This window comes from Cervus elaphus, chromosome 17 (genome assembly GCF_910594005.1).
Source record: "Cervus elaphus chromosome 17, mCerEla1.1, whole genome shotgun sequence".
NCBI classification, from domain to species: domain Eukaryota; kingdom Metazoa; phylum Chordata; class Mammalia; order Artiodactyla; family Cervidae; genus Cervus; species Cervus elaphus.
In genome coordinates, this window is record NC_057831.1 from 46,665,453 (window position 1) to 46,809,631 (window position 144,179).

The 144,179-nt window shown below is 40.9% G+C and overlaps 1 protein-coding gene and 1 pseudogene across 1 annotated transcript; both read right to left on the reverse strand.

Annotated features, from left to right (window-relative positions):
• Positions 1-15,593: 15,593 nt before the first annotated feature.
• On the reverse strand, positions 15,594-88,708 carry LOC122673364 (translation machinery-associated protein 7-like). Its single transcript, XM_043871096.1, has 4 exons — positions 88,700-88,708; positions 86,032-86,118; positions 82,755-82,811; positions 15,594-15,785 (listed from the first exon to the last, which is right to left on the reverse strand). Exons 1-4 carry the CDS (start codon positions 88,706-88,708, stop codon positions 15,594-15,596), a joined length of 345 nt encoding a protein of 114 aa, XP_043727031.1.
• A 35,501-nt stretch (positions 88,709-124,209) lies between these two features.
• On the reverse strand, positions 124,210-129,544 carry LOC122673365 (annotated as a pseudogene).
• Positions 129,545-144,179: the final 14,635 nt, after the last annotated feature.

Genomic DNA, 144,179 nt, shown 5'->3' on the forward strand with positions numbered 1-144,179 from the left:
CTTATTTTCAATCACTGCGACTGTGAAAAGGAGAGAGAGAGGCCAGCAGAATCTTTATTCTCTGAGGTCCCTGTGCATTTGAAGAGCTTCCAAATAGCCTCCTGTGACAGGAAGAGCCGTCGGTCACCCTCTGCCCCCATGAGGGCAGGAAGCATCTCTTATCTGACAGGGGAAAGGAGCAGCCTTCCTGGCCTCTGTTCTCCCTACATACCTTTGTCCTCCCCAAGCACCTTCAGCTACTTTGCACCCACAGGGCTGGTTTCTGGATATCCTGCTCTATTTTTAATGCCAGCTCCAAAAATGGGCCCAGACATCTGTTTAGAGGCCAATCTCTGCAAAAACAGTCTGTTTTGTGTGTGTGTGTGTGTGGTTCATTGCAAAGCTGGATCCCTGGAGAAGACTGAAGAATATCATAATTTTTGTAGCAGAGCAGTAAGGCTGCCTTCCTTGTACTTTCCCCCAGCCTACGTGGGTGAACACCCAGGGATCCTGAGTGCCAGCCCCAGAAAGCGAAGAGGGCAGGACCTTGGGAGCAATCCCATCCCCTCGCCTCACCAATTCCCATACCTACCTTTCTCTCCAGTCCCCAGAATCTTCCCTTCTAGCTTGTGGCAATGTTGGCTTTGAAACGATGCAGTTATATGCCAGAGACCAAGAATTTTAGCACTTTGTTTTACTCACCCCGTAAAGTTAGTAGCAGCAGGGTGACACAGTAGAATGCCTAGGGGAGTAGCATGCTTTGGCGTTGGCTCAAATCCCAGCTGTATTTCCTTCTAGCTGTGTTTCTTTGGGCAAAACACTCCACATCTCAGAGCTCCAGTGATAATATATGCCCTCAGGGTTGTTTAAGGATTAAATAACATGGTTTATAAATGACCTCAAGAAATATTACTTTCTGTTATTTCTCTGTGACCTTCTACAAAACCAAATTCCTTAACAAAGGAGGGAACACAGGCTAGAAGAATAATAGTGGGGACGTGACTTATGGCAGAAGGCGAAGAAGAACTAAAGAGCCTCTTGATGAAAGTGAAAGAGGAGAGTGAAAAAGTTGGCTTAAAACTCAACAGTCAGAAACTAAGATCATGGCATCTGGTCCCATCACTTCATGGCAAATAGATGGGAAACAATGGAAACAGTGAAAGACTTTATTTTGGGGGGCTCCAAAATCACTGCAGATGGTTACTGTAGCCATGAAATGAAAAGATACTTGTTCCTTGGAAGAAAAGCTATAACCAATGTAGACAGCATTACTTTACGGACAAAGGTCCATCTAGTCAAAACTATGGTTTTTCCAGTAGTCATGTATGGATGTGAGAGTTGGCCTATAAAGAAAGCTGAGCACCAAAGAATTGATGATTTTGAACTGTGGTGTTGGAGAGGACTCTTAAGAGTCCCTTGGACTTCAAGGATATCCAACCAGTCCATCCTAAAGGAAATCAGTTCTGAATATTCATTGGAAGGACTGATGTTGAAGCTGAAACTCCAATACTTTCGCCACCTGATGTGAAGAACCGACTCATTTGAAAAGACCCTGATGCTGGGAAAGATTGAAGGTGGGAGGAGAAGGGGATGACAGAGGATGAGGTGGTTGGATGGCATCACTGACCCAATGGACATGAGTTTGAGTAAACTCTGGGAGTTGGTGATGGACAGGGAGGCCTGGTGTGCTGCAGTGCATGGGGTTGCAAAGAGTCGGACACGACTGAGCGACTGAAATGAACTGAGTCTATTAAGTGTGAATAGCACTATATGTGAAAAAAAAAAGCACAAATATTAATTAAAAATACTTTGTAGTTAAAAAATGCTAACAATCACCCGAAAACTCAGGGTTGTCGTAAACCTTCAATTTGTAAGAAATAAAATAAAATAAGGTATGTGTGTGCAGAATTAAGGTAAGCATTGTGTGAGTTTTTAGAGCTGTTGTAAAAAAAAAACCACCACAAATTTGGTGGCTCTAAACAGCAGACATTTATTTTCTCACTGCTCTGGAGTCCAAGGTCTCCAGGTCAAGGTGTCAGCAGGGCTATGTTGTTTCTGAAGGCTCTAGGGGAGAACCTTCCTTTGTTTCTCCCAGTTTTTGGTATTTTCTGACAATCCTGTGTTCCTTAGCTTGTAGATACATCACTCCAGAAAACACATGGCATCTTCTCCCCATGTGTCTTCACATTGTCTTCCCATTGTGTCTGTCTCTGTGTTCAAATTTCCCTTTTTTAAATAGATAATAGTCTTTTTTTTTTCCCCCAACAGAAATCCCTATAGTCAAAGCTATGGTTTTCCCAGTAGTCATGTACAGATATGAAAGTTGGAACATAAAGGAGGCTGAGTGCTAAAGAACTGATGCTTTTGAACTGTGGTGTTAGAGAAGATGCTTGAGAGTCCCTTGAACTGCAAGGAGATCAAACCAGTCCATCCTAAAGGAAATCAGTCCTGAATATTCATTGGAAGGACTGATGCTGAAGCTGAAGCTCCAATACTTTGGCCACCTGATGTGAAGAGGTAACTCACTAGAAAAGACCCTGATGCTGGGAAAGATTGAAGGCAGGAGGAGAAGGGGATGACAGAGGGTGAGATGGTTGGATGGCATCACCGACTCAATGGACATGAGATTGAGCAAGCTCCAGGAGATGGGGAAGGACAGGGAAGCCTGGCATGTTTGAGTCCATGGAGTTGCAAAGAGTTGGACATGACTGAGTGACTGAAGAACAACAAAAATAGTCATTTTGAATCAAGACACACTCTGATGTCCTTATTATAACTTGAGTATCTGTGGAGATTCTGCTTTTCAAATAAGGTCCTGTTTATAGGCACTGAGAATCAGAACTTCATTGTATCTTTTCAGGGGACACAACTCAACCCTTGATAGGCATTAATATATTATTGTATTTTATTTCCTTAGATTTTTTTCAGTTGAGATACGTTAACTTTTTTTTTTAAATAACATAGCCACATTTATTTAAGAATGCATTTCAATATCAAATGGTAAAGTTCAACAATGTAAAACCAAAATCACTTTTGCACCAACCTAATAATTTTACAGACGGTAATGTCTATGTTTCAGTGCTAGTCTCTCAATTCTTCCCACCCTCTCCTTCCCTCCCTGTGTCCATAAGTCTGTTCTCTATGTCTGTGTTTCCATTGCTGCCTTGCAGATAGGTTCATCAGTACCATCTTTCTAGATTCCACACACATGCATTAATATATAATATTTGTCTCTTTCTGACTTACTTCACTCTGTATAGTGGGCTTTAAGTTCATCCACCTCATTAATAAATGCCTTCCTTTTTATGGCTGAGTAATACTCCATTGTGTGTATATATCACAAATTCTTTATCCATTCATCTGTCAATGGACATCTACGTTGCTTCTATGCCCTAGCTATTGTAAACAGTGTTGCAATGAACATTGGGGCACATGTGTCTTTTTGACTATGTTTTTCTCAGGGTATATGCCCAGTACTGGGATTCTTGGGTCATATGGTAGTTTTATTCCTAGCTTTTAAAGGAATCTCCAAGGTTAAAATACTTGCAAATGAAACAACTAACAAAGGATCAATCTCCAAAATATATAAGCAGTTCATTCAGCTTAATACCAGATAAACAAACAACCCAACTAAAAAGTGGACAGAAGATCTAAACAGACATTTCTCCAAAGAAGACATACAGATGGTTAATAAACACACGAAAAATGCTCAGCATTGCTCATTATTAGAGAAATGCAAATCAAAACTATGATGAGGTATCACCTCACACAGATCAGAATGGCCCGTCATCAGAAAATCTACAAACAATAAATGCTGAAGAGGGTGTGAAGGAAAGGGAACCCTCTTGCATCCTTGGTGGGAATGCAAATTGATATAGCCACTCAGGAGAAGAGTATGGAGGGTCCTTAAAAAACTAGGAACAAAAGTACCATATTTCCTTAGTTTTCAGAGTAACACGACCTTCTTTTCTTTTTGTCTGTTTTCTTAACCTTGGCAATGACTCTTATTTAACTTCTCAGAAGGAGCAAATAAGAACCACTGACAAGGTCAGGGAAGTAAACTGTTTTACTCCTGTCTCATAATGTCTGATAACTGTCTCCCTTATCTATTTGTCTGTCCATCTATGTGTTTATATATATGTCTGTGTCTATCAATTATCTATCTAAACATATATTCTTTTTTTCACTTGGAACTTTACTGGTGACAGATATATGTGTGAACTCTATGAGTGCTTAACTTGTATTAGATTCTTTCCTTATTGGAGGATGAAAAGACGCTAGAAGTCATAATTCCATTGGAGAAAAACATGCTTTCCTTAAATAATGAAATAATCTTTTCATTTAAAATATTTATTTCCTAGTGAAAGGAACAACTCTATCAGTTGGAACAATGCTTTTATGAGCAAACAATTCAGCAACATTTCCTGAGCCAGCCAATGACAGCAGTAAACACACAACAAATCATTTCAATTTACCAACTGTTCTGAAATTATCTGACCAAGCAGAAAGCATTAATCCGGATCCTGTTACAAATGGGCATTGAAATAGGGTCACGAACCTTGGAGAATATGAGGAAGAATCATCTTCTGTCTGATTTGGAATGGCCTCTTTTATCATTGTTCAGTGTTTTTCCTCTTTATTTGTAACTAATGGCATACTGTAGTTCAGGTCTGCTGATCTTAATCTACAAACTAGGCCATTAGCAGCCCCAGTCTGCGTGATGGCATACCAATTAAAATTAGGAGATTAAAGAGTAATGTTCCTTGCCTGAGACCAGTCTGCATACCAATGACAATTTCTCCAGCTATTGAATGAAGAAAGACGGAAATGGCAGTGGACTTGATATCATTAAATTTAGGGGACATTGAATACTGAGTGTGGGGCAAGTCAGTCTGCTAGAGGACTGGGAATTAAAATCCAGAGACAGAAGTGTTAATACTTGTTTTACGATTTAATATTCATCCATTTATTTTCACTTTCAACAATTCTTAAAACTCCATCTAAATTAAAAGGAGATCAGGCTAATAGAAAAGACAGTCAGATTCCATATTTCTTCATTCCAAATAGAACTTCAGAGCTCCTGGTTTTCTCTCTGTAAAGGAAGAACAAGATACCTAACTCTGCACTACAGCAAAGGATGGAGAGATGGTTTGATGAGTGAGATAAGTTTGGGATTGAATCTTAAAATTTTAAAGATGATATCCAAAGAATAATTCAGAAACAAGAAACGGGACTTCACTCAGTTTAGCTTAAAAGAGTGAAAATTTAATATAGGTTCACCCCATGTAAACCTAGGGCCTATGTACTATGACTCAGTATACTAACATTTCTGTACCAGCGTAGTCTAGACTTTGCTTCCCAGGTGGCGCTAGTGGTAAAGAACCTGTCTGCCAATGCAGGAGACATGAGAGACTCAGATTTCATCCCTGGGTCTGAAAGATCCCTTAGAGGAGGGCATGGCACTACATTGGAGTATTCTTGCCTGGAGAATCCCAGTGGACAGAGGAGTCTGGTGAGCTACAATCCATAGGGTCACAAAGAATCAGACATGACTGAAGTGACTTAGCACACGAGCATGCATAGTCTAGCCTCTGAAATATATCAAATAAGAATATTATTTTCTTGGGTCATTTGGAGATGATTTAAAATAACCTAATTTGTAAACTCCCAGGTGTGTCAGTGGTAAAGAATCTGTCTGCAACTTAGGAGTCGTTGGTTTGATCCTTGAGTCAGAAAGATCCCCTGGAGGAGGAAATGGCAACCCACTCTAATATTTTCACTATTATTCTCATTCTCTAGTATTCTCTGTGAAATCCCCTGGACAGAGGAGCCTGGCTGGCTATAGCCCATGCGGTCACAAAAGAATCAGATGTGGCTTAGCGACTAAACAAAAATAATTTGCTAGCTAAAGCAACACTTTCACAAATCCCTTTTGTACGTGTCTTAATTCCCAGCCCTCTCTAGATTCTTTTGCTTCAACAAACTACTTTAGAACTCTTCCTGATATGCGTGCTCCTAGAATTTTTATCTATCTTGATCCATATTTTCTGACTTTATTCCTATTTCTGATTCAAGTAAGACTTAGACCGCTCGGCCACGCTACCTGCGTTATTTCTGATTCAAGTAAGACTTCTTCTGTTTTCTTCTGTCTTGCCAGAATTTTTCCTTTGCTTTTAATTAAAAGCAACTAGGTAGCAAAGAGATAAACTTCCTTGAAGTACAAAGGAGGTAAGATGATTGGAAGTGTTAACCAAAATGTCAGAAATGGACAACTGAATGAACTAAAAGGTTTTTATTTGGATTTGTGAGAACTGCAGCCCAGGAAACATAGATACAAGAAGCACTTAAACTGTGTTGCCCCAGACTTCAAAATCAGGGAAGCTGATGAAAGGCAGAAATGGCAAGATTACAGTTAGTTACATGAGTTGTTTATCAAAAATTATAGTTGGAGCTGAAAAGAAGAAATGGTGCTTGTTAAGTAAGAATCCATTGGAGTGGGATGTGGTTGCATAGTTACAAGCGGAGACCTTGAGACACAAAGTTGCAGCTGGCACATGTTTTAAAAACTGCTGGTACCCTTGGCTATGGCACCCCACTCCAGTACTTCTGCCTGGAAAATCCCATGGTCGGAGGAGCCTGGTGGGCTGCAGTCCATGGGGTCTCTAAGAGTCAGACACGACTGAGCGATTTCACTTTTACTTTTCACTTTCATGCATTGGAGAAAGAAATGGCAACCCACTCCAGTGTTCTTGCCTGGAGAATCCCAGGGACGGAGGAGCCTGGTGGGCTGCCGTCTATGGGGTCTCACAGAGTCGGACACGACTGAAGCGACTTAGCAGCAGCAGCAGGTATCCTTGGCTAGGTACCGTTCACAGAAAGTTTAAGTTCTCAGTGGTGCAGAGAGATGCATCTGAGACCAGATTCTCAATGGACTCCTAGTCTATTCTTTTATGCTGAACTCTGATGTTTCAGTTCAGTTTCAATTTATCATCAGAAGAGATGGGGGAGATGAAGGGGGAGGGCAAGGGGCATCTACACATTAGTTCTTCTGTTCCCTGATGCCCCTGGATCACTGGGGAGCTCCCAGGACCTGAGACAATGTCAGACAATTGCTGCTTTATCTCTCTCATCCTTGGTCAGATGGTCTCTCATTTATGCTTATCTGCCTGGCTTTTCTCCAGGTTCTTTGTCATTCATCTGCCTGTATCTGTTTCTTCACAACAGACCACCTAAAAGGGCAGCCTTTGTGTTTTTAATGATCTTTTAGAATGAATTGCTTTAATTAAGTGATTCCCAAGAGAGACAATCTAATAGCCCAATTTGGTTCAGTCATTTACTTCTGGTCCAATAAACTGTAGTCAAAGAAGGCAGGGACCACGTGGAGGTGCATTAGGGCATAGTATAGCTAGTAAGCTTGGCAGGGTGGATGATGGTGTGGGGAGAAATAAATAATGTGGTATTCCCAGGCCAGAGGATATATTTAAACTTCTTTAAAGTATTATAGTTATTTCAAACTCATTTCAGGCACTAGTCCTTTGGACTTGGTACTAGGTCCTGATTATATATTAGTTGTCTTTGGAAAGTGAAGGAGAGTGGAAAAGTTGGCTTAAAGCTCAACATTCAGAAAACTAAGATCATGGCATCTGGTCCCATCACTTCATGGGAAATAGATGGGGAGACAGTGGAAACAGTGTCAGACTTTATTTTTTTGGGCTCCAAAATCACTGCAGATGGTGATTGCAGCCATGAAATTAAAAGACGCTTACTCCTTGGAAGGAAAGTTATGACCAACCTAGATAGCATATTAAAAAGTAGAGACATTACCTTGCCGACAAAGGTCTGTCTAGTCAAGGCTATGGTTTTTCCAGTGGTCATGTATGGATGTGAGAGTTGGACTGTGAAGAAGGCTGAGCACCCAAGAATTGAAGTTTTTGAACTGTGGTATTGGAGAAGACTCTTAAGAGTCCCTTGGACTGCAAGGAGATCCAACCAGTCCATCCTAAAGGAAATCAGTCCTGGGTGTTCATTGGAAGTGCTGATGTGGAAGCTGAAACTCCAACACTTTAGCCACCTCATGCGAAGAGTTGACTCATTGGAAAAGACCCTGATGCTGGGAAGGATTGAGGACAGGAGGAGAAGGGGACAACAGAGGATGAGATGGTTGGATGGCATCACCGACTCAATGGACATGGGTTTGGGTAGACTCCGGGAGTTAGTGATGGACAGGGAGGCCTGGCGTGCTGCGATTCATGGGATCACAAAGAGACGGACATGACTGAGTGACTGAACTGAACTAAACTGAACTGTCTTTGGACACAGACACGTAGTTTACTTGGATTTGACTTAAAAGCCTGCTTGGAGGTTTCCCCATTTCAGAAATCATTGACCTGATAATATTTTCCAAGATTATGAAAACTTTTTGTGACAGTGCAGGGAATTCATCCTTGGAGGGAATTTTTGGAGGGACAAGAAAGGGTTAGTGCAATTGGAGTAGAACATAAAACCAAGGGAAGCTCCAAGCCCCTAGTGGTGTATACTGCGGAGAAACTGACTTTCTTTGATCTAGCAAACATTTCCTTAAGCCCAGTAGGAAAGCATAAACTATATGCTAATTACAGTTTCTCAAACTATAATGATTGATCTTTGGAGCTAACCTTAACTTAGTTGGGCTTCTCTGGTGGCTCAGATAGTAAAGAACCTGCCTGCCAATGCAGGAGATGTGGGTTCGATCCCTTGGTTGGGAGGAACCCCTGAAGAAGGGCATGGCAACCCACTCCAGTATTCTTGCCTGGAGAATCCCATGGATGGAGGAGCCTGGTGGGCTACAGTCCGTGGGGTCACAAAGAGTTGGACATGACTGAGTGACTAACATATTCACTTTAACTTAGTTATGATATGTGTGCTTATTCGCTCAGTTGTGTCCGACTCTTTACCATTGCATGCACTGTAGCTCACCAGGCTCCTCTGTCCATGGGGATTCTCCAGGCAAGAATATTGGAGTGAGTTACCATGATCTCCTCCAGGGAGTTTTCCCAACCCAAGGATAGAACCCAGGTCTCTTGCATTGCAGGTGGATTCTTTATTGTCTGGGCCACCAGGGAAGTCCAAGGATACTGGAGTATGTAGCCTATCCCTTCTCCTGGGGGACCTCCCGACCCAGGAATTGAACCTGGGTCTCCTGCATTGCGGGCAGATTCTTTACCAGCTGAGCAACCAGGGAAGCCAGGTTATGATATAGGTCCCTCAAATTCAACAGGCCACAGTAGTGCTCTGAGTTCCCTTCCAAACCTAAACCAAAACAGAAAACACTTCCTATTCTTCCTTTACCAATGTGATTCTTGCTACCTAATTATTCAAGATAGAAAGTGATGAAAGCAATTAGAAAGTAATTCTACAAGATCAAGTGATAATCATGGTGGTGAAGATGATAATGAGTTTTGCTTGGACCATTGCAATAGCCCCTTAACTGTTTTATCTACAAGAGTAGATGGATTGGAGTGTTATCTCTTTATAATCCATTTCTAACATGAGCCAGAATTATTTTTCAAAAATTAAAAATATGGCTGCCAATTTTCTAAAGGAAAATGTCAAAATTGCTTTAAAAAAGCTCTTTGTAGATTTTTATCCTAATTCACTATCAGAATCTAAGTCTCATTATACCATGTCTTTTCTCCTTGTATTTATAACTCATTCCAATATCACCAGCCCTTAGAACAATGCTTGGTACAGAGTAGGTACTCAATAAATTTTGTTTACTAAATCGCATTTTACCATTGCCATTTTTATTCTCTTTCCTTCTGAAATTGATCTTTCTTATTTTTCTTATATCAGCCTCCAAGTCCTTTTTATCATTTTCTTATTTCTAACTGTGTGTATGTTCATGCATGTTTTCCCCATTTTTCAAATCCACAGTTTCCCTTTACTTCTCACATCATGCTAGAATCCTGATAAGAAAGTATCTAATTGAATCTTCCTTTAGATCTGTGTTACTTTTGTCAAGAAAAATAAAAGGAGTGTGTTCACCTGAAACATCAGCAATGCGGCCACCAATGATATCAGTAGGAATGGCCCCGAGACTCAGACTAGGAGGGCTGGGCTGTACCATTGATCGATGAGCGTGGACATCTTGCCTACTGTTCTGAGTGTCTCATGATCTGCTATCTACTAAAGTTCACCTGCTGAAGGTACTCTGGCTAGTCTCCATTCACGTATCTAGCTTTTATCTGTTCCTGTGATTTCTGTGCCTATTAAAGTTCTCAAATAGAACTTGATCATCTTGACAGTTCAGGGGAATGATTTTTTTTTTTTCTCATCAATGTTAACTTTATTCTCTTAGTTTGTTATAGGTCTCAGAGTGTGACAGTCATTTTACTTTTTACTAAGAAGTTGGGCTTACTCCTTCATTTCCTTAAAACCCCCACTATAAGAATCCAGACCTGTACCTTTGGGGTTGGAGTAGACGGGACAAAGAGTCTGTCCTTGACTTAACTTCAGTCCGATGCCTCTGAATGCTCTTCTCAAGTAGGCCTTGACCTTTGAACTTACATGTCCATCTTTGCATCACCCAATTTTCGCAAAAATCATGCTAAATCCCTTTAGAGAGAATTCTCCACCCTCAGTGTTTGATCATTTGATAAGATCCCTCATCCTGTGTGTTTCCCCAGGTGGTGTCTGATCACTTTGGTTTGCCTTCAGCTAGAATCCTATTGAATCTGTTTCACCAGAATCCCCCTTGTCCGTGATGTTTTCTTGTACTATTTTTTTTCATCCACTGACACCCTACCCTGCTTCTGGGCTACACATCTCTACCTTTCCTTGTTATATTCAGATTGAGGCTGGTTCTATACGTGGGTCTTGTTTCCCTTATTGCTATAGTTCCTGAATAAAGTCTGTTCCTACTGCTTTAAGTACTGCCCAGCTGTTTTTCCTTTAACAGAGGATATTTTATGGTTGTACTCAAAGCTCCCTCCGTGTTTAGGCAACTAGAACAGAGAATAAGCTTCTTAATAACCTCACAGTAATTTTCCATTCCTGGGAGACACTTCTTGACTGTTCAGCTTTCTCTTTCCTCTAGATTTTGATTGCTACACTGCGTCTTATTGATCTGGGCCCAGCGACTTTTCAGTTGCAGGAAATAGAAACCACTGTGGCTAGTTTTAGTAGAATGAGTTTTAATATAAGAAACTAGTGCTTACACAATCTTTGGAAGAGCCATAGCTTTCAGATGTGGGCCAGTCCCTGGGAGTGACCTCCAGAACAAGCCTGTTAGGCTTGCTATCAGGGAAGTTGTTCACTTTGCCAACAATGTGGGGAATGAAGAGACTGCCCCTACTGAATGAAGAGACTGCCCCTGGAACAGTATCCCCAGGAACACATCACCTTGTTTGTGATTCAGGGTCAACTTCCTGGCTTTTTCTACCCCACTCACATGAGGATAAGGGCTAGACCTCAAATGCTCCTACACATAGTAAATCCCAATATTTTCCATGACCATGTTTGCAATGGCAAAAACGAAGGCAGAAGGAAGCCCTCTCTCATGCTCACCTTCTAAAATCTCATGACAAAGTATCAGGGCAGTATTTAAGATTTAATGGAAAACACTTTATATCCAAAATCTGTCTTCAAGGGAGTCTGGGAATTATGGCTCTTAGCTGTCCACAGTTTAAGAAGGAAGCTGGAAAGGATGGTGAGTCAGTTCATCTACCAGAACCTGTCACCAGCCTATGTCAAACATCAGGATTATACTGACAGCTCTCATCTAGACTTCAGAATTCCAAAGGTGTGGCTGGAAAGTATGCTATTTTTTCTACAAGTGGAAGTATTACATCCCATGAGATCCCGTTTGTTAGCTCTGGCTTCTTGGGCCAGGGAAGAATCCCTAACCCAAGGAAGTAAATCAATTCACTAAATTAAATCTTAATTTGGGGGGGGGCGGATTTTGAACTAAGACACATAGGAGGTGGTTTAACTAAGAAGACCAATTTGAAAGATCAGAGGCTGATGTCCTCATTATGGGCAAAGTGGAGGCTGAGTAAACAAAGCAATTCAGGAAGAGGAATAAAGGGAACAGAGAGCACATAAACAAAGATGGAGATAGGCCCCTGAGAAACAGAAGACTCAGTTTCTGAATTTATAATTTCCAGGAAGGCTCAGCTCTGTTTAATTTCCTGTCTTTGAATGCCCAAATGCCTATTGTATGCTTACAGGAAGGACAATTCTCCCCTTCTCCACTACTCTATTTTTCAAGAGCTAGTTTGAATTTCTGTTTCTCACAATAGAAAGTTGATTATAGTAAAATTCACAACTTTTAAATAATATTTATTTAAATGTTAGCACTGTGTTAGAGAAAAACTTTCCACATGTATTATTATCCTCAGTTTTCCAACTTCTCTCTCTGCTCCCAACAAGAGAAAGATTATTGTTGGCTGAGAGTCAACAATATTAGGCCAGTCTACATTAGTGATCCATGTAGGGGCCACAGAGGATATGCGAGGGAGAAAGTTTTTGGCTATTCAAAAAAAAAAATATCACTGTTGGTTGAAGATGGAGGTGAGAGAGAAGTGTAGAGAAAAGGAGAGATTGTGATGGATTACGGTTGGGTTTGACATCCTTTTTAACTACTTTGGTAGTTGTGCTATTTTTCTTTGAGTAGAGTCTTCTGATTGGGCCCTGCAAAGACTGTGGACTTATGAGTGCCACATCTGGAAAGATTACATGTTTTTAAAGAGAAACTTCTGGTATATTTTGGCAACAGGTTGAAATATACATGTATACTCCAACAATATTGAAATGTTATATATTCATACCCTTGCGTATATGCATATCTCAGAGAATAAAAATATTTGGAAAGTCCTCCTACCCCTCCCTTTCATTCATAGAACATTGAGTTCACATTGCTTTGGGGACAGGTTGTGGGGAGCATTTGTCTAAAAGGTGTTATATGGTCTGTCTACAATGAGGTGGTCTGTTCTGCAAGAGATGCCTGGTTCAAATGACTAAACTGGTTTTGGCCATAAATATGATTAAGTTCCATAATAATCATGAAAACAAAATTTTCAAGAGGATTTAATTGTGGTTTGGATAGGTATAAACGTTAGTGAGTGGAACAGATGAGCATATCCTTTTAAGATAAATGCTTGTATGGACAATGAACAAGTACATCTAAAAGCTATTTCACGGGGAATTTTTTTCGCTGAGTAATTGGCTGGCTTTATCTACATGCAGAAAAGTACTTTAACCCTGCACCTTACAAAGAGTCACTTGGAATGGTTCAATGTCCTTTGCTTGGCAGAGAGACAAGACATCTCCATGTCTTCTGTGTGGAGCACACTGTATTATAAAAATTTCAAGTCCTTCTTTGTTTTCAGGGCAAATAACATACTTAGGGAGCTTCCCAGGTGGTGCTACTGGTAAAGAACCCACATGCCAATGAAGGAAAATAAAACAGCCGGGTTTGATCCTGGGTGGGGAAGATCCCCTGGAGGAGCGAATGGCAACCCACTCCAGTATTCTTGCCTGGAGAATCCCATGGACAGAGGATCCTGGTGGGTTAATGTCCATGGGATCTCACAAAGAGTCAGACACGACTGAAGTGACTTAGCACACACACATACCACACTTAGGACCAACTGTGGTACAAATCGAAAAGTAACATCTGAGTTTCTGCAAGGCTAGAGGTTTTGTTCACTCCCTACTTGAAGATGTGGTCTTTCCCAAACTTAGATGCTGTTGGGTTTAGTTCAAGAACCAGGAAAGACCAGTGTTTGTAAATAATCTTTTGTAGGGATAGTTAGTTCTTTTGGAATGGCAATGGAAGCACCAGAGCAAGGTGTTTATTTTTAATTATTATTATTTAACATAAAGAATGTCACTGGCAGATGACAGGGGAAGAGCCCATGTCATGCATCTGGATCCACCCTGTGGAACACCTTGCTTCTAGTGAGATTTGTATCTGGTGTGGTGGATTACAAGTGGCTTTGAACTATTTTATTTTTTCCCTACACTATGAGGCGTGTGAGTTCTCAGTTCCCTGACCAGAGTTTGAACCTGTGCCCTGTTCAGTGAAAGTGCATGGTCTTAACCACTGAACTGCCACAGGAGTCCGTGAGCTACTTTTCAATCACTTTAGTAGTTGTGCTGTTTTTTTTACTGGATAGGGTGTTCTGATTGAACTATACAAGTCTCCAGGTTTATAATGGCCAAATCTACAAATACTTGGCCACCTGATGTGAAAAGCCAACTGATTGGAAAAGACCTTGATGCTGGGAAAGATTGAGGGCAGGAGAAGGGGGTGACAGAGGATGAAACGGTTGTATGGCATCACTGAATCAACGGACATGAGTTTTTGAGCGAACTCCAGGACATAGTGAAGGATAGGGAAGCCCAGCATGCTGCAGTCCATGGGGTTACAAAGAGTCAGCCATGACTTAGCGACTAAACAACAACAAAGACTGGGGTGGTTCCATTGCTTTTTTCCTTTATTTAATTAGCTAAGTTCTTGGCAGAGAACAAAAGAGGTCTCAACTGGTACTTTAAAGATGACTTAATGAAAAACTATTTATAAGTGTGTGGGCAGGGTTCAGGGTCTCAAGTAAAAGGACTGAAGTATCTCAGAACCAACGAGGAGAGAATCTCAAGCCAGGCTGAAGTTCCCAAAGCCTGGACTAGCTGAAATGCATATTCTGGGCCGGCCCACATGCCATCGAGACTGGAGCCCAAAACGACCTAAAGAGCAGTGCTATCGGGAGAAGCCGAGCCAGGCAGAGAGTCCAAACCCACGAGATAATCTGAAAGAGTCAGAAGAAAGTGGAAAACAAGGTAAACGATTAGGAACAGAATGTGGATATTTTACTTCAGTCAAAGGTTGAGAGGAGTGCTGGGGAGAGTTTCTTAGTCTTTGTAGAATAAAAGAGTCAATATGGTTGAGATGTCTACCTCCTGCCCCATTGTTACCGAAAAATCAAGCGGGTTAAGACCTGAGGTAACTGGAGCTGACTGAGCCTTGTTGTCAATGATTTGGTGGAGCGCTATGTCTGATGTCTTGCTTTGCAGTGTACTGATGATGTCATATAACCCGATAATAATTTTTCCTGGATCCATTTTTATTTCCTGATTCATTTAAATCAAAGATGATTTAGTTTGTAGTCTCTCGTTTTGCATGAATGTAGATTGAGAAAGTTACTCACTTTTTGCTCCCCCAGTGTTTGGCTACCTCATCTAAGGGCTTGGGGATCAGCAGGTAGAATGAAGTGACATGTAGTAATGTCACTCCTGTGTCAAGAAAACCTTGAGTCATGCGTGTTGAACACACTTAAGTTTATTTCTTTCTTCAACCACATTGCCATGTAGGCAGGGTGGCTCTTCTTTATCTTCTAGCTATACCTTCTGGAACAGGTGGCCACCAATGTAACCAGTCACAGAGATATATGGGGTATCCTGTGAGTTTTTTTTTTTTTTTTTTTTTTTTTACAAAATTTTATCCTTAAATGTACAATAGATTCCAAGACAATACTTCATTCTAGCTATAGGTGGCAACAGATATTACGGCAGGGAACACAGATGTTCAAACAGGAATGGAACTAAGGATCATCATTGCCTCAGGCACAAGGAACAGCTTACTTTTTGCCAGATTTCCTAATTCCACCTGTAGCCAGGTGGCTTTTTTCTATGGCCTTTGCTTTTAGCGCCTCATGTTTCTTCTGCTCCTCCTTCTGTTTCTGACTGAATGACTTATCTTCCTTGTCCAGCTCCTCAGCTTGCTTCTTGGGCTGCTTCTTGTCACCTTCGAGGCCTGATATGATGCCTGTCTGAGATGTTTATAACCATGAGGATTATAGCCATTTCACTGGCTGAAACTCAGTCAGATAGCCTCAACCCAAAGGAAATTGGAAAGTATAATTTTTCTGGATGTTCTGGAAGAGGGAACAATAGGTCACTACTGTAGTCATGGAAGGGCTTTCCTGGTGGCTCAGCAGTAAAGAATCTGCCTGTAAATACAGGAGATGCGGGTTCTATCCCTGGGTCAGGAAGAGCCCCTGGAGAAGGGCGTGGCAACCCACTCCAGTATTCTTGCCTGGAGAACCCTGTGGACTGAGGAGCCTGGAGGGCTATGGATCATAGGGTTGCAAAGAGTCTGACATGACTGAAGTGACTGAGCATGCACACATAATCATGGAAAAAGAAAACTCAGGAATCTGGGAAAAAACTCAGGAAGAAGATATCCCTCTTAGACAGCTAGTGTATAGCTTTGATGTGTTTCCATAAGTCCTAATTAACTGATGGGGATCCTTTTGAAGTCGGGGGTTTAAGACCAGAAAGTAGCTACAGAAATAGTTTGGGTTTAATATAATAAGAGGTAGAACCTCTTATTATTACCAAAGAATTGATGCTTTTGAACTGTGGTTTTGGAGAAGACTCTTGAGAGTCCCTTGGACTGCAAGGAGATCCAAAAAGTTCATCCTAAAGGAGATCAGTCCTGGGTGTTCATTGGAAGGACTGATGTTGAAGCTGAAACTCCAACACTATGGCCACCTCATGCGAAGAGCTGACTCATTTGAAAAGACCCTGATGCTGGGAAAGATTGAGGGCAGGAGGAGAAGGGGACGACAGAGGATGAGATGGTTGGATGGCATCACTGACTCAATGGACATGAGTTTGAGTAAACTCTGGGAGTTGGTGATGGACAGGGAGACCTGGCGTGCTGCAGTCCATGGGGTCTCAAAGAGTTGGACACGACTGAGCAACTGAATTGAACTGAACTGAACTGAGGTAGAACCCCAATGCTAAGTACTGAGAAAGAGGAAATGCATTAAGAACAACTATACCACTGAGAATCTACAGTATTGGGAAACTGATCTGTAGACAAAAGAAAGGGGCAAATGAAAAATTATTTTCAAGAATGCCTAACTGCATAGACATAAAGATGGTGATTTCTACATCAATGGTAGGAAAATGAGAAGAGCTGGATTTATTGGAATCCAAGATGATAAAATTGGGTTTTGAAATCTTGGTTTGAATTCCAAGCAGAACAGTCCTGGGGTTGCTTGAAGAAGTGTCTGAGAGCCAAATCCATGGTAAGTTAAACCATGGAAGCAAGTGAATACTTAGAAGCAGATGAAGGCATAACTACATATAGAGAAAGAAAGATTCTAGAACCAAGTTTTGAAGAATATCCTCAGGCAATGCAAAATCACATATAGCATGTCATAGGTTCTGCTTATAAGAGAATCCAAAACAAGGTAAGAATGATTTCAGTAAATTAAGATTTAAAAATTAATTTATTTTTTGCTGTTTTAATCATTCCTTTTTATTGATACATATTTTTTTTAACATTTGGGATACATGATATATGATACCTGTTCGTTTTTCAGAGCAAAGCAGTTGTTATTTAATTTTGTATATTCTATAAAGCAAAACAATGATTTGCTTATTCTTTTTCCCTAGGGCAAATGATTATTTTAAAGAACCCTAATATGTAACCTATGCCTTTGTCTGTATATCTATATAGAACAATAGCTATCTAATCCTATAATATTAAAGGAATTATTTTTAACTTTCTCAAAGTTACATGGCTCCCTTCTCTCTAGCCAGTTTTTAAAATAACCATTTCATTGAAAATAATTGGATGAGTTATGACAATGAAGCAGGTCTGTGAAATGTATTTTCTGCTTTGAGTTGTTCATTTGCTTGCATGACTCTAACCTGTCTTGAAGGCAGATTAACAACAATTAACAACCCCAGAAGAAAAGTAAAATAATTAATAATGAATTTTAACAGATGGCACAGTAGCTAAAATGTGTGTGGTAGGAAGCAGAAGAGACTAGTACTCGGAGGAGATAATTCTGAGGCATTTTATTTTTCTTGGTGTGTTGCATAACTGAAAGACTCTTTCATGATGGACTTTGGAGAAATCCTCTTAGTTTAAAACCCTCGATAGGAATGCACAAGTGGCCTTCTTTAACCACAGAGTCTGAACTATCTCTTAGTTTTTCTATAGGAAAATATCAGTAAGGATTAAAAAAAAAGAAGATTAGAAAAAAGTATTTTCTGAAACAAGTTGTTTTAAGAGAATGTGGAGAAACTGGCTTCAGACTGAGGAAGACCAATCTCTTATCACTTTCACAAACTTGAAAAGTTTCCCAAGGTACCAGGAGCCTGAGTAGAATGACCGTAGTTTTGCTTATCACTCATTGTTCAGTAATGAAAGTAGATGTGTTCGAATGTTTTATGATAATTATTCGCTGGAGATTTTTCCTGGGAGCTTGTTTGGTGTGTGTGTGTGTAAAGAGATGAAAAGACTCTTGGATTTAGGCACCGTTATTGAATTAAAAATTATAAAAAAGATAAGATACTTTGCCTTCAGGTAGAGACAATCTAGTCTCTTCTTTTGATTGTTTATATACCCTAAATATAACAGAGAACAATGAATGTGGGTGGAAACACAGAATGCAATATGCATAGAATATTATTTTATGATTTTTTTTTTATTCAACAAATATTCATCCAAGCCAAAGGTGAGGAGGGACTGAAATACAGTCACCATTCTGCTTGACAGACTGTGTCCTCTGCTAACAACTTCAGGGTGAAGTTGCATTTGCCCTAAAGAAATTTGTTCTACTTTTCATAGAGGATCTCTCCATGGACCAAGTCAACGGCCTGTGCAGAAACACCTGCTTAAATAAGGTACTTTTTCCTTTTATTTTTGCACAAAGTTTACTTAATAATGCCATTTGCAGCAACATGAATGCACCTGGAGATTATCATACCAAGTAAAGTAAGACAGCGAAAGACAAATGTCATATGATATCACTTATGGAATCTAAAAAATGATACTAATGAACCTCTCTACAAAGCAGAAAAAAACTCACAGGCATAGAAAACAAACTACGATTATCAAATGGGAAAGAGGATACTGGAGGGGCATGTATTAATTAAAAGTTTGGGATTAACAGATACACACAACTATAAGTAAAATAGATAAAAATACAAGGACCAACTATATGGCACAGGGAAATATAATTAAATCTTTTAATAATAATATTTTTTATAATTTAAAAATTATAATTTTTAAAAATAATTTAAAAATCTTTTAATAATTTAAATCTTATACTTAAATCTTAAAACTTACGATGGAAAAGAATCTGAAAAAGAATGTGTGTGTGTGTGTATATATATGAATATGAATTACTTTGCTGTAAACCTAAAACTAATAAAACATTGCAAATAAAAAAAAAAAAAAGCAAATACTCAACAAATCCTGAGCGTGACTCCAGCTATCATTCTAAAGTCCAAAACTTAACACGAGTTCTTGTTTATAGACCCTGAAAGCAAAAAGAATTGAAAACATTTTGTATAAACTGATTTTAAGACTGTGTTTTGTAACATCTCCCAGTGAATAAAAGGGGACAGAGTACCTGTATATTGGCGCTCAGGTTTAAACAGTTTAGATTTCTTACTTCTTTTTTCATTTCTTTCTTTTTGTCCCTGGACACATCTGGGAAGCTAATAGACAAATCCTTCAGTCTTCTCTGAATGTGACAGACTTTGTGTCTCAGTTGATTAGAAAGTCAAGCTGTGCTAATGATGGGGGCAACCTTGTCAGGGTTGATTGGTGTAAAGTCTCTAGAGGTTAGTACATGTCTCAGGATAGGGACCTGTTCACCTCTATGGAAGATGACTCTAACACATCTCTGAGGAAAGGAGAATGGAAGTTCCAGGCAGAGCAAGGAGGCTACCTGGGTCAAGAGAATACATGCAGAGGGGGAACTTGGGCTTTGGATTTCATGTCTGTTGTTGAGGGAACTGGCATCTGATTTCAGAAGTAACTAAAGGATCAGAGAATAAAACAAACAAACAAAAACTACAGAAAGCTGCATGTGCCTTGACATTTTATATTACACTTAGAAAATCTAGGAAGGCTTTGGTGAGCATCTCAAAACATCTATATTATTACTTTACAGATCAGGAACCTCATGATAAATTTAGCATTTGGGCTAGAACCTAGATCTACTGGCAGATTTCACTTCACAATGTAGAATTAAGGTTAAAGGAAGGGGAACATTCAATAAAATGTTTCTGCATACACTGCACCTGATTAAAATCGGCAATTAGGCTCTAACTAAAACCAATGGAAGAAAAATAAGCAATTCAGCATTTGAACATCTTATATGCGGGAGTTCAAATGATAACAAGATCTCTAGAGAACAAAAGGCCATAGAAAAATAAGAAACGGGCAGTTGTCTGAACTTCTTAGATTGTTCTAATTCAGACTGAGCCTTGCTTGTTGGACCCAAGCAGGGGTTCTGGGAGTTCTGGCTGAGTGTGGGTGTGGAACCAGCCTTGACACAAGACTGTAAAATGAGGACTTGAGAGAGGTCAGAAATTTAATATCCTTGGGTGATGCTGAGTTTGACAGCCCACGCAGACAGAATGCCCAAGCAGCTAACTGACAATATTGGTCTAAGTAGTAGAAATTGAATATGAGGCAACTGGCGGAAGACTTGGTATCTTGGTGCAGCAGAGCAAGAAAGGCTAGGTTAGCTGGAAGATGATGAGTTGATTATGTGTTGACATTATAGGAACTTTAAAAGAAAAGCCTAATGCCATACCTGAAGGTGGGAGGGAAACCTTAGAGGTGCTAAGCCTGTTTGGATCTCTGCCTGTGACTGCTTAGAGGAAGTTGAGTCATGAGATGGAGGATATGGAAAGAAATAGGTGTCCTGAGGTTTGTTTTGATGCCTGATTGAGGAAAATGCCCGCTGGCCCACTGTGCAAGGGTGGGTCAGGGTGGTTAGAGTATGGGATACTGACTGAGAAGATCTATTGACCGTACCTTTTTCTTCAGACAACAAATATTTATCAAGCACCAATTTAGTACCAGCTACCCAAGATGCAACTGTGAGCATGACAGACAGGATCACTGTCTTCATAATGCTTATTATATTTATAGAAAGGAAATAAGCAGCTAGATACAGGAGTAAAATTAAGTCCAAATACGCTACGAAAACAAACAAACAAAGAATAGGGTATCACATAATGGAAGAGATTCTTTAAAGTAGGTGCTTTGGGAAGATCTTTATGATAAGGGGATGTTTAACCTGATGAAAAAGATTTGCCTATTTGGAGAACTGCTGCAAAGCATTCTAGGCATAGGAAAGAGCAAAAAAAGAAACTGAGGAAGGAAATACTTCAAGGAACTACCTCAGTTCAGTTCAGTCGCTCAGTCATGTCTGACTCTTTGCGACCCCATGAATCGCAGCACACCAGGCCTCCCCGTCCATCACCAACTCCCGGAGTTTACTCAAACTCATGTCCATTGAGTCAGTGATGCCATCCAGCCATCTCATCCTCTGTCGTCCCCTTCTCCTCCTGCCCCCAATCCCTCCCAGCATCAGGGTCTTTTCCAATGAGTCAACTCTTCGCATGAGGTGGCCCAAGTATTGGAGTTTCAGCTTCAGCATCAGTCCTTCCAATGAACACCCAGGACTGATTTCCTTTAGGATGGACTGGTTGGATCTCCTTCTAGTCCAAGGGACTTTCAAGAGTCTTCTCCAACACTACCGTTCAAAAGCATCAATTCTTAGGCACTCAGCTTTCTTCACAGTCCAACTCTCACATCCATACATGACCACTGGAACCATCTAGGAAGTGTTGAAAGGGCAGGTTACGAGAGCAGGGTTTGCATGTGGAGTATGGCATGAGGTGAATTTGGAGGTGTCAGAAGAGAGGGGACCATGTTTTATATTATGGGTTTGGGTAAGTGTGGAAGCCAAGGTGGTGTCCAGTCATATTCTCGTGTGGTCCTTCCACACATTGTACTAGGATTAGTCTGTGTGACCAGTAGAATATGGTAGAAGTAATGGTATGGGACATTAGAGATTACGTTATAAATAATACCATGGGTTGTATTTTGGGTGTGGGTTCTCCCTGACTTTCTCTTATTCTCTCTTTCTTGGATTATCTGCTCTGGGGGAAACCAGCTGCCATCTTGTGAACAATCTTGCAAAGAGGCTCACGTGGTGAGAAAATGTAGCTTCCTGTTTAAGGCCATATAAGTTATTATGGAACTGGATCCTCCAGTCCCAATCACACCATCAGATCACTGCAACTCCAGTCAACAGCTTGACTGCAATCTCTTGAGCTTATCCTGTGCTTGAATGACTGAGCAAACAAGTTCCAGATTCCTGATCATTAGAAACTGTGAGATAATAAATTGTTGTTTCAAGCTGCTAAACTTGAGGTCCTTTGTTATGTAGCAATAGGATCTTATATAGTAAGGAATTTGATTTCATCTAAATACAATGCCTTTTTGAGCCACGGGAAAGGGGGGATCACTGCAATTATCACTGGCTTGAAGGTTGACCAGTTGACCTCTTGAGATTGTTGTTCATTGAGTTTGCAGGACTTCTTCCCTGTCGACAATGTTACATTCAGTCTCCTTATTTTTAGGACTCAAGTGCCAACAGAATGAAGAAGGTGTACTACTTGCAGTTGCCTTGAAAACAAAGACAGAACTACATTTAGAGATTTAACAAAGTAGTGTTCCTCTCTTCAGTACAAACTGAAGAAGAAACATTTCGAGTATTGTTGTCTACTCTATGAACTTTTGTAGAGTAACTTGGAGGAACAGTTCTGTGTTCAGCATTGTGAGACAAGGACTATGACCAGAATAACAGTTCCTGTCCTCTAGTAGTTACTCACCATCTAGGGTGGAGAGAGATTATTTTAGGCTCTGTGCAAATTGGTGGCACTTCTCTTCTCCTGACCAGATGGCACTTTGTTCCTACTGTTAACAAGGAGACTAAAATTGCAAAACTCCAAAAGACAAAGACTGGTCTAAGGGTTTTCTCTTCCTTTATTTCCTAACAAATACAAGCACTATTTATATTGCTTCCTGACCTATATAAAACTATGAGACTTTTTCCCATCTAAAGAATATTGGGCCCAGGCGTGGATAAGGCTTTCCTGTTGTTAAGGTGAATGGTTGAGGGGGTTAATCTGAAGCTTATGTCTATGAAGCTTTTGTCTTAAGTCTACGTACAAGTAAAGGGTGACGTATCTAAGACCAAGGATGTTCTTAGCCCTCTACTGTTTCAATCAAGGCACAGAAACTGAATTTATCCTGATGTCCTATCACTATCTTATATGCTCATATTTGGGACCTTGAGAGACAAGCTCTCTCCTAATTTTTGTTGTTGTTGTTCAGTCACTAAGTCATGTCTGACTCTCTGTGACCCCATGCACTGCAGCACTCCAGTCTTCCCTGTCCTTCACTATCTCCCAGAGTTTGCTCAAACTCATGTCCATTGAGTCTGTGATGCCATCCAATCCTCTCATCCTCTGCCGCCCCTTCTCCTGCCCTCATTCTTTCCCAGCATCAGGTTCCCTAATTTTATAAATCCATAAAGAGCAAGCAATCATAGTTTAAAAACACAGGAGACTTGAGCATCTACATATATCTCTTTTTGCTGTGGACACTCTCTCTCTTAACTGTATATAGAGGTCTTTGCATTTCTTCCTTCAGAAGAATAGACAATAGACATTGTTCTTTAATTCCTCTGATCTCTAGGAGAAGCAAAACCTTTACTGGCAGGGACAGGGAGGCATCAGGCTGTTTGTAGGGATTTTTTCCCCACGCACCTCCTAAAGCCCAAGCAAACCCAGAACAAACACTATCAAGATAAGATATGCCATTGGAGGTATATACCTCAAGGTGACTTTGAGATTTGGGGCCCTTGTTTGGAGTTCTGAGCAGTCTTAATAAGCAGGTCTATCATCTCAGTGAAGAAGGAGATCAAATGGGTGCACCAAGGCAGAACTGATTGGCTAAGTTGCCAATGGCCACAGAACGATCCAGGAAAAGCCTGGCACTGGGAGGACAGAAACAGCTGTATCCAAGCTGCACTGAAATCTGTCTCTAATTACATTCACCCAATAAAAGCTTGGTTATTTACCACTGGAAAATGGTTCATGATGGGACTTACATCTCTCATCCTTCTAAGTGGTTTTGCCAAGTTCTTTTCTTCCTCTAGGTTTGAGGTGCCAAATGTTGAGAGAGCACATTTCCAGAAGGTCCTATTTCTTGCCTGGCAACAATGTGGAATCATCTAGTAATCGTGAATGCTAAGGGGATATTTACTTCTTAAAAAAAAGAACCAGTCTTTTCACGAGGGCATTACTGTTATCTGTGTTGTAGGAAGATAAAGCAGCCAAAGTTCTTCATTTATCCAATGGCAGGCAGCCCAGGTTAACTATGTTTCTGAGTTAGTCTTAGTGACTGCCACTGGATACAGGTTTCCACAGTTCCATTGTGGATAACGTACTACTGCATTAGCCCTGGGAGCGACATTAACCGGTCAATAAAGGCCTCATGAGGTGTTTTATATGCCAATGTCAGTCAGCATATAGCAGGACACTGGTAGTCATTAAGCAGGCTGTGTCTGCTGAATGGTGTTCATTTTCAGTCTTGTCGGTGTTATGTTCTTAAACAGAAGTGTTACCACCACACATGGGGATTGTACTGTTTTCTGAAGTCTCAGTCTTAGCCTAACCAACTGCCTGGATGTAATTTGAAAAATGACAGTGAGCAGATTCTATATGACATAGTGGTTACTCTGATTAGCTTTGGGGCCAGGCAGACTCTGTTTTCAGTATGAGGTGAGCTTGAGTTCCTTAGTCTTACTGAGCCTTGGTTTCTGCCAGGGAACAAGTGGGGACAATAATACAAATAAAGTAAAAGGAGAATGCATTTTCACCATTCCTGGTTCCAAGGGAGATATGTGCCAGGCTTTGATAATACATGCAAAATGCTTAGAATGTCTAGTATACATTAGATAAGTGGTTTTTATCATTGGAAGAAATTCTGAGCCCCTGTTTACCAATAGGGAAATTGAAAGGTGGTTGATATCTCTGGTTATTCTATGAATTCATTGTGAGAGCAGCGTTAAATGTTCTTGTCCTTGATTTCTTGCCTGATGTGGTTTTCATAATCTTTATTTGTCCTAGATGGTTTATGCTGAAAAGATCTGTGTAGGAGTCATTTTTGCAGATTTTGTGTTAACAAAATAAATAGAACAAATTTCATCTTTTTCTCTCAAAATAAGTTCTTTACATTGGCCAACCCACTCACTCCATCCTTCCCGTCCTTTCTCAACCCACATAGGCCTCCCCTTCTACTCCTCTGGAGACTGAAAACTTGTCAGCTGGCATCTGCTGATGGTAAATGCTTTCGTTTTCCTTCATTAGGAAAGAATCTCAAGAAATACAGTAACAGGGAGCATAGGAAGAAAACAAGAATTAGCTCTTTCTTTTTCAGTTTGCTGCTTGATTCCTTTTCAACTCATTAAATATATTGGTAAGTCTAAGAATAGGCAATTGGATTCCATTTCCCTTGTCAGTTTGGATCAACTGGCAATGACTTTCTGGAACATTGTCTTCTGAAGGCTTCTGATGGTGTGTTCAGATTCAACAGTGAAAAACTGTAGTAGTCAACTTAAAGTGAATCCCATGAGTGCATAAAATGAAGGAGATATTTGCTATCCATGTCTTAAGGTTTCAGATTAATGGTAATGACAGAAAATCTTCTAGGGCGAGAGTCATGGTTGACTCAACTTGATTCATCCTAACATAATTCAGTGCTTTGCATTTTGCTTCTCAAACTTATTTATTTATTCAGCAATACTTGCTGAGTACCTACAATATTCTGGGAATCTGTTCAGTCAGAAAGTGGATTCCACTGACAACAAGCAGGGTGTACCAAGTTCCATAGTTTACCACTCACTTGTTCTATTTCTTTCTCTTCCTTTTATTTGCCATTATCTCAATTCAGGACCTCATCATCATAACCTGGGCTGTTATCCTCATGGGTTTCTGGGCATTAAGAGGAAACCACTCCATTCCACTGACAGCACAACTGCTTAAGATCTTGAAACATACTTACAAGTTCTCCCAAGGAAGGGATGAAGTAATGCTGAGGGAATAGAGAGGGAGAGAGAAGAGAGACAGAAGGTAGAACTAAGTGGATAAGTACTGTTACTGACAGATTACTGGGAGAAAAAAAAAAAACTTACTTGAAGATAGTTTTCAATTAAGCAGAGACACCAAGAAAGACAAATTTTCTCTTTCTCAAAATGTGTCATACAGACACATGCTTTTTTTGGTCTTTCTTTGTAAGTTGTAACAACTATGACTTCTAGTCTCCTAAATGATGCCCTAGCCATCATCTTACCCCATTCACTCCATTCATCCCATGTTGCTAGAAAATTTTTTCTAAAATGTACATCTCCATCTCTGTTACTCCTCTGCTTAAAATCCTTTGATCCTCCCCTTACCCACAGTGGAAGTTCTTTGTAAGGACCTATCAGTGCATTAGGATAGTTGGTGAAGTGTGAACTGAATGTCCGCTACTGAGTTAACCTATTGAAGATCAGTAGTAATTTAATTTTTAATGTGAATTTTGCCATTTTGAACTCCAACATCTTTCCTGAGTGGAATAGCAAGAAATGAGGTTGTGTGTAGTTTTCTCCTCTGTCATGACATACAACATGTGGCCACTACCAGCAATGACTGTGATGATGTCCTTCAGTATTTCACTCGAATTCTGGGACTTTCCAGGGATATGTATCCTGAATTGCATCATTAGTTGTCACAGATTTTACAGTAGAAAAGCCTCTAACTCACCAAATAAATTCCAAATTCCATGAAGACTATATAAGAACTTCCCTGATATTTTATCTCTTTAGACAAACCTCTGAGAGTACCAATTCCACCGTCTACTTGTTCAACGTGGTCTCTCCTTCTGCAATATTTTCACCCTCCCCTTCAATCAACTTGGTAAGCTCAAATATTTTAAAATCACAATTTATTTCAAGCCTTACTTTCTCTATGATGTCTACCTTGTTACTTCCTCCCTGACTCTGGTAGAATTGACTGCTTACACAAATTGCACAAGAATTGGAAGAAGGAGATCTTTTCCTTGTGCATCTCTCTCTTTTCATTCCTCCATCATGAGAGCTCCCCCTTCTGGTCTCCCAACTCTATTTAAGTGAGATTTCTGTTTATTCAAGTTTATAACACTGAGACACTCAACTTGGTGCTCTGTGACAGCCAAGAAGGGTGGAATGGGGGAGAGGGGTGGGAGGGAAGTTCAAGAGGGAGAGAACGTTTATATACTTACAGCTTGCTCATGTTGTATGGCAGAAACCAACACAGCATGGTAAAGCAATTATCCACAAATAGAGAAAAAAAAAATGTTTTACATCCATGATAAGATTTGCATGGCTGAAATCTCTCTGTGAACCATTGCTTTGGGAAACTCCTATATAACATCTACCTGGGATTCACAAGTGATTCAGTGGGAAAGAATCCGCCTGACAACCCAGGGGACCCAGGAGATGAGGATTTGATCCTCAGGTCTGGAGCATCCCCTGGAGGAGGAAATGGCAACCCACTCCAGTATTCTTGCCAGGAAAATCCCACGGACAGAAGAACCTGGTGGACTACAGTCCATAGGGTCACAAAGAGTTGGATATGTCTGAGCATGTACTCACTTAGTCCAACAACCCAATGAGCTGGGTGCTGTTTTCCAGAGGGGAATACAGACAACCAGAGAGGATACATAACTTGCTCAAGGTCACAGAGCTAAAATGCGGCGGAGCCAAATTTAATGCCTGCCTGCAGCCTGACTCCGGAATTCTTGTTCTTTCCTTTATTTCTGCAGCCTCTTACATGAAACCCCTGGGATTATATTAACCTCTTTTAAAGTTAAAGATGTTTTTAATCTGTACCCAGCGCCAGCCAATAGTATTCTAATTTTGTGTTCTGCTGTGCAAGCCACATTTCTTTTTGTTTTAAACACTTCTCTATCTACAGTTTTAGGAGAGGGTATCAAGGGTTTGTCTTCTTACACAGGCCTGCTCTGACAACATGAGGGTGTTTTGCAGTGACAGTGTGCTTTAATTCAGAAAAATGGATGGCACAGGGATTCTTCTGCAGTAGGAGATTTATACGTATTTCCTCCTCTCTGTTAACAGGATTTATTCATACCCCCTGAACAACACATGCAAAAGGCTGCATTTTTCACTCCCTTCCATTCTCCAAAACAGTCATTAATATTTAACGAATAATCATTGCTATGACTTGAAATGCTTGCTATAACCAGATCAAACAAGGCAATCAGTTTTTACTTCTTAAAGCAATGGAAGGTAGTTAGTTTATTGTGTCTCTTTCAGAGAGTTTGGGTGGGGGTTTCAGCCACATCATTGCCACTTTATTATGCATATTAGTTGAATAGACTGAAATTAACGGTTGATGACTTCTTCATTGATATCTAACATTTTTTTTCCACAAACAGACTCTAATAAAGCAGTCAGTTAGAGCTATTAGACATATTTTAGGAGAATTTTTTGATGCATATCTTCACTTAGATTATGAAATTTAAATCATTGCTGCTATCAGTGTGAATACTAATGATATAGACTGCCAGATGGAAACCTTTCATAAATTTTCACTTTTCTCTTACAGTCAGTTGTAAATCTTAAGTAAATGACTTCTTGGGTGAACTATGTTGATGTCAGCTTTAATGCCTTATGTCCACACTGATTTCAATGTCATAAGTACCTGGAAGGCAGGCGACTCTTAATTAAATGTCATTTTCTTTTTCCATTATTGAACTAAAGCGGAGTGCAGACTCTGCTGGCATTGTCTGTGGCTTACTGGGGAACAGCTCAGCTCTTGCTTTGTCACAAGCGGGTTCTTCGGAGCTATTTAAAATGCTTTGGAGTCATGCAGTTTCTCCTCTCTTAACGAAAACTGTCTCTCCCAATGTGTCTTTCAGATAGCAAAATACTGTTTCCTTAGCCCTTTGTACTTCATTTTGACAAAACATAATCTGTAGATTTTTGCCTCATTTTAACAATTTTTTTCCTTCTGAAACTGATGTTTTAGTTCTCCTCAGGAGTGCTAATCTCCATATGAGAACTACACTGCATAAAACTTTTTTTTCCCTATAGGGATATATCAGTATTCAGACCGAATCTTCCAAAGGACTTTTCTTACCAATTATGAGGAGCTTCTGGTAGCTCATGGTTACTTATCACTTGCATTTCTTGTGGAGTTTTTCCCTTTTATTTGCTTTTTCAACAGAGCTGAACTTTAAGAGGTATTATACCTTATTTTTTCTTAAACAAAACAGGGGACAAAACAAAATGAAATTAAATGAAAGATTGTTCAAATGTTTCTTGTCCTCGGAAACCCAAAGGAGAAAGATGATAAAACTCAACAAAAATATTTAGGTGAGTCAATAAATATTCCTGGTAGAAATCTTAGAAATCATAAAGGTATGACAACTTTTTACAGTTATTGAGTTATTTTCTCACCAGTTGTTTATTTATTGATTTGGTTTACCATTAAACCTACGAACCCAGTGATAAATGTGCTTCCTTTGTTGTTACAATGTAATGCATTGAGCTTTCCTTGAAGCTTCATTAAAATTATATCTAAAGCACAGATTATAAGCAAATGATTAATAATACAATAACATGGACTATTGCTCTGTGGAACTGTTTGGAGTTCTGGGCTCTTTTTATCAGCCTTATCATCTGTTTTGTTCTCTGCTTCCATCCACGCAGGGAAGCAAATGCCCGTCATCTTTTTTTTTTTTTCCCATCAAGCAATAAGAACCATTCTTCTGTAGAAACAAAGGCACTGACAAAACATTATACTCCATTAAAATAATTTTCTGACATGGTTTCAATAATTAGTGTATTTCAGTTTCAACAACTGTAATTAAACCTGACCTTTAAGCTAATTATGTCTTGACATTTATGATTTTAAACTGGCTTTCCCTGTGGTGATGGCATGTTATATTCTGGTTCTAATGAACAGTTTTGTAGTATTTACCTGTTGTCAGAGGATCTCTGTGGTGACTTGAAGGGGACCACTTCCTGCAGCATCCTGTCACTAGAGACACATGGTACCATTCTGAAATAGTATTATCTGCCACAATATCAGGTTGACATTGAATTTCTGTAAGTGTTTTTGATATAATTACAGGTACAGCAAAATCCTTGCTGGAAATTTTCAAAGAATAGGTCAAAAATTAACTCAGCATTCGAGTGTTGATAAAGTGGGCTTTCTTGGGGTCTAATAATTTGTGGCAGTAAGTAAGATGAAGCTTCCTAGCTGCCATGAGAGACAAATTGTGTCAAAAGATGCCAAGGAAGGAGAAATCAAGATGGCGGGCTGGTTTTATTGACTATCATTAAGATTGAACTCTGGTGTTTTTCTTTGTTTTTTATTCTCTCCTTGGGTACTTCCAGCTTAGCTTTTTCTTCTCAATAATAACAACATAGCTAACATTTATCAAGCACTTACTATGTGTCAGGTACTCTGTTAAACACTTCACATGTATTATCTTAACAGTTTAACAGCCCTGTGAGGAAGAGATACTCTAGCATCTATCACAGTCAACTCAAAGTCCTTTGATTTTCTTCACTATTCTTTCTCTTGGCTGGGCTGGGCAGCATGTGGGAACTTAGTTCTTCAACCTGGATCAAACCCATGCCACCTGCAGTGGAAGTGTGGAGTCCTAACTACTGGGCCACCAGGGAATTCCCTCTTCAAATGATAAAAACCTATATTTGGTGAAGTCAAATAATACTTTGAAGTATTAGAGTCTGTATTTCTTTTATTCCCATTTTCTTTACATGATCACCCCATTCAACTTCCCTACCTTGCCCTATTAATCAGAGGCATTGACAATACTTTTAGGAACCTCAAGAAACAATCAAGTTTGATTTCTGACCTTGAAAGTGGGTCCTAAGAAAGCAGGGCTGTAACAAGAAAATTGGAGGGAGGATAGAGTAGGAACTAGAAAGTCAGGCTGCTCCTCTTCCCACCTCACTAAAGGCGTGAAAGAGAAGAGCAGGGATGATGGGTGACCTTAGTGAAGGGGAAGTAGGAGGCAGATGAGTGAATGGGAAAGGTGGTGTAAATCAGGTGGAGAGATGGTATGGGGTAAAGAATACAGGTAGTCACACAGAGCACAAGGGAGCATCCTGCAAGCCCAGTCATCATAGGCAGACCACTCGCTGCCAATGGAGAGTGTGGCTGAATTTCAATGTCCATGGGTTCTGCATTTGCAGACTCAACCAACCTCAGATCAAAAATATTCAGGAAAATAATTCCAGAAAGTTCAAAAAACAAAACTTGAATTTACTGCATGCTGGCAACTATTTACATAGCATTTCCATTGTATTTACAACTATTTATATAACATTTACATTGCATAACATTGTATAAGTAATCTAGAGATGATTTAAAGTACATAGAAGGATGTGAGTAGGTTATATGCAATATTATGCCATTTTATATAAAGAACTTGAGCATCTGCAGATTTTGGTGTCCACAGGGTGTCCTAGAACTAATCCTTGGAAGATATTGTTAATGTATATCTTCAGATGGGCAGAGAAACCATGCTAGTGGGGCCATTAGTCTTATTACCCTTGTGAGATGTGGACTTTTCATGAAAAGTTGCCTGTAGGTAGTTTATGGATTGTCCAGAGGGAAGGCACCTATTATGAGACCTCACTGAGGCCACCTAATTGCCCTGGGAGGACATCCACCTTTTTCTGTGGCCTGAGACATACAATTGTTGTTGTTGTTTAGTTGCTCAGTCATGATCTACTCCTTGCAACCCCATGGACTATAGCCTGCCAGTCTACTCTGTCCATGGGATTTCTGAGGCAAGAATACTGGAGTGGATTGCTATTTCCTTCGCCAAGGGATCTTCTGGACCCAGGGATCAAAACTGCATCTTCTGCTTGGCAGGTGGATTCTTTACCACCTAGGAAGCCCAAGATGTACATAAAAGTCCCAAAATAAAGAATAGATGTCATTACACCAAGAGAAAAGTCAGGAGGAACCAGAGCTCAAATTGCCAACATTTGCTGGATTATAGAGAAAGCAAGGGAATTCCAGAAAAACATCTTCCTCTGTTTCATCGACTGCACTAAAGTCTGACTGTCTGGGTCATAACAAACTGTGGAAAGCTCTTAAAGAGATGAGAATACCAGACCATCTTACCTGTCTCTTGAGAAACCTGTATGCAGGTCAAGAAGCAAGAGTTAGAACCCTGTATGCAACACTGAGTGGTTAAGAATTGAGAAAGGAGTATGGCAGGGCTGTCTACTGTCACCCTGTTATTTAACCTGTACTCTGAGCACATTATGAGAAATGTCAGGCTGAATGAATTACAAGCTGGAATCAAGACAGGTGGGAGAAATATCAACAACCTCAGATATGCAGCTGATACCACTCTAATGTCAGAAAGCGAAAAGGAACAACACAGTCTCTTGATGAGGGTGAAGGAGGAGAATGAAAAAGCCAGCTTAAAACTAAATATTAAAAAAGCTAAGATATAATATCTGTCTCCATTACTTCATGGCAAATCGAAGGGGAAAAGGTGGAAGCAGTGACAAATTTCCTCTTCTTGGGTTCTAAAATCACTGAGGCGGGTGACTGCAGCCATAAAACCAGAAGATGGCTGCATCTTGGCGGGAAAGCTATGACAAATCTAGACAGTGTGTTAAAAATCAGAGACATTAGTTTGCCAACCAAGGTCCCTATAGTCAAGACTATGGTCTTTCCGGTGGTCACGTACAGTTGTGAGAGCTGGACCATAAAGAAGGCAGAGCACCACTTTATGTCTTCGAACTGTGGTGCTAGAGAAGACTCCTGAGAATCCCTTGGACAGCAAGGAGATCAAACCCGTCACTCTTAAGGGAAACCAACACTGAATACTCATTGGAAGGACAGATGCTGAACTGAAGTCCCAGTATTTTTGTCACCTGATGCAAACAGATAACCCATTGGAAAATTCCCTGACGCTGGGAAAGATTAAGGGCAGAAGAAGAGCGCATCAGAGGGTAAGACGACTTGACAGCATCACTGATGCAGTGGACGTGAACTTGGGCAAACTTCAGGAGATGGTGAAGGATGGAGTGCTGCAGTCCATGGGTCACAAAGAGTTTGAATTGACAGGGTGACTGAACAACACCACCAAGAGGGGCAAAGATGCTGTGGGAAGAAAAGTCCAAGCTTCATGCTTGGATGGGATAGGGTGGTTAGGGAACCCTCTCCTACAACATGAATTGAGATTTAAGTTCCCATTGGATATTTATTTTTATCTCAATAATTTTGGTAAAGAACAACAAAAGCTATTCTTCAAGATTCAACAAGTGGAACTCTAATGGTGGCATTAGAGGCAGAGGGGTACTTGAGTTCAAAGGCATTTTAAAATTCTCTAGATTAGACTCTATGTGTTTCTTCCCCTTTGCATAATATGAAGATGAATCTGCTTTCTAGGCAGAACCATTAAATCACCAGAAACTTAGATGTATGCTTCCCCCACAAGGGAGAAAAGTATGCAAAGGAATAGGTTTTAGCCCTGGTGTGACCACTGACTGAGCAGTGGGTATGGGCTTAGTGAGTAGGATCAACAGACAAAAATAGGAGCAGGCAGATAAAATGTGGCTGGAAAAGTAGGATGGAAATTTTTCCAAAGCTGCTCTAATTTCAGAATTGTTTGGCAGTCTTTTTAGCACTGTGTTCTTGAAAGTATGGAGTCTCTGTTGTGGATGGTAAAAACCAAGTGTATTCTAAGTCATTGACCAAGTTAGCTACTAAACAAGTTAGTAACTAAGTTACTAGAACATTGTGTGAAGAGGTCTTGGCCTTTGCCTCACTTGAGAAATGCTGGGCTGGATGAAGCACAAGCTGGAATCAAGATTGCCGGGAGAAATATCGATAACATCAGATATGCAGATGACACCATCCTTATATCAGAAAGTGAAGAAGAACTAAAGAGCCTCTTGATGAAAGTGAAAGAGGAGAGTGAAAAAGTTGGCTTCAAGCTCAACATTCAGAAAACTAAGATCAAGGCATCCTGTCCCATCACTTCATGGCAAATAGATGGGCAAACAGTGGAAACAGTGAGAGACTTTATTTTCTTGGGCTCCCAAATCACTGCAGATGGTGACCTCAGCTATGAAATTAAAAGACACTTACTCCTTGAAAGAACAGTTATAACCAACCTAGACAGCATATTAAAAAGCAGAGGCATTGCTTTGCCAACAAAGCTCCATCTAGTCAAGGCTATGGTTTTTCCAGTAGTCATGTATGGATGTGAGAGTTGGACTATAAAGAAAGCAAAGTGCTGAAGAATTGATGCTTTTGAACTGTGGTGTTGGAGAAGACTCTTGAGAATCCCTTGGACTGCAAGGAGATTCAATCAGTCCATCCTAAAGGAAATCAGCCCTGAATATTCATTGGAAAGACTGATGCTGAAGCTGAAACTCCAATACTTTGGCCACCTGATGTGAAGAACTGACTCATTTGAAAAGACCCTGATGCTGGGAAAGATTGAAGTCAGGAGGAGAAGGGGATGACAGAGGATGAGATGGTTGGATGGCATCATTGACTCAGTGGATATGGGTTTGAGTAAACTCCGGGAGTTGGTGATGGACAGGGAAGTCTGGTGTGCTGCCGTCCATGGGGCTGCAAGAAGTCAGACATGACTGAGTAACTGAACTCCACTCCACTCACTTGGGTAGGTCTCAAACCATGTTATTTAGCTTCAGTGTACTCAGTTCATGTGCATTGGAAGGAACTGATGGAGGGTTGGTGACTCTAACCTACTGGCGGTGAGAAAGGAGGATAACAGTGATTAGAAGAATTTTAAAGAGTTCAGATCAATAGCTATTGGAACTTGAGATCAGCTCCAGGGATTGTCTTAGCCTAGTGATTGGTGGTGGTTTCAGATATCACTGATGGCTCACCTACATCACTAAAGTGTGAGTGCTGTGAAGTCAGGGGCGATTGTTAGTTTTGTTTGGGTTTATTTGTTTTGTTTTCATTTTCAGTGCCTAAAACCAGTCATGAGTACCTCTGGTTGAGTAAGTCCAGCTTTTGGAAAATATTCGCCCTTTCATGAAAGGGCCATCCATGTGTGGCTTCTCCCTTCAATGTTCTAATCACCATCTCTCTGTTCCAGTGCCTGAGGGGAGTCAGCTTAAAGAGTTCAGAGGTTTTACAAACCTCAAAGAGAGACAAATCCTTGATGTTTGGAAATCTGCTTCCATCATCATGTGGACAAGGCAGTGATGACTCCTGGGGCGGAGGATCCCAGACCACCCCAGTTGTTGGCTCACAGAGGGACTTGGTGGATGGACTGATGGTTAATTTGTTCTCCTTCTGGGGCAGCTTCTGTAGAAATGGGTCTGCTATGCAACAGCACCTCACAGGAGACAAATAGATGAATCTTACCTGCACAAGTGTGTTTTATGGGTCGGATGTCTAAACGTGATCCCTGTAGCTCTGACCCTGGATTTATTTTCTGGGCGTTACAGTCCCTTGATGTCTTGAAGACTATAGTCTGTAAAATGAGTATTGGGTAAGACAGCTAGCCAGATTGCCATTCTGGTTGTGTTGTTCTGTAACTCTGCCGAGAAGGTTCAGAAAGCTGTAAATCCGATGTGAATTTATAGTGGCAGACTGAAGTGTAACTGATGACAAGGTATTTCCATCACTTACTTACTCACAGGGGATCCCCAACACATCCACACCCACAGAGCTGGTCTATCATGAGTTAAAAGTAACATCCTATTTAAATTACTTGTAACACAGGCCAGCTCTAAATATTCACCGCGTATCTTTTCACCTCTGTAGTTTACAGCCTTTCCCGACCCACAACTTTACATTTCTGTGCAGCAGTTAATTCTTTATCAGTAATGATCTTCCCAGAGCAGTTTGATTTATCTGTGCAGTGACACATGATATTTGGATAAACTGCTATTTATTTCCTCTCTGGCTTTGCACGTGGAGCTCAGTGACATGTTTCACAGGAGATCACCTGTGATGAGGACAAAGGTCAGTGGAAAGCTGTTCAAACAGAGAGGTTTGGCCTCGAGGAGCCTGTCTGAACCTCAACTCTCGACCTGTCCATTGACTATGCTTGCTAATTGGGTCTTCAGTGCAAAGCAAGGAACGATGCTCAGCATTGCTAACTATTTGTTTAGCCAGAACATGAAAATCAATCTACCAATGAGCAAAAGGGCATAGTAAACAACATCCCTGTGGAGCTGGGTGTTTTTGGCCTTGGCATTCAACAGATGCGGTCTGAGAGCTCCCACAACCCATGTGCAGATGTAGTTCACATAATTAATGCGATGCTTGCTTCTTGCATGAAGATTTTCTTCACGATATGCAAGGCTGGTGAGAGATGGATAAAGAAAGCAAGGGAGCCTGAGGTTACTAGAAATAAGTGACCTTGAAGGTTGTTTGGGTCCAATTGAAATGATGGTGTGCATTCTGATGTCTTGTGATGTATTCTTTTCTTTAATCGGTCAGATGTGAAGGATTTTACAGCTCGTGATGGAAGATAAAGCAAACATGAAACAAAAAACCTTTTCCTGAATATATTGCTCCATTAAACTCTAAGGAAGTAGCTTGTCTGGCTTGCCAAGAACAAGGTCATAGGATCCTCTTGGCTTCTGGGTCCCTAGGTTTCCTTCGCTGCCCTCTGGCTGTTAGCTTTTGAGAGAAATTAAACAGTTGATCTCATCTGAAAATCACATGGAAAGGGTGAATTTTTTTATCACACAGAAAATGAAAAAATAAGCTCTTGACTTTTCTCAACTTAATGCTGTCAGATCCAAAGGAAATTAAAGATGCATACATTTGGCTTTAGGAATCTGATTAAAGAAATACCCTGGAAATTAGCCCTTAGTGCTGGACCTTCTTAGGTAGAATTTATTAGAAGGATTCTGAGTGGCAAGCATCTCTTATTTTCTTTTTCCCTTTTAATGTGGGAAGCTCTTTGCTCCTTTCTCGAATGCTTGATGCTAAAGCAGGTACAAAATGGGAAGGCATATTTTAATCAGGGGAGATTTTCAAGGCTTGCAACAGAAAGTTACATTGGACCTCTCCGGGAAGGCGTTTTACTTAATAACAGCACCTCTTTTTCCCACTGTAACCTTTGAAATTTATCCTTAACCGATTCAACTTCACATGCTTCCTTTTTAACAAAGGGAAGAAAGAAGAGAGAAAGTAAAGAAGGAATAAATCGACTGTAATGTGGCAGATACTTTTCTTGTGCTTATAATTGTGCAAAGAAAGAATATGATGCAGTAAAACTCTGCAGATTTTATTTGGTTTATTAGCTCTGACTGCATCTCAAGCTGTCTGACTGCTCCAATTTTAGACAACACATGACATCATAATTGCTTCTGGCATTTTACAGTAATAGATACTGGTGAGAGTTATATGAGCGCCTCCCCTCCCCTCTCCCCTCCCCCCCCAACTATATGATTACTTCTTTGGAAAATAGCAAGCTCTCATTTGCAGAGCATGCACATTTTGACAAAGGTAGTTTTCCACTATGTTGCTTGCAAAGATAGTCTGCCCTATTTAAGTTCGAAGGCAGCTTTCTGCAACCCTCCAAACAGGTTCTCAGATTTTCACATTGCACCTACCAAAATATTCAGTGCAATATACCTGTCGAACGTCCCGAACAATTAGCAAAAATTAGCCAAGACCAGGGCAACAATTAATTTTTCCTCAGAAAATCCAGATCCCTAAGGTGACAGTTTGGACCACTTTGCCGTAGTTCTGAAATAGCATTCAGATTCTCAAAACATATGGAGACATTTACTTTCCCTCTGCATAGATGACCTCCTATATGCTGAAGACCCAGTTAATGAACCAGTGACAGGGAGATGGCTAAATGAGGTCACCAACGCAAATTTGAATTTATGATGACCCAAGCACTGGGTGATAAGGATATTTTCATAAGGATGAGGAACTGATGCAGACTTTGACTGCCACGCAGCAGATTAGCATTGTTAAACTGCGTCACAGTCCAAACAGTTCCTGGCTTGAATATTTATTATGTTCTTTAATCTTGCTGAGCAAACAACTAGATTTATGAGCAAAGGAAAGGAGCTACTTTTTCAAGGACCGATGTGTCCAGAAAGACTTCATAAAGACATTCATTGTTGGAGCTGGCAGGATTGGTAGAATCATTTAAACCTCTCCTTTCCATGTGGGGCTAGAGAACCAGAGATGGTAAGTGACATTGAGGGTCACATAGCTATTTTGTAGTGGTGTTGAGACTGGTTTTCTAGTTTCTGATTTCTATAGAATTCTTCTCACTGACACAAGCACCCTTGTAGCAGAGGAACAGCCTGTGCGCCTACAGTTTCTGCTAACATGCAAAAATCACATACACGTAGTGATCCTGAGCTGCTTTACATGTTTTCTCTTATACGTGTCTCTTAGACACTGCTTTGTACTGGCCTCTGGAAGGAAGAGCATGAATTTCTCTAGTCCTCATGCTGCCTGAACCACAGCTGGAATGCTGTGACCTGGCCTTCTCTCTGCCTCATCAAATCATCAAAGTGCATTTATGGTTCCTTCCTTCAAGACCCTCCCCTCACATATGGCTGTAAATAATGTGGGCATGACTAGTCATATATTACAATGTGAGGCCAGAGACAATTGAAAGTAAACACTCTTCTGGGTCTCCAGAACCCTTTAAATCTCCAAAGGGTTCTTAACCCTTTCTACTTTGAATTATCCTCTTATATCTGATATAATACTGCTCTTTACTCTATTGCATATGGCCAAGATTGGTATTATTACCTCAATTTTAGAGATAAGTAAGAATTTAAGAGTCTTATCCAAGATAAATGAAAAATAACTAGCTGACTGGCTGGCTTACCAGTGTTGAAATCGAGCTATCTAGTTCCTAGTCTAGTCTTACTTTCAGCCCCACATTTCTTTACGATGTCTGGCACATAAACAATGATTAATACATTTGTTTTGAACAAATGAGGCAAAAGTTAACTCCCAAATGTTTCCATTTTGATAGTCAGAGTTACCTTAATCTCAGAATGTCCTGGAAAGAATTTATCATCTTCCCTTACACAACTGTTTGCAAATTTTTCTTCCTTATTTTACAAGGAGACACCCTGCTTACCCATCTGCTCAAAGCAAAAACCTGTAAGTCACCCATAATCCAGGGAATCCTCCCCAACCCTGGTTAATTCTTTTCTCTGTATCTTGGTTTCCATCCTCTCTCCCTGCTACTGCTATCCTAGATCAGGTTCTCATATCTCAGACCCACTCATGCAGAAATCTTCTTAGAGGACTCCCTTCCACAGGGTTCACCTCTCCTCTGCTGGTTCCTGAAAGATCTGCCAGTTCTAATTCATGAATCTGATTATGGCACCCTCCTCCATCATGGCTTTACCTTTCAAGGATCAGAATCTTAAGCTATTTATATGGCATGCCATGCATTTTATGAACTGGCCACCACTTGCTTTTACAGCATTGTCTCTTGCCAATCTGGACTTCTCACTCTAAACTCTAGCACTATTGAATGGTTGTCATGAGTCACACAAGCTCCTTTATACTTCTAAGTCCTTGTAGCGGCCGTTCCTTAGAATGCCCCCTTGTCTGACAGAGTTGAATTTACAAAAATGTTATTTTGAAGACATGTAGCCATTTCTTCTACCATTGATGTCCATGTTCTTTTCACAATGTCAAAGTGGCATTTTAAAAGTAGCTTCAAGATTTTTCTTTCAGGCCAATGAGATACCATATATACTTACTAAGACAGTTAAAATTTAAAAGACTGACTATGTGAGCTGTTGGGGGAGGATATAGAGGAAGTAGAACTGTCATACAATGCTGGTGGAAGTGCAAAGTGGTACATTCCTTTGATGCTTACTTTAAAAGTTAAGCATATATTAATGCTATTGCATATATTTTTTTTTTGGGTTTTGTCATACATTGATATGAATCAGCCATAGATCTACACGTATTCCCCATCCCGATCCCCCCTCCCACCTCCCTCTCCACCCAATTCATCAGCTCAAAAAAATAAAAAATCTCTATAATGAACAATAAAAAAAAAAAAAAAAACATAGGTACCAGAAAAAAAAAAAAGTTAAGCATATATTAATACCTACTGTATGACTCAGCCCTTAAAGTCTTTGTTATTTACCTAAGAGAAACAAAAACATATGTCCATATCAAGGTGTGTATATCAATGTTCATAATGGTTTTTATTTGTTATAGTTCCAAACTGAGACCATTGAAATGTCCATCAATGGGTGGTGGATAAATACATTGAGGTATATCCACAGGATAGAGGATTGATCTGTAATAAAAAGGAATAGACTGCAGATATACTTTACCATATAAAAGAATATCAAAATAATTACATGAATGATAGAAGCTGGAAAAAGCCCAGTAAATGCTGTGTGGTTCCATTTACATAAAAATCTAGGAACTACAACCTAACACATAGTGATAGAAAACTGATAAGTTGATATCTGGGGAACAGGATGTCACAAGGAGAGAATGGGGAAGAAAAGGAGGAATGGATTAAAATAGGCCATAAGGAAGTTGTTGGAGATGATGCATTTGTGTAGGTATATTTTAACAGGTGTTTACATGTGGAGAAACATTACATTGATACATTTTAGATATGTGTAGTTTACTGTATGCCTATTAACCGCAAAAAAACTGTTGCAAAAACTAAGTTCTAAAATCTAAAAATAATGAATTTTCCATTGTGAGAGTTTCAGGCATTTTGGTTAGTGAACTTCATGTCCGGAAATGAGGAAAGAAGTGGAGCATCTTGCTGAAAAGGATTAAGAAATATCAAAATTTTTTTTTTCTGGGATTTTCTTTCTGTGTCAGGGTAGGTGAAATGCTTTAACAAAAGTATACAGAACACCAGTGGCTCAGGACCGTAGAAACTTGTCTCCTGTTCTTTGCAAGTCCTTGGCTGGCAGTGTTTTACATGATAATTCATTTATCCTTCCATCTGATGGCTCCATCATCCCTCAAAACCTCAGGGTCTTCTCTTGTATCTTGTCAGCAGGCAGAGGATATGCAGGCAGATGGTGGCCCTGGAGGGGTTACCTGGCCTGAGGCCAGAAGGGAAGGACCTCACTTTGACCCTGATACCCATACATCCCATTGGCCAGAATCCACCCTCAAGACCACACTTGTCACCAACAGGTCTAAATGCATGTCCAGGAGAAAAGGAAAATGCCTTCCAGTCTCTCTCACACTCACTACTACCCTCACCTCTACATTTCTTAAGAACCCATCACCACCATTTGACAAATACACTCATTCATTATTTACCAAGTATTTTCCATGTACGTCCCAAGTGAGCATAGACTGCAGACCTGGTGGTCCCTGTCCTCATTTTATTTACAGTATCACAAAGGGATATGGTACACATGAGGAGAAAACAATATTAAGTAGATATATTTATAGGTGATTCATTTTAATTGAAGTATGTCTTACAAGAAGAGTGATCAGGCAGAGTATCCATGGCCTCTGTATAAATAAGATGAACATTTCACTCATCCAGCTCTTTTTTATTGAACACAAGTGTGGGCCGCTGAGCTGTCAATGGTACAAAACATCCAGTCTCATGAGTTCTAGTCATCTCTGCACTTGCGGAGCTTACAATGAATTGAGGAAATAAAACACCTTCACAAGGAGCTCTAATAAAAGGTCTTTTAGAAGTGTTATAAGAATTTGGAGTGGTGACAACTAGTTACCCAAAAGTTACCCTTCTTCTGGTGAGAAAATACATTTCCCAGCTGTGATGGTTAATTTTATGTGTCAGCTTAACTGAGCGAAGCGGTGTGGAGACGGCTGGTAGAACATTATTTCTGATTGTGTCTGAGAGGGTGTTTCCAAAAGATATTAACATTTGAATAGGTAGACTGAGGAAAGAAAATTGCCCTCATCAATGCAAGTGGGCATCATCCAATTCACCTGAGGTCTTGAAAAGAACAAAAAGGCATAGGAGGTGTGAATTTTCTCCTTTTGCTGGAGCAGAAACATCCATTTTCTCCTGCTGTAGAGTATAGAGCATCATACCCTGGTTCTCATGATTTTGAACTTGAACTGAATTATACTGCTGGCCTACCTGGTCCTCCAGTTTGCAGATGGAAGATTATGGAATGGTTTAACCTGCATGATTGCATGAGACAATTCCTGTAATAAATTCCCCTCTTTTCTCTCTCTCTTATTGATTCCATTTCTCTAGAGAACCCCAACTAGTACACCATCCTTCCGTGCAGTTAGGTGTGGCCATGAGATAAATTTTATGAGTAAAATGTGAGCAAAAATGGCATATTCAAATTTTATCTCTCTTGCTTAAAAGAACATCATAGGCCCTGGATTCTTGCTGTTTCTACTTCCTCTGAGCTCTTTTATGTGACTCAGCTTCAACTATGTGGATAAGGATAATGACCCCAAAGATGGCAGAACCAAAAGACAAAAGGAGTCTGGGTCTGTAAATGATGGGGGCTCACCTGGACTGCTCATTTTAAGAATCTTATATTGGAAATCCATACACTTTCATCTTATCCAAGCCACAATATTTCTGGGTGTTTTCATTATAAGAGCTCAGTTTTCACTCCTCAGTCATCTGAGAAATACAAGAAAAAGAGAGATCCTTTCCTGCTGCAATGATCAGGAGATGCTTCATGGTGAAGGGGACATTTAGGTTCAACATTTTTTCAAGGGTCAAGGAAAGGGGACTTCAACAGAGGAATGAACCTAAGCAAAGGCATGGGGCTAGGAAAGCATCAGTTAACCAGAGACTCACATCATCATACACAGCTAGAGACAAATTCATCCTCTTCTCCCTCCCACCATGTAGGATGTAGCGGTCTCTAATTTTAAAAGTGCCTTTTCTGTTCTTTCTAGTCTAAAGATGCTTAATAACCTGTAGGGTTGGCAACATACTTAAAATTATTTTTAGACTTTTTGGTGAAATTTGCCATCATAATTCATCTTTTTAAAAAATAATACTACTCAAAACCCCTGAAGTATCGCTTCAGTGAAATGAGGATAATTGAGATAATTGGCTCTATGACTCAGCTTCAAGTCTTCAGATGGGCTGTATAATCTGGGTTATTTAGAATTCCAAGCATTAATCCTCTGAACATCTCTCCATCGTCTACTTGTACTCAGTTTTGTGGGTCAATGAATATAGCTTACACTTGTTTTAAAGAGATTTTCTTTGAGACGCAGACATAGATAACAGGCCTGTGGACAGAGCAGGGGAAGGAGAGGATGGAACAAAATTAGAGACTAGCATTGAAACATACATTACCACATGTAATAAAATAGATAGCTAGTGGGAAATTGCTGTATTAACACAGGGAGCCCAACCTGGTACTGCTCTGTGACAGCCTAGGGGTGAGGGACGGGGTGAGGAGAAGGGGGATATTCAAGAGGGAGGGGACATGTGTATACTTAGGGCTGATTCATGTTTATACATGACAGAAACCAACACAACTTTGTAAAGCAATTAGCCTCCAGTTAAAGAGAGAGAGAGATTTGATTTGCTTTGCTCCAAGCTGAATTGCGTCTCCCACCCAAATTCATATATTGAAGTCTTACCTCCATTACCTCAGAATGTGACTGTATTTGAAGATGGGGTGTTTCAAGAGGTGATTAAGTTAAAATGAAGTCTTGGGTGCTCCCTAATCCAATGTGGCTGGTGTCCTTAAAAGAAGAGGAAATCTGGATGCAAAAGGAGACAGCAGGGATGCATGTGTATAGGAGAAAAACCACACAAGAAAATGGTGAGATGGAGGCCACCCAGCCAAGGAGGGAGGCCTCGGATGATACCTTCCCACACTCTGATCTTGGACTTGCCGAGCTTCAGGTCTGTGAGAAAATAAATTTCTGATGTTTAAGCCACCCTTCAACCTGGAAAACATTTAATTAGTCATAACCCAATAGCACAAAGCCCTAAACTGACTAAAATTCCTTTTAAAAAATTTTGTTCTGGGGAAAGAAAGAAACCAGGTGAGCTGGTTGATTTTTATTTACACTGTTATTAATGGTAATAACCACTAATAATTAGTTCATATGGTACACTACTATTTAATGAGCACCTATTTGTGTAACATATTCTGCTGGGGGCTGTGAGGTATGCAAAGATAAAACAAATGCTTAGTTTGTTCTCAAGCCATTCAGTTTAATAGCTAAAAGAGGACGTAAGTTTAATATAGATAATAGAAGCAATGAGAGGGATATAAATATTTTTCCAAATTGCAGGGAATCTGCAATTTATGGGAAAAATTTTTTTTTTTTTAAATGGGCAGATCACAATCTCAGTGGGTTTTGGATTCTGTCTCCTCATGTCGATAAAACGAAACTAATGTTAAGAAAGTGATCCCTAACTTATCACAGTAAGATTCACTTACGGTTTCCTGGACTGATGTAGGAAAGGTTTGTGAGCAAAGAAATGAAACAAGATATTTTATTCTTGCACCACCCAGAATCACATCAGCAAGATCTTCTGTTCCCATTAGCTATGGGCCTCGCTGATCTTACCTAAAGGCCAACAACACACTTTTTAGTGCCTTCAAAAATTCTGTGTTTTAGGAATTTTGAGAAGGAAGTTGCAAAAGGTCTTACTGTTTGACTCACAGGATATCAAAAACAGAGAAAAAGAGAAGTGATAAATAAAAAGGGTAGTTGTCTCTCAATTCTTGTAATAATTGTAATAAACAGAGGCAATATTATCATCCCACTTTACAGACTGAGAAACTGAGGTACAGAAAAATCAAGTGCCATGCCCTATATCACTCAAATAATAAGTTCTGGGGACAGGATTTTAGCTAATTCCAGCAGTATGCAGAGAAAGTATGCTTCACCCTGCATTATACTCCTAACAATAGTGCAAAAGTGAGCAAAGCAAAGCAGCAATAGGTGAGAAAATGCAATGGACAATAAGCGTATGAGAGGATATTCATTCTCTTTCTAGTAATCAAAGCAATTTTATAAAAAGACACCAATGTTTTCTGTGAGTGTCATACAACATCTGTAGTTATTGTTCAACTCTTGTTAAAGCAGGAAAGTAGCCATAGAAAATATATAAAAAATGAATGTAGCTGAGTGCCCGTAAAACTTTATTTACAGAAACAGGTGACAGGCCCAATTTGGCCAGTGGGCTATAGTTTGCTGACCACTGCATTGTGGTATTCTAAGGAACATTTTAAAATTACAAAAGGAACAGATAACAGACAAGAAGAAATATCCCAGATATGACATTAAGGGGAAAAAAAAAGCAAGCTTCAAGGTAATATGTCTGGTAGAATGCAGTTGTTATAAAGAATTGTAGAGAAAAGTGCACATGATAATTGTAAGTTGAAATGTGTATTTCAACATGTAGGTTGGAATATGGGCATAGCGCTGACGCAAAATGTGGGCTGTGGAGACAGACTGGGTTTTGCTCTGCTTCTACTGTAATGTGTATGACCTCGGGCAAGTTACTTGCCCTTGCTAAATCTCCTTACATGTAAAACAGGGACAATAATACACCTCCTCTGTTGTTGTGAGAAAAGACGAGTGCTTGCACAGGGTTAGTACCCTATGAGCATGTCGGCACAAAGAGCAGTTATACTGTGGCTTATCTATTTACCCTCTCATTCCCATTGGTTCTTTGACTGCTCATGTGCTCTTTGGGGCTGTGAACATTCTCCTCTTTTCTGTTCCCACTGATAACACTCTTCTCTTTTCCCTCGGGTTGTCCGCTATCCTCTTCTTTTCCTGCCTCAGCACCTTCTCTGTTCTTAGCTCTGGCTACTCCTGTCCCATCTGAGTCTCTCTCTAGTTCATCTCTCATAGAAAATCGACACTTTTGGTGAGTATTTCCTGCTGCCCTGGTACTTGAAACAAGGATCACCACCCTCAAAAAGCATCCCTCACTGCTGACCCTGAAATCCCCTGACTGCAGACAGAATCTGGGCACTGGGATGCTCCTCTCTGCAGCAAACGTCTGCCATACACCATCTCCAAGTCCCACGTCCCCTCATATACTTTTTGACCTCATTTTTTTTTTTCGTTCATAGGAGTGTTTATGCTGATGTCCAAGGATCTAACCAACTTCCCTAAATTCTATTCCTGTTTCTCCCTAAAATTCTGCAAAGGGAACTCTTAGTAAACTGTTCTAACATGCTAGAAATGAGGGCAGCATATATACCACTAGCATTTCTCCACTCTGAAGTACTCAGATCTTTGCTACAAGCTGCACTGAGAATTTTCTTTGAATTGTGATTGTGGGGTAGGAATGAGGAAGTAACCCTTGAAAACAAATGTGTTCTTTTTCTTCAATTTTAATATTTTTACTGTGTCAACAGGCTTTGCTATCAGTTAGAGATGACTGGGGTCTAGGCTTCAGGGAAACATCTCCAGATAACCGTCATAAGATACCAATGCCTTCTGCCATCTCAGCTGCCTCAGGTGGCCTTCCCTTCATGTGGGATGAGTTGCAAAATTCTTGTGTGTCTGGCTTCATCAACATTTACTGTTTTCTACCTATTTCATCAGAAAACACATGGTTAAAGCTTGTACTTGCACCTTCTAACCTCTCTGAAGAAGTATGGCTTTTCTTTTGTTGAACAGAAGGCCTCCCCAAGGGGGAATAATGATACTTGATCCCCACAGGAATGCACATCCAAAGATCACAGAAAAGATTGCATAAGAGCAAGACATTGAAAATTCAGGCCGTTCCCAAGGAAAAATCAAGCCTAATGACTAAAATCCTAAACATATTTTGTTTGTTACTCATTGCACTATATAGCTCTTTATTTTTTCTCAACTCTTCAGCCTCATTGTTCCCACTGGAAGTGTTTGGCCTTGGAATTCAGGTAGTTTGTTTCACTTATTAATATTTTTTTAACATAATTTGGGAAAATTACCTAACCATTTTGAACTTTAGTTTATTTATTTATTTATTTATTTTGCAGAATGGAATAACCATAGCTACATCCTAAGGAAGTTATAGATAATTGACGCTTACTGAGTTCCCACATGCACCATGTATTTTATACAGTAGTGGACTTCCTTTATCCTGATACGTGGCATCCATTCTCTTTCCCTCTGATAGGGTTCAGTTCCTGTGGGAGATTTAACTCTCCCTAGGTCTGTGGCCTCTTAGTGGGGCTGTCAACTCAGGGGTCTCCTTTCTCAACCTTGGAGTTGATGGGATTCCTTTTGCCAGATCTTGCTTTTTTTTTTTTTTAAGATCTTTCTTTACTTCACCCAATATACCTAAAGGAAAGTTGTTCATTCAGTTGCTAAGTCATGTCCAACTCTTTTGCAACCCCGCTCACCAGGCTCCACTGTCCATGGGATTTCCCAGGAAAGAATACTGGAGAGTGTTGCTATTTCCTTCTCCAGGGGCTATTCCTGACCCAGGGATCGAGCCTGCATCTCCTGCATTGGCAGGCAGGTTCTTTACCACTGAACCACCAGGGAAGCCCCAAAGGAAAGTCACATAATTCAAATATGGTTAACCAGAGCTTCCGGTTTGGGAGTTGTATATATTGAGCAAGGTAACTGGCAGATATAGCTAGAATTCATTCACTACTGGTGGCTTCACTGTGATACGGTAGTGTGCTTCCCACCCTGAACACTTTCTGGGAATATCTAGCTGGTGAGAACATGGTCCTTTAGTTTTCTCATTAATCTTTTTACTTCCTCCATTTTTTTCTCCAAACTTTTTTTATTCAAGTCTTTTTTAAAAAATTTGTTTGCAACAAAAAAATCCTTATATATATACACTATCATTATTTTGGGGCTTCCCTGGTGGCTCAGATGGTAAAGAATCTGCCTGCAGTGTGGGAAACCCCAGTTCGATCCCTGGATTGGGAAGATCCCCTGGAGGAGGGAATGGTTATCCACTCCAGTTTTCTTGCCCGGAGAATCCCATGGACAGAGAAGCCTGGTGTGCTATGGTCCATGGGGTCTCAAAGAGTAGGACGCAGCTGAGCCACTAACACTTTCACTTCACTTTCATCATTATTTTATTTGATTCTGACAGTAATCCTACGATGTAGGTACAATAGTTATTCCCGTTGTCCTTATGAAGAGACTGGGACTCCAAGACACAAATTAACTTACCCACATCATGTAGTAGAGGGAGAAGCTGGAAGATTAAATAAAGGAGTGGAAGATTAAATAAGGTAGAAGCAGTTGAAAGCATCTTTCACAGTCTTTAGCATAGAGTATGCACTTATCAACATGCATTGATTAACTCTAAAATTAATTCTCAGTCTTTGTATTCAAAGAAAAGTGACCACCTACAATGAGGGGAAAAAAGCAACATATCTAGTATGAGAAAATAGAAAATAAGGCGGTGACTCGGTGGTTTATAATTAATACATATGTATAAAATATGTAAATATATAAATTATATATATAATATAAAATATATAAATAGGTATATATTTATATGTTATATATAATTGTATATATATATAACAGATTACATGGTTATATATAATTTACTTACAATATACAAATATATATAAGTACATATGTGAATATATATAAATTTATACAAATATTGTTCATTTGTTGAAACTTGGACTTTTGGGGGGCATGTTCTCTGCTCTGGAATTTCACTGTATTTCTAAAGAATGTTAGAAAATTTGGATACTCCAACTATATTGAGCAAAGTCTATTAGAAACAAGCCACAGAGTTTGGATTCAAATCCTTTTTTGGAGACTTAGTGTGGTCCAGACCTTGAAATAGCCATTGCCACATCTTAAACACCCCCCTGACACCTTTGCTCTGCAATAAGCAAGAACAATCATGGAGCCCTCCTAGTCATCCCTGGAAGAGCATATACAAGAGCAGTCAGGGGAATGTTTGCAAGCTAATTATGTAATGGAAATTTCACAGGGTAGAAGACTACTCACCAGGTGTTTGAGACTGGTAAAAGTCTAACAGCAGGGCAACGGTTTCAATAAACTCTGTTATTAAGTTTATCTGGACTTCTGTGTATCTCAAGAGGCCAGTTTGATTTCTTTTCAGGCATATTTTTGTCCGAGCAAATTCAGTTTTTGATTTATTCATACTTGGTTGTCTACTGATATATAATAAAACCCCAGCCTCCCTGGGTGCTGAATGTGCATGGAAACATTTTTCAATGGGATAAATTCCAAGGGGGAAGTTGAACAGTGTCTGTTCTTTTCCTTTTCTTCTTTAGGTGCTTTGTACTTTTATTTATCTTTTCTTTAATTTTTTTTAATCCAACCCTAACATAGCATGATTCCATGCTCCCTGTGGGCGATTGTGTTGAATTAAATCTGACCTTTTCTAAATGGTCATTTTGGTGATTTGGAAATGATGAGAGATCAACACTTGATTAGTATAATCAGCATCATGCTCTCCAACTTGTTGCAAGGCTATTTTCCTTTGCAGTAAAGTGGTGTGGACTTGGAGGACTGAGGGATGGCCTGGATTTCTGACTGTTCTGCTCGGTCAATATGTCAATAACTGGGGAGGGGAGGGACATGTTCTGTCTAACTTAACCCCTGGCCTTGGCACACACTCACTTTTCAGTTGAATGCCTGATCATGCTGAGGCTGGCTTTCACATGCACCTCTTGTTAAGGCTGTGACTGACTGTCTTTTAAAATAATGAGGCCAGTCTGCATGAAATGCTCTGTGGAAGGAACAGGTTTCTTCCATGCTCAGTAACACTTGGCTTTGGGCTCTGGTCTGGCATTCTGATAAAGTTCTGCTTTCAGAATTTCCCTGCAGCCTGGCCTGCCATAAGTGCCTGTGGTCTCCTCTGATGGGGAAAAGTTTTCTTTATTGGTTGGGTATCCTCCAAAGTGGTTTCAAGGGTCCTTCTGGAGTGTCTACTGGCAGAATGGGAACATACATTTGTCCTTAAAGCACACTCCTTTGGGGATGATTTATTCTACAGAATAAATTGCCCAGAGGAACTTGGGAAAGGGACTTGAGGCAGTTGTATTTATTCTCCATATAAAGAATAAGTAACATTCCCTGATAATGATCAGTGTACTGAAAACACATCTTAAACCAAAATAACATTACTGTTGCAGAGTGCTAAAGAAATGTTTACAGTCTTTCTTTATGTGAGCAATTGCAAACATAGATTGTGTTAGGTTTCTCAAATGTTAACGTGTTACTCTGAGTTTTAGGCACAGCTGGAAGTGTCACCCACCAGGGAAGCCCAATAAGGTTTGAAGGGGATGATAATTACATTTATGATGTAGGGAATTTAAAATATATTTAAGGAATTTAGCATAATAATCACACAATGAATGCTAATATTAATATTATTGCTATTATTTTCTTGAAAGAGAAACTATTTGTAGAAATTCAGGTGAATTCATTGCTGTTTTATATTTGACTTTTAGACGTCAAAATACATATTTTCATAATTTATTGAATTGTGAAGCCCTAAATATTAAGTGATTTGACTAAAGCCCAATGTGGGAATTTCAAAAATCATGTAAATTCTTTGACTTTCCTCTCATCAAGAAGTAGAAACTACTTCCTTTCTCCTTGAATATGGATAGGACTTAGTGGCTTGCTTCTGCAACACTAAACGTTTAGGAATTCAGGGACGTGAAAATATGTGACTTCCCAGGTCATAGAAGGCAAACCACCTAGCTCTCTCTCTTGCAATGCTCCCTCTTGGAATCTAGCTGCCATGCCTCAAGAAAGTGCAGGCTACCCAAAAGGTATTTTGGGCAGCATTGGCTGTTGAAGTCCCAGCTGATCACCGGTGTCAAGAACCTGACTGAGGAGTGAGGACAGCTTGGCATGACTCCAGCCCCAAGGCACTTCAGACCCCAGCTTCATGGAAAATCCTGAACAACATCCACATCCAAGCCCTAAAATGTCCAAGACTGTGAGAGGAAATACTGATAACTGATTACTGCTGTGTGCGGCATTAAGTTTGATGTGGTTTTTTATTTCACAATAGCTAACCAAGAAACTCAGTTCCTTTGACTTTTGTCCATTGTTTTGATTGCTTCCTTAAAATAATTTCCTGTCTTTCATTTGGTTTAAATTACAATTTACAAAATGCCCTTATTTCAGCCATACTGATGGTCTTAGACTATTTTTAGAAAATGAGATAGCTGGGAAGGATATCAGGGCTTATTTATTTGAACTTACTCATTATGCAGATGAATAAATTAAACCTCAGAGAATTCATTATTTAGGACCATTGTAAGTGGCGAGACACAATGCTTATTTAGAACTTGTTAAGTGTCTAAATGTTGCATTGTAGATGGCCATGATAACAGTCATAAGCAATGGCATTCCACCAAGTTGTTCCCACATGCAATTGACTGACAATGCAGAGCTGGTTATTATCAGGTTCACTTGATCAAATAATTTGGGCTTCCGTTTGATTTTGGAAGGCCTGAATTATGTGTGAGGAATTTATGAATTTATTTTCTGGTACCCACTTCATTTTGTGCTTTGTCGACAGAATCAAAATACTCACTTAAAAGCAAACAGAAGTGCACATGCATGCGATTATTCATTTGTATACTTTTACATTAGAGTTTGAAAGCATTTTCCCCTTTTCTCTTGAAAGCTATTGGAAGAAATGGATTAGAAAATTGAAAACTAGAAAAGACAGAATCAAGGTGTGTGAAAAACAGGGTGTTTGCTGAAGAAGCCAGTCTTCTGTGGTTGGTTGAGGGAATACATCTTGCTACCATCGACAGCACAGTGGTCTTGCAGAATCCTGGGGGAAGATTGCAAGAAGGTGATGGGAAATTTCTATTTTTTGCTTTTGCCCACTCTGCATTTATCAGCCTGAGGGATAGAAAGTTAATCTCAAGTTACCTACTTTTTTTTTTTTTCCTGCTGCTCCCAGTGCTTTTTAGTGGCTGCTGCTCCTCAGGTTCCCTGAGGCTGAGTGGAGGAGCAGGCCTTGAGAGGCCCAGGTGCCACCAGAGAGAGCACCTGATACATTAAACATTGAACCAGTTCTCTGCTGAATGCTCAGCAGTCTAGGTGCAATTTCATTGGTACCCAAACACGCTTTTCATAATGACACATTCTTAAATTTCTAAACTTTTTACACCTTTAAGATTAAGTGAATTATTACAGGTTTTAAAATATCTCTTGCTCTAATTTGGGCCAGCAGATCGATTAATTGATTTGTGGTTTCCATAGATTGTATGCAGTTTTCCACCAGCTGTTAGAGAGGAAGAGTTGCCTTTGAAAGAGAGCACACTATAATTTTTGGATTTGTCCCAGATTATCCAATCAGATAAGATGGCCAAGGAGAGAGGGCATGAAGATGTTTTCTTCTTTATTTTCTTGGTCAGTGGCCCAGGGTATAGTAGAAGTATCTCTGATTACACAAAGAGAGTAAAGTTAGCTACCTTTGATATGGTCCTATGGTTCAGGGATATGAGTCATATGAAAAAAAAAGCCATGTTGGTGTGAAGAGACCTAACTAAATTCAAACCCAGTTCCATCACCTATGAGACAATAGTATGTTACCTAATTTACTGGAACCTCAGGCTCCTCATCTCTACAATGGGAATAATACTAATAACTTTATCAATTAAATAAGATGCAATTAAAATTTATTTTTCTTTTTTGCTTGCATTGCTTCTTGATAACATAATCTAGGACAAAATTTGAATTGAATGCTGATAATCAAGCTGAGAAAGAGACAATAGGATCATTTCATTTTCATTTTATATATAAAACAAAGCTTCAAGTTTAAGAAATTTTAACTCTATTGAAAACAGATATTTTATCTGTCTGAATTTCCTGTATTAAAAGCTCTGTTTGAAAAAAAGGCTCTTTAATTGTATCTCCTCCCCTCTCCTCACACACAATTTCCAGGGAGAAGCAGTACTTTATCCCATTCTGTATAAATTAGTTTCAGATAAACTTAAAGCAAATCCTCCTGACAGTTGGTATTACTTTCATAGCAGATGATGAAAGCATAGTACTACAGTTATTCTACATTTTTTTTTCCCCAAGGAAATGACTCCTGCTGAGTTTCATTATTGCAAATATTACACTTCATCACAGGAATGTGGCCAAAGCCCAGTGGCTGAAGGGTGAACACACTGTTACTTGTACAGGATGAAGCACGATAATTGTTAGGATGGGTGAAGGAATGATAAACATCTCTGCTTTCCTTTTTTGTACACAAGATTGCAATTCTGTGCCCTACCAAAATGCCATCCAATTAAATGTATGGGTGTGAACTGACAAGCCTGATCAATTGCATTCTAGAAGGAAGACTGAAGTTTCTTATTTCTTCTAGGTTACATTAATGATCCAAGGTTGAAGCACTGTTGTATACACTCTGAGAATACAGAATAATGGAGCTGCAGCTGAGGTGAAAATCTGTTGTTAAGATTACCCTTAAAAACCCTTAGGAAGGCAGTTCACTGGATGTGACATTTGTGTCAGGAAATCTACTGAAGGCTGTTTCTCCTCCAGTGTTAGAGTAGATGGAGCTTCTTTTCTTGGCATTAATTTTACTTTTATTTTTTCATTGGCGTGTCATTACTTTACAACGTGTGCTAGTTTCTGCTGTTTCTCCAAAGAAGACATACAGATGGCTAACAAACACATGAAAAGATGCTCAACATCACTCATTATCAGAGAAACGCAAATCAAAACCACAATGAGGTACCATTACACGCCAGTCAGGATGGCTGCTATCCAAAAGTCTACAAGCAATAAATGCTGGAGAGGGTGTGGAGAAAAGGGAACCCTCTTACACTGTTGGTGGGAATGCAAACTAGTACAGCCGCTATGGAAAACAGTGTGGAGATTTCTTAAAAAACTGGAAATAGAACTGCCATATGACCCAGCAATCCCACTTCTGGGCATACACACTGAGGAAACCAGATCTGAAAGAGACACGTGCACCCCAATGTTCATCGCAGCACTGTTTATAATAGCCAGGACATGGAAGCAACCTAGATGCCCATCAGCAGATGAATGGATAAGGAAGCTGTGGTACATATACACCATGGAATATTACTCAGCCGTCAAAAAGAATTCATTTGAATCAGTCCTAATGAGATGGATGAAACTGGAGCCCCTTATACAGAGTGAAGTAAGCCAGAAAGATAAAGAACATTACAGCATACTAACACATATATATGGAATTTAGAAAGATGGTAACGATAACCCTATATGCAAAACAGAAAAAGAGACACAGAAATACAGAACAGACTTTTGAACTGTGTGGGAGAATGTGAGGGTGGGATATTTCAAAAGAACAGCATGTATACTATCTATGGTGAAACAGATCACCAGCCCAGGTGGGATGCATGAGACAAGTGCTCAGGCCTGGTGCACTGGGAAGACCCAGAGGAATCGGGTGGAGAGGGAGGTGGGAGGGGGGATCGGGATGGGGAATACGTGTAAATCTATGGCTGATTCATATCAATGTATGACAAAACCCACTGAAATGTTGTGAAGTAATTAGCCTCCAACTAATAAAAAAAAGAAGAAAAAAAAAAAAACAAATTGAATCAGCTAATGTATACATATATGCCCTCCCTCTTGGACCTCCCTCCTACCCCACCTGCTCTCCCACCCATCTAGATCATCACAGAGCACTGACCATATGACCCAGCAACCTCACTAGTGGGCACACATCCTGAGAAAATCATAATTCAAAAAGACACATGTATCCCAGTGTTCACTGTAGCACTATGTACAATAACTAGGACCGGAAGCAAGGCTTCCCAGGTGGCTCAGTGGTAAAGAATCTGCTTGCCAATGAAGGAGTTGCAGGAAACATGGGCTCAATCCCTGCGTCTGGAAGATCCCCAGGAGGAGGAAATGGCAACCCCCTCCAGGATTCTTGCCTGGAGAATCCCATGGACAGAGGAACCTAGCGGGTTATAGTCTGTAGGGCTGCAAATAGTTAGACATGACTAAGCACACACCTAGCTGGAAGCAACCTAAATGACCATGGACAGATGCGTGGATAAAGAAGATACAGTACATATATACAATGGACTGTTACTCAGCCATACAATGGAACAAAACTGGGTCATTAGTAGAGCAGATGGATCTTGCTTTGGTCGGGCACCAGGGGAAGATGTCAGCTTGCCTTTGAGACAGGCTATATGAAAAGCAGCCCCCTTTTGCCCTCCATTCACACCTTGGTGAGGCAAGTGCTTCCACTGGGGAGGCTCATGAGTCTACCGTGAGGTGGCCGTGTCACTGTCCTGGCATTGTCATCCCCCGGTGTAGTCATGGGGAGTAGGAGTTTGGTTGAGATTAACTGCATTCCTCACATGGTTATTTCCTTATCTCCCTGTCTCTCTGACTTCTCTTTTTTTTACCTAAGAGCATATCTTCAAAGTTTATAAAAACTACATCTGTATGTGTGCGGGGGAGGGAGGAGAGGGTGGGATGTATAGAGAGAGTAACATGGAAATGTACATTACCATATGCAAAATAGATAGCCAGTGGGACTTTGCTATATGACTCAGGGAACTCAAACTGGGGCTGTTTAACAACCTAGTGGGTGGGATGTGGAGGCAGGTAGGTGGGAGGTTCCAGAAGGAGGGAACATAGGTATACCTATGACTGATTCATGCTGATGTTTGGCAGAAACCAACACAATTCTGTAAAACAATTATCCTGCAATTAAAAATAAATAAATTTAATTACAGAAAATAAAAAAAAAACTAAACATGCGTAAACAGAACTCCCCTGATTATGCACTGAACTCTGTCATTATTTTTAAGCTCCTTTGTTTTCAGACTCAGGATTTATTAGCATTTCTGATTGACATCCTCTTTTATCCCTAGAGCTCAGAGTCTCAGAAGTCTGATAGAGGTTTGCTGAATGGCTGACGTATAGCCTAGGCTCTCCAAGACATTGATCCTTACCAGTGTCTGCTCAGCTCCACAGGGGACCATGGAGCTTTCTTAGGTGGTGTGGAACTGTTTCTTTTGTTCAAAAATGTTCAGTCTTTTCCCCTGTCATAGCAAATAATTTATTTAATACAGTCAGTTATAGGCAGGCATACACAAAAAAGTCATTTGTGCTTCATCAGAGCAGAGACAAACTCTCTATTTTTTTTTTTTAAAGAGTGCCACCTAAAAGGAGCTATGTCTTTTGGTTTGCAAATTGGATATTTGGTGCACCAAAGTTGAACCTGGGAGCCCTAAAGTTTTGAGGTAGCATGGAGCAGTGGAAAGAGCCCAGGACTTGTACCCAACTGAATGTGACTTATAGGCCAAACTGATACTTACTATAAGCCAGATCCTGTTAGATGAGCTTTTCATACATTAGCTCATCCTTAATCTTCCTCCAAATCCTATGATGTAAGGCTTTTATCTTTATCTCCATTTTAAAGTTGTGGAAACAGAGGCAGAGACATTAACATGCTCCAGGCCTCTCTGCTAGGAAGTAGCAGAATTGGGATTTGAACCTCTGTAAGGGCTTCCCTGGTGGCTCAGAGGTTAAAGCCTCTGCCTGGTATGCAGGAGACCTGTGTTCAATCCCTGAGTTGGGAAGATCCCCTGGAGAAGGAAATGGCAACCCACTCCAGTACTCTTGCCTGGAGAATTCCACGGAGGGAGGAGCCTGGTATGCTACAGTCCATGGGGTCGCGAAGAGTTGGACACGACTGAGTGACTTCACTCACTCATTTTCAAGGGCTTCCCACCTGATGCGAAGAGCCGACTCATGGGAAAAGACCCTGATTTTGGGAAAGATTGAAAGCAGGAGGAGAAGGGGATGGCAGAGAATGAGATGGTTGGATGGCATCATCAACTCAGTGGATATGAGTTTAAGCAAACTCTGGGAGATGGTGAAGGACAGGGAAGCCTGGTGCATTGCAGTCCATGGGGTCGTAAAGAGCCAGACACGACAGAGTGACTGGACAACAGCAACAACATAGGACTTCCTGGTGGTGCTGGCGGCCAAGAACCCGCCTGCCAGTGAAGGAAATGTAGGAGACCCAGGTTCAGTCTCTGGGCCCAAAAGATCCACTGGAGGAGGGCATGACTACCCATTCCAGCGTTCTGGCCTGGAGAATCTCATGGACAGTGGAGCCTGGAGGGCTACAGTTCACAGGGTTGCAGAGTCGGACATGACTGGAGCACTTAGCGTGCATGCACACGATCTGATTCAGTTCCTACACATTAAACGGCTGCTTCTGTTTCCCCCTCACTGTTTCATCTAGTCCTCATGATAACTCTGCAATGCAACTGCTATCTCCCACAGATAAAATATAAAATTTCAAAATCAAATTTACCTGCTCATATGAGAAAGATTCAAGACTTGGGTCCAGACAACTCCCAACAGTGATAATTGTCAAAATACTGTTTCAAAGAGGCACCTGAGCTAAAGCTGTAGCTTTGCCTCATACAAGCTCCGTGACCTCATTACTTATTCTTCCAAAGCCTCAGTTTCTTTATCTCTCAGGTGGTGATGTTGACCAGCTCTGCTCATCTCATAGGTGTGAGGAGAGAAGCAGGTGAAGTGATATAATAGTGAAAACTTGTTTCTTACCCATGTCCTTGGCAGTGAGTAAGGGAATCTGTTTGGGTCGTTCTCCTCTTTAATTTTCCCATCGGTGCTATGGCCTGCTTCAACCTGGAAGAGCCCTTTTCTAAACATGGGAGTTACTTCCCGGGAGGGACTTGGGTGGTGAAGTATGTGGATCTGCCTCATTAATCTATGTGGTAGAGAAGTTTCTAATTTTCTTGACTTTGCTTGGGAGTCCAGGCTCAGGAGGACCTGGAGGATAAAAAGACGCTACCTAAAACATTAACAGCTCTTTCTGTAAAAATGACAAAATATTTCGAGGGAAAGAAGCATCTTCTAAAACAACATATTATGGAAGTTCCTCTTGATGAAGAAGCTTTACTCTCATGACAGGTTATAACTTTCTAATCTGAACTATTAGCAAACAGAAGACCCAAGGACCCATATATGACATCTTATAAGGGATGATGTTATTTTAAAACCTCATAAAACTATTGACAACTGTTCTTCAAAATTTAAAATATGATTCTGGGAGTCTCAAGGTGGATGCAAGTGAGGGCAAGAAGTGGACTCAATTTTAGGAATGGGATTTATGAATGATAATCCAGTATCAATGAAGGCAATGGTACCAGTTGAGTGGTAGGTTGATTTGTAGAGTAGATGAGGAGGTAGTCTGGGTCCAGATTCTAGAAAAGATATTTAAAGTGGCACTTAAGTTCATTTGCTCTCAAGAGCTCCTGGGACAGTGTGGTGCCAGCTAAGTTGCTTCAGTCCTGTCCAACTCTTTGTGACCCTATGGACTGTAGCCCACAGGGGATAGGCTCCCCTGTCCATGGGATTCTCCAGGCAAGAATACTGGAGTGGGTTGCCATGCCCTCCTCCAGGGGATCTTCCCAAACCAGGTATAGAACCCATGTCCCTTATGTCTCCTGCATTGACAAGCAGATTCTTTACCACGAGCACCACCTGGGAAGCCCTGGGACCATGTTCACACTAAATTCTTACATTAGTTATCTACTGCTATGAAATTATTCTGTTGGTTTTGCCCGTGCACAATTATGTGACTGCATTGAGATGGGGACCTCTTTATCTATGTGATTCTTCATCCTCAAGGAGGCTAGACTGAGTCGTGTTGGTGGCAGCATTACAAGAGGACAAGCCCAAACATATAAGCTCTTTTCAAGCCTCTATTTCTGTTATGTTTGCAGGTGTCTTATGGGCCAAAGGAATTCATGTAGTCATGCCCAAATCTGCAACCCCATGGACTGTAGCCCATCTCTGTCCATGGAATTTTCCAGGCAAGAATATTGGAATGGGTGGCCATTCCCTTCTCCAGGGGATCTTCCTGACCCAGGGATCAAACCCGCGTCTCTTATGTCTCCTGCATTAAGGCGGATTCTTTACCACTGAGCCACCTGGGAAGCCTTTCTGATATATCCAAATGAGGCACTGCCAGTGGCATTCTGCCCTTCTTTAGAAAAACAAAGCAAGATAAAGTGAAGCAAAATACAAAGGTTTGGAGGGGCTCATAGCAGTCATGGGTCCATAACAATTTTGAACTCCAGCCCGGCCCACCATGTTAGGACTCCTTATTCCAAAGAAAGGAGTGTTGCTTGCTGAGGGTCCAATTCTGCCACCCCCCACTTCACCCCCAGCTGCTTCCTAATCCATTGTTCTCTGCATCTTCTGTCTCTACCCTCTGATCTCTCTTTTTCCAGAAGAAATGGCCTGTATTGGCAGCTAGGCAGCTTTCTCCACCTACTTGCTGCTGGTAGAGCCCAGAGACTCTTATTCATTTTGAACTGTCTATACCCCTGTTAGTCCAAACTGATACATTTTTACATTTGGCCACTCAGTGGGAATTCTATGAGTCTGACTAGGTTCACGCTATGCCCCTAAACTCACACACATATTTCTTTTTGAGGTAGACCTCTATTTTGGACTGAGTGTCAGGGTGCTGTGGGACATTGCCTTTAAGATTTTTAGAAATTCTTTATTCTAGTGGAGAGGGTCTAACTAGGCACTCTGCTAAATCCTTCTGAGGTCTTAACAAAAGCTCTTATAAACACACTTCTGATTTGATCTTAACCCTGAGGTCAGGTCTCACTTTTTTAATCTTTCACTGACTAACGATAGTGAAAACATGAAATAGTTTTTTGCTTTTCAACTCATTACATCCTGGGTTTTGTTTTTCAACCCATTGCATTACAACCCATTACATCTATATTTCCTTGCAATTCTGCCTGCAAACTGAACAATTCTCTCTGTAAATAATCTCTCTCTTCTTTACACAAGAGAACCAGTTGACACTTTCACCATTCTACCTGGAAGTCACCTTAGTGAGATCCACATGTCCATGCTCTATCTTACAAATTAATATAGGCCATAGTATTTCCAGTTGACTTCATTACACACACCATGAGCCACTATCTTCCCTGCCTCCAAAGGCAATTTTTGCTCTGTGGTAAACAAAATAGTGACCCCTTTTAAGAAAGCAATGTCTTAATCTTCAAAAACTGAACATATTACTTTATATGACAAAAGGGACTTGGCAGTTGTGATTAAGTAAAGGATCTTGAGATGGGGGAATCTGTCCTGGGTTATTTGGGTGGGCCAAATGTAATCTTAAGTGTCCAAGGGAAGGACAGAGAGAGGAAGAGAGATGTTGATTTAAAACTGATACGTCAATGGATTTGAAAATGGTTGAAGGGACCACAAGCCAAGGAATGCAGGCAGCTTCTAGAAGCTGGAAAAAAGTTAATATTTTTTTTTTTTAATACCTAAATGTCCCAAAAGGAATGCCTACACCTTGATTTAAGCTAAGACTCATTTTAGACTTCTGATTCTTAGAACTGTAAGATCATGAGTTTGTGTTGTTTTAAGGCACTAAGTATTTAGTAATTTGCTACAATATGTGACTGGATTAATCTCATTAATGAGTTCAGTCTTTCTGAGTTGAAAGATTTCCAACAACTGGACTCAGAGAAACAAAGGTAGCATTGCCTTTTCTTTTCATCTTTTTGTTTCTTTTCTGTTTTTTTTTTTTTTTTTTTTTTTCAGCCCAAGTAGCCGGTTGGAGGTTCCAAATTTTTACTAGAATGCCAGTCAGTGTACAATTAGTATTCTATGAAAGCCTCTATTGGTATTTGGTGGGATATTTTAAGTTTTTTCTACATATCTTGCTCCCTATTCTTCTTTTCCATTAAAAAAATTTAAAAATTAAAGAGGATGTTGTTTATTAATGCAGCCTGGTAGAGAAAGAATTAAGATCCATGTATGTTAGCATAGCTAAAATTTGTGTTATCTTAGCCATGAAATTTTAATAAATCAGTGAACAAATAAAATTGGTGTGATAGAGTCATAACCTGCAAATCTTTTGTCTGTCAGTTTCATGCTTGGGTGATTGTTAATGATGGCTATTAATGCATTCATGTGGAAAGGCTAATCCATAGCAGAGAAGTAGCAGCTCTCACCTAGGATCCAACTCTGGGACTTGTAGACTATGAACCAATCATCACACTGGAAGACTGTTTATTGGGGACAAACATTTGGGACACACGTGCCTGTATACTTTGCTCATTGACCAGAACAACCCAGGAAAGAGTCACAGCCATTCCGAAAACTTTAATGGTTTGACAAATGAGCAATTTATAATAAGCTGCACAAGAGTTTTTAATTTAATTTCTTATTCTAACTACTGTGAGAGTTCAGGGTGTCAATGTGTCTTGGGAACATTAAAGTGAAAATGAGAATTATAAGTAGAATTTCAGTTCTTTCTGAGGATAGAGGAAAATGCCTATTATTCATGAGTCTAAGATTACTCTTTTATTAATTAATAAAGATGTATTTCTTCAATGTTCCAAAGAGTGTGTGTGTGGCGAGCCAGCAGCTCTTCTCTGCACTGGCCATGCTTGGTCAGAGGAAGCGGATTACTGGGCTGTGGGCAGGGATGGGGCAGGAAGCAGTGAGGAACTAGTGAAGGCTTGACAACTGGCTCTGGGGGTGGGAGAGCTCTGATTGGTAGCATTTGCCCATTTCCATGATGAAAATTCCCACTATGACCAAGGGATGCGTCCCACTGGTGCTCATCAGCTGCCACAATGTGGCACTATCAGCTACAGCTCTGCAAAGAGATTTCAGGGGAGAAGCCACAAAGAAGGTGTTTCCATTTGGGGCTTTTCTAAACACTTGCATTTGAATTTTAAAACATTGTTGAAACAGTGAAGTTGAGCTGTTTAAGTATTTCTCTTCCTTTCTTTTGTGTTTCTTTTTTCTTTTTTTCTGAAGGAAAAATAAATTAAAACTCCACTGGTAACATGAAGGACAATGCCACTTTTATCCTCCTAGATATGTCTTTCATTAAAGACCATTGAGACCAAGTTTTGAGCGCCTTCAAACGTGGAATGCTTAATGAAGCCACCATACCAAACAACAAATCCATCTAGGTGATTGAAACCCTTGCTGGATATATATATATATATATATATATATATATTTTTTTACTGAACTGTGGTTCTAGCTTTATTTTTTAGAGACATGTTATATGAGAGATTAAAGGCTTTTTTTTCAGTGATTCATTTAAGTCAATTATGAATAAGTTGACATCCCTGGGAAGACTTTGAATATTTTATGACGTGTACCAATGCCACTGCTGACTGGAGACAGTTATATTCACCTGCTCCAATTCACTTATTCCCCAGTGCAGCCTCCCAACTCCATTCAGCTTAGAGCTGCTATGTCTAAACATGATTATAAAACCATTCAAAGGACTTCCCCAGTGGTCCGGTGGGACTTTGAGCTCACGTGTAAGGAGGCCAGGTTCAACTCCTGGTCAGGGAACTAGATCTCACATGCCACAACTAAGACCCGGTGCAGCAAAAAAAAAAAAAAAAGTTTTCTAAATTGAAAAATGTAAAACCATTCAAAACAGAGTCAGAATAAAAGAATCATGTAATACGATCTGATTGTTCTGAGTCCCTTAAGGTGGATGCTGAAAGTGTCAGTTCTGACTTAGATTCTTTGTAGGTTGGGTTGGAGTTTACCTTATCAGGTGCTTCCCCACGCTGTGCTTAGTAGGGTTGAATTAGCTGATGTCTGAGAAGCATGTGCTCTGTGTAACTGTTCAATCATAATTCCCCAAGAAGTAACTGTTCAATCATAATTCCCCAAGAAGTAACTGTTCAATCATAATTCCCCAGGAAGTAACTGTTCAATCATAATTCCCCAAGAAGTAACTGTTCAATCATAATTCAAGGATGTGGTGGTGTTAGAGCTTCTAAGGAGGCCTAAAATGACCCAGCCCCTGTCAGTTCTTTGGATGGAGTGTGTAGCGCTGTGTTTCCCTTCATCTCAGGCAACAGCCGGGGCCTACATCACCTATCATAATCCAGGCACTAAAACTAGGGACAGGGCGGGGGTTGGGGGGGGGGATGATTAAGCCACGTGGCCATCAGGATGTTCAGAACAATGTGCAGTAATGTGTGTTCAAGAAAGCTCTTCTTAGTTGTTTATAATAGTTAAAAATTTGAAAACAATATAAATGTGCTCAGTCAGGAAACTAAAAAATTAAATTATGGTTGAGTGCAAGTGAGCTCAGTCACTCAGTTGTGCTTAACTCTGAGCGACCCTATGGACTGTAGCCCGTCAGGCTCCTCTGTCCGTGGGATTCTCCAGGCAAGAATCCTGGAGTGGGTTTCCATGCTCTCCTTCAAGGGGATCTTCCCAAACCAGGGATCAAACCCATGTCTCCTGCATCGCCTGCATTGCAGGCAGATCCTTTACTGCTGACCTGCCAGGGAAGACCCATGGCTGAGTAATACAACAAAATTCTATGCAACCACTAAAAACATTAGCATGAATGTATATTTATGTATTGGGGTTCTCCAGAGATGCAAACTGGTGTCTCTGGAAAGCCAGTGATGCAATTCCAGTCCCAGGTTGAACACCAAGAACCAGGGGAACTGATGGTACAGGAAACCAATGTTGCAGCTCAAACAGTTAATCAGAGAGAGTGAATTTGGGGATTGAATGATGCCCACCCACACTGGGGAGGGCAATCTGCTTTAATTTACTAACTCAAATGCTAATCTCATCTGGAAATGCACCCCCAGACACACTTAAAAATAATAGCCAAATATCTCAGAATCCATGGCTGGATCAAATCGACACATAAAAGTAGCTATCATAATTTACTAGCCCCAAATGAATGAGCGATGTATAATTAAGTAAATACTTACAGTATATCTCATTTATGTAAAAGATGTATATATACAAATGTGTGTGTACTAAGTCTCATCAGTAGTGTCCTAGTCTTTGCAATGGCATGGACTGTAATCCATCAAGCTCCTCTGTCCATGGGATTCTCCAGGCAAGAATACTGGAGTGAGTAGCCATGCCCTCCTCCAGGGAATCTTCCAGACCTGGGGACTGAATCCAGGGGTCTTATGTCTCCTGCACTGGCACCACTAGCACCACCTGGGAAGCCCATATATACTTATATATGCATACAAATGACTGGAAGGATTAAGGAATTTGGGGATTATGATTTTTTTTTTCTATTTTTGTCTTTCTACATTTGCGCATTGAACAGACACCACGTAATAATGAAATAATGGCAAAAGCTTAAAAATCAAGAAGAGAAAGTTGTTATAAATACTCAGAAGATCTCGGAGAGATCTCCATGAGGTTCTGGCCACAGCTTGCTTTCCTAGATTAGTCCACCCTTCCTTCCCCCCATTCTTCTGTCTTCCCTTCCCCATACCCCCTAATCCTCCCTTAAAAGAAATGCAATGCGAACTACATGTGGCAGATTGAACGGTTTTGCCTCCTACACTTAAGGTTTCTCCCCGGGACGATCTTGTGAAGATGGGGAGCAGGACACCAGAGTTTTCTCATGAAAGTCAGGAACTGTTTAAAAAGTGTCCAGCAGGGGAAAAGGTCACTGCTGGAATCTAGTGGGTGGGGCGCAGGTGATGGGCCACTCTGAGCAGCACCAACACAGACTCAGACACCCAGACCTTCCTCTCACTTTCCCTTCTCTCCTCTCCCTTCTGCCCCAGGAGCGCGGAGCCCGGGGAAATCCTGAGCGAGCTCATCAGGATGCAGCTGCTGGTCGACTCAATCCTACTTAATGTCTATGTCAGCACATCCCTCGCCTCTTTTAAGTCTCAATCCGAGAGCTGTGTTTTTAGATTTCTGAAATGGAACTGCGTCTCAAGAGGAGGATTAGCCAATTGGCTGAAGAACAAAGAATCAATTTAGTTTCAAATAGTTCCTTTAATAGTGGTGCTTTGCATCCACAGTAACTTGCCAAAGCCTGTGTGCTTTTGTCCAGAATCCTCAGGGATCCCAGAGTGGGCTTGTTTTTTGCTGCGAGGCAGGGAGGGGTTGCAGTGGACCCCTGCTTGCCTTTTGATGAGAAGCTGAGTCAGAAAAGGATAAAACTTTTAAACTATCTAAAATGCAATGGCAACTGCTTAGGGTGTTTCATCTTCAATAAAAAGAAGAAAGAAAATTATCAAAACCTATAGAGAGAGGACAGTTAAAGAATTTATAGCCTTGCCTATATGCCAACTAATTGATTACAAGAAATGGTCTAACAAGGTCCCCTGGCACTGAAATATATCCTTAGCAACATAGAGATTCACAACTGATGCTTTAAAGTAAAAAGTCTGTTATTGCACAGTTAGCCAAATAATTAGGACATGTATCACATTTGAAGCAGAAACTGGGTTTGGGCAACACTAGCTAATAATTGAAGTCAGGAGTAATGCCAAACTTTGAGTTATATGAAGAAAGCACTGACTGATTCTTTAATGTTGCCACAAGAAATTCCATCCCTTGCCCAGGATTAAATGACGCATGTGATTCTAACACTTTTGTTGATTTGTTTTGCTCTCCAACAGTTTAAAATGTAAAGCAATAGACATGTTGGAAAAGATGAAAAAATACATATACTACGTAATTTTCTGAACAGCTACTAAATGCCAAGGGCTTCCCTAAGGCTCAGTGGTAAAGAATCCGCCTGCTAATGCAGGAATGCAGATTTAATCCCTGGGTCAGGAAGATCTCCAGGAGAAGGAAATGGCAACCTATCCAGTATTCTTGCCTAGGAAATCCCATGGACAGAGGAGACTGGCAGGCTACAGTCCATGGGGTGGCAAAGAGTCAGACATGACTTGGCAATAAAGAACAACAGCAACTAAATGCAACCCCATGGACTGTAGCCCACCAGGCTGCTCCGCCCATGGGATTTTCCAGGCAAGAGTACTGGATTGGGTTGCCATTTCTTTCTCCAAAATGCTAAACACCAGGTATTAATTACTTCTTTTCAATATAATAACTGTGAAATGTAGATGTGATTATTACTCCCATTTATCAGGTTCAGAAACCAAGGCCAGTGAGTTCCATCTTCCCCAGGATCAGCTAGGAAGTGGTTGAGTTAAGTTTTTAACTTTCCAGCTTTAAAGGTGCCTGGCTTCCAAAAGGCCACATGACTTTCCATATGTGTCAATAGCATCCACATATAAAGAGATATAAATTTTAGGAAACATAGAGGTAAGAGTGAAATGATCCAAAAAGGATTTGTTCAGCAGGCAAATGAGAGGTGAATCAAGTATGTAGGTATTAGGATAATGGAGTATGTAAGTACACTATTTAGTATATCAGTATATACTCTGAGCCCTTCCAAATGATAAAGCATCATTCCACCTATGTAGAAATGAGAAAGGTAAGGCTGGATGATGGGCAGAAATGTCAGGGTGAGAACCAAGACATGAGTTTTTTGGAAACTGGGTCCTGCCAGAGCCCAGCATGAGCCTCCCTCGCAGGGACTCGAGTGAGTGTGTGCTAAGTCACCCAGTTGTGTCTGACTCTTTGAGACCCCATGGACTGTAGCCCGCCAGGCTCCTCTGTTCTTGGGATTCTCCAGGGAAGAATACGAGAGAGGGTTACCATGTCTTTCTCCAGGGGATCTTTCTGGCCCAGGGATTGAACCCGAATCTTTAACATCTCCTGCACTGGCAGGCAGGTTCTTTACCACCAGGGCCCCCTGGGAAGCCTTGCAGTTCCTTGTACTTAGTCCCTCAGCTGTGTCTGATTCTTTGCGATTCCATGGACTGTAGTTCACAAGGCTCCTCTGTCCATGGGATTCTCCAGGCAAGAGTACTGAAGCAGGTCACCATGCCCTCCTCCAGGGGGTCTTCCTGACACAGGGGTCAAACCCAGGTCTCTTGCATTGCAGGAGGATTCTTTACCCTCTGAGCCTCTGGGTTAAGTCCTTGGTATTCCATAAAGATTTTCCAAATGAGGAAGCAGAGGACTTCAGGACATGTTGAGAACCTAGACTGAGGCTGAAATTACCAGGACATAAAATCCAGTTTTTCCAGTTCTGAGTAGTCCTCATACAGACTGGTAGTACCTGGTTCTGTTTAATTTAGAAAACGATCCAACCTAGGACATTGTAGTGCAGGAGTTCTGCAGCAAATTTCATGGATGGGCTTGGTTGGGGAAGGAAATTCTGTATGGGGAGGGTCAATTATAGTGTTTATGCACGGATGCAATTTTTAAAGTGTATGTACTTTTTTTTTTCCTTTTAAGAATGCTGAATGTTATTTCATTTTATTTTTGGGATAGATTTTTTTGTCCCTTCTTTTATTCTGGTAAGGTACATATACATAACATAAAATTTACCATTTTAACCATTTTATCCCACAAATATTGGCTATGTTCTTTGTGTTGTACAACAATGCATCCTTATAGTCTATCTTACACCCAACAGTTTGTACGTCCCATTCCTCACCCCTGTGTTGTCCCTCCCTCCCTTCCCATTGGTAACCACTAGTTTGTGTCTATGAGTCTGCTTCTTTTTTGTTATATCACTTTTTTGCTGCATTTTTAAGGATTCTATATGTAAGTGATATCAGAGTGTATGCACATTTTAATGAGGAAATATAGCCCATAGCCTTTATCAGATTCTGAAGGAGGGTGCCACATTATTAAAAAAAATAATGATGATAATAAGATGAAGTAATGGCAAAAAAAGATCCAGAGACTGGCTTTTCCAGTCTACTCATTTTCTTCTCTCCATCCTCAAAAATACCAGTTATTTCTTGCCTGGAAAATCCCATGGACGGAGGAACGTGGTAGCCACCGTCCATGGGGTTGCAAAGAGTCGAACACGATTGAGCGACTTCACTCACTCACCATAACCCAGGGAAGGGACCTGGAATAGAGTGTCCCTCAGAACCACCTGGAGGAGCCAACCCTGTCGAGCCCGTGATCGCTGGCCTCCTAAATTGGGAGATGATCAATTTCTGTTGCTTAAGCCACCCAGTCTGTGGTGCTGCAGCTGGAGCAAACACACACAGAACGAAAGTGAGGGGTAACTCCCCTTTATTATGACAGTGGGTCTACACCTTTCTCTGTTGGAAGGACCTTTCTGCCACCACCATTTTAGCAGATTACTCAACCACTAAGTGATGGAAATAGGATGATGGGGAGGAGGGTTGGGCAGAAGGGCATGGGTCAGTCCAGGAACAGTCAACTCATCTTCAACAAATAAATTGCAAGGATACTGAGGGAAAACATCTAAAAAAAAAAAAAAACCAGTTATTTCTGACTGCATTCCATTCTTAACGCTGTCCTCTTTCCCTAAATGCCATTAGTCAGACATTTTGTTCAAGTAACTCCCCCATATCCTTTGGAGTCCAGAACTTTGATCACATCTTTCCTGACTACTTTAGGTCCCATGGATTTAATTTCTTCCTGTTCTGAATTCCTATAGAACTCATGGTGAATCCTACACAATTTCCCATTGAATTATATATCATCTATCCTTGTTGTTTCATAAAGTGGACTTTTGCATGCTAATAGATTAACAGATTCTTAGGCATAGGGACCACCTAGACTAGTGGCTCAGAGCACACATGTGACTGAGTCTTTTTCCCTTACCGTGGGCCTTTAAGCAAGTTATTAAACCCCATTATCTCTTGGTTTTTCTCTTCTGTAGAATGAAGATAATAACAGAAACTTCACCATTCAGTTGCTGAAAGGATAATGAGGTAATGCATAAAAGATGCTTATTATGGTCTCAGTAAAACAATATATTGATTTTAACTATTACAGCATATTTATTATTGCCTTCTATTTTTATTTTCTACTGCAGGGGCTTCTCTGCTCTCATTCTTGAATTGCAAGACACTGGGGAAGTCACTTAAGTCTGTTTAGCCTCAGTTTCCTCATCTTTGAAACACGTAATAATACTTGTGGGCTTCCCAGGTGATGCAGTGGTAAAGTATCCACCTGCCAGTGCAGGAGATACAAGAGACATGGGTTCGAGTCCTGGGTCGGGAAGATCCCCTGAAGGAGGAGATGGCAACCCACTCCAATATTCTTGTCTGGAAAATCCCATGGACAGAAGAGCCTGGGGGCTATAGTCTGTGGGGTCTCAAAGAGTCAGACATGACTGAGTGACTGAGCAAACATGCAATAATATTTGTAAGTAGGTTTCTGGTAGTGTTCAAGTGAGATAATGAATGTAGTGTTGCTTTGGAACCCTAACTTCACAACAACCTCAGCCAGGTCAGAATCCTTCCCTAGATTTTCAAACTGAAGCGTTAATCCCAGTTGTGATGTGTAAACCATCTGAGATAAGAACTTCCAGGAGCAAAGCAACCAAGCTTTCTTACTGGAGTTTGGAGAAAACACAGCTGATACGGAGAAAGAAGCTGATCTGGGAGAGGAAAAGAGGGTTGGATGCGGTGAGCCCCTGAGTCCCCTCAGCCTGGGTTCTTTCCCCACCTTCGTGCTTTACCTAAGTCAAGACCCCAATGCCCTCCACTGACCTCTACACCCTGCTTTTCCAAGAAAGCTAGTTAGAGCCAGGTATCACCCTGGGTTTTTGGAGTAGCCTTTTATGAACAGCAGGGGCAAGAACAAAGCTGTCAATTCAGTAAGAGAAAGGATGGTGGTGTGAATTTCTCTCCCAGTCTTGTTTCCAATCAAAAGAGAATTGGAAAAAACCTTGGCAACTTTAGAGAGAAGGCAGGCAGTATCTCTGCCACTGTCCAGACTGGGCAGCGGAGGGAACAGTGCCTTTCTCTCTATTGATTTCGAGGTATTTCCCTTGACTGTGGAGCCCCTAGAAGTTTGGGAGAAGCTCTCCAATGCAGTGAAAGCTTGCTCCAGCAGACTTGAATCCTTTCAGATGGTGACAGCAACCCTGACCCTTTCAGTGTGGTAAAAAAAAGGACACCGAAGTTTTGGGGGTGAAGGAAAACTGAGGCTTCATCAGTTATGCTGTGAGGGCTCTTATTAAGACATATTTGGTTCTGTGGCCACAGAAAGGTGCCATACTTCCCAGAATCTAGGGATTAGACTACCTTTCCAGCAGGAAATATATGTTACCTAAATGCCTAAGCTGAAACCATGAAGCTGTAGTCAGAGCTTTTGCACACGTGTGTACCACACATACGTATATGAGGTACCTGATGTACAAATATGGTTTTGATATATCACTGTGTCCTGGGAGCTACAGAGATGTATAAGACTTGGTCCCAGACACCTTTTCCCTCTCTCTATGCTGATGATCATTTCATAAAGCTAAGGTTGTAGGGATCACGGCAAAACCTGCATTTTATGTATTTTTCAGGATAGAAATTTACCCTCTTGGAGGCAGGGTCTCGGGAGTCTTCATTTTTATACAACTGATTTTCAAGTAAGTGATTATGAAAGTAATAAAATTTTGTGTCAGAGAACCTGAAAAAAAAAATGTAGAAAAGGCCAAGAAGAAAATGAAAATCACCCACCAGGAGACCTTTTTGAGAGTAAGAGGATCCTTTGGCTATTTCAATATAAACTCCTTTGCATTCAATTCAATTGGAAAGGCATTCACTGTGCCCTGAAGACCTCTGTGCCTTGTGTTGATGGGAATGCATATTGGAGCAGCACTCAGCTCTCTGCGAGGACCTGGTGATGGAGGAAGGGCTCTAGCGATGGTCCTCATTGTCCTTCTGTGAAACTCCGCACTACCTCTGAGTTTGACTGTTAAAATGATGTTCCAGCCTAATCACATTTGTCACATTTGCCAAGCCACTGAGGGCTTTGTTGAAGAACAGAAGCCTTTCAAACTCCAATAACAGGCTAGATAAAATGTAAAGCAGCCTTTTATCCTTTTTATCTAACATTAGCCTCCAAATGACAAAGTTCAGGTGAAACAAGACGGCACTGCAGTGAACAGCTAATGGCGAAGGTGTACTAACTTGCCTTTTCATTTGGATGACTTGGGGGAGGAGGCCGTTGCTGGAAAGATCTGATGCAGATTGGGGCAGACGATTAACCGGCTGGGTGTCTCCCACGGGTGGCTTGAAATCACCCTTACCAAATTGCCTGAGACAGGTTGTACAAAAGCAATCAGCTGCTACTAGCTTTTGACTTGCCACCAGTTTCTTCTAGTCGTTCTTTATTATTGTCTTCCTGCATAAATGCTTCTGTAAGATGATTGCATTTATTCTTTGGGTAACACATGCTTGGGAGGAACTTACATTTTCAGGGAACAATTTAGGGTAAGAGAAGGCAGTGGGGGTTGGTGGTGGCAATGCAGAGGCTACAAATGAGTTTGACAATTATGGGTGTACACAGGCAACTTTGTTTCCAAATGATTCTAGGAAGCTATGGAGCATCTGTGCCTCCTGGAGGTGGTTTTAGTGCCTCTGTAGAAGGATCTCTGCTCGTAGGTGACAGTGCTGTAGGTGAGACAGATGCCATGCAAATATCTCCATGAGTACCCACCACCCCCACCTACATACCTTGCATCAAGCTTGAGCAGAGCAGTCGGGGGGAGGGGGATGGTAAAACACGACATAATAAAACAAAAGAAATTGCACACAGTAATGAAACACGCAAGCTAGAGAGGATTAGTAAGTAACTGGGATAATGGTTTGGGGTCAGCTCTATGTTTTAAATGATAATCTGAAAATAAATTCCCATCAGTTAGGAAGAAATAAGCATGTCCTTGTGAATGAATTGTCCACAGCTGCTCAGATGCTGATTATCTTTCTTTTCTGCAGGCATTTTGGGGAAATAAGCAAGGAAAAGAAATACACCCCCACTGTTTGAAAAGCTTCCTTTCATACAAGCCACTGTGTCTACTGCCCAAGGTGGTAAGGAAGTAGTATGCTGGTGACAAGAATCCAATTTTTCTGTTCTAATTCCTGGAGCATCATTTATTCCTCATTGTGGAATTCTTATCACGCACTATTGAAAACCAGGGTGCACCCAAGTAGAAGGGTGTATGTCAAAGGAGCCAAGCTTGGAAACATGTGGGCTTAGGGGGAGAGGCACAGAAACCAAGAACTGTGAAAACATATCACAACCTCAATATAGTCCAAAGTCCATGACCCCAGATAAAGCTGGGAGAGACGCATCTTTCTCCTCTAAGGATGCAGGAGACTTCATGGCTGCCCATGTTCCTTTAGGCCACTCGAGTAAATATAATCAGGTTCAGGTGTTGTGTGACTTCAGTTCTAAGGGCTTTGCTCTTGGAACTCACACCTTATCCTTGCATCCATTGCAGAATTAAATCCTCCTGACTTTGTAAAGAATTCCACGATGAGGAATGAGTGATGCTCCAGGAATTAGAGCAGAAGAATTGGGTTCTTATTACCACCATACGACTTCCTTATCACCTGAGCAACCTCTTAACTAACTTCAAAAACTTTATTTTGTTATGGGACATATTATCTCCACCACGGGGTATCGTGAGGATCAAATATGATAATGGGTCATTAAAAAACCTATGAAGAGTCTTTTGTGAAATTGAAATAATATTTCTCTATTGTCTCTGTTTTGACTCAGTTTGGTATTAGAAAGAATGTCTGTTTCTATTCGAGACAGATCTGCAGTGCTAGGATTTGGTTTCTAGACTCAGGTTTGAGCACAATTAAAATGGAGGCTGCCATTAGCTGTAAGATTCCATACAACTCTCTTGGATGTGTATTTCTCTGCCATCCTCCTATTTTTCCTCATTATTGGAGTGTAGTAAAAAGAAAGCCATGGACTGAGGGTAATTTTTTACAGAGTGTACTTCAGACAACTCAAAATCAATAGTTGTTTTTGTTGAAGGTGCCCAGGAAAATAGAACAAAAGGAATCATAGGTGTTTTGAGGCTAATGGTAAAACTTTATGCTACTTCATAAAATACATGGTTGAGTACAAGTGAAATTGTATTTCATTATAGTTTATCATTGTCTGATGATGGATAATACTGCCACTTGTAAAGCTTGACATTTAGTATATATGTGGTCAAAGAACTGAACTCTCTGCTTCTCTCCTCCTAGTGGCTTAGGATTTATAAGGGCAGCTAGACGACCTGAGGGTGGGATTGATGGAGGAAATGACAGACTGTGTGAAGGCAGCTATGGCTCCAGAAGAAAATTTTTAAGGGCTCCAGAAAACAATTTTAATGATAACTTCTTGCTCAAAATGCCCTTGGCATAAAAGTGGGTAGTGGTAATACCAGTAATAATAGTAATAGCAGTAGGTAATAATCATAATCATAATTAATGCAAATTTATGAAGCACATAGACTATGTCAGGCTTTGAGCTTATCATTTTATGTCTATTACCTCATCTGAGCTTCATCTCACAACCTCCCTGTGAGTTAAGCACCATTATCATTCCCATTTTACTGGTAAGAAAACTGGGTCTGAGAGAGACTAACAAACTTCCTCAAGTTTGCCCAGCTAGTAGGAGTAAATTTTGTTTCAGTGAAGTGGCAGAAGCTGAGTAGTCACTCATCGAACCAGTTTTTGCTTCTTCTTGGGCACACAGGCTGCGTTTCCCAGCTTCTATGAAGATAGTTGTGGCAATGGGCCAAGTCCTAGCCAATGGCATGAGAGGGAAGAGATGTGCACAAACCTCATCATGACTGACCTATGTAGCCTCCCATAGTCTATCCTCTAGGCTCTTTTTCTGTGTTGCCCAGGCTTAGAGGACTCTAAACTCAAGGGAATGGCAGAGATACTAGCCCCAAAGAGCCTGGGACTCTGAATGACCACATGGAGGAGAAGAGTCTGCTGTAGAAGAGCACTCACTTTCTAAATTCAGCTTTATCTAAATGAAAAATAAGCTTCTATTATGTCCCACTATTGAAGTGTTGGTACTTATTTGTCACAGCAGCTTTTTAACATTTATTCTTAGTCCCCAGTCAGTATATTCCTGGAAAAGATATCTTATTGAGTAGTATACTGCTCTCTACTTCCATGAACGTTTTCTTAATTTTTAAAAAAAATTTTTACTTTATTTTTTATTATTATTATTTTTGGCTTCACCATGTATCAGGTGATATCTTAAGTTCCCTGACCAGGGATTGAGCCTGCAGCACTTGCAATGGAAGCATGGAGTCTTAACCATTGTACCTCCAGGGAAGTCCCCTTGCACTGTTGTAGAAAGAAGTGCACTTATGAAGAAAAACTAAGTCAACAGATATTCCTTATTTAAAAAGCATGGCGATAGAGAGGTATATGATGTCTTTGTCAGCTGGAGTTCAACGAGATTTACTGTAACATAACTTCAGTCTTGTGCTCTTTCTTTTGTTCTGTCTTTCTCTCCTTCCTTCTCTTCCTTTCTACTAAGTGCTTATTGCATTCAAAGAAGAAAATAAATATGCCCTCAAGGAGCTTAGAGTCAAAGGGTGAGTCAAGATAAATAAATCCATAATTATACTACAGCGTGGTGAGGACAGAATACATGCACTACGGAAGCACAGAGAAGATGTCCTGACCTGAGGGGCAAGGAAAGCTTAGAGAGGGGGTGAAGTGAAGTCGCTCAGTCGTGTCCGACTCTTTGCGATCCCATGGACTATAACCTACCAGATTCCTCCGTCCATGGGATTTTGCAGGCAAGAATACTGGAGTGGGTTGCCATTTCCTTCTCCAGGAGATCTTCCCAACCCAGGAATTGAACCTGGGTCTCCCACCTTGTAGGCAGACACTTTACCGTCTGAACCATCAGGAAAGGGGGTTACTGAGCAGAATTTCCTGGGATATGCGACTTCCAGGGTAAACCCTAGCAATTCCCATATAAATTGGGACAAGTTAGTCACCGTATGTGGAGGTAATGTCATTATATTTCCTCAAAGAAGAAGGAAGAGTTTGGAGAGAGCATCCTAGACCAAGGACCAGCGTGTGTGCTGGAGGAAGAAGTGCAGACTGCACTGTGGGACATGTGGTTGGAGAGTTAGGGAGAGACAGGTTGGAAAGGACTTTGTAAAACATGTTAAGGAGCTGAAGGGCTGAAGGCAACAAGGTAAAGAAGGAAGCCACAGCAGAAGTCTAGTGGAGTCAGGTAGAGAGGAGAGGCCATTTTGAGAAGTATTTAGCAGGCAGGATCTTAAGCACTTGGTTGATGAAACAAAAGGATCGAGGGAAAGAGAGAGAGAGCGCAGATCCTGGATGACCTGCAGGATTTGGAAGAGTAATATCCCCGGGACTAGAAATTTGGCAGGCCTTGCTCCAAGCCCATGTGCTGTGTTACATGCCTTCGATCCCATGGCAGGGCCACCCCACCCTCCTTCTCCGGGGAGAGCAGCTCGTCCTTGGAGGGCTCAGCAGGGTGCCTTCTGCATACTTCCTGGCACGGGGGTGCTAGTGCACAGTACGTACTGAGGTCATCCAGTGAAGGCTTGTAAAACTACCTTAGGAAGGCAGGCAGGTGCTAAGAAAATGAAGGATGTACATAAAAGAAGAATTGGTATTTAACAGTTGATATTCAAGGAAAGAAAATTATTTTGGCTTTGGCTTTATCCTCTCAAAAGCTACACATGGAAAATAATATCTCCAGGACCTCTTCTTTCCCGGTTCCATTGCTTTCTCAGTCACCCATAATAGTACCATTCCCACCCATCTCTCAGGAAAGAGGCTCTTTAAGCACTCCCAGTGTCTGTTCCCAGGGGCCCTGATTCCATGGTCTTCTGCAAGGGCTGGTGGGGGTACTTGAACTGTCCCGGGCTTTAAACTTAGCATTTTACACACATGATTTCCTTTGAGCTTCACCTCATAGCCTCCTGTCAGGTCATATTCACAGGGAACTGCAGTCAGAAACTAATGTAATACTTTTAAGTGGTTACAGATGTTCTCTACTTGATTATAAACTACCTGGGGTCAGGGACTATATTTATTATTTACTTTCCCATTTGGCATAGGGCCTGGCCAATATTAAATGCCTCAGGAATGTTTGTAGGAGCAGTGGATGGATTGGTACCTCCAGAGAAAACAAAACAAATGGCAGGAAGAAAATTCAGCCTTGATAGCTAATTGCCTAAAATCAGCTTAAGCACTCTGGGTTGCAGAAACCAAAGGACTGTCTTCCCAAGTTTCCCTATGTTTTTAATATTTGACCAAAGAGCTATTGTAATCTATCATAGTCTCTGCTTAGATAAGGTAGCGTATTTGTTTTTTTTTTTTTTTTTTTTTTTTTTTTTTTTGTGTTGTTCCCACTTTATTTTTTTTTTTTTTTTTTTTAATTTTTTTATTAGTTGGAGGCTAATTACTTCACAACATTTCAGTGGGTTTTGTCATACATTGATATGAATCAGCCATAGATTTACACTTATTCCCCATCCCGATCCCCCCTCCCACCTCCCTCTTCACCCGACTCCTCTGGGTCTTCCCAGTGCACCAGGCCCGAGCACTTGTCTCATGCATCCCACCTGGGCTGGTGATCTGTTTCACCATAGATAGTATACATGCTGTTCTTTTGAAACATCCCACCCTCACATTCTCCCACAGAGTTCAAAAGTCTGTTCTGTATTTCTGTGTCTCTTTTTCTGTTTTGCATATAGGGTTATCATTACCATCTTTCTAAATTCCATATATATGTGTTAGTATGCTGTAATGTTCTTTATCTTTCTGGCTTACTTCACTCTGTATAATGGGCTCCAGTTTCATCCATCTCATTAGGACTGATTCAAATGAATTCTTTTTGACAGCTGAGTAATATTCCATGGTGTATATGTACCACAGCTTCCTTATCCATTCATCTGCTGATGGGCATCTAGGTTGCTTCCATGTCCTGGCTATTATAAACAGTGCTGCAATGAACATTGGGGTGCACGTGTCTCTTTCAGATCTGGTTTCCTCAGTGTGTATGCCCAAAAGTGGGATTGCTGGGTCATATGGCAGTTCTATTTCCAGTTTTTTAAGGAATCTCCACACTGTTTTCCATAGTGGCTGTACTAGTTTGCATTCCCACCAACAGTGTAAGAGGGTTCCCTTTTCTCCACACCCTCTCCAGCATTTATTGCTTGTAGTCTTTTGGATAGCAGCCATCCTGACTGGCGTGTAATGGTACCTCATTGTGGTTTTGATTTGCATTTCTCTAATAATGAGTGATGTTGAGCACCTTTTCATGTGTTTGTTAGCCATCTGTATGTCTTCTTTGGAGAAATGTCTGTTTAGTTCTTTGGCCCATTTTTTGATTGGGTCATTTATTTTTCTGGAATTGAGCTTCAGGAGTTGCTTGTATATTTTTGAGATTAATCCTTTGTCTGTTTCTTCATTTGCTATTATTTTCTCCCAATCTGACGGCTGTCTTTTCACCTTACTTATAGTTTCCTTTGTAGTGCAAAAGCTTTTAAGTTTCATTAGATCCCATTTGTTTAGTTTTGCTTTTATTTCCAATATTCTGGGAGGTGGGTCATAGAGGATCATGGAACAGAATAGAAAGCCCAGAGATAAATCCACGAACCTATGGACACCTTATCTTTGACAAAGGAGGCAAGGATATACAATGGAAAAAAGACAACCTCTTTAACAAGTGGTGCTGGGAAAACTGGTCAACCACTTGTAAAAGAATGAAACTAGAACACTTTCTAACACCATACACAAAAATAAACTCAAAATGGATTAAAGATCTAAATGTAAGACCAGAAACTATAAAACTCCTAGAGGAGAACATAGGCAAAACACTCTCCGACATAAATCACAGCAAGATCCTCTATGACCCACCTCCCAGAATATTGGAAATAAAAGCAAAACTAAACAAATGGGATCTAATGAAACTTAAAAGCTTTTGCACTACAAAGGTAGCGTATTTGTACAAAAAATGTTTTTGTGAGGTCTCAGTGCAGAAAGGACAAAAAAATTCCATGTAAAGAAAATGGAACAGAAATTGCTGAAAGTTATGTGCCTCATTAGATGACTAAGCTCTAGAGTCTGGGTTATTGGGCTGCTATTTGTTTTTTGTGGTGGTGGCAGAGGCTCTGTCCTATTCATTGTTGTATGTTCTAGCCAAGTATGGGACATGAATGTCAACCTGTGGCATAATTACAGTCAATTTTTTAATTAATATTTATGGAGCACATATGGAAATATGACAAAAGGGAATCAAAGAAAGAAGAGAAAAATAGGCGTGGATACTGACCTTGATGAATATACATTTTAGCTGAGTTTTTAAAGAACTCAATACATTTATTTAAATAGTTATCTCTCTTCATTTTGCTTTTATTTTGAAATAAACTTTAATGGGCAATTTCCATATTTTGTGGATGTTTGTTTTCCAATGTCATTAAATTATATAATCGTGTTGGTTAAAGATCAACTTTTAAGCATACCAAATATTGATGAGGAGATTGAAATATGGCACAAATTGGTAACATCAAAAATATATGTTAGAGCAGATGCTAGAACCTCTTTTGTTCAAATGTAAATTTTTCTTCAAGTCCAGTCATCGGAAATCATGACTAGTGTTAAAAGTAATGGACAATCTTCTGGAGCCTGTAAAACGTTCGTAATCAAGAAATATTTATTAATCTCATGCCTGTTGAATTGCTAGTAGTTTCTTGCACAGACTTAGAAGTATAAACAAAAAAATCTATTTTATCAATTTCAGCTTGTTTGTGACTTAAAAATGAGTGCACTTTAGTTTTCATAGTGATTTTTCAGGATATACCTTGTTTTGAAATATAAAAGCATAATAATAATGATAACTACTCTCTATTACTAGATCTGAAAAGCAGAATCAAGAAATCAACCGAAGAGTAAATCATTACAACTTTTGCCGATTGTGCATTCTTCACCTAGGTATAGGTATTGTGAGTGGGAGTAATTTCATTTCTTTGCATGCATGCTAAGTCACTTCAGTTGTGTCTGACTGTTTGTTACCCGTGGATTATAGCCTGCTAGGCTCCTCTGTCCATGGGATTCTCCAGGCAAGAATACTGGAATGGGTTGCCATGCCCTTCTCCAGGGGATCTTCCCAACCCAGGGAATGAACCTGTGTCTCTTATGTTTCCTGCATTGGCAGGCAATTTCTTTACCACCGAGCCTCCTGGGAAGCCCTGATTTCTTTAACTAAATGCAAATACAACATTGGTAATATCTTTTAAAGATGAAAATTATCAGTAAGACAATTTTCAAACCAGAAGTTTCTTTAAATTTTGTTCATTGCAAAGGTATAAGTTATTAATTTGAGTTCAGTTCAGAATGGCTAGGAAAATAAGGGGATCAAAAGAGAAAATCAACAACAGAAAATGCTGCAGGTGAATTAATTGATATATTTTTGGTTTAATAGGGAGTTTGCAGCCCTTGAAATGAAAATATCTTCCCTGCACAGGAAAGTGGTAATAGAGTCATACCCTAGTTGCTAGCAGTTACTGGGATAGTACCATTCCCCACATCCTAATTATCCCAAACTTGGTTTCTCTCTCTCCAGAGGAAGGCAGGCCATGAAGAAGTGGAAATGTGGTTTGTGTAAAATTAGTTACCTTTTATGCCTTTGAAAAAACTCTTTAGGTCTTGGAGATTTGCACAAAGCATGCAGTTAGACTAAGGCTTAACATGGACCAAGAGATTACAAGATGAAGGCTAAGTCGTGAGAGTAATTGGAAACTCAGATTTTCACATCAGAAGGGAGAAGATGGCTCAAAAAGTAGAGAGCAGTTAACTGCTCTTGTAGCATCAGCAAGACACTGTGGGGCTTTGTAATTTACAGGGGTCACGGTCCGTGTAGGGTCCGTATTACACTACGTCATCTTCTTCTATGGTTCTGTGCCACACTCCACAGCATAATGACTGTTTTCTTAACCACCCCTTCCTTCCTCTCCAGCATAAAAGCCTCCTGAGATCCCAGCCTCTCATTTGCCTTTCTATAAATCCAACCTTGTGGTTGCTAGGGGTGATCTTTTTAAAAATGTAGACTTGAACATACCACAATCGTACACAATATGCTTCAGCATTCAACTCCCCGGCATAGTACAGGAAATTTTTCACAAGATTCTCCTTATTTTAGTGGTCTCTACTTTTACCGTCTCCTTTCTCTCACACATGATCTAGCCGTTCCAACTACCTCTGCATGGATCAGAACGTTTTGTCAACACTGGTTCTTCTCTTCTAGTCCACCTAGAAAATTGTCCTTTTCTGGGAAGCTTCCCAAACTGAACATGTCTTCTCACAGGTCTCATGCCTTATTACCCTAAACCTCTCCAGCTGGGAACGGCATCTCTGCAGGAAGACTGAAACCACCTGCCCTGTGCTGACAAGCAATCTACAGGGACAAATTAGAAAAGCCGCAGCTCAAGGGAGCCAGAGTTCTAGCTGTTTCACTAATCGTGCAGAAAAATCCACCTTCCTAGCACTAGTATGTGCCAAGTAAGGCCTTTTATTATCATCATCATTATAATAATGGTAATCATCATCACCCCTTGCTTGCTATGGACCTGGCACTGTGCTAAGTGTTTCTACATGGACCATCTCCTTGCATCATCACAATACTTTTATTATCTCATTATCATTATACCTCCCCCCCCCCACCATTTTATGGATGATGGAAGTGGGGTTTGGAGAACTTAAATGATCTGTCCAAGGTTACATAGCTAGTAGTTAGGCAAGTAGGAGTTGACCCTCAGTTGCCCAACTATCTTATTATAAAACACAGGACAGCTTTTAATTAATTTATTTTTTTTTTGCTATCTGAGCCATGAGGGAATCCCAACTTTTAATTTTGATCCATTCATAGGGAAGGATGAAAGGATAGCTTGAGTTCCTTATAAAGGTTAATATCTGCTTTATCTGTTTCAACATATGGACTATATCTCCTTCAAACTTGCATCTCCAGCATCTGTCATTGTCCCTAACATATATGAGTAAATACTTAATTCAATTCTGAATGAATACTGGCCAACATGGACACTCTGTCACTGTAGATTAGGGTAGATATGTAGCAGGGTTATCCTAAATAGAACAAGTTTTCTATCTTAAGACATCTGAATAGGATAATGTAGAGCCCAGAGGACTTATGTTTATTTGATCCTAATTTGGTTTGGGGTTTTATTTTGAGACTTGTCAAAAGAATCAACAGCTAAACAAACTCAGTGTTCACAGGCATCCTCAATAATCACCAAGAACTTTTAGAAAATAATTTTTTTTTTCTTGTAAGGCCTAAGCCTTTACTTTTAGATTTAAAACTGTACTTAAACTTGCTGGAGAGATTCAATCAAGAAAATGTCACACTATGGTTCCACCTACTTACTAACATTGAGGCCCAGTTAACAAAGAGGACTTGACATTAGGGGGGAAGAAAATCTCACCAAGATTCTAGAGATTTTTAGTGGCAGTAGGACTCCTTCAAGGAGAGTGGCTTTGAGTATTCTGTCCTTTAATATAAAACATCACTCAGCAAGCTGCACTCTCTGATAATTTTTATAACAGAACATAACATGTTTTTCCTGCAAGGTCAGAAATGTCAATAAAAAGGGACAAATGGACTTGCCTGCAATTCTCGATTTTGAAAACAGTCTGATCTCTTTAGTACACTGGTGCTGAGGCTTGAAAAGCAAGTATGTGTTCAAAGGGACTCTGGAGGCTGCCCTAGACTTTTAACCAGGACATCTGCCTGAGCGGCCAGGGTATCCTTTGGGGAATAGTGTAATACTTTGACCTTGGGTCAGGGAATATTGGCACCCAGGAAAGAGTGTGTTACATGGCTGCCCCTGGATCCGCCTTTGATTTGAGTTTGACAGTGGTTAAAAGAGGTTTGGGGTAAAAAAAGAAACTTTCCACATAACTAATGGACTGTGTTAGTTTTCTACTTATGCATAATAAATGAGCACAAATGTAGTGGCTTAACATGACTCTCATTTATTATCTCATGGTTCTGTAGGTCAGCAGTTGGGGCAGGCTTGGCTGCCTTCTTACAATCTTACAGGCTGAAATGAAGATATAGGCCAAGCGGTGCTCTCCTCTGTAGGATGTGGGAAAGAGCCTACTTGTACTCACATGCGGGTTGTTGGGAGAATTCAGTTCTCTGGAGCGTAGTTTCTCTGAGATGTAGGAATGGTTTTTGCTGCTCACTAGTGGTAAAGAACCCACCTGCCAATGCAGGAGACGTAAGAAATGTGGGTTGATCCCTGGATTGTGAAGATCTCTGGAGGAAGGCATGGCAACCCATTCCAGTATTCTTGCCTGGAGAATCCCATGGACAGAGGAGCCTGGCAGTCTACAGGACATAAGGTTGCAAAGAGTTGGACTTGAGAGAAATGACTTAGCATGCACACAGGCATACAGCCTCAGCCCCAGGAGGCTGCCCTCAGGTCCTTCCAGGTGCCCCCCTACAACTTCAGACATCAACTGCATACTGAATCTTTCTCACTTTTGGAATTTTTCTTTCTCTTCTTTGACCAGCCAAGAAAGTTTTTGTTTCTAAAAGGCATGGGTGATTAGACTATACCTTTGCAGCTATCTTTGTATTTTAAGGTTAACTGATTTGGGACTTTAATTATATTTGCAAAATTCCTTTATAAGCAGTGCCTATAAAGGGTTATAGATTACAGGTTACAGGTTTTATGTTAGTGTTTAAATGAATAAGTTGGTACTAGAAACCTTAAAGTCCATTTTAGAATTCTGCTCACCATAGGACCAATGTAAATGATTTGTTTTGTATGTACTAGTCAATTTGAACCTTTGAACAATCTATAAGGACACAAACAAACTGCACAATTCACTCAGTAAGTGATGCAGCTGGCATTGGTTACCAGTCTATTCTGAATCTAAAATCGGTGCTCTTCCTTGGTAATAACTGTAATGCCATTCATAAGAACAGCACTCTCTATGTACCAGGAACGGCTACTTTTCATGTGCTAATTCATTTCATCTTCACAACAACCCTGTAATTGGGTACTATTACTGTTCTCATTTTGTGGCTGAAGAAGCTGCAGAGCAGCCAGTGAGCTTTCAGAACTCTCATTGGCATAACACAACTGCTCCAGTTAATCTCAGCTTCTTTATAGCAGCTCAGCATGTGGCCATTCAGAGAGAACTCAAACACGTTGCTGGTATCTGCTCTGGGTGCTCTCAAATTTCTTAGCTCCTTTACGGCTCTTGTTGCCATGTTTTCCTCACTTGCACAATCAGGGGTGGCAGCTCTTGAAACTTGCACGGTGTTGAGGCAAAGGCTGCCTAATAGGCAAAGAAGACTCTACGGAAGACTATTCCAATAAGGAAGAGAGGCCAGAACACAGTCTGAGCTTAACTGCTGAAACCAAGAACTGGAGAGCTTTTAAGAGCAAAGATGGGGGCAAATTCCAGGCCGTCTGTGTTTGCTAACTGGCTTCACTGAAAGAAAAAGTAAACTTTCTCATGATCTGAGGTAGTTTGATAGCTTGGAGCAAGGTGCCTGCCAAAGTTAGGCTCCTGCCTTATCGGGGAAACTTAGACATAGGGGCATCCTTGTCCTCCAAGATGGCATTTCCAATGGATGGCTCCCAGGTCCTTGAGAAAGACCTTCTTGGTCCCTAAAACTGGCAAGAAGCTTTTAAAAAGATTGACCTGTCATAGGAGCAAAGAAAGAATTGACAGATTTTTCTAAACTAAATGCTTTAAAGAGATGGGAGGTCAGGGCTTAGAGTCAGGAAAAAGTCTGTCTAAAGTTTAGTTGGACAAGGAAAATGATAAGACCATCTTCGCTGACCATGAAGACTAAACAGCTAATGTTACTATTGTACTTTCTAATCTGAGAAGTAGTAATCATTGTCACACCCTCCAGGAAACTCTCTCTGACCCTTGAAGTCTAGATTCTGGGCTCCTCCTCTGCAGTCCCAGAGGTCCTGATCTGTCATGTGTAATAGTATATTATGTCAAGCTGCTAACAGCCTAGGGGCCCATCAACAGCATTACAAACAGATATAGAAATAGATAGCATATGTATATACTGTAAACAGAAGTATGTATAAACGGGTTATGTACCTGTATGTATACAAATACTATAACCATTAAAGATTACATTGAAGAAGAAATCTAGTAACTTGTTAAAATGTTCATAATAGATTGTTACGTTAAATAAAAGCAAATTATAAAACACAATGAAAAATATGATCCCAATTAAGGAATATAACAAAGAAGCAAAACCCTCTGGAAGCATATACTTCAAAATGACAGCGTTTATCTGTGGGTAGTGGGGTTATGGATGATTTTTATTTTCTTCTTTGTGTTTTACCATGTTTTTGAATTTTCTACAATGAAAACATATTACTTCTGTCACCAGAATAAAAAACACAATTTTACTCAAAGAACTATGGACAAGAAGAGCCACAAAAGCATTTTTTATGACTCCCCAGCTTTAATCTAATGGAGGCAGACAGAGTGCTTTATAATGTTTCCTAAGCAATTTTTTGTCTTTCTTTTGATACTATCCTTCTAGCTGTTCAAATGTGGACAGAGACCAAACTGACAAACAGATTTCCATGCTTCCTGATCCATTATTTAGTGCATGGGCCAGCAATGCTGTAGGAAAGAAGGTTTGGGGGAAGGATGCATAATAGGATTGTGATGAACCTTTCTTGCTCTGGGCTGTATTTGCATCCTCAGCCTTGAATTGATGTTATTAGTTGATTGACTAATTAATGGAAATGTTTATTTGCACCAATTGGCCCCCTGGCCAGGAAGAATTGTTCAGAAATGGCATGAGCTACATTAGTAAGTAATGAGTTTGCTGTCATAAGAGGTATTCAAGCAGAGTCTGAATGGCCACTTGTCAGAAATGTGATTGAGAGACTTCTAGCCTCATATAAATCAGCTAGTTACCTTTGTGAGACTTGAGATCCTCCCTTAAACTAAGAGAGTCTCAAGGAGAAGGGAGTTAATTATCAGGTTCCCTCTCCTGTAATCTCTGGACAGAACAGGAGGCACAATGAGGCTCCTAGGAACTGAGATGGGGGAACTGGGAAAGTCTTTGCGAGCCAAGACCATCATTCTCTCCCAGGAGTTGTGAGGTTCTCTGTTCTTTGCTTTCCTCTGCAATGGCATCTTGCATGATCTTTGCTAACCCAACCTCTAAGCCACAGAATCTTTCCTCTAGGAAACTGCCAGAGACTGTGTCCTTAGATAAAAAAGAGAGAGAGAGAGATAGAAAGAGAGAAGACAGAGAAAAACAGAGAGAAATAGATTTCAACTCCAGCAAGTACCTGTGGTCAGGGGAGAAACCACTATTACAACTTAAGTTAGTGAAGAATACATCACTTGGTAAAAATACTCAAACCTTCCTCCTCCCAAGGTACCTATGAATGTGTGTGTGCATGTGTGTATGTGTGTGCGCTTAGTCGCTCAGTTGTGTTCAATTCTTTGTGACCACATGGACTGTAGCCCACCAGGCTCCTCTCTCCATGATATGCTCCAGGCAAGAATTCTGGAGTGGCTAGCCATTTCCTGCTCCAGGGGATCTTCCCAACCCAGGGATGGCACCTGGGTCTTCTGCATTACAGGCAAATTCTTTACCATATGAGCCACCAGGGAAGTCCAAAGTGTCTATATATGGGGCAAATTTTCACAACAGTTTCTATTTATGAGAATCTTCATCATCACCTCCACTTTCTTCATCAGTTGTTTGACACTGCAATGATAACTTGAAAATTCTATCTGGGGTCCTTGCATAGCTGATTAGAAGAACATTCTGAAGTTGACTTCTGAATTGTTATTTGAAATATACTAACTAAAATTCATGTGAGGATCCCCTGGAGAAGGGATAGGCTACCCACTCCTGTATTCTTGGGCTTCCCTACTAACTCAGTCAGTAAAGAATCTGCCTGCAATATGGAAGACCAGGGTTCGATCGCTGGGTTGGGAAGATTCCCTGAGGAGGGCAAGACAACCCACTCCAGTATTCTTGCTTGGAGAATCCCATGGACAGAGGACCTGGTGGGTTACAGTTCGTGGGGTCACAAAGAGTCAGACACGCCTGAACAACTAAGCAAAACGCTGCATCTAGAATCCAAAATGGCTTATTGAAATATTTCAGCTCAATTTTTCAGGTTATAGGCAGAAACTTGTGTTTTTATCTGTGTGTTAATCTGAAGACATTTCCTTTATTTATTCAGTGAGCAGAGCCAGCTAACCAGAGAATTGAAAATGCCTTTGAAAAGATAGAAACCATGAGCAAATACAGAAAACACCGGGAGTAAAGTTACTGCCTTTGTGTGTCACAGGGAGGCCTCAGGTTTCAGTGGCCAGATCCTTCTACAACTTCTAACGGTATCCAGCCCCCTTCATCCGTTACCTTTGCCTGGAGCTGCGAAGATTACTTAATAATTGAAGCCATGTTTTTCATTTCCATTCACTTCGTCACTTAATCAGCAGAGTTGTAACTTCTCTTCCCCTAATACATCTTCATTTTCGACCCCATTACCTGTACGGGCTCCAGAGCCTCACCGTTCTTGGTATGGCGTTTCTGTTTTTCAGGTGCTTTCCCAGATCTCTGGAAATCTGCTCCCTGCTAATGGTGCAGATGGGAGAAAAGAGGGTGAGCAGAAAGCGTGAGGGAGGAAGCAGATTCTCCTGATGAATTAGAGGTCCTTGGGGAAGCTGCTTTAACACTGTCACGCACAGTAAAAGAGCAATTTATGGAGTCCTGTTGCATGAAATTTTTCTTACCTTTCAAAGGGGTATTTCTAAAGCCTGCACTGGTATTGACTTTTCCTCTTGAGGTTTACACCTAAGCCAGCTCAGAATTATAATGATAAATATCACTTTTTGGCCCTGACTTGTGCTAAGCACTTTGCACGTATTAATTCATTTATTCATCACAAGAAGTCTCTGAGGAATGTATTATTATCCTTGTTTTGCAGAAGAAGAACCTAAACTTCTGAGAACATAAGCAATTAGCCAAGTGCCTTAGTCCATTTGGGCTGCTATAAACAAATACTATAGACTCGGTGGTTCATGAATAATGTAAACAACAGAAATTTATGGCTCACAGCTCTAGAGGTTGGGAAGTCTTAGATCAAAGTTCCAGATACTCCTTGTCTGGTGAAGCCCAGCTTCCTGTTTCATAGATGACTGTCTTCTCTCTTTATCCTTGCATGGTGGGGGAGCCAAGGGGGTTCTCTGCGGTCTCTTTTCTTAGGGCACTGAATCTCATTCACGAGGCTCCATCCCTGTGACCTAATCACCTCCCAAATCCCACCCCCAAATACCACCCCACTGGGGATTAGATTTCAGTACATCAATTTTGAGAAGCCTGATGTGATATAGGTAATGTTACCTTCAGTTGAAGACATGTTATTTTTGATAGAATAGTCAGAGAAAGGCTTTCTGAAGCAGTGATAATTGCTGAGAACTGAGTGACTCAGTGGTATCTCCAGCTGGGGGAGACCCTGCAGGAACTGAGGCAGTATTTTCACGTGGGCATTACTCTGTTGTTAGTCACGTTTGACTCTTCAAATTAAGTAATAGCACAAAGAAATTTGTAGTGAGACCTCAGTATGGACAGTCTGTGACTGGTGTGTCACTTTTTTGACCCACAGGAAACTTACTTCCAGCCAGATTCAGGGTAGCTCTTGGAGGTACAAAGCAGCTTACCGAGAACTCTTGGGAAAATTATTCCATTTTTAAGGTCTTAGATTTCTTACGTGTTCATCTATAGAATGAGCAGGGAGGGGAGTGGGCATTGGAAGGAAGGCATGATACTTCATCTCTTTGGTGCATGTGTGAATCCTCACCTTTGATTCATCTACTAATGTTATTCCAAAGCTATTTGCATTTGCAAAAATAACTAAATCTGATATGTATTAACCTCTAGTCCCTATGCATTTTATCTTATGGAAACATCATGTGGAAAACCTGAAGGAACTTTCTGGCTAATCCAATATATACCCTCTTAGCCCTCACGACTTTACTAAGTAGCTACTTTTATTATCTCCATTTTATAGATAAGAAACCAAAGTGCAGAAAAAGTAAGAAAAGGAAATAGTGAATATTCACTCTTACGAGGGGCTACGTGAGGGGACTTTAAGATATGATCTATTTCCTAGCCACACTAACTGCCTACTGAATGTCTTAAGGTCTTCATTTTACAAACAGGGAAACCAGGGTCCAGTGAACTTATGTGATTAGCTCAAAAGATGCAAAGAAAAAGGTCAGAGCCAGGGTTTGACCCTAGCTCTGCTGCTGCTGCGGTCCCTTCTTTCGCCACTCATCATGTGTAGCTGGCAGATGGTGATGGTTCCCTTACCAGCGGTGAGGGATTGTGGACTTCTCTCTGCTCTGGTGGATACATCACTCCTGAAAGACACTTGGCACATTTCCAATTACAATGCTGGGCTTTGTAAACGTCGCTTGAGTTACGGGGCTCCAGTGTCTAATTGAACCTATCACTATCACCAGTGAAGAACTAGTACTGACCTCATAGATTTTTTTTTTTTAAATGAGGATTGACTGACGTGCTAGACCTAAAGTGCCTCATCCATGGATCCATAAGAGGTATCTGATGAATGGTCTTCATTGTCGTTATTGGGAAATATGCCTCTTTTTTCATCTGCAAACCTTGGCTCAGTCCTTTACGTTGGATTAAATGCAAAATACATGCCTGATGAATAAATAAAGGAATACATTAAAAAGTAGCAAGCTAAAAACTTGGAGTCTGGGGACCCGAATAATGAGTCCAAGCTCTGTCTTCATCACTGTGACACCATTCAGAAGTTACTTACCATTTTTGAGTTTTCTCCCAAGTATCATGGAGGAGTTGTCCAGAATGATCTCTATCACCCTTTCTAATCAGAGATTCTTAACTTATTTAGCTTAAAACCCATAAAACCCAAGTTAATTTTCCTGCTCCCGTCACTTAGAGACCATTGTTGTTGTCTTGTGCTCAGTCACTTGGTCTTGTTTGACTCTTTGTTACCCTTTGGACTGTAGCCCAGCAGGCTCCTCTGTCCATGGAATTTTCCAGGCAAAAATACTGGACTTGCCTGCGATTTCCTATTCCAAAGAATCTTCCTGAGTCAGGGATCGAACCCATGTCTCCTGCATGGGCAGGCAGGTTCTTTACCACTGAGCCAGCTAGGAGGCCCACTTACCTGTTTCATCGGACACAAAAAATACCTGCTTTCTTGCTTTTGTGTGGGTTCTTTGTGTGTAGACTGGGTTTCACATTTTGGGCTTTAGGACAATAGGGGATATCTCTCCTTTCCTTTCAATATATTTTGTGTTCCTGGTTCTCAGCTGGGGCCAGTTTGGCCCAAGAGGGGCTATTTGATGGTCTGTAGACACTTTCAATTGTTCCACTGTGGATGGGATGCTCCTGGCACCTTGTAGAGGCCAGGGATGCTGCTAAACATTTTACGATGTGCAGGATGGTGCCGCTCTGCCCCAGCAAAAATTGTTTGGCTCAAAATGTCAATAGCGCCAGGGATGAGTGGAGAAGATATTTGCGATGAATGAGACTCCTAACACAGGGCTTGAAAGCACCACTTCCCATCATCTGCTCTGATAGCAGGGTGCTCGCAAACAGAAGTCTGGGCTTAGTGATTAAAGGTGCACATAAAAATCCCCTGGTGTTTTAAAGGATTCAGAGGCACAACGAGGGAGGCTATTACCGTGTGTCAAACTCCTATACAGAGCAAACACATTACCCACCTGTAATGAAGGGTTTCTGAATAGATTAGGGTTGCAGCCTCTACAAGGGAATGTTTTAGCTGGGGGCATGCAGATTTTAGCTGCATGAATAATATCATCATTAATGGGAATTATTATGCTACCCTGGACTGGAAATTTACCCCTGAATGGGTAGCAATATCCTACAGACGGAGGCCATTGAAAACCTGTTTCCTTGGCAGGATATGTGGAGAAGGATTGCATGAGAAGCCGTGTTGGCTGCCGGCTCATGAATGGCTTCAGGCCAACAGATCTGTGCAAGGGACAGAGTAGGGCCAATGGGACAGCGTTAATCAATAACCAGTGTGAGCAGGGGTGACATTGGGACATTGGTCTCTGGTGTCCCCCCTCCCTTCATGCCTTTTCTGATCATGTCCTAGTGCTATGGCTCTGTCTCACTTTGTTGGACAGCAGCTCTCCTGAAAATTCTTCAGAAAATGGGTTAATGAATTCATTCTCTCTAAGGTATCAAGGACGTATGACCTTCTGCAGGATAATTTGTGATTTAGAGGAATGTTGTCAATGAGGCACTCACCATTGAAGGGTAGATGTTTATTTTTGTAGAGGGTCTGCAAGGGTGCCTCCAAGGATATAATCTGCCTCTGTCTGGATTGCTCAAGTCTGGATTTAAGTTGCTGTGGACTCGTTTCTTGCATATCACAATTTTTAGACATTTACTGCATAAAGCAGAGATGAACTGGAGACGCTGTGTTGGAAATGGGGTGGGGCATCCAGGAGTCAAGCCACTGGATTCCTGCCATACCACACCGTACCATGCCACACCATGCTAAGCTAGGGGTCCTGGGGCACCTCTCTGGAATCACAGGCTCCCAGGAACAGTGCTTCTCAAGCTTTTCCTCATCAAGCCCCATTCAGAATATGGGAAGAACTCAACTCTAGGAGGGAGGTGAAGGCCCTGAGAGCTGAATGTGTCAGGAATTGTCTGGCTTGGGAAGCTGTGCCAGAGAGCATAGCATGAAAATCATCGTCCTCGGGTGACCTTGAAAAACCTGGCCACTCAAATGCCTTGCGACTGAAGTAAGTAGATTATAGCCACGGTGTTAACTGATATAATAAATACTAGAGTAACAGAGAATTCATTCTTTAATGCATCAAATAAGTATTCCTGGAGCACCTACCATGTACCAGCTGCTCCTCTAGCTGCGGGAGGGACAGGGCTCTTCAAGGAGTTTATGTTCCAGTAGGGTGGGGGTGGGAGGGGGACAGGAAAAAAACAGACCACAAATAAGTATGCCAAATATATAATCAGTGGGCTTCATAAAACAGTGCAAGACAAGGGACTAGTCTGTGTGTGTGTGTGTGTGTACATGTGTGTGTTGCTTAACTAAGATAGAGGAGTTGGGTAGACTATTGTGAGAATGTGGTCTTTGGTCTTTGAGCTGGAGCCAACGGTGGAACATGATGGTGGAAGAGAGTTCCAGACAGAGAGCCCAGTGTGGGTAAAGGTCTGAGGTGAGAATATCATCTGCATGCTCAAGAAACAGCAAGAAGCCTGATTTCTGTCTAGGAAAATTTTTAATCATCCCTGCCAATTTTTAGTTGTTTTTGACAGCTTCTATATTTTTTGCATTTGACCCTTGTCTCAAGCCCATTGGGCTTCTTATAGTCTACCAGATTACCTTACCTGTCTCTTGAAAAACCTCTAAGCAGGACAAGAAGCAACAGAACCAGACATGGAACAACAGACTGGTTCAAAATTGGGAAAAGAATACATCAAGGTGTATATTGTCACCTTGCTTATTTAAATTCTGTTCAAAGGACATCATGCAAAATGCTGGGCTGGATGACTCACAAGCTGGAATCAAGACTTCCAGGAGAAATCAATAACCTCAGATATGCATATGATACCACTTTAATGGCAGGAAGTGAAGAGGAGCTAAAGAGACTATTGATGCAGGTGTAAGAGGAGAGTGAAAAAGCTGGCTTAACACTCCATTTTCAAAAAACAAAGATCATGGCATCCAGTCCCACCACTTCATGGCAAATAGATGGGTAAAGAGTAAAAACAGTGACAGATTTAATTTTCTTGGACTCCAAAATCACTGCAGACAGAGACTGCAGCCATGGAATTAAAAGAGGCTTTCTTCTTGGAAGAAATGCTATGACACACCTAGATAACATATTAAAAAGCAGAGACATCACTTTGCTGACAAAAGTCTATATAGTCAAAGCTATGGTTTTTCCAGTAGTCATGGTATAGATGTGGGAGTTGAACCATAAAGAAGGCTGAGCACTGAAGAATTGATGCTTTTGAACTGTAGTCCTAAAGAAGACTCTTGAGGGTCTCTTGGACAGCAAGGATATCAAACCAGTCAATCCTAAAGGAAATTAACCCTGAATATTAATTGAAAAGACTGGCGCTGAAGCTGAAGCTCCAAAACTTTGGCTGCCTGATGCCAAGAGCTGACTCATTGGAAAAGACCCTGATGTTGGGAAAGGCCGAGGGCAAGAGGAGAAGGGGGTGACAGAAGATAAGGTGGTTGGATGGCATCACTGACTCAATGGACATGAATTTGAGCAAGCTCTGGGAGATAGTGAAGGACAGGGAAGCCTGGCATGCTGCAGTTCTTGGGGTTGCAAAGAGTCGGACACAATTTAGTGACTGAACAACAACAGTCTACCTCTGGTTATTTTCACACACGTGGAAGTGAGGCTTGGGGAAGTGGAGGGGTAACTTGGCCACACTGGGGCACTTGGGAGTTTGGAAGCACTGAGCTAATCATAAAATTTTAACTCATCTTTCTCTAGAAGCCAAGAGGTACATGAATATTTGTAGACAGGCATCATTTTGAGTTTATGTTCAGAACTTTTAAAGGAAAGATTTCATTTATTCTTTATGACAAACCAGTGTGGTAGGTCCTGTTATAATTCCCATTTTATAGATAACTAAAGTGAGATACATAAAGAGCAAAGAACTTGGGCAAAAATTAGGAGTAACAAACACAGAAGCAGAGTTTGAACCCAGGCACATTCAGAAGACATGAACCTAAGCACATCCTGAAGCCCACATTCTGAAGACAACAAGGATGTTCAGGCCAGTTATTCGAAGGTTTTAAGGGGAGGTGGGATGAATCAGCCTTTCCCATCTGAAAAGCAAGGGCTTCTACAGACCCACTGGTGGGTCCTATTTCATTCTAACAGAGATCTGGCAGACCCTGGAGGACACACTGCAGGGTTTTCTGTATTTAAACACAAGAACCAGTGTCCATTTTCATTTGAGGCAAGGTCTTCTGCCAGCTGGTAGGGAAGTCCCAGTCGTCACTGCTTGGAGTGTCACTCAGGCCGCTCTCTACCCAGCAAGTCTATTTATCGACATATGTGATCAATGGAAGATAGAAAAACTTGAACTTCAAAACACTGGATTCCTCCAGCTTCCTTTCAATGTACTCCCATTAATTGCCATGTACAAATAAGGAGCATTTTATAAACACAGAAGTGACAAGCTCACGTTCTGCAATGACTTTTCTTCACTGCTCCTTCCTTGTGTCAGAAAACAGACAGATCCCAGCCTTGTGACACTCAGCCTCCATTTGGAGGAGCTGCAGACCGCCCCCCCCCACCCCCTGCCCCTGAAGTTCTCTTGTGCTGGGGCATAATGGAAAAACCTTCTCTCCTCCTTCTTCCCATCCTCCTCTCACTTGTCATGGAGTGAGCAGGGCTGGAGTTCAGATGAAGCTTCCTGTATCTCCTGAGGTTAAACTCTGCACAAGAACCCAGGTGGTTGGCTTTGCAAGGCCAAAATAGCAATGTCAATATCAAAACACACAGTATTACCTGGGAAGTTCACTTCTACTTGGGATAGTGAGAGTGCTTCCTGACAAAAGACAGCATATGATTCTGGTCTCTTAAGTCAATTTGCTTAACAGTTCAACCTTGCAAACTCCAACTCTGGAGAAGGAGGCATTCGGCAGCTGTCTCCTTGGGTAGTTTTCATCAAGTGATGGCAGTGTTAACACAAACTTTGGGTACCACTTTGTAGTTCTTATCATAACACAGAGAGAATCTATTGTGCACAGTTCTGTCACTGATGCACTGTTCCTTACAACCTGCATGATCTTGGAAAGATCATTAGAAATCTCAAAGCTGCATTGTCTTGGTTATACAATAGGGATAATAATACTCCTGACAAAGGATAGATTGTTGTAAGGTGGATCAGGCTGGGTTCTGAGTGGCAAGTGACAGAAACCTAATCTGGCTGAGTTAAGCAGAAATGGGATTCACTGAATCACCTGAAGTGATGAGGAATCAGGCATGGAGGCAGAAAGAATAATGGCCAAAGTCAAGAGATGCTGTCAAGGGATATTATCACGGATAGTGGTGGAATTGCTGCTTCTTTGTCTCACTGATTCCTTGTTCATACTCTGGGGCAGGCATAACTGGTTTTCTGAAACTGGAGCATATTATTGACTTTGGCTGAAAGGGTTGCAACTTCCAAAGTGAGAGGCAGTTTCAGCCTTGCAACAAGACTCATCAGGTGGAGAATTACTCAAATGTAGGGGAGGGAATAAGATGATGGGAAGCAAAAATAAATACAAATATTTACTCTCTGAAGATTAAATGGGATTATATTCCTGAACGGAATCTAGCACACAATTGGTCCTAAACAAATGTGAGTTCCATTTTTACCTTCCTATGGATTAACATGTTTACAATTTATGGTAATATTAATGGAGTTTATAAAGCATATTCAAGTGACTTGTAGTGCTGACTTGCTCATTTATTATTTTTTTGCTGTTCTAAGGGGATTGTACTTTTAGCCCCTAAAAACTGTAAATATGTAAACTTGAAACACTATGAAGCTTGTGAAGCTTGAAAAATATCATTTTATTTCATTTGCATGTTTTGTAGACTTTGCTATAACTTTAGAAACTCGGTCCTTATTCTTCCTATTCACTGAAAAAGCTCAACTTATACTTCCAACATTTTGAATATGACAGGAATTTAAATATGAGCCTTATGAGGGCTGATCAGTGTACAAAGTTACTTTGCGATGTGATTTGTGTGTCTAGAACTACTCTACTTATTTTATTCCTTAATGACTAAGTCACTCTCTGGAAATAAATGATCACTTACAGAGACACATGCAGTCTCTCAGGCCCTTGGGGCACCTTTTTAGTGACTGGAAAGAAAGAGACTAAATGTGTGGGTGTCGAGTCCAGCTCAATTCATCTGCTCTGAGTTTCCCTTTGGCTATTCAAGTTGTTTAGGAAGCAGGATAAATTATTATTACAAGAACAGAACTGAGTTCAAACTCTTTTCATCACTCACTAGCTGTGTGACCTCAGGCAAGTTATTTAACTGCCCTGAATCCCAGTTCTCTTATCAGAAAGTAAGTCAGAATTTTGTAAAATACTATCTATTAAGTGACTTGCATGGTGCCTGGTTCATAATTTATTATCAATCAATGGGCGACACAGGTACCACTGAGGATGTATTTTTGTTTTGTCCTGCTAAATATATTGTATTTCTTTCCTTCCCACTAAATATACGAAATGACCACATGATAAAGACAAAAATGAAACACTTTGAGGAGGCTTTAATTAATTGGCCCTCCTGAGGTTAGTAGAGTGCTCTGGCCAGAGAACAAATTCTGTGCCATTTAATGACAGATAATGTAACTAGAATTCATTGATGGATCTTTAGAATTGATTAGTAAAAAAGATTCCAGAGTTTTAGACTTGTGCAATAGGCTCCAGGGCTCCTCCAATGGTTGAGTGGGTAAAGAATTTGCCTTCAACGTAAGAGACACAAGAGAGGTGTGTTCAATTCTACTCGGGAATATCCCCTGGAGAAGGAAATGACAACCCACTCCAGTATTCTTGCTTGAAAAATCCCATGGACAGAGGAGCCTGATGGGCTACAGTCCAAAGGGTTGCAAAGAGTCCGACACAACTGTGTGACTAAGCACAATAGTCTCCAGAAAAATTCCTCAGTATCACAGGGTGTGGTTAAGGAACAGGTTTCATTTGGGAAATTTATGCAACAAGAATTAGCAGGAAAAAGTACACAGTCCTGATATCTTGCATGATCCCCAAGGAAATGTGCTTGAGGACCAGGTACTCTGCTGGGCAAACCTCGGGGATAAGTATCCGAAGAGGAAACCTGTCCTCTGTTCCCGTGTTTTCTTATAATGGGCTATGTCTGGAGGTTTGTGTGCCCGCAAATCCCCATGCTGAAATCCTAACACCTCGTGGGTTGGGGTTAGGAGGTAGAATTTGGGGATGTTATTTGGTCATGAGGATGGAGCCCTCACGAATGTAATTAATGCTTTTATAAGGAAATCGCACAGAAATCTCTTCTACCATGTGAAGACACTTGGAGAGGGTTCCACCAGAACCTGACCTCGCTGGCCCCCTGATCTTAAACTTCCAGTCTCCAGACTGTGAGAAATAAATTTCTATTGTTTTATATGTTACCCAGTCTGGGGTATTTTGTTACAGCGGCTCAAACAGACAAAGACAGAAAATCTAACATGGGACAGGGGCCTTGTCAAGTGGGTATGATGTGGAGGGAAAAGACAGATACGCTGCTTGGAATCCAGATTCTCGGGACTTAGGTGCTGCTGTTACAGGGGTTGTCTGGGAAAACTAGCTTCCCCAGGACCCATAGATTTTGGGAGGTGTGGGTCACTGCAGATCCTCCTGCTGGGAAGAACAGCCCCCTCCCACTGGGAGCTGAGTTAAAGAGAAGTTTTTCTTGCTGAGGGAAGGAGTAAACCCCAGTGCTAGCTATCTCCTATTCACACAATCCAGAGAAAACCCCTGGAATCATTTTTAGATAATCTTGTTGATAATATCTCATAGAATTAGTTTAATAATAACTACTATTATTAGTTTAATAATAGTACTATTGTTGCTTTGATACTATTAATATTTTGTTTCCTTTTCTCTTTATGTTTTTAATTGAGGTATGGTTAATTTACAATGTTACATTAGTTTCAAGTGTACTGCAAAGTATATATACATATTGCTATTGTTGCTTAGCTGCTAAGTCACATCCCACTCTTCTGTGACCCCATGGACTACAGACCACCAGGTTCCTCTGTCTATGGGATTTCTCAGGCAGGATTATTGGAGTGGTTTGCCATTTCCTTCTCCAGGGGATCTTCTTGACTCAGGGATTGAACCCGCATCTCCTGCATTGGCAGGCAGCTTCTTTATCACTGAGCCACCTGGGAAGTATATATATATGAAATTCTGTTTCTTAATTTTTTCCTTTACTTTCTTCGAAATTTTTACCAAGAACTACTATCTCCTAGGCTCCTGCTTTTTATCTGTCATCAGATTCTCCCAAGAGCCTTGAAAGGTAGACATTAGTAAGTTCATTTTGCAGATGAGGAAATGAGTGGCACAGAACTGAAATGACTTGCTAAAGTCCTTGGCACTAGTGCCTGATCAGGTTGGAACTGAAGCCTAGGTCTCTGCTTCCGGAGGTTGGGCTCTGTTGTCTGCTAAATGCTTGCCTAGAGATATTGAGGAGGGAGGAAGGATTGTCCCTTTTCCTTTGTCAAGAAAGCAACAGAATGGCCTGCTTTCCCCCACCTCTGTTAGGCTCAGAGGAGTGGGGCTCTTTGATGCCTTGAGCAGCCAGCACCAGGAGTGGTAGTTCACTGGCACAACCAGAGAGGAAGCAATTATGCCCAGTCAGCCCTCATGAAACACAGACTAGCAGAAGTGTGATTGCGATGTTATGGATATCAGCCAAGATTATTCACGCAAATCCACAGCCCTGCTAGTAATTCACTAACAGCCCATTTGATTTAGTCGGTCAACCAAATTAGCCTGTGCATGCTGCTTCCCATATTGGTTTTCACAGTCATTAATGAGAAAAAAAATGAAAAAGGATACCTAGAAAGCATGCCCAAAAAAGTGAGCATCACCATTTTAACTTAGCTCTAGTGTTGTCATAAAGAATGTCTGTCGTTGGGACTTGCCTGGTGGTCCAGTGATTAAGACTGCGCTTCCACCCCAGGAAGCATGGGTTTGATCGCTGGTTGGGGAACTAAGATCCCACATGCCTTGCAGCCAGAATGTAAAAAACAAACAAACAAACAAAAAAACCACTATTGTTTTAGCCCAAACTCTTTTTCCTATGGAACTTGGAACTATATCCTTCACTGAACATTTATTATGTCTTAAGATAGCAGACATTGTAACTGAAATCTTGCAGTTGCTGCAAAGCCTCCATTTATTATCGAAAAGGCCTGTCACTCCCTGGGGGCTGAGTCCATAAAGAATCAGCGTGCGATGTAGGAGATCTGGGTTCGATCCTTGGGTCTGGAAGATCTCCTGGAGAAAGAAATGGCAACCCACTCCAGTTTTCCTGCCTGGGAAATCCCACAGACTGAGCCACCGGTGGTCTAAAGTTCATGGAGTCGCAAGAGTTGGACGCGACTTAAGAGACTAAATCACCACCCACCAGCTTGTGGTTAGAGGGAAAATAAAGGTGACCAAAGGACACATTGAAAGAGTTTACATGTTGGCAAAACTCCAATCTGTTCTAACTAATTATTGTAATACACAGTGGAGAGAGAGAAAACGAGAAAGAGGAGGGAGACAGAGTCAGAGACAGAAAATAAAGTTTCATCAGTACATCTGAGACACTTGAACATGCAAAGGCAGAGATAAGAAATGTTAGTTTCTCCATCCTCGTTTGGTAACTTATCAATTGCATGAGCTGTTCACTAATGAGCCACCTTTGAGAAGACCAGCACCAAAATGTTTCTATCCCCAAATATGTTGACATGTTTAAAATGGAACATGAATTTGCAAGAACACTCACGGGTGAAACTAGAGAAAAAAAAATTGGAACCTTTGACTTATTTCTTGGGCTCACAGTCATATATTATTCATGTTGATAATTAATTGCAAGATCTATTCACATCACAAACATGGAAAAGGCAGAGTTCAAAAGAATGCTGTCAGTTCATTGTGGCGAGGAAGTGTTTTTCTAAGGGGAGAAGTTTGTTACTCAGTTTTTCTGACTTGTGCTCTGCCTGGAAATGAGATGGGTAAGGGATTTCCTCAAAACCTAAGAGCTTGGCAAGATCACTGTAATAAAAATGATGAGAGAGACAAGTCACTGTCTTTTTGGACCTGGGTTGAAGAATTCAATTGGCAGTATGATGACTATAGCTGCCACAGCATAAAATAAGATCTTGATTCTTCCAGCATGTAAAAAGTAAAGCTAAAATGTACACACAAATGCACTCATATTAATGAAGCACTTACCTGGCAGGGTCGCTTTTGGAACCTGTATGTGATGCTCAAAGCTGTGGAAGTGAGCCCTTTTATTAACCCCTGCTATCTGGGGCTCCCCCAGCTTCCTTGGGTGCTGGGCCAGGGGCAATGAGGTCTCCCAACTTGAGTGTAGCCCAAGTGGCCTTTGCCATAAGTTACACTTTAGCTTTCATTTTTAATTAATGTCTAATATAAAAGGAAATGGCAACCCACTCCAGTATTCTTGCCTCGGAAATCCATGGACTGAGGAGGCAGGCAGGCTATATATTCCATCGGGTTGCAAAGACATGACAGCGACTCAACAACAACAGCAATGTAAAATTTTGATCCTCACCATTAAACGCATTGGATAGAATTGGACTGTTCTCCGCACGTCATGTTGTTCCTAGGAAGACATAATTCCAGTGCCTTTATGGTGGAGCAGGACTGGACACGTCCACTCGGCCCTCTGAGTGGGTCTCAGATGAAGACCTTTTTAAAGACATGTCTGTATCTAAGACAGAGCCAGCTTCTTTGAGTTTTCTGTGGCTGCACATCACAACCTGGACCATCCTGACTGGAAGGTCACCCAGGCCCCCGCCTCCCAGGTCCCAGCTCAGCCAGGGCCTCCAGTTTGTTTCTCCCAAGTTCATGCGGGTAGGCTGCAGAGCCCCGAATTCCTTCTTCGTCTCTTTGAGGGCTGAGGATGTGAGGAGTTCCAGGCTACAGGTAGACATTCCAGTTTATTGTAAAACCATGCTCAGGCTGCGGGCACAGGCCCTTGGGAAGGGTCTGCCTTGCAGAAGCAGGCCTTGAGGTCCGCGCTCTCCAGACAGCAGGCTCTGCCTTCACTGGGAGATGGACCGGGCAGCGTCCCACTCAGCCAGTGGCTGCTTCTCAAGGATTTTCAGGCACTTGCTTGTCCTGTGAAGTCTGAACCGACTGCTCCAGCTAAGTCATTTCCCTTATGTTGAGAGTAAACAGCCTCCTCAGAATGTGCACCTGCCTATGTGGAGATACGGGCAGTTCTTTTGGGTCCTGACTCCCAGGATATGATGCTTGGTGTCTCGTGACTTTTCAGAGGCTGCCCGGCTCCCCGGGGAGCAAGACCGCAGCCAGCCAGCTGGCCAGGCCTCTGCTCTGACTTTTTTTTTTAACAGAAAAACCAACATGTGTGTCACACGGGGCCAAGTGGAGTCCTTGTCCCTTTATTATATCTATTTTTTGCAACTTGGGTTTCCAGTTTACAGACTAGTCTTAGGTAGTAGCAAAAGAGCCAAGGAAGAGATTGGTATTGCTGAGCTCAGAGCGGCGCAGAGGCCATCCGTCCGAGAGCGCTGAGCGGCGGGAGGACACCGGGCCCCTTCCCACCGTGCCCCATCTCCCGGCACCACCCAGCTTGCGGCCGGAGCAGGATGCCCTCCTCTTAGGAATCTAGCGATGCCTCTTGCCTCAGGGAAACGTTTCTTTGATGGGGAGTTGATGAGGTTTCTTTTCCTTGTTGATGCTTTATTTGTAGTAACGGAAGAGTGAGTGACTTGAGCCACAGCAAGGAGGGCTGCAGGCAGAGGCATCCCGGCCACCACGCTGCGGGCTCCCCTTGCTGGCAATCCTTGTGTGTGAAAGGGCTGTGGCTTTTGTGCAGCGACTATGGTGGTGTTGGGGGTGGTGTGGAAATTGTTAATCTTGTATAAAGCAACACAATAAATTGTTTCAAGGTTTCCAGAAAAAAAAAAAAATGCACACTACTATAAAGATATGTGCCAGACACTGATCTAATCATTTTACATTTATAAACTAATTTAGTTCTCACAATAGCGCTATGAGAGAGGTACCATCTTGTCTTACAGATGAGAAAACTAGATTCTAGAGAAGATAGTTTCCTTCCCAAATCACAGTTCTGACTCAAGCCTTTCTGGAATACTCAGTCCACTTTTTAATACTTTGTTCTGCAATTCAGAACCTTATTGACCATCACTTTCCTTCAAGTTGCATGAAAATGTTATCATTGTATTAGGTTTTTTCCTGATTTCAAGTGAAGGAGACAGAACCCAAACTACTTGAAGTAAAAATGAGATTTTTTTTTCCCCTTAAATTCATAGAACTACAATTTTCAGGTGTGAAGTCAGGCCTAACTTTAAGCTTACCTGTTTCCAGATGTCCCAGGGGCATTGTCAGGATGCTGTCTCTAGCTCTCAGATCTACCTTCTCTCTGTGTTGGCTTCATTCTCAGGCAGCATGTGTTTCGTAGGTGGTGGATAATGTCTTACATTCCCCCAGGTGGGCAATGCTACCAGAACTTCCTGCAAATTAATAGTGTCCTAATAGTTCCTTCCCTCTACAATTTCAATTGAAATAGGGATAGGAATCTGATACCAGAAACATTGCCGAGGTTGTTATAGTCTCAACAACTCAGCAAGATTGTTGAGACTATAACAGATTATCTCAAACTGTTAAAAAGATTGTAACAATCTTTACAATTGTAAAGAGATTGTAACAAGTTTTAAAATTCAACCCATTTATTTGCTGATAATGAAATTAACTATCGAAGTATTAAAAAGTGGCAAAGAGATGGGGAAACAATGGAGACAGTGAGAGACTTTATTTTCTTGGGCTCTAAGATCACTGCAGATGGTGACTATAGCCATGAAATTAAAAGACGCTTGCTCCTTGGAAGAAAAGCTATGACCAACCTAGACAGCAGATTAAAAAACAGAGACATTACTTTACCAACAAAGATCTGTCTAGTCAAAGCTATGATTTTTCCAGTAGTCATGTATGGATGTGAGAGTTGGAGTATAAAGAAAGCTGAGTGCTGAAGAATTGATGCTTTTGAACTGTGGTGTTGACAACTCTTGAGAGTCTCTTGGACTGCAAGGAGATCCAACCAGTCCATCCTAAAGGAAATCAGTCCTGAATATTCTTTGGAAGGACTGATGCTGAAGCTGAAACTCTAATACTTTGGCTACCTGATGCAAAGAACTGACTCATTTGAAAAGAACCCGATGCTGGGGAAGATTGAAGGTAGGAGGAGAAGGGGACAACAGAGGATGAGATGGTTGGATGGGATCACAGACTTGACGGACATGAGTTTGAGTAAATTCCAGGAGTTGATGATGGACAGGGAGGCCTGGTGTGCTGCTGTCCATGGGGTCGCAATGAGTCAGACACGACTGAACAACTGAACTGAACTGAATTAAATTAAGAAGAGGCTTGGTGGAATGTAAAAATATTTGGATTTGAGGGTAAGTATAGTTTTCCCTCTCATTTCTTATATATGTGACTTTGGAACAGTCTTGCTATGTACATGGAGTCATAATAGATGGGTGAGGTTAGATGATCTCTTGGGTCCTTTCCAGCTCATAAGTTCCTTGACTCTACACCTAAAGGGCCATGGGTATTTGATGAAAGCATTTCAAATTGTCCCCTCGACCTTTGGGTCCCGAGTTTCATATGAGACACAGAATCCTAAGCATGCCTTCCAGCTAAGAATAACAGGAAGTCTGCTGGTGGGTTTCAGTAGGGGCTGAAGTCAGGAGATTTCTCTCTGGGTTTCAGCCAAGTCTGGGGGAAGGACAATAAAGAGAAGAAGAAAATATAACAAAATTGTTAAGAAGGCATTAGGGTCTCAATCTAAATTGTCAGCTTTATTATCTTTTGCCTGAAGGTTGAGTCCTCCATTATCTGATCTATTTTCTTATTGGATTAAAGCTGGGTAGGGTGCCCAGATGTCAGGGGTCTTAGTCACAATTGTAATATAGAGATCTAAAACCTCTAAGCTGGGGAAGTGAGGATAACCTAATCTAGGGGGCTAGTCTGAAGCTGCAGAGATCAACTAGAGGGGCCAGTTAGCAATAGGCACTGAGATGTGATGATGGTGGGCCGACAACAGGAATTCAACGACTCTGAGGAAGAGATACAGCCTAAGAGGGGAAGATGGATAAGGCAGTTTCAGACCTAAACTCTTTAGATATATTTTGTTATTTTTCCAGTTGTTTCTATAAACCAGATTAAACAAACTCACAATGGAGAAAATATCAACTGAAATGCCAATTTTGGTGATTTCCCAAGATAAATTTAACTACCAACATAGCTAGACTAGAATGGTGGCACATCTGTAATGGAGGTGAGTTGAGAATTAGAAGACTGCCTGGTTAGCACAGCACTATGGCAAAGGAAGTTTGTGTTAGGATGGTGTTTAATGTCTAGTGATAATGAGCTAAGATAACTCAAGTCTATTCTCCACAAAAGTAACATTGAGGAGCCAGAAGACTCAAGCCTGTGAGCCAGGCCCCGCCTCTTCTGCCAACACCAGGCTCTCTGACTCTGTTTTCCTAAGCTTCAAGCGGCCCCTTCTCCATCCCTTGCCCTTGGTCCTCTCATTCTTTAGATAAGCTTGTACTTTTCATTATGTAAAGTCCATTTTGATTTACTTGCTTGTTTATACAAAATCATTGTGTCTTTCAGGCATCTGCTGCATGTTTTACATTTCTTAATGCTGACTTTATGGTTTAATCCTCAAAAATCAGACTATATGTTGGTGTCATCCCTATTGATTACTGTTATTTGTAAAGATATTTTGATCAACACTTTCCTCTAAGAATTCATGACTGATTCATGGAAAGAGAAATAAAATTAACCCAAGTGTTTTTTGGAACTGTCCCTCTCTTTTGTCACTTTGCTGAAGACAATTTTACTTCCAACATTTACCCTCTGCTCTTTGAAGTGGGTCCTGCTGTTGTTAGATTTATTCCTTAGGTTGCTATGGTGTTAAATATCTTTAGATTTATGACATCTCTGTTAGACTTCACTTCTTGATTGATCAAAAGAGAACTTGGAAATGAGAGCTCTGAAGGCCTTCTTATTTCTAGTCTCAACAAATAACATTTCTGTGGTTCTTCTTTTTGGGCTGGTTTTTGTGATATCATGGGAATTGGACTTTATAGTAGAAGGTTTTACAATGATACTTTACTGGGTCATTTAAAAAATGAGAGGAACTCATTCTCCTAATAAGTAACCAAATACTTTTTAAGAGATGTTTGGAGGCAAAACTACACTGCAAAAGATGTGTGTGTGTGTGTGTGTGTGTGTATGTGTGTATAGGAGTGGGTGTCAGAGCACGAATCATACTGTTAATTGAGAGTTCATGGAGTTGCTTTTCTTTTTTCCTGCTAATTGCATTTAGTAGTCATGTTCTGATAAACTTCAGTGTGGTAAATAGACTAATGGCAGTGATTCCATTGAAGTGAATTATTTTACTCTCAGAGACCTCAAAGGTAAGCAATAAAGTCATGTGAAAGGAATTGTTTTAACCACTGATTGAAACAAAACAAAACAAAAAACTTCTACCTACATGGGAAGATTTACTAATGTTTGTATTTCTTTTCTGGGGAAGGATTTTTATAAATTGTGTGTTTGGAAAATTAACAATATAAGAACACATCACAATACCTCCTACAGTAACAGATATGACCAAAAAAGCCATTATAATGGCATTATTTTTAAAATGATACTGGAAGAATATTAGGTTAATTCCACAATGGCTGTAGCGTTGTCTGCCAAAAGAGGAAATATCAACTTCAAAAATTATTGCTGCAACATGGAAGCAGATTATTAAAACGGTCAAGTGACAAGAAAGCTGAGGATCGATGGGTGGTATTAAAACAAACCTTGACAGCAATACAAAAAAGTTGTAGTTGTTGTTCAGTCCCTAAACTGTGTCCAACTCCTTGCGACCCCATGGACTGTAGCCTAGGCCACCCAAGTGGTATTGGTGGTAAAGAACTCACCTGCCAATGCAAGAGACATGGCACTGGATTCAGTCATTAGGTCAGGAAGGCCCCCTGGAAGAGGGCATGGTAACCCACTCCAGTATTCTTTCCTGGAGAATCCCATGGACAGAGGAACCTGGCGGGCTACAGTCCATGGGGTCACAAAGAGTCGGATATGACTGATGCTGCTTGGTATGTATGCATGGACAGTAGCCTGAAAGGCTCTTCTGTCCTCCACTATTTTCCAGAATTTGCTCAAATTCATGACCACTAAGACAGTGGTGCTATCTAAACATCTCCTCCTCTGCCAACCCCTTCTCCTTTTGCCTTCAATTTCTCAGCATCAGGGTCCTTTCCAGTGAGTCAGTTCTTCACGTCAGTGAGTGAAGTGAAAGTCACTCAGTTGTGTCTGACTTTTTGTGACCCCATGGACTGTAGTCCATGGAATTCTCCAGGCCAGAATACTGAAGTGGGTAGCCTTCCCTTCTCCAGGGGATCTTCCCTACCCAGGGATCAAACCCAGGTCTCTGCATTGCAGGAGAATTCTTTACCAGCTGAGTGACAAGGGAAGACCAGGAATACTGGAGTGGGTAGCCTATTTCTTCTCTGACCCAGGAATTGAACTAGGGTCTCCAGCATTGCAAGCAGATTCTTTACCAACTGAGTTATCTGGGAAGTGGCCAAAGTATTGGAATTTCAGCTTCAGCAGCAACATTTCCTATGAATATTCAGGGTTGATTCCCTATAAGACAGACTGATTACATCTCCTTGCAGTCTAAGGAACTCTCAAGAGTCTTCTCCAGCACCACAGTTTGAAAGCATCAATTCTTTGGTGTACAGCCTTTTTTATAGACCAACTCTCACATCTGTACATGATTACTGTAAAAACTATAGCTTTGACTATACAGACCTTTGCTGGCAAAGCAAAGTTTCTGCTTTTTAACACAAAAAAATATAATCATTCAAAAGAACACACACAACTTCTTCCTTTGCTGGCAAAGCAATGTCTCTGCTTTTTAACAAAAAAAAAAAATATAATCATTCAAAAGAACATACACAACTTCTTTCCTGTGTTGACAACATAAGTAGGAGAACTTAATGGCAAATTCAAGAGCCATTAAGATAGTCCGTGTCTAATGAAGGGCCAGGCAAGTTCAGCCTGCTTGTGGCCAGCTTGTTCCTCCATGTGACTTTCCAGCATGTCCAGGAAGCATCACAGAAGTGGCTTTCTTTCCCTGCCTTTAGGTTCCCCTGTTTATAAGACTGGACAAGCAGTCTTCTCCTGGTGTTGAGAACTTGTGGGGCTTACATGATGTTTCTAGAGACCTGTGACATCTTTGGGTGCAAGACAGCATCATCAGTAGTCAATATTATTACATTGAATGGTCCTGCAACTGAGGATGTTTTGCAGAGTTGTGTGCTCTGTATGCAGATCAGGAAGCAACACTTAGAACTGGACACAGAACAACAGACTGGTTCCAAAGAGGAAAAGGACTACATCAAGGCTGTATGTTGTCACTGTGCTTATTTAACTTATATGCAGAGTACATCATGAGAAACACTGGGCTGGAAGAAGCACAAGCTGGAATCAAGATTTCTGGGAGAAATATTAATAACCTCAGATATGCAGATGACACTACTCTTATGGCAGAAAGTGAAGAAGATTTAAAGAGCTCTCGATGAAAGTGAAAGAGGAGAGTGAAAAAGTCGGCTTAAAGCTCAACATTTAGAAAACAAAGATCATAGCATCCGGTCCCATCACTTCATGGCAAATAGATGGAGAAACAGTGGAAACAGTGGCAGACTTTATTTTTTTGGGCTCCAAAATCACTGCAGACAGTGACTGTAGCCATGAAATTAAAAGACGCTTACTCCTTGGAAGGAAAGTTATGACCAACCTAGATAGCATATTAAAAAGCAGAGACATTACTTTGCCAACAAAGATCTGTCTAGTCAAGGCTATGGTTTTTCCAGTGGTCATGTATGGATGTGAGAGTTGGACTATAAAGAAAGCTGAGTGCTGAAGAATTGATGCTTTTGAACTATGGTGTTGGAGAAGACTCTTGAGAGTCCCTTGCATTTCAACAAGATCCAAGCAGTCAATCCTAAAGGAAATCAGTCCTGAATATTCATTGGAAGGACTCGTGTCGAAGCTGAAACTCCAATAGTTTGGCCACCTGATGCGAAGAGCTGACTCATTTGAAAAGACCCTGATTCTGGGAAAGATTGAAATCAGGAGAAGGGGACGACAGAGGATGAGATGGTTGGACGGCATCACTGACTCAATGGACATGAGTTTGAGTAAACTCTGGGAGCTGGTGATGGGCAGGGAGACCTGGTGTACTGCAGTCCATGGGGTCGCAAAGAGTTGGACGTGACTGAGCGACTGAACTGAACCGAACTGTGCTCATAGGGAGCCCTTTCCTGATAGGGGAGCAAGTAAACTGCAAAGTGGTTTGGAGACCACAATGGGATGGGCAGTGTCAATGTATTCAATCCTCTCAACAGTCACCAGAATGAGGGAGGATGCATTTAGGTTTAGTTCTTTGTACACAACTCTTAGATTTCGTTTTAGAGGGAATCAGCAACTTAGCTTTAGGTAAATATTTTGAACGTTTTACTATTGTTGCTCACAATTTTTTGGTTAGAAGTGAGCACAGTGCTTAATGAAATTCACCTCGTATCTCATTAGTTCATTAAAGGGTGGGGAATTAGCATTCCACAGAGACCTATTAAGAGAAGTAATTTTATTAAAATCCTAATTGTTATTTTAAGGCAAATAAATTAATATTCTTATTTGTGAAGTGTTCCCTCTCACTGCTTAGGATGCTGCATTGACAATTAAAATATAATAAAGATGATTAATAATGAATAAACATAAAATTAAAATATCATAAAATATGCAATTAAAAAACACTAAAAATCCTAGCTGAGTGGAATCATTAGAAAGGGCTAATCATGACTGGAGAGAAATGCTTCTGGAGGATGATGTTGCTAAGTATTATTTAACCATGGAGAGTTTTTAAAAACATGAGTAATTCATGACTTATCAGGGATAATGATATGACTCTTGTTAGACCCTTGATGCCCAAAATTAGAAAACCAAAGGGACCTGGATCAGGCCCTAATATATAATTTGACCTTCTAGCTACTTCCGTGTCATGAAATAGACAATGTCAAACCCAAAGGAAGTGGCCAGATGTGTTGTCAATCATGTACCACTGATAACCATCAATTTCAATATTATTTTATTAGATTTAATACTATTTATGTGAGTATTGAAACACATGCATAATTCAAAACAACTCTCTAAAAACTGGACTATATAACCTCGAAAGTCCTTTTCTGCTTCAAAATTCTACCTTGTCCTGGAAAGTAGGTGGCTATGGGGTAACAGAAGAGTCAAAGAGCCATTGAACAAAGATGTAAGATGTCTGGGTCTGATGGTTTTGTTTTCTGGAATCTCAGTTTCCTTATCCACTTAATGGGGAGTATAATTTCTTCTTCACTGGATTCCTGAGAGGAACAAATAAAACATGTAGGTGGAAATGCTTTAAAGGTGTAAATTCCCAGGAACAACACAAACATTTTTGTTTTAGCTCATAAGACACTCAGATCAAGGTCTGTTGTTTTTAGACTCTATAGCTTGGCATGATTTTGGAAGAACAGGTTGTCTCTATCTCCTTTCTTGATGTTCTATTTATTTTTTTTTTTAATAACAAATATTTCACAAAATATATTACCTTCATTTCTTGACCATCTCACTTGTTTTCTGAAGAGAGTGAATTTAGAAATAAAGGAAAAGTTAAAATGATGTTCTTATTGTTTTAGGAAAGGGATTTGACCCATGGAAAATCTTAATCTTAATTTGATCCATGGAAAATCTTAATCTAATAAAAAAAAAAATCCCCATCCTGACAGGGAATTTTAAATCTTTCTTTTATAAATTGATCCTTTTGTGTCTTTAAAGGTGCTATGACTTTCATGATGCTGATAGTGAAATGCCCTGGGAGGGAGAAAACTTTTAAATTCATAAATATACCTTTCATGAGTCAGAGAGGAGAACTTCGCTCCCTATTAATAAATGAACAGGTATCTGCGAATGAGGCTGTGAAGATGGCAAAAGTAACAGCATTATGCCAGGTGTTACACAAAGCATTGCACATATCTTGCTTCCTGTCCTTGTTACAATACTGACACATTGGGATTTTTCATCTTCTTGGATGCATATGGAAAGGGAGGCACAGAGAAATTATGTTACCCAGTTTACACAGATGTAGGATTAAAAGGCTGGTCAGCTTAGATCCAGAGTCCAGGCTTTCAACTTAGAACAAGAGGTGCTGGCCAAAACTCCATCACAAATTTGCCTGGGATATTGTTGTCCTTCTCATCTGATGTGGGCGGGGAGACCCCATGGGCTGGGAACACACGTTTTTACTAGATAGTATTTCAAGGGTGTCAGGCGCTATTTGTACTCCTCCCCCATGAAGGTGATGTTTGCTGCTGTGTTTGAGAGATAGAATAAAATAGCTTGTTACTCCTTTAACTCTTGTTTCTGCTCAATACATACATAAGAGCACAGAATTCTTACATCAGTTTTCTCACCTGTGGAATAGAAATAACAGTAGCAGCTATCTACTTAGAAGGATTAAATTCGGCAAACCATGTAAATGTGTAACTTAACCACTGACAAAATCAAAGGTTCAATAATGTTAGCTGAAATTTTCTCAACTCCTGGGAAAAACTAGAATGCACAAAACTTGGGTTTCTTATGATTAAACTCATTTTAACTCATCTCTCATGGCCTCTTTTAATATATTGTGGGCTGAATGTATATGACCCTCCAAGTTCATTTGTTGAAACCTAAACCTTCAATGTGATGGTGTTAGGAGGTGGGGCCTTTGAAAGTTGATTAGGCCATGAGGATGGAGCCCTTAAGAAAGTAATTAGTGCCCTTAAAGAATAGACAGGTGTTTGTTAGCCATCTGTTTGTCTTCTTTGGAGAAATGTCTGTTTAGTTCTTTGGCCCATTTTTTGATTGGGTCATTTATTTTTCTGGAATTGAGCTTCAGGAGTTGCTTGTATATTTTTGAAATTAATCCTTTGTCTGTTGCTTCATTTGCTATTATTTTCTCCCAATCTGAGGGCTGTCTTTTCACCTTGCTTATAGTTTCCTTTGTTGTTCAAAAGCTTTTAAGTTTCATTAGGTCCCATTTGTTTATTTTTGCTTTTATTTCCAATATTCTGGGAGGTGGGTCTAGAGGATCCTGCTGTGATTTATGTTGGAGAGTGTTTTGCCTATGTTCTCCTCTAGGAGTTTTATAGTTTCTGGTCTTACATTTAGATCTTTAACCCATTTTGAGTTTATTTTTGTGTATGGTGTTAGAAAGTGTTCTAGTTTCATTCTTTTACAAGTGGTTGACCAGTTTTCCCAGCACCACTTGTTAAAGAGGTTGTCTTTTTTCCATTGTATATTCTTGCCTCCTTTATCGAAGATAAGGTGTCCATAGGTTCATGGATTTATCTCTTGGCTTTCTATTCTGTTCCATTGATCTATATTTCTGTCTTTGTGCCAGTACCATACTGTTTTGATGACTGTGGCTTTGTAGTATAGTCTGAAGTCAGGCAGGTTGATTCCTCCAGTTCCATTCTTCTTTCTCAAGATTATTTTGGCTATTCAAGGTTTTTTGTAATTCCATACAAATTGTGAAATTATTTGTTCTAGTTCTGTGAAAAATACCGTTGGTAGCTTGATAGGGATTGCATTGAACCTATAGATTGCTTTGGGTAGTATAGCCATTTTGACAATATTGATTCTTCCAATCCATGAACACGGTATATTTCTCCATCTGTTTGTGTCCTCTTTGATTTCTTTCATCAGTGTTTTATAGTTTTCTATGTATAGGTCTTTTGTTTCTTTAGGTAGATATACTCCTAAGTATTTTATTCTTTTTGTTGCAATGGTGAATGGTATTGTTTCCTTAATTTCGCTTTCTGTTTTCTCATTGTTAGTGTATAGGAATGCAAGGGATTTCTGTGTGTTAATTTTATATCCTGCAACTTTACTATATTTGTTGATTAGCTCTAGTAATTTTCTGGAAGAGTCTTTAGGGTTTTCTATGTAGAGGATCATGTCATCATTGCAGCACTATTTATAATAGCCAGGACATGGAAGCAACCTTGATGCCCATCAGCAGACGAATGGATAAGGAAGCTATGGTACATATACACCATGGAATATTACTCAGCCATTAAAAAGAATTCATTTGAATCAGTCTAATGAGATGGATGAAACTGGAGCCCATTATAAAGAGTGAAGTAAGCCAGAAAGATAAAGACCAACACAGTATACTAACGCATATATATGGAATTTAGAAAGATGGTAACGATAACCCTATATGCAAAACAGAAAAAAAGACACAGATGTACAGAACAGACTTTTGGACTCTGTGGGAGAAGGCGAGGGTGGGATGTTTCGAGAGAACAGCATTAAAACATGTATATTATCTAGGGTGAAACAGATCACCAGCCCAGGCTGGATGCATGAGACAAGTGCTCGGGCCTGATGCACTGGGAAGACCCAGAGGAATCGGGTGGAGAGGGAATGGGGAATACATGTAAATTCATGGCTGATTCATGTCAATGTATGACAAAACCCACTACAATATTGTAAAGTAATTAGCCTCCAACTAATAAAAATAAATGAAAAAAAAAAAAAAAAAAGAGACAGGTGAGCCTGCTTGCTCACTCTACTCTCCACTTGAAGATACAAGAAGCCAGGAAGTGGGCCTTTACCAGACACTGGATCTATCCATGTCTTGATCTTGAACTTCCCAGCTTCCAGAATTGTGAGAAACAAATGTTTGTTATTTATAAGTTACCGAGTCTAGGCTGTTTTGTTGCAGCTGTCTGGACAGACTAACACATGGCAGAAAACATAATCCCAAAGGTCTACTGGTTTAAAGCTTAGTGTCCTTGAGGTAGATATTCAGTGAGGTTCCTCTTCTTGTCCTCCCAGGATGGCATCTGGGTTACTGGGAAGGAGATTAGCCTGTGTGTTTCATGTCCTGAGTTTCTGCTGGTGACAGTTTTCCAAATCATCACTGGGTTGGTCTCAACTATGGGAGTTGTTCAAGGCTCACAACAAGAAGACCTGAGATCTGGCAGGGGGACTGGGTGGCATACGCTGTCTCTATCTGGACTTGTTTAATGTTGGGTTCACAGCTAGGGTGGTGGGCTTGTGTTATGTGGGGGCACGTGTGTCCCCATCTCCACCCATGTTCCATTAGCATTCAGCTTTACTTCTGCTTCTTGGGGTGGAGGGGTTGTCACTTGGGCTTCTGCCAGCCCAAGTGCCCACACTGTGGACCGCTGTCCAGAGGAGTGTGCCAGCATGATGCCCCACCAGCCTCTGTGCCTCTCCATTCAGTGGCCTAGTTTCACACTGAGAGCCCTTCAGTGCCTTCAGAGCATAAAGAATGGGGTGAGATCCATTCTTTTGACAAGAAACACTTCAATCTGCTTCTGTCACACCCCACTGATTCATTTGTAAACCTCCCATTTTTCAACCATCTTCAAATGAAATGGGATACCAGTCTCCTTATTTTGAAATCATCCACACCTCAGGGGAGATTCTCTCATCCTCCCCCACCCATGCCATCTCCAGAAATTACTATGTGGTACAGCTTATAATTCTCTCTCTGTCATCTCCATTCTGCTCTCCCCTAGATTCAACCCTGCCATTTTTTTCCCAGGTGGTGGCAGAAATGAGGGGCACTGGGCTGTTTTTACATTTAGGGTCACAGTCTCTCTGTCTAAACCCTCTTGCTCTCCTGAAGGGGTGTGAGTAGCACCCAAGAGAGGTGTTTCTTTGAATGTCAGGACTGAGTAATGAACTCTTTTCCTCATTTTTCTTAGCCTGCTATCATTTATTGGATGCTTGCCACACATCAAGCTTTGAGCTCTCGGCCTCCTGGGTAGCCTGGCAGTAAGCCCTGAGAGTTCCTACTGAGAAGCAGGCTTGGGAACTCTGCCACTGTTACATAGGATGGGGATGAGGCTCAGGAAAACAAAGTTACAGGGCCAGGCCAGTAAGTGGGGGGCTAAGGACTCTCATCAAGAGGCATTCGGCTCCAGTAGCTCAATGAATAATTGGGTAGCGAATGTTTCATGCTGAAAAGCCTTAAATTATATGTGTACCCAGCTCTCTCTCTCTCTCCCTCTTTCTCTTTCTCTTTGTCTCACTGCCTTTCTCACTGTGTCTTTTTCCCCTTGCCTTAATGAGGAAGATTCTGCCTTGAAGCTACAATGAACTGATTATTCACTGTTGTTTCCCACGCCATGTGTTTTTAAAAATATTTTATTGGAGTATAATTCTTTCACAATGTTTTATTTGTCTCTGCAGGGAAAAGTGAAAATGAAAGTTGCTCAGTCATGTCCGACTCTTTGTAACCCCATGGACTACACACTCCATGGAATTCTCCAGGCCAGAATACTGGAGTGGGGAGCCATTTCCTTCTCCAGGGGATCTTCCTGGCCCAGAAATCAAACCGGGGTCTCCTGCATTGCAGGAGGATTCTTTACCAGCTGAGCTACCAGGGAAGTTTCTGCAGGACAACAATGTGAATCAGCTATATTGTATACATAAACCCCCTCCCTGTTGAGCCTTCCTCCCATTGCCCCCATCCCACTCCTCTAAGTCATCACAGAGCACCAAGCTGAACTCCCTGGACTACACTGCAGACTCCCACTAGCTATTTTACACATGGGAGTGTATTTATGTCAAACCTAATCTCCCAATTTATTCCACCTTCCCCTTCCTCACTGTGTCCACATGTCCATTCTCTACACCTGCATCTCCATTCCTACCCTGGAACTAGGTTCATCTGTACCAGTTTTCTTATTGTGTTCTTTCTTCCTAGATTCTCTCTAGCTGGAAAGCTCAACTCATTTTCCTGTGCTCCTATTTAAAATGTTAACTTCTCCATCGACCACCCCCACACCCTCCTTGGAGAACACTCAGTTCTGTGCCTGCATGAAACATTGCATGTCTGCCTTATTATAGAACCTGTGCTGTGGCTGGCAGAGCGCTCCTCTTCTGACAGTCTTTCCCTCCAGGTTAGAACCATTCTGAAACTTATACATGGTTTACAATCAATATGTGCACTTAATGTTGTATTTTCTCTCCCCTTTCCTTTCTCAGTGTGGTTTTGTATGTTTTCCAGTTGATGACATTTTAGGATTAGGAAATATGGTTGATGATTACCTTTTACTCTTGCCTGTTAGGTGAACTCAGGACTTTACACAGAGGTGGAGTATTTTTCATCTTTTTAGTCTCAAGTATTTGGCAATTTGTCTTGCACATAATAAGTCACTGAATAAATGAATAAATGATGTACCAAAATAATGTGATTACGATTCTTGAAATACATCTAACATATGGTTTCGTAGGGTCTTGGGCATTTGCTTGGAAGTTTTCTTTCAAAACTCTGTGACTTGGAATTTTGATTACAGGGAGTCAGACACATCTTCACTAACTGACTCCTCATATGCAACTGCCACTTCCTGATTATATAACTTGGTGTGTGTGTCAGTTGAACCTTTGTTTCTTATGTTTCCTTATCTGGAAAGAGGATGGTAGGATAACAGTTGTCATCCTCTTCAGAGATCTGGAAAGATTGTTTAAACTAAGTACCTTACCTGTGTGAGATATTTCTTTGGGGATTGCTACAGTCTTCACCTGTCACAGAGTTAACTCAGGTTGCTAATTAATCATTGATGCTCTTACTCTGGAGTCCTAATGGGTGCTGACACAGCAGTTTCTTTTTATTCTCTCTAGCATAACTCTTTTTTTAGGTATTCACCCTATGCAGCCATAGGCTTTAGCTTAAGCTTATCACAGCTCCTATAAGAGCATCAAGGGGATGTCCATTTGCTTTGAGGAATGTGTTAGGAAAAGAAGTGGAGTCCAATCAATGGGATGTGAGTGGAAAGACTCTGAGAGCTTCTTGGAAAAGTTTCATTGCTGGTAAAGGAGAGCTGCAGTTTCTGACTCTAAGAATTATGTTTGCTCTGGTTCAGGGAGAAAATGATAGTCAGGGGATTACAAGCCTCATTAATAGTAATAAAGAGCATGCATTCTTCAAAAATAAATGAACAACACATACATAAATAAAACAAAGAGAGCCACAGGGAGTGTTTGTCTCTCTTCTTCCTGTGGGCATTATTATCTAGATTTGACACTTGCCTCAGCCATGGTGCTGCCATTCAGAGGTCATGTTGATAGTGAGGATTCTGAGAAGCCAGGGGTTGGAGGGAACCTGGACCCATGATGACATTTTGACTCTCTGAACTCCCCAGCCCACAAGCCTAGCTACCCTGGGCTAGCAATTATGTCAGAAAATATAACATTAGGATTATTTAAGCCAGTTTGAGTTCTTATTTCTGTTGTCTACAGCTATCAGCAACCATCTCCACTCATATCCCAAATGTTATTATCCTCCCCTGATGGTTCAAATGATAAAGAATCTGCCTGCAATACAGGGCACATGGGTTTGATCCCTGGGCTGGGATGATTCCGTGAATGAAGGGAATGGCAACCCACTCCAGTATTCTTGCCTGGAGAATTCCATGGACTGAGGTTACTGTCCATGGGGTTGGAAATAGTCTGACACGACTGAGCGACTAACACTTTCACTTTCATTATCCTCCACAATAAACAATTTACCTTGTGCATATATTTTTTGCTGTGTCTCTTCTATGCTAGTATTCTCATCCAGGAAGGACTCTTTTCTTTTTGCAGTGCTAATGACTTTTCTGCAAACCTCTTTCTTACTTGGTTTCTCTGGGCTCTAAGGCAGTTCTCAGTTTTCCCAGGGACTCTGGTGGTTCCTCAACTCTACAGAGTCCTGACAGTGAGGCGGACACGTGGCTGCTTACTGCCCAGCAGACTCATATTCTGGCTGCATTTTCCCTTGGGGAATTTCATCATTTCTTCATGAATTTACAAATATGTACGAAATAGCTCTTGGGTAGACACTAGGTCAGGCCCTGGGGACACAACAGTGAACAAAGAAAAGATCCTTATATGGAAGGTTTAAGAATTTTTATGGCTGATTGTGGGCTCCGAGAACATTTAAGGGGAGAAAGCTTATCATTTGCTCTTGACTGATGCTATCCCAGGGCTTCCCAGGTGGTGCTAGTGGTAAAGAACCTGCCTGCCATGCAGGATATGTAAGAGACACAGGTTCGACCCCTGGGTCAGAAAGATCCCTGGAGGAGGGCATGGCACCCACTCCAGTATTCTTGCCTGGAGAATCCCATGGACAGAAGAGCTTGGTGGGTTACAGTCTGTAGGGTTGCAAAGAATCAGACACGACAGAAGCGACTTAGCACATATGCAAGCAAGATGCTATCTCAGGAGGAATCAAGAGTTTTACAGTTATTCCCCAGATTAGAAAGAATGGCTTGGGTGAACTGATCTTTCTCTAACTGAAGTGCTAGCTTAGTCTATGATCATACCTGAACTTACTTGATCTTGTCTGAATGCTAAACTCATTTTCTCTTTCTTAATTCTTCTAGAGAAAGAAATACATTTCCAGTATTAATGCTTCCAAACATTAATGCAGGAACTGGAAGCCAGCAGAAGTCAAGTGTTGGTCTGTGATGACTTGGATATGGGATGCAGGAACACCAGGTGAGGAGTTGGGGGCTGGGAGAGTCCCCCCAGGTTTCCAATAAGCTAATGCTTTAGTTCTCTCTGGGTACTGTAACTTGAAGTGTGTAGAACTGGATGCTGCCCAAGTTCTCTCTGACCTCTTGTCATATGAAATGTTATCATTATGATTAATAAAGTTCAGAATCAATCATGAGGCAATAAATAAATATACCCAAGATTCACCCTTGGAAAATATAAGTAAAGGATTAAATTGATTAACAGAGACATTGTTTTTACTGGATCAAAGCGAGGAATACTGCATTTTAATAAGACTGGGCAAGTTACTTCGGGTGCCAAAGTTTAGGCTTTTAGCAATGGTGAAACAAGTTCATACAGATTCTCAGATAACCACCCACCGCTTATTTCTGGGGTGGAAGTTCACAAATCAGTGCTGATTGGCCATCTCCTTGTTGCTGCGGACCTCTCTGGCCATGTTACCGGGAAGGAAAGTAAGAATTTTAGTTGTGAGCTGGAGATACGATTACGTTCTCTGTGCTCAGTTATTTGTGCATCTTGATGTTTTAATCATCTTTGAAGCTGTTATGAGGTGACATGAGGGCCAGCTTCCCAAGTTCCGCTTATCAAGCCGTGAACACATCTCCACTGACAGCCTGTCCACATAATGAATTGTCCAAACTGGGAACACTCTACAGAGTGAATGTGCATGCTTGGTTGTTCAGTCGTGTCTGACTCTTCATGACCCTTTGGATTGTAGACCGTCAGGCTCCTCAGTCCATGGGCTTCTCCAGGCAAGGATATTGCAGCGAGTTGTCATGCCCTCCTCCAGGGGATCTTTCCAACCCAAGAATCAAACCCGCGTCTCCTGTGTCTCCTGCACTGCAGGCAGGTTCTTGACTCACCGAGCCATCAGTTATGCTGGAGAATAAGCGTAAACTTGGACTGGCTTGAACAAACTGCTTTACTCATACCCTATCCATTGAACACAGGCTATTTACAAGTGCGGAGATTATACGTAATATGGAGACATGGAGACTCACCCAGGTCACCACTCTGAACCAGGCGTCATCATCCCCACTAGTCAATACAGTGGTCTGCAAATGCATCTGTACTCTACCTCCTATAGTTTGTGAGATCTTTGTAAACCCTTTTAAATGTCTGATTCAGTTGCTTTGTTTGAAATTACAAAGGTTGAATGGCTAATTGCCTCATAGGAAGTCCCTTCAATTTTTCTCTTGGCTAAAAATTAAATAAATGAATCATTCCTGCTTTATCCCTATTCAATATAATTAATTCAGTCTTCTGCATTTTCATTTTCTCCATGTTCCATCATTTAAAAGACACAAACAGAAGTGAACTCTTTTAAAATTAGTGGAATAATTGTGCTCCTCATGCTACTTTGTGAGAAGGCTGTTGAAAAAAAATACCATGACCTGATCTCAAACATTAAATGATTTAGAAGTGAGACCTTCAAAATCTGATTGAAGAGATCACACTGAGAATTGTTTTTATCTTGGTTTATATGATTTCTGATGTGCCCTATCTCCCCATCACAGTGCCCTACTCTTCGAGAATATTAAGCATGGATTTTTAGCTAATTAGTTAATACTATGGGTAGATTCATTTTTATATTTCCAACTCATTGTTTCTGGCATTGAAGGGTATCATATATAAACTTCAATTTTACAGCAAATAATCTGACCACTGAGATAACCTGGAAAGTGCTTCAGTAATTGTTTCTCTGCATACAAAACTTGAAGAAATTTCAGGGTTCCAAGGTGCCCAAGTTGGAGAAAAGGGCTCTGATTGCCCTGTTTCATAAAACATAATTTTTAGAGTTTGCTTAATCCCAAAATTTTAAGTGTTTTTTATATCCATAAACTCTCTTCTTTCCAAAGGGGCTACCACTCCCTGGTGGTAAGGTATTCACAGAGACATTACAGATAGTAATTATAATAAAAATAGCATTCTGTAGTTTCACAGCAGATTATAATTTACAAAGTAGTTTTGCATGCTCATTACCTCACATGACCCTCTCTACAATCATGGAAAAAAGTGTTTTTGGCAGAGGATGTTATGAATTTGTAAGACCCTAGTTTCTTTTTCTCCTGGGTCAAAACAAGTTATTTTCTAGGCTTCCTTGGAGTCATATATGCCCATTTGTTGTTGTTGTTTAGTTGCTAATTTGTATCCGACTGAGACCCCGTGGCCTGTAGCCCACCATGCTTCTCTGTCCATGGGATTTCCCAGGCAAGAATACTGGAATGGGTTGCCATTCCCTTCTCCACGGGATCTTCCTGACCCAGGGATTGAACCCAGATCTCTTGTGTTGCAAGCAGACTGTTTACCATCTGAGCCACCAGGGAAGTCCTACAGATAGTGAAGTTAAGTGTTAAGTGTTAGTTGCTCAGTAGTGCCCGACTCTTTGAGACCCCATGGGCTGCAGCCATGGCTCCTCTGTCCATGAGATTTTCCAGGCAAGGATACTGGAGTGGGTTGCCATTTCCTTCTCCAGGGGATCTTCCCAACCCAGGGATAGAACCCAGGTCTCCTGTACTGCAGGCAGACTCTTTACCAACTGAGCTACAAGGGAAGCCCAACAGATAGTGAAGGGGATGACAAATCTGTAAGATGAAAGGAGCCTAAATCCCTGAATCCCTGCACGGAAGACAATGTTAAACACCCATACTGAACACTAGGTGAATAAGAAAAACCTTCTGTTGTATCGAGCCACTAAGATTCTATTGTGTTTATTTTAGTCATTTCCTATCTTTATTAAAATAATTTTCTAATAGTCATTTTATTCATGAAATAATGAAGATCAAAGAGGTAAAGTTACCTATTTAAGCTCACAGAGTCAGAAATATGCAGTTGTAGACAATCTAAAAGTTAAACCAACTTAATTTTTCTAATTCCAATCAATGCCAGTGTACTTGTCAACACATTTCAGATGTCACTAATGAATATTACATCAAAAACTTATAATGTAATGCCATAAATTTAGCTAAACACCTAAATGCCTAAAACGTAATAAGCCTTTCATGGTCAGGAATAGTTAATGTGCATCTCAAACCATCCAATAGGATATTAAAAAAAAAAAAACATATTGAAGAAAGGAAAGCTGCAACATCTCATTTCATAGACTAGTAAAACTGGGGCTTAGTGAAATCCAAAATTAGTGACCAAGATTGTGATAAGCAAGAGGTATAAGGTGATAGAATGTGTTGTCAACAATTAAAATGAAGCTTACTATCTTCAGTGCCTTTCTGTTGACAGATAATGTCAACAGAAAACAAACAAGAAAAAAAAAAAAAAAGCCAAAAAAGAAGTCAGCAAAGAGAACTTTCTTAGTGTTCTCTTTGTTAATAAGGCTGTAAAGAAAATCACTGGACCTCCAAATACTGGATGTCTGGATGTCATCATTTTTGAGGATGGAACTCTGGAATTTGGGTTTTAGTGAGCTTCCTGATGGTTTGCAGACTTGCTGAGGCCCTGCTAAATGGTCGAGTAGATTCCCACTAAAGGTCTAATCTCAACTGTTATTTCATTCTCTATCTATAATCCTCTTCTCTTTCAGAAGAACTCAGAATTGATACTGTGAGATTTTTTTCAGGTGAGGAATATTTGAGGCAAGGGGAATAGCAGAGACACTGGTTGTCAGGATGCTGTGTAGAGCTGACAATAAAAATCAGAAAAACAAATAATGCCATAAATCCTGGGCCCTAGAGGAAATAGGGCAGGCTAATAGGGCAGGATAATTCTAGTCACAATGCTACTAGTCTTTCTTATTGTACGTCACATGAGTGTCAGTTCAGTAGTCACTCAGTCATGTCCGACTCTTTGCGACCCCATGAATCGCAGCACGCCAGGCCTCCCTGTCCATCACAAACTCCCGGAGTACACTCAAACTCATGCCCATCGAGTCGGTGATGCCATCCAGCCATCTCATCCTCTGTCGTCCCCTTCTCCTCCTGCCCCCAATCCCTCCAAGCATCAGGGTCTTTTCCAATGAGTCAACTCTTCGCATGAGGTGGCCAAAGTACTGGAGTTTCAGCTTCAGCATCAGTCCTTCCAATGAACACCCAGGACTGATCTCCTTCAGGATGGACTGGTTGGATGTCCTTGCAGTCCAAGGGACTCTCAAGAGTCTTCTCCAACACCACAGTTCAAAAGCATCAATTTTTGGGGGCTCAGCTTTCTTCACAGTCCAACTCTCACATCCATGCATGACCACTGGAAAAACCATAGCCTTGACCAGACGGACCTTTGTTGGCAAAGTAATGTCTCTGCTTTTTAATATGCTATCTAGGTTGGTCATAACTTTCCTTCCAAGGAGTAAGCGTCTTTTAATTTCATGGCTGCAGTCATCATCTGCAGTGATTTTGGAGCCCCCAAAAATAAAGTCTGCCACTATTTGCACTGTCTCCCCATCTCTTTCCCATGAGGTGATGTAATCTGAGTAAATCTTCAGTTCAGTTCAGTTGCACAGTCATGTCTGACTCTTTGCGACCCCACGGACTGCAGCACGCCAGGCCTCCCTGTCCATCACCAACTCCCGGAGTTTACTCAAACTCATGTCCATTGAGTCAGTGATGCCATCCAACCATCTCATCCTCTGTCGTCCCTTTCTCCTCCAGCCTTCAATCTTTCCCAGCATCAGGGTCTTCTCAAATGAGTCAGTTCTTCACCTCAGGTTATCAGGAGTAAATCTTAGGGCTCCACATGGCCTGGTCTCACTGTAGGATCATAATTAACTGGTTATAGTTCAGCATTCTGAAATAATAGAGAAATGTTATTTTATTTGATTGTTTTCAATAAAGTCAAAGATGCTCCCCTTCATCATGCATGATAGTGTTTCTTAAATTCTTTGCTCACACTCCTCTCATTCTCCTACCTGTTTGGCACAGCATCTGTCCATGCTCAATTTTTGTTTTCTTTCCTGTCTTTTAATTTTCCATGAAATGCTTCTGCACAGCCATTTCTGTGGACCCCGGTTTCTGTCCCTCCTTGTTTACTTTGACAACTCTGCAAAATATTTCCTTTATGGGTAGATGGAGATGGGTTGAACAAAAGAAGGAGGTTGTATATACTCATATATAAATTATATTTTCCCCTGCTATATTTGAAAGGTAAGGATGGAGAGAAAGTATTTTGAAACAAAGTATAAGTCAGTTATGAAATCTTTGCTTAAAACCAATTAGCCTTTGACTGCATATTAAGCAGAAGTCATTAGCTTTATTGGAATGAGAACCAATAAGCCTTGATCATTTCTACTTTCAAGTATATGGCCTTTGTAAGGCCCATTGAGGCTCCATCAGTGTTGCTTGAGAGTCACCATTAAACAGTCAATGCTTTCAGTTTTGTAAAATAATAAGGTGCTCTGACCCATTACTAGATAAAATATCTACCCACCCATCATCTATTCCTGATCACCCCATCAAACTCAACACATTCACTCTTTCATGGAGACTTATTCCAGCCAAATGAAGCAACCGAGAAAGAGCATTTATTTAAGCCAGATATTAGCAAAGTTAATCTGAAGAAATTATGTGAGAGCTGCCTTGCCAGCACCTACTATCACAGAATACTTGTGGGATAAATAAAATCAATACATCTTGGAGGTGAAGTTTAGGAACCGTCATCTTGACAGGCACGTGAGTATACATGAGGAAGCTGCATCATTGGAGGTAATTCAGTTTAATGAAGAATGTCTGAAGTAGCGAAGAATTGAAAAACTTATGGCAAATCATATACAACAAAAGCTACCTTTTCCTCCTACCAGCCTTAAAGGATCACATAAAAAGGACATGGATTTAGCTTTGGAGGCGAGGTGAACCCTCCATAGGAAGAGGAATATGGAAGGCAAGATTGAAGCCTCGAGGAGCTTGCCAGCTGCAGGCAGGAGGTATGTAGGAAGGGCAGCCCGTGTCTGGAGGAGGAAGAAGACAGAGAGGATACGACCTCGGGCCAGAAGACCAGCACAGTGACAGGAACCTGGGACCTGTTTACAAGAGCTACACTTACCAGATGGAATTGTTAGAACTTCAGCTCGTCCCCTTAAGGAGCAGGGAGGGAAGGCCAGCGGTCCTCACCTTGGGACATCACTGGGGCCCTGCTGGGCTCCCCGCAAGCGTGACCTCATCCTGGAGTGGGGTCATTTCACATGCGGGTGCTGGAAACCCAGGCCAGATGTTGGCCCCTTGTTCAGGTGGTCAGGCTCTTCAAGTACCCCACTCTTGACCTGGACACAAAAATCTCTTCCCTTCCTAGGCTTCTCCATGAAGACCGTCTCTCTGTGTGGGAATTCTGCTGCTTGTAAAAGATGCCTGGGGTTGGAGTCTGGGGGTGGTGAGCACACAGCAGAGCCCAGGGTACTTCGCACCCTTAGACACAGGTCTCTTTTCTCCCCAGACTTCTTTGAGTGTGCCTTCCCATGTGCTAAATTGCATGTAAGTGCTCTTTCTGTAGCACAAAATGATTGTCAGGAATTTCACAGGGTTCAGCCTGATGAGCATTTTCCCTTTAGTTGAAATAGTTTGCAAGACATTTGGTAGTCATATTTAAATACTATATTTGAAATTCCACTTATTGGAAGAAGCACACTGCTTGAGGCTAAAGTCTGATATGGATTTGAAACCTTGCTTATACATTTTTTACTGTGTTACCTTGAAGAGGCTATTCCATTCTCTTTGCCTCAGTTTTCTCTTGTATAAAATAGGAATTACATATTTATAGGAATCAGAGGTTTGGAGGGAAGGATTAAATACACTCCCCAATGGGAAAAGTGCCTCACACAGGGTCATCACACAAGTAAACCTCCCCAGAAATGTGCTATTTAGGTCCATGGAGACGACTGTAATTGGGTCACCCATAGCATGCTAGAAGTGATGGACTGCACATTGCCAATCAACACCATTTAGAAGTTACTAAGCCCAGTTTGGGCTTCCCTAGTAGCTCAGCTGGTAAGGAATCTGCCTGCAATGCAGCAGATCCTGGTTCGATTCCTGGGTCAGGAAGATCCCCTGGAGAAGGGATAGGCTACCCACTCCAGTATTCTTGGGCTTCCCTGGTGGCTCAGCTGGTAAAGAATCTGCCTGCAATATGGGAGACATGGGTTCCATCCCTCAGTTGGGCAGGTCCCGTGGAGAAGGGAACAGCTACCCACTCCAGTATTCTGGCCTGGAGAATTCCACAGACTGTGTAGTCAATGGGGTTGCAAAGAGTCCAACACAACGGAGCGACTTTCACTCCACTGACCTCAGCTCAGTAAAATGAAATCTTAGCTGTGACCTCAATCTGCTTGGCCCTGTGCTCAGGCCTGAGGATGAAGGTGAGGTCTTTGCAAAGTGCATCACTTTTCGGTTTTTCTCTTTAACTTTATAAGGAGCTTGCTGAGATTTTTAACTGCACCTGATTAATATGTAGGAACGAGGAATGCAGAGAACACATTTTAAGATATCAGCAACCCTGCTTGATTTGGTTTTAGAAAGAGGCATTGATTTAAACAGGGAAACCTTTTCTCTCAGGGTTATGTTTTTGAAATATCAGGCTACAGAGCACGGGTGCAATGTTACACATTTTGCTCGTTTATGTGTCCCCAGATGCTGCACCATGTGTGATCTTGCTCAGCCATCCAAACTGAAAAATAAAAGATTACCGAAACATTATTGGGGATGTATACGAAATTGCATTGCGACTCATAGCTGATTTTTCAGTTCTTGTTTTTCTGTTTCAGTTGAGCTGACGATTCTCGTGTTTTTTTTTTTTTTTTTTTTTTTTTTTTGTGGTCTGAAATCCCCTAGATGGCACTAGAGAATCCTGTATCTAAGTGGTTTATATAATACTCCTAAGTAGATGAAGAGGAGTAATTTTTACTTTTCTGCAAATAAACGTTAATAAGAAGTTTAACAGGATGGGATGCAATGTGCAAGGTTAACATTTATGTATTCTGTATGTTAGGTGCTCCTTGAAAGTAAAAATTGGTAATTTTTTAACTGTGGGTATCTTGGAATGGGGTTTTGGTATTTTAATTAACATGGAATTCATTTGGTGCAGACATAAAGATGCATAGAAATAGCAGAGATCCTGAGGCTGATTCTTGACCCAAATGGCACTCATATTAGAGCTGTAAAATACAAGATCTACATCTCCTAGGATGGGAGAGGGTGGGTTTTTAACCCTCGTCTCCTGCATTGGCAGGTGGACTCTACCACTGAGCCACCTGGGAAGCCCAAATTTTATTCAAGACATCATACAAAATATTCGTCTTCCTCCTCTTCTTTATCTTGATTAAACTGGAGTAATGCAATTTGTAACTTTGCAGCTACTTGTAACCAATCACATAGATTATGTTTCTCCAAATATTTTTGGTGAGATATTTCAAATACCTTTTGAAAAAAGGCAGCTCAGAAGCTACGGTAATCTCAGTTTTGCTTCTTTCGATTGCTACAGCATCTCCATTAAGATTTCCAGCTTTTCCATTCACTTTGATTCTTTCCTGAAGAAACTGCTCTAAACTGACAGCACCCATGATTCCATCTCTGACAGGATGGGCGCTATCAAGAGGAAACATCAGGACCTGCTTCTTTTCATTGCCCCTTTTGCCACAAGCTTTTTCATAGGAGCCACGGCTGCAGTGTAGGCAGATAGTGAGCTGGGTGAAGGGAGTGGGTTTAGGTTGGGTCCCTGAATTCAAGTGGCTCAGAAAATGCACAGGTGTGATGAGTGAAGAGGCCTGGCTATAAGACTGTGGGGTTAGTGGTCTGTATGGCTGAACCACACAGCTGTCAGGAGGAGGGGCCAGTGAAAAACAGCAGTCCTGTAGGTGCAGGGTGGCCCGTAGGTGTGAGCTAAAAACTTTTGTAAATTTCATCCTCACAGTTTTCAGATTGGAAATGTAAGGCTGAGATAATGACTGACCTTACTCAAGGTTGCAAAGTTATTTAGCGATAGAGTTAGGCTTCTAATTCCACTACTCTGATTTCACCCCTTCCCCTCTCCCCCTATAATTGTACCATCATCTGCCAAAGTTGTCTCTGGCACCCCACACCCATCATAGTTCTTTCCTTGCCCTCCCTTCAAATGTCCAGGGCCCTTGGATCATGTAACAGTTGGGTCTTCTGAGCTGCAAGTGGCTTGAGTGCCCCCCTCCCCCATTCTAGAGCCTTTAACAAGGATAACACGCTTCAAGTCAGGCAGTCCCAAGGTTTGCTAATTTGCAGCTCAGTGATGTCATCATGGGCCCAGGATTTTTCCATTTTTGCACTTTGCCATTTTCCCATTTTCAGTTTTTGCCCCCACAGGTGAAAAATTGCTGTGGTAGCTCCACATTTCACATCGACACAAGCACACCCAGTGATGAAAGAGACACTCTTCTGTCCCTGGCTCTCTTTCATTTAGTGAGGGAATCTTTTTTAGAAGCTCCAAGTGGATTTCCCTTCAGGTCTACATTGGCCAGACCTGGATGACTCTGGCCACCAAACCATGACTACTAATGTAAAGAGACAACCAGATTGCCTGATGGAGGTGTCCCTGCACCAATAGACAGATTTAGAAATGAGTAGGCCTGTTCTAGGTTTACAAAGTGACTAAATGCCCTACCGAAGTACTTAGGATCCAGGATACAGGAAGGAGATATGTGGCATTCAGAGGAGTCCCTTGTGATGAAGAATTATGTCACCCAAATGCCAACAATACGCCTGTTGAGAAGCCCTACCACTCAATCATGATCTGCTATGGAGTCATCGGTAAGGTAGTGGACACTGAATTAACAGGAAAGAAGGGAGGTGTGGCTACGGAGTCAGCAATCAATAGCCCCCTTCTTGTTCTTGCTCTAGTCCTGCATCACCACTTTTGGAATTCCATACAAATGTGTAAGGTCAAGTGCTCAAAGAAGGCCAGACTTCCCAGGTCTTTTGGTAATCAGTTACAATCAAATCAAAGAGAATATAATAATTATCAGGAGTTCACTTGGATGACATGCATGGGGAAACAGCTGTTATCCTTCTTGAAAATAAAAATGAAAACAAATAGTGCTTTAGTTGTCACTGGTGGGGGGGGGGGGCTTCCCAGGCATCGCTAGTGGTAAAGACCCTGCCTGCCAATTCAGGAGATGTAAGAGACTTGAGTTCAATGTCTGGATTGGGAAGATCCCTGGGAGGAAGGCATGGTAACCCACTCCAGTTGGAGTGGAGAGTCCCAGGGACAGAGGAGCCTGGCAAGCTACAGTCCATGGGGTCACAAAGAGTTGGATATGAATGAAGCCACTTAGCACGCACCCACAGGGTGGGATATAGATGGGTTTGTTTGTTTGTTTGTTTTGTTGCACGGTTGAGAGTGTTGGGGGATGGCTCACGAGCATGGCAAAATAATGCTTAAAATTCTCCAAGCCAGGCTTCAGCAAAACATGAACCGTGAACTTCCAGATGTTCAAGCTGGTTTTAGAAAAGGCAGAGGAACCAGAGATCAAATTGCCAACATCTGCTGGATAATTGAAAAAGCAAGAGAGTTCCAAAAATACATCTATTTCTGCTTTACTGACTATGCCAAAGCCTTTGACTGTGTGGATCACAATAAATTGTGGAAAATTCTGAAGGAGATGGAAATACCAGACCACCTGACCTGCCTCTTGAGAAACCTGTACACAGGTCAGGAAGCAACAGTTAGAACTAGACATGGAACAACACACTGGCTCCAAAGAGGAAAAGGACTACATCAAGCCTGTATATTGTCACCCTGCTTATTTAACTTACATGCAGAGTACATCATGAGAAACGCTGGGCTGGAGGAAGCACAAGCTGGAATCAAGATTGCAGGGAGAAATATCAATAACCTCAGATATGCAGATGACACCACTCTTATGGCAGAAAGTGAGGAAGAACTAAAGAGCCTCTTGATGAAAGTCAAAGAGGAGAGTGAAAAAGTTGTCTTAAAGCTCAACATTCAGAAAACTAAGATCATGGCATCCAGTCTCATCACTTCATGGCAAATAGATGGGGAAACAGTGGAAACAGTGGCTGACTTTATTTTTCTGGGCTCCAAAATCACTGCAGATGGTGATTGCAGCCATGAAATTAAAAGACGCTTGCTCCTTGGAAGGAAAGTTATGACCAACCTCGACAGTATATTAAAAAGCAGAGACATTACTTTGCCAACAAAGGTCTGTCTAGTCAAGGCTATGGTTTTTCCAGTGGTCATGTATGAATGTGAGAGTTGGACTATAAAAAAGGCTGAGCACTGAAGAATTGATGCTTTTGAACTGTGGTGTTGGAGAAGACTCTTGAGAGTCCCTGGACTGCAAGGAGATCCAACCAGTCCATCCTAAAGGAGATCAGCCCTAGGTGTTCATTGGAAGGATTCATGTTGAAGCTGAAACTCCAATAGTTTGGCCACCTGATGCGAAGAGCTGACTCATTTGAAAAGACCTTGATGCTGGGAAAGATTGAGGGCAGGAGAAGAAGGGGACGACAGAGGATGAGATGGTTGGATGGCATCACCGACTCAATGGACATGGGTTTGGGTGGACTCCGGGAGTTGGTGATGGACAGGGAGGCCTGGCGTACTGCGGTTCATGGGGTCGCAAACAGTCAGACACGACTGAGCGACTGAATTGAACTGAACTGAACTGAGAGATTTGGGAGGCCACCAGGAGCTGGTGAACGGCACTGATTTTCTGTCAGATACCCTGAGTATTGCGGGAGAGAATGAACAAAGGTGAGGCCTCAGCATCACTTTATGGAAAGAACTCACACTCTGAAGTCACAGAGACCTTGCTCATCAAGTCCAGACTTGCTGTGAACTCTATGTGGAAGGTTACCAAAGGTCTCTGAACCGCAATTATGAATCTTCAAAATAAGGCTAACTGATATATCTTCACCATGATTACATGGGCAGCAGAAGGCAAATGCCTAGCCCAGTGTTCAGTAAACATCAAGTGCCGTGTCTGTTGTCTGAACATGACATTGTGGTTTATTTACTTACCTTTTCTCGCTACATAGAGTTGCAAGATTAAGCAAATAAAAATACGTGTATGTGTGCGTTCTAAGTCAATTCAGTTGTCTCCACTCTTTGGGACCCTATGGACCATGGCCTACCAGGCTCCTCTGTTCATGGGATTCTCCAGGCAAGGATACTGGAGTAGGTTGCCATGCCCTCCTATACATGTCTCCCAATTAAAATACATGTCTCCCAGTTAAATTTGAAGTTCAGATAAAGAATCAATAATTTATTAGTGGAAGGATGTCCCAAGCACTTTGGGATACACCTATCTTAATAAATTATTGTTTGCCTGTCTGAACTTCAAATTTAACTGAGAGTCCTATATTTTATCTTCCAACCCTATCTCTACATTCCATCTCTTCCCTGGATTTTCTCCAGCCAGAGAATAAATAAATGAAGCCCAAATTAAATATCATTCTCTCACTCATGTATTTTAACCTTAGCGGGGACCTGGCAGACCAGTGACATCACCTTCAGCGTCTTTTGGTGAGCAAACATTCTCTAAGCTTGAAAGGAGAGGACCCTGCCTTGACAGAGTGGATCAGGTCTCAAAAGCCATGTTGGTCTTACGAACTTCGTGGTTAATCTTCTTGCAGAATGTTTTCTTTCACAGTTGGCTGTTCTGTGTCTGCATAGATCTGCAATAAATACTGTACTGCAGTGCTGAAAAGGGAGGGAAAACATTACCATCTGCATCTACAGCTTGCAAATTACAGCTTGCAATCACCTGCTATTAAATAAAGACACTTTAACAATATTTTGGGTTTTAAATTAGCAATTTACATCACAAGACTCTGAAAATACTAGTCTTTTAATACTGCAATTTTCTTTCCTTTTAACCAGGCATCAACATGTATTGAATTTTTTAAAAATGCAATACAAAGTAATGTTTATTTAAACAATAGCCGCCAATGGTATGAGGCACACAGATGGAAATCCAGTAGCTTCTCACTCAGCGGGCAGCTTCATTGGAGGACCCTGATGGGGTTGCAACTCTCTAATTTACATCATGGGGGGAATCTAAGGCATTGCCTCTTTTTTTCCCTTAAGTGCCTGGCCACACCAGGCTACATGTCGTGTAAGAAAGTAGTCTCAAGCCGGGAATTAGAGGCATTCTTTGTTTGAAGGAGACTTGAAGCAAAAAGGCTGAAAGGGAAGGAGTTCAAGTGGGAATGCTTCCCTTTGTCACTTGACATCAGGGCTGAATCGAAGGGGATTGGCATTTGTGCAGAGCACACAGGATGCAAAATGAGATGGGATTTGGAAGCATACAAAGAGAGGAAGATTAAGCAGCTTTGTGCCTCACGGACACTACATATATAGACAGAGGGTTAAATCTATATCTAAATATAGTGGTTTGTCTTCCAGTTCTTATTACTGGGACTTTATCCCCCCTTTCTCTTGAAATCTGAGTTAGGGAACAGGAAAACTCCAGGAGCAGGCACTCATTGTAAAGAGATAAGTATAAGCTTTGCAGCAGTGATTGCTGGGTTGTAAATTCCTTCACATAAACATAGAGCATTCTGGAGCATCGTACCTATTAGCTGGCAGCCTGCTTTTCTGCATGTCCCCTGCTCGTCCCTGCATTCGGCGGTTGTTGATGAGCAGCTACTTCTCAGAGCTCTCCCAGATCCAGGGTTGCTTTCAGTAGTTTTTTCTTTAATCCTAAAAAAGATACTGCTCTTGTCTGCATTGTTCATGCCTTGCCATTTTTACTTTTTATAACCCAAGACACCTGCCTAAATCTCGAATTCTTTCCTTTTCATGGTGTTCTGAATTTTGATACCCACACATGCTATGTGCTCAATAAATGTTAGTTATTATTATGATTTTTATTCATAGTAAAGGTTTAAAGCTATGTCATATTAAATTTCATTTGAAAAGGAAAGCACCTTGGAGAAAAACTTGAGATTTCAGTTCATCCCCTGGGCATTCGGCAGTGGTTGGTTTAGAGGCGTGGGCAGTGTTAGATCCTTTCTATGTTCCATTAATTATACTGTTCAGCCTCTCAGGTTTGGTCATAAGTCACACCCACAGCTCCTGTGGAGCCAGCTTGTGGCCATTAGTGATTTACTTGGAATAGCAGCAAATTGAATGACTTGTAGGCTTTTCCAGTCCTGTTAGGCTGATTGGTCACCTCTGATGTCGTTTATCACTGTATCTTGTTATCTCTGTTAAGGTCTAATGTTAGTTCCTCTGTTTAAGGATTGAATTGGTTTCAATCTAATCTCCTAAATAGAATTTCAGGTGATTTGGGGCCCAGCTCCTGACCAGAGGGCTTTGTTCTGGTCCTCTTATTAGGTCCTATTTATAGTAACATTTGCTGATAGAATCAGGGCATAATGGATAGATTTTCATTTCTTGTTGATTACCTACACATTCTTTTTAAACGCTTTTAGGAACTAAATGTACAACTTGTCACCAAAGTTTAACACTGGAGTCATTCTAATTTGCTTAAATAGAACCTGCAAAGAATAAAATTCTCTCTTCAAAAGCATATATACATTCTTGAGTGGCAGAAAAGTCCTTGAACATTGCAAGATGTTCTGGACTTATAACCTATTTCTTGTCTTTCAGTGAATATTCTAAATGTGAATAGAACTTTGATAATAATCACTGTATGAAACAAAAAATCATCAGCATCTTTGGATGATTCTACTTTGAATGTTTTCTCAGAGGTGCATGTTGTATGAGTGTGTGCTGGTCATAGATGCCATGTATGATAGGAAGAATACAGTTGATCCTCAAATTTTCTTCCTGCCTGGTTCAACAGAGACTGGAGTGAGAATAAAGATAGATGTGAAAGCCCTTTGCGAACTATCAGTTCAGTTCAGTTCAGTCCCTCAGTCGTGTCCCACTCTTTGTGACCCTGTGGACTGCAGCACACCAGGCCTCCCTGTCCATCACCAACTCCCGGAGTTTACTCAAACTCATGTCCATTGAGTCGGTGATGCCATCCAACCATCTCCTCCTCTGTCGTCCCCTTCTCCTCCCACCTTCAATCTTTCCCAACATCAGGGTCTTTTCAAATGAGTCAGTTCTTTGCACTAGGTGGCCAAAGTATTGAAGTTTCAGCTTCAGCATCAGTCCTTCCAGTGAATATTCAGGACTGATTTCCTTTAGGATGGACTGGTTGGATCTCCTTGTAGTCCAAAGGCCTCTCAAGATCTTCTCCAGTACCACAGTTCAAGAATGTTGTTTTTTAAAAAGTGATTTGAACTGCATAGTGAAAGCCCATCCTAGTATTTATGTCAGGCCCTAAGACCAACACCTAACTTTGTTAGTATTACAGAAGGATATCAGTCTATTAGTCTGTAATGTGTGTGTGCGTGTGTGTGTGTGTGTGTGTGCACGTGTGTGTGTGTGTGTGCAGGCACACGTACATACATGCATCATCAGCTTTTCTTCAAATGCTTCTATTGAATTTTCCTTATAAATAATGTCCAAAGTATCTACCATAATTTCTTTTCGATTATGAGCCTACTAATTTCTTGTTTCTATGAGACATGCTTGAATCATTTTGAGGAAGAGAGAGAGAGCCAAAGATAGTGATCTAGTGAGAGAGCAATATGCAGCCTTTATTAAGACTTCAAAACATTTGGATGTACACTTCCTTAAAACTCGAGTTCACTGGGCCTGACATTTTACAAATCCTTGGATACTTGTTAACACTCTTCATATCCATTTTCATGATCTCTCAGCTGGAGAAAAGGTGGTTTATGTGTTTTAACTGCTTTGAAGCCCTTAGCTAGTTAAGTAAACATAATTTCATGTAATGGGCTTTGCCATTGAGTTTACATTTTAAAGAGTCTCTCACAATCTATCCATTCACTTAGGTTTTACATAATGCATTTGGCATTACAGGACTACGACTGAGAAAAGCACATTTAAGAGCCATGGTAAATGGGAAGATGCAGAATGTTTCAATCTCCAATCCTTAGTTTTACTAACGCTGCCAACATTTGTAGCCCGTCTGTCTCTCTCAAGAATTTCTTGTAGATAGCCAAATTGATTGGTTTTTCTTTCACCTTTTAAAACATTTCTCCTGCTTCCTCTTTTGGGGCTGGTAATAATCACAGAACCATAGAATTTCAGTCTTAGAAGATATTTTTAATGTCATGAAAATCCAATAGTTAATTCCATGCTTGAATCTTTTTTTTTTTTTTTTTTAATTTTTTTATTAGTTGGAGGCTAATTACTTCACAACATTTCAGTGGGTTTTGTCATACATTGATATGAATCAGCCATAGATTTACACTTATTCCCCATCCCGATCCCCCCTCCCACCTCCCTCTTCACCCGACTCCTCTGGGTCTTCCCAGTGCACCAGGCCCGAGCACTTGTCTCATGCATCCCACCTGGGCTGGTGATCTGTTTCACCATAGATAGTACACATGCTGTTCTTTTGAAACATCCCACCCTCACATTCTCCCACAGAGTTCAAAAGTCTGTTCTGTATTTCTGTGTCTCTTTTTCTGTTTTGCATATAGGGTTATCATTACCATCTTTCTAAATTCCATATATATGTGTTAGTATGCTGTAATGTTCTTTATCTTTCTGGCTTACTTCACTCTGTATAATGGGCTCCAGTTTCATCCATCTCATTAGGACTGATTCAAATGAATTCTTTTTGACAGCTGAGTAATATTCCATGGTGTATATGTACCACAGCTTCCTTATCCATTCATCTGCTGATGGGCATCTAGGTTGCTTCCATGTCCTGGCTATTATAAACAGTGCTGCAATGAACATTGGGGTGCATGTGTCTCTTTCAGATCTGGTTATTACATTCCCACCAAAGGGCTAGCTGGGCTTCCCTTGAATTCCTTCAGCCATGGAATACTCATTACCTCTCAAGGGAGTCAGTTCCATTCCCACACAGTCCTAGAAGTCAATAAATTATTTTTTAGGCTGAAAAGAAATCCCCCTATCAAATTTTGTTCTGTTCTCAGTAAATGGACAAAACATATGTAATTCATTTTTTTCACATATTTAAAGGCAATTATTTTGTCTCCTGTATTCTCTCTCCTTATGCCAAATATTCTTGATATTTATAATTTTATGATATGACTGTGAGTCTAGTCATCCTAGATCCCTAAGCTCTGAACATGCCAAAGTTCACTGACAGGAATAATAGGGAAAATAAAATCTACCATACTAAGCTTTTAATGGGTGCCAGGTATCTTACAAGCATTACCTTTAATGTCCATAATGATGTGAGTTAGGTATTGTCATCTTCATTCTATAGATGTAGATATAAATCTGTGTCTGTCTATATCTGTAGTTAAGGAAACCAAAGTAAGGAGAAGTTGAGTAGCTTTCCCAAAGATGCATATCTAGTATTAGCAATTGGCAGAGCCTGGATTTGAACTAGTGCCTTTTCTTATTCTAGACTAGGTGTTCTTAATTGTACATTGTAATCCTCTTGTGAGATGTGATAACAACCCCTCACCCACCCCATAGAGTAAGCTTAATGTTCCATGTCTGTTTTAAGCAGTTCAGAGTGGAGAAAGGTGGTCACTTACCTTGTTCTAGGAATTATGCCAAACCAAAGGACTGATGAGGATGAGTCTAGCGGGAGAAGGAAGCAGTGAAACAAAGGGACTAGATGACTAACAGGAAGCTGCATGAGTCTCAGAGTGATTAAAGACGGTAGGTCTGCCAGGAGAGCAGGCAAGCCCTACATGTGTCATGGCCTTCTTTGGAGGGAAAGTGTGCCTGTAAAGAAATAGTCACTGAAACTAGGCATGTTCTGGGTGTACTGATGTTTCCCCTTGGAGGGATATAGTTTTCCTAAGAATGTAGACACCTGAAAGTGTAAAAGAAACCCTTTTCCATACATTCCATGCATACATTCTTGAATGTCCTTAGGAAGCAAAGTTGATCAGAGACAAAAGGAAAAAAAAAAAGGAATTTGCTGGTATCTTTTGCTTGCTTTCAAGTAGACTCAAGTGGACCATAACTTATATTCCAGACATTCTTGTTGGAAGTACTTACCAGATTGTTAAAAACTCTCATTTTACATGTGGGGAAACTGAGGTTCAGAGATGAGAAGTCCGGTGCTATACATCTAGACAGGGACTCAGAAGAGTGTGTGATCAATCTCTACTGATTGTAAGACCCAGATCTTTTAAATTATGTTTCCTTACACTTATTATTTCTTTGGCAAAGTAAATAATAACTCTTCCATTGCAATGTACGGACACAATGAACAGTTGTAAGATGGAAGCTTACACTGGAAACTTGCAGTGTAACACAAGGCGGAGTTCAGTGTTTATGCGTCTTTCTTAGGGATGTTTGCTGCAAGTACTAGAGGGTGGATGGGATATTTGTGGCAATGTTATTCCAGCTAGTATCGTGATTTCCTGTATCTTATGAGATTGCTTATGGTGAATCTGATTTCGTCCAGTGTTGAAAACTTGGAATCAGAATCATGTGCAGAGGAAGAAGTATTCCTTAAAAATGCATGTTCTCAGACTAACCAGAAGACAACTCACATCAGAATTCTGGGGAGTGGAATCTGAAAATTAATATTTTATAAAAATATTAGATGAAGCTTATATATGTTAAAGTTACAGAAATATTTGTGTTAGTTCATCAGTGTGTTAGTTTCTCACTGCTGCTTTAGTAAATTACTACAAATTGAGTGAGTTAATACATACTTATTACCTTATAGCTGGGAGAGTCAGAAGTCCAGAGTGAACTTCAGAAATGCAGAATGGGTTTCATTGGACTAACATCAAGGTGTCAACAGGGCTCCATTCCTCCTGGAGGCTCTAGGGGAGATCTGAAAGAAAGTAAAAATGTTAGTCACTCAGTTGTGTCCAACTCTTTGAGACTCCATGGACTGTAGCCTGCCCGCCTCCTCTGTCCATGGAATTCTCCAGGCAAGAATACTGGAGTGACATCATCAGAGAAATGCAAATCAAAACCACAATGAGGTACCATTACACGCCAGTCAGGATGGCTGCTATCCAAAAGTCTACAAGCAATAAATGCTGGAGAGGGTGTGGAGAAAAGGGAACCCTCTTACACTGTTGGTGGGAATGCAAACTAGTACAGCCGCTATGGAAAACAGTGTGGAGATTCCTTAAAAAACTGGAAATGGAACTGCCATATGACCCAGCAATCCCACTCCTGGGCATACACACTGAGGAAACCAGATCTGAAAGAGACACGTGTACCCCAATGTTCATCACAGCACTGTTTATAATAGCCAGGACATGGAAGCAACCTAGATGCCCATCAGCAGATGAATGGATAAGGAAGCTGTGGTACATATACACCATGGAATATTACTCAGCTGTTAAAAAGAATTCACTTGAATCAGTTCTAATGAGATGGATGAAACTGGAGCCCATTATACAGAGTGAAGTAAGCCAGAAAGATAAAGAACATTACAGCATACTAACACATATATATGGAATTTAGAAAGATGGTAATGATAATCCTATATGCAAAACAGAAAAAGAGACACAGACGTACAGAACAAACTTTTGGACTCTGTGGGAGAAGGCGAGGGTGGAATATTTCAAGAGAACAGCATCAAAACATGTATATTACCTATAGTGAAACAGATCACCAGCCCAGGTTGGATGCATGAGACAAGTGCTTGGGCCTGGTGCACTGGGAAGACCCAGAGGAATCAGGTGGAGAGGGAGGCGGGAGGGGGGATCAGGATGGGTAATACATGTAACTCCTCGGGTGATTCATGTCAATGTATGACAAAACCCACTTCAATACTATAAAGTAATTAGCCTCCAACTAATAAAAATAAATGAAAAGAAAAAAGACAGAAATTTAAAAAAAAATTACTGGAGTGAGTAGCCATTCCCTTTTCCAGGAGATCCTCCTGACCCAGGGGTTGAAACCAGGTCTCCTGCATTACAGGCAGATTCTTTACTCCTGAGCCACCAGGGAAGCAGTCGTGGAGATCAGGTTCCTTGCCTTTGCACACATTCCTTGACTCATGCTCCCTTCCATAACGTAGCCCTCTGCTCCTGATGTCAGATCTCCTTCTCTCTGACTCTGACTTTCCTACTTCCCTTTTTTCTTATAAGGATCTTTGTGATTGTGTTATCCAAGATGATCTTTTTGTCTCAGAATCCATAATCAATCAGCAAAGTCCTCTTTGCCATGTAAGGCAATATATTCACACAATATGGAGACCAGGAGTTGAACATTTTTGGGGAGGCACCTACCATGATTGGTTTTAAAACATTTTGATGAAATAGAGAGGGGCTGAGGAAGGGAATATTAAGTACCAATTGATTAGGGTCCCCATTCCACTCCAGGAGTCCCCTGATATATCTCTAGGAAATCCAGGGACCCTGAGGAGCATGGTCTAAGAAAAGCAGTCCTAGTGTCTGTGCTTATTCAAGAGTCTGTGAGGGGAATCTGATCACCACTCTTCATTTAGTGTATCTTGCCTGACTTTCCAACAGCTGACTTTGTAACTGTCATTCAGCCTTCCCATTCTCAATTTTCTAAGCAATTCCATTTAAACTTACTGCAGAGAACAAACAAAACATGACCTTGCTTTATTAGAGATAAAATCACTGTTTTAACTGATTGTAAGAGAAAAATATCTGTTACAAAGGGGGCTTCCCATTGACTTTTCATTCTTTGTTATTTTCCAACATTTTTCTATTAAAAGGAAAACAAACAACAATTAGTGGAATTTTTAAAGGCATCCTTTTTTTTCTTCTTCTATCTATCTATATAGCTCTGTCTCGTCTATTACATGTTCCTCCGCCATCCAAACACACACACACTTTTGTACCACCCGTAGCCTTGATTGTGAAAGTTTAACTCTTTTTGTAATATTTTTCTTTTGAGATACTATTTGGGTCCTAGCAGAACTTTGCAGATGTTTCTGAATTAATAAAAGAATAAATGGTACTGAGTTATATATTTTAACTAGTATATAAAAGCAGCAAAAGTTATCTAATAGGAAATTAACCAAAGAAGAAAATTAGTGGTTTTTTTCTTAAAAGGTATCTTTGTATGTCACTGTATTAGGAGACTCTTGGCCATCTGCCCTATGACAATATTTGGAAAGATACAGACAATAACTGTCCTAATGCCTGTATTAGTCATCTTAAAATTGGACTGGATGGCTTAACAGCAGAAATTTATTTCGTATAATTGTGGAAGTTGGAAAGTCTAAGACCAGAGTGTCAGCAAGGTAGGTTTCATTCTGAGGCGTCTGCTTTTGGCTTGTAGGCGGCTACCTTCCTACGGTGTCCTCACATGATAAAGAGAGCTCAAGAGGTCTGGTGTTTCCACCTCTTCTTATAAGTGCACTGGGGCTTCCCTGGTGGTCCAGAGGTAAAGACTCTGTGCTTTTGGTGAAGGGGGCTCAGGTTCAATCCTTGGCTGGGGAACAAATATCCCACGTGCTGCAAGACCAAAAAAAAAAAAATTAATAAAAAAGGGCACCAGTCCTATCAGATTAAAGTCCCACTCTTAAGATTTCATTGAACCCTAATCACTTCTTTAAAGTTTCAATTCCCAATATAGTCATATGGTGGGTTAAGTTGTTAACATATGGGTTTTTGGAGAGCATGAATCAGTCCATAGTCTGTCCCCTAGAACATCACAGGTGTTTCCTGATTCCTGAAAGACCTTGGCAATTTCATTACCAGAGATGGTTTATGTAATTATGACAGAGGGAAGAAATAGAAACTCCAACAGGCTTTTGAACTTACATCTCTTTCTTCATTTAGATCAATTAGTCAGTTTTGCTACTTGGCAACATTTCTGTTACACAACGGAAAAATCCTGGCTTCAAGACCCTTCACTGCCCCCCAGTTCAAGAAAACCTATAACTCAATATAATCATGGTCCATCATCCAAACACATTCCCTCTTGCTGCTGCTGCTAAGTCACTTCAGTCATGTCCGACTCTGTGCGACCCCATAGACGGCAGCCCACCAGGCTCCCCTGTCCCTGGGATTCTCCAGGCAAGAACACTGAAGTGGGTTGCCATTTCCTTCTCCAATGCATGAAAGTGAAAAGTGAAAGTGAAGTCGCTTAGTTGTGTCCGACTCTTAGTGACCCCATGGACTGCAGCCTACCAGGCTCCTCCGTCCATGGGGTTTTCCAGGCAAGAGTACTGGAGTGGGGTGCCATTGCCTTCTCCTCCTTCCCTCTTAGGAAGCAGTAATCATGGCATACCCACAAGGCTTGCCTGTAGACCATTTCTCTTCTTTCCTAAGATGGGTAGAATATGGATGAGGATGTTTTTATAGCACAGAATTTTGAAATTAGAAAGAAAACTTGTCGAGAGCTCTTAGAAGCCATAAAAGAAGTATAAAACATCCTTTGACTAATATTTATCTCCTTGAGTTCTGCCCCTGAGACTGGGAGCATGCCTAGGGGACTCTCACCCACAGTGCCTGAATGACTTTTATGAAAGAAGAGAAGGAAGGGTAAATAGGAAGAAGGAGTTTCAGATTGCCAGGCAGCTCTGAGAGTCTTGGCCCGGGTGACAAGAGTCTCAGAGCAGAGACTGCCCAGCAGAGAAGCTGTGTTGGGCAGAAACTGTCCAGCTCTCATCCCCTGCTTGCTCAGTTAGTAAGAGAGGGCAGCCCCCAGGAGAACCTGGTCCAGACATAACTGCCGTGGCATGCGGCAGATGGGGGCTGTCAGCTACTCAGGCTCCTCTGAGCACATTCGCCTGAAGAGACATCTGAGGAATCTTGGAGTCTGAGGAATCATGGAAACTGTAGGAATCTTTCATGTTCTAAAAATAAAAAGAATCAGTTGATTAACCAGAGCATGGCAAAGGGAATGGCATCCATCTAGATCTTGGGCCAGAAATCCCTGAAAGAATTATAGTTACATCCATATATATGTATGTATCTATTTATCACCTATCTATCCAATCTTTCTTATGTTTAAGTAGTTATCTAGTAGAAGAAGTGCTTCCCAGATTTCTCAGTAGTAAAGAATCCACCTGTCAATTCAGGAGATAAAGGAGACATGGGTTTGATCCCTGGGTCAGGAAGATCCCCTGGAGGATGAAATTGCAACCCACTCCAGTGTTCTTGCCTGGATAATCCCTTGGACAGGGAAGTCTGGCAAGCTACAGTCCATGGGGTCACAAAGAGTCAGACGTGACTGAGCACATATATAGTACAAGGAGGAGACCAAATGCTATGCTTGAAATAGAAGATGGCTTTTTATCTGTCTAAAAATCTGTTTCCCAGCCTGGATTTTGCCAGTCTCCAAGGAAACTCTTATCACTGCAAAGAAATAACAGAATATACCTGACAGTCACAAATTAAGCTATTTGTAAATCACTCGCACTGAAGAAATAAAAGCTAGCTATTTTGGGGGGTAAAATTCTTGTTCAGATTTTCCTGTTTTGAAATCTACTTCCCCTTTCCCATTTGCATGGGCCTATAAACTTTTCCATATCACTAGTAAAAGCATAACACATAAAGAAGATAAAACCAAATCTCTTGGTGACCTTTCACATCAAGCAAGCGAACACACACACACACACACACACATACACACAAGCATTTCTATTTCATCTCTGTATTTTTAGTGCTTAGAAATCGATTGTCATAATATTAAATGATATATAAATGCTTATAAATACAAAATATTGAATACATGAATAAATAAAAATAAATAATGAATGAATAAATGAATGGATAAATAAAAGACTAAATGATGTAATTTAATTTGGGTAGAAAGAAGTGAGTTGGGGAGGGAAATAACATGAATTCCAAAAGATGTCACAACTCCACAACTGAGGAAATAATGGATTGATTTCCATGGGGTTTTATGGTTGGTTTAACAATCTACACATTGTGTCCTTAGTCACCCAGTTGTGTCCAAATCTTTGCGACCCCATGGACTATAGACTGTCAGGCTCCTCTGTCCATGGGGATTCTCCAAGCAAGAATACCGGAGTGGGTGGCTTTGCCCTCTTCTAGGGGATCTTCCCAACTCAGGGATAGAATCCAGGTCTCCCACATTGCAGGTGGATTCTTTACCATCTGAGCCTTAGGCAGTATTAATCAGCCTAATACTTTGAGAAAGAACCAGAAGAATCATTCTGCAAAGGGGGCAAGGAATATAAACCTTGTCTAAGTTGGTTGAATCCTATAAGAAACAGTGGGCATCTTTTTGTATGTTGTGGGAAGAACATTCACCTCTGAGTCAATAAACAAGGATTGCAGCCTGGCTTTGCCTCTAATAAGCCTTATCTCCTGAACATCTCACCTTAGTTCCTTTGATTCCGTTTTCTCTTCCTCTTGGTGGGACCGAATAGTCTCTAAATCACCCAGCAGTCTATAGATTCCATATAAGTAAATTGATGAGTTTAGGCTCTTATGGAGGTGGGCTGTGAGAGAGCCCTGAGGCTCTAGCTGAGGCAAGCTTTAAAGAGAGAAGCCAGCTAAGGATAATGTGGACAAAGAGAACTGAAGACCTACTTGGGGAAATATTGAAAAAAGCTGCCCAGAGAATCTCAAAGAGATTTTCAAATAACACCCAAGTATTCCCAGGGATGCTTGGGGCAAGACAACGCTCTGTTATTTTAGAAAAGAAAATATGTATTGTATTCTGTGAACTTGAATTTAGTCAAGGACACACATCACAACTGTGTGCCAAACCAGCCTTGTCAGGATAAGGTACTTCCTGGGAACAATTCTTCTCTGGAACAAAGCTCCGTGAGGTATGCGGGAACATGTAGTACTTTGAATATTATCTCTATGCTAATGTTAACTTTGTTTTGTATGGGTTTTAATAGAACTAAGTTCAGATATTATGAATATTATGCATGGTAATGGGAGTCTTTGAAAGTCATGTGATAATTCGTGTTTTGGATATTATTATGACTTCACCAACTTATGATGAGGATTTTTAATTCACCAATGCTGTCAGGAAAGAAATTTTCCATACCTACTAAGTTCCCGCCACTGATTAGGTGCTGGAAATACAAAGTTGAGTAAGATAGGCCCCACCGGTATAGGTATAAACAGCTGTATTTAAATTAAAGTCATTCAGAAGTTTAAAAGCCTGTGGGAATATAGGATCAACTAGAGTTTTTTCAGCTCTTTGGCAGCTGCACTTCATGTCATTTGAATCCCAAGGAATAGAGTAAATCACTATCATTCTAGCTTTCTAATGGTACTTTAAGTTCTTTAAAACTAACCGGTTTAACCTATTAGGGTGTATGTTCATGAAACATAAAGCCAGAAGGAAGACAGAAACCACATTTCATGCCTTTATTGGTTCTGTGGAGTTTTCCTCTCTTGACTCAAATTAGAGTCAAATCATCTCTTGCAAATTACCAACTCATTTATGGGATGCCAGTCCACCAGGCACAGGCTTTGTTTCTAGCTTTTGGTTTAATCCTTCAAAGAGTCTGTTCACAGATTTGAAGACTATCTTTGGCAAAGGCTACTAGTCCAATATTATTTGACATCTTGCAATTATCAGTTTGGATCATTCCTTCTCAGAGTTCTTTTCTCTTTTGGTTCTATTATTTCCTCTGATTTCTCTTTACCTCTCTGATCCTTCCTGTACAAAATCTCTGGAAGATTTTTCTTCTTTTCTTTCTCTCTTCAGTTCAGTCTCTCAGTCGTGTCCGACTCTTTGCGACCCCATGAACCACAGGCCTCCTTGTCCATCACCAACTCCCGGAGTCCACCCAAACTCATGTCCATCGAGTTGGTGATGCCATCTAACCATCTCATCCTCTGTCGTCCCCTTCTCCTCCTACCCCCAATCCCTCCCAGCATCAGAGTCTTTTCAAATGAGTTAGCTCTTTGCATCAGGTGGCCAAACTATTGGAGTTTCAGCTTCAACATCAGTCCCTCCAATGAACACCCAGGACTGATCTCCTTTAGGTTGGATCTCCTTGCAGTCCAGGGACTCTCAAGAGTCTTCTCCAACACCACAGTTCAAAAGCATCAATTCTTCGGTGCTCAGCTTTCTTTATAGTCCAACTCTCACATCCGTACATGACCACTGGAAAAACCATAGCCTTGACTAGACAGACCTTTGTTGGCAAAGTATGTCTCTGCTTTTTAATATGCTGTCTAGGTTGGTCATAACTTTCCTTCCAAGGAGTAAGCTTTAATTTCATGGCTGCAATCACCATCTGCAGTGATTTTGGAGCCCAGAAAAATAAAGTCAGCGACTGTTTCCACTGTTTCCCCATCTATTTCCCATGAAGTTTTGGGACCAGATGCCATGATCTTAGTTTTCTGAATGTTGAGCTTTAAGCCAAATTTTTCACTCTCCTCTTTGACTTTCATCAAGATGCTCTTTAGTTCTTCCTCACTTTCTGCCATAAGGGTGGTGTCATCTGCATATCTGAGGTTATTGATATTTCTCCCAGAAATCTTGATTCCAGCTTGTGCTTCCTCCAGCCCAGCGTTTCTCAAGATGTACTCTATATAAGTGAAATAAGCAGAGTGACAATATACAGCCTTCATGGACTCCTTTTCCTCTTTGGAGCCAGTGTGTTGTTCCATGTCCAGTTCTACCTGTTGCTTCCTGACCTGTGTACAGGTTTCTCAAGAGGCAGGTCTTACCACCTGGGAATTCTTTAGACTCATTATTTTTGTTTTGTTTTCAAATCTGTATTAGTTTTCACCTGCTGCCACAACAGATTACCACAAACTTGGTGGGTTCAACAACTTAAATTTATTATTTCATAGTTCTTTAGGTTAGAAGTTTGATATAGGTCTCACCAGATCTCACCAAACTGAAGTCAAGATATCAGTAAGACTATGTTTCTTTCTGAAGCTTTTAGAAGAGGATCAGTTTCCTTGCTTATTTATGGTTTTGGACAGAATTTAGTTCCATGTTTTTATAGGACTGAGATCTCTCCTCCTTTGTTGGCTATCAGCTGAGGCCCATTCCCAGTTTCTAGAAGCCATCCATATTCCATAGCTCCTGGCCCCTTTTCTCCATATTTAAAGCCAGCGATGGAGGGTTGTATCCCTCTTACACTTTGAATCTCTCCCTCCTTTCATTTCACCTCTCTCTAACCATAGCTGGGAAGCTAGGAAAGTATCTGTGCTTTTAAGGACTAATGGGATTAGATTGAGTCCACCTGAGTCATCCTATAACTCTCTCCATTTTAAGGTTCATAACTTTATTGATATCTACAAAGTTCCTTTTGCCATGTTAGGTAATGTGTTCACAGTTTATGGAGATTAAAGCAGAGACATTGTGGGGAGTCCTTCTTCTGCCTAGCACAAAGTCCAAAATCTAATTTGTTATCAAATCCCTTACCTCCTTCCTGCTTCCATATCAAACCTCCACTGTGTATTAATTTGAAAGTCAGTTGTTTCTAACCCAAGACTTCAAGCATCATTTAGCTGTCTATGCTTTGTCAGGCATATTTCCCCAATTCACCGCAAATCTGACCAAATTCTTTCTTTGCTGGAAAACTTTCATTGGCTTCTACTGCTCACAGAATAAAATCCAAAATCCTTATCAATTCCTAAATATTTTGACCTGTTCTTTTTTCCCCATTCTTTCCTGTGGTTCTCGCTGACTTCTTCCCTTTCTTCTTCCACAACCTTTATCAAGGTGGTGCCAAGTCTTAATGCCTCAGTCTTTTCCTTCCATCTGGAACATATCTCACCTGTAACTGCTCAACAAGTGTCCTTCAAGTTAAAATATTTTATGAACTGACTTTTCTTTCTCATGAACTACCGTCTCCATGCCAATGGTCTGTTATAGAACAGAGTTGCTGCTATAACATCTTTCTCACTCTGTTGTCCTTACTTTTCTTTTTGTATGTAAAGTCACCAAGAATAATGACTTGGAATTATTCATTTTTGTGTTCCAATTGTCTGAGAGATGGCCTGGAAAATGTTTGATTCTCAACATGTATTTTTGAATAAGTGAATACATGAGTGAATGAATAAAAATACTCTGTCCTTTGAGTAACTACATTATTTTTCATAAAAATCATTCAAAATGTACTTGTTTACTATACATTTATATTCATTAAGTATGTGATCTATATAAAGACAATTGGGTCATAGTTTTTGTGAAGTATAAACAAACCAATATACTTTACTGTATTTTATTCCAAATGCCTAACACTGAGCTTTGTATGTAGGAGATGCCCAATTCATCCCTATCAAATTGAATTTCTGGCCTGCTTCCCTGACAGGACACCTTAGTTGAGTGGCTGGAAGTGTGGAACTCTGCATCTCTTATATCTGAATCATTCTGA

Bases quoted from the DNA above. Each gene is read 5' to 3' on its own strand.
- LOC122673364 (XM_043871096.1), bottom strand. The intron at 82,812-86,031 runs GTAATGGGGTCG...TTTGCCTATTAG, and splicing joins AGGCTCTGGAGCCCGTACAG to GCAGCCTTTGCCTCAACACC. The intron at 15,786-82,754 runs GTGAGGAAAACA...TAAACATCTCAG, and splicing joins TGCCACCCCTGATTGTGCAA to ACAGGCATCATATCAGGCCT.